The sequence below is a fragment of the Ursus americanus genome, chromosome 26 (assembly GCF_024610735.1).
Source record: "Ursus americanus isolate L20-20 chromosome 26, mUrsAme1.1.p, whole genome shotgun sequence".
Taxonomy (NCBI): Eukaryota; Metazoa; Chordata; class Mammalia; order Carnivora; family Ursidae; genus Ursus; species Ursus americanus.
This window is the reverse complement of record NC_142152.1, coordinates 36,724,934-36,866,542: the sequence shown is the minus strand read 5'-3', so window position 1 is coordinate 36,866,542 and position 141,609 is coordinate 36,724,934. Positions and strand designations below refer to the sequence as shown.

At 52.7% G+C, this 141,609-nt stretch overlaps 1 protein-coding gene across 3 annotated transcripts; it reads left to right on the top strand.

Annotated features, from left to right (window-relative positions):
* The first annotated feature begins 20,109 nt into the window (after nt 1-20,109).
* Nucleotides 20,110-135,714, top strand: CLMN (calmin). Of its 3 annotated transcripts, XM_087856208.1 has the most exons (15): nt 20,110-20,269; nt 93,629-93,690; nt 97,531-97,626; nt 100,120-100,203; nt 104,959-105,051; nt 106,792-106,982; nt 108,915-109,108; nt 110,432-110,514; nt 114,280-115,950; nt 119,262-119,458; nt 123,454-123,514; nt 124,143-124,213; nt 124,602-124,698; nt 125,831-125,833; nt 126,150-135,714. In XM_087856208.1, exons 1-15 carry the CDS (start codon nt 20,188-20,190, stop codon nt 126,312-126,314), a joined length of 3,150 nt encoding a protein of 1,049 aa, XP_087712334.1. In that variant the 5' UTR covers nt 20,110-20,187; the 3' UTR covers nt 126,315-135,714. The 3 variants fall into 3 exon arrangements, with proteins under 3 accessions (XP_087712334.1, XP_045671754.1, XP_045671756.1); XM_045815798.2 differs by lacking the exons at nt 124,602-124,698; nt 125,831-125,833 and having other exon boundaries at nt 20,111-20,269; nt 126,146-135,714; XM_045815800.2 differs by lacking the exons at nt 124,602-124,698; nt 125,831-125,833; nt 126,150-135,714 and having other exon boundaries at nt 20,111-20,269; nt 124,087-124,214.
* Nucleotides 135,715-141,609: the final 5,895 nt, after the last annotated feature.

The window sequence follows — 141,609 nt, the reverse complement described above, 5'->3', positions numbered from 1 at the left end:
AAATTAAAATAAAGATAAATAGCTGCCCGGTGGCTTCTGGTCACACTCATTATCAAGGCCATATATGATATGGCCCTGCCCGGGTCATGGACCTGAAAGCCTACCTCTCTGCTTCTCATTCATTCTAGCCACACTGGCCTATGGCTGATACTCGAATGCCCAGAGCCGGTTCCCATCTGTAGTAAACAGCACCCTGTCCCCAGTTCTTCGCCCTTCCCTCTCTGTACTTTGCAGTTGTACCCACTGGAGGTAGAGTCTCCTTCTCTGCCCCACTGGTGTTAAGCTTGACCATGTGATGTGCTTTGGTCCGTGAAGCTTGGGTAGAAGCCCCAGTGCGCTAGCTCCAAGCCTAAGCTCCAAGGGAGCTCCCCTCTGCTTGTCCTATTCTCTCTTGCCTCCACGTTGAGAACATGTCCTCCCTAGCATGATGGTCCAAAGAGGATGAGAGACACAGACTTGCAGCCTTTAGCCAAGCCTGGCTGAGGCCACCCTAGATCAGCCAACCACTGACTGATCTGCAGAGGCATCATCAAGAAGAAGTAATCATTGTCTTAAGCCACCAAGTTTGGGGATGTTTGTTACACGGCATTATTGTGGCAATAGCCGACCAATTCATCATCTCTGGATCACCACCTTCTGCTGGAAAAGCTTTCCCCCCCAAATACTCACATGGTTCACATCCTCATTGTCTTCTTGGTTCCCATGTCGCTTCTTCAGAGTCCTTGCCTAGCCATGCTATCCATAGAGCCCCACCCCATCCCCTCATTCCGCTTTATCCCCTTGCCCTGCTTTATATTTCTTCTTAGCCCTTGCTGCCATGGGCATTTTATGAACGATGTATGCGTTTGTTCGTGCCACGTTCCGTAAGAGAATATAAGCCCCGTGAGAGCAGGCTCTTCATCTTTTCATTACTGGATCTCCAGTGTCTAGCATGGGGTCTGGCACTAATTGGAACTCAGTAAATATTTGCTATGTCCTTGCCCTTGTCCCCACACACAGTGTTGCTGGCACAGGGAGGAAAAGATGGACCCAAAGGTCATCTCCTTTCCCGGGCTTACCAAGGCAGGGCTAGCCCAGAAACACAAAGTGACCAGCCATGGGACTGGTACAGGGAAAAGAAAACTGAAGCAGAGAATCTGCAAAACCCACAAGCTGTCACACCAGCCCCTGGGAAAACTTTTCCAGCTTGACGGTGATTGGGTGTGAACTAGTGGAGCCCCGGAGAGCACACGTGCTCACTTCATCCCTCAGGAGGCCTTTTTGGGGCCTCGTTGCAGGGGAACATGTCCCCGGCAGGAAGCAGCAACCCATGGGCGCGTCGCGGTGCCTCTGACAAGTGCCACCCCCACACCTGATGCTTCCAGAGTCACCCCACAGTCCACAGAGGGCCAACTATGTGTCCGGCTCTGCCCTCCGCCCTTTGTGGGCTTTATAACGTCAATCCTTCCAAGCCCAGGCCAGGGAAACATCATCCTCATTTCTATTTACCAAGGAAACCGCAGCCGGGCCCCTTAAGAAGCTTGCGCAAGTGGCTGGCAGTGCCAGGGTTTGAATCCCAAGCCTGCTGCCGCCGAAGCCCGGACGCTTTCCACCACGATACCCGGTGCCCCTGCACAGAGAGGGGGCATCCGGGGACACAGCTGACCCCACGGCGCCGTCAGCACCTTGAGTCTCACCACATGCTCCTGGGTCTGGAATTTGATTTTGTGGAAGCATCCCATTGAACTTGACCTGCTTGCTGCAAATTATTTTTGAGGTTACTTAGGTGGATCGACAGACAGCCCTTGCTTGGAGCTTTAGATCCCTTCCTCTTTCTGAAAAGCTGAAATAGAGGCAGAAGCAAGAGCACCTACATGTGACTATAAATACAGGTGTAGACATAGTTACAGAGATACATCATTATAAAAAGAAGGAGGAAGTGGCCACAGAAATATTTAGAGGGAATGGAAATAGAAGGAGGAACGGGCATAAAAATTGCTTAGCCTTCTACAAGGAAATAGCACAGCAGAATATGCAGGATTACGTATGCAGAAGCCTCTGGCAAGAGAGAAAGAAAAATTGTTAAATAACTTTTCCAACTGCAGTGCAAAGGTCTCTGGGTGTGTGCCCGGCAGCCCGGATGGCAGCAGCAGGCAGGGCGGGGGGAGGGGGGCCAAGGGCAGCACAAACCCACGGGAACGAGCCCTTCAGCCCAGCATGGTGTTCACCCACCTAGAACACCTAGAAGATCAGTCCTGGAAGAATGAAATCCGCGTGTGATCTCTTTGCGGCTCTGCCAGCCTCCCAGGCTGGTGGCCTGGTGTCGTGGCTGAAAGCGGCAGGCCCTCGGGTGATAAGCAGATCTGGTACAAATCTTGGGACTGACCTTAGCTGGCGGGGACACGGGGAGCAAGTGGCTTCACCAACCTGGGCCTGGAAAATGTAGACAATAGTATGTACCTTGCAAGACCACGTGGAGAAGTGATGTCTTCACATAACATGAGTGGGACTCAGACCCCAGAAGCGGGGAGGGGGGGGTAGCGCTGAGCTGCTGCTGCTTTGGGTTTCTTGCAGTTGGAGGTGGACCTTCGCTAGTTCAAGCCGATATTAAAAACGATCTGCATCTTCTGATCTTGCACCTGGTGGGTCAGGAAGAAGCCGGTGCCGGTGTTTACTTTTGCATACTAAATAATAGCACTCCTGCTGCACCCCAAGAGCCTCCTTGTTTGCATCCTTGCTACTTGTCTGTCGACCCCGCTGGCATACGTTTCATAAAGCGAGCAAGGCTGTTGAGTCCTAAGAACCTGCCCAGTGTCAGCACACCAGAAGGAGCGCACAAGAGGTTTGGCGGTGTGAACATGTCTGAACGTGTGCCCGCCCAGAAGCCGGGTTAGAGCCTTTGGTGGGATCAGCCTTCAGGAGACCCTCACCAGTGTGCCGCCCGCAGGCAGTGCTTGGCCAGTTTGCAGTCCATGACGACACTCTGGATGGATTCAGGGTTCAAAGCTTAGCCACCAACGACACCTCCTCCTGGAAGCCTCCCTGTGCTTCCATGGCCCACGCTATGGGCTTTTTCATTCCACGGATCACGGCGGTCCCTTTGCAGGGATTCCAGGCATGACGTCAATGACCCCAGCGCAGCTCCCCGTGGGGGAATGAGAAGCAGCAGGGCAGTTGGAGCAGAAAAGCAACATTATCTGAATTAAGTATTTGCAGGATCCATCCAGCTGCTGGGCTGAGCCTGCAGGGCAGTGGGGGAGCAAGGGACAGATGGCAGGAGATTAGTTGGGACACGATTGCAATAATCTCCATGAGAGGTGATGGTGGCAGGGAGGGTGGAGTGAAATTGTTGGGGTGCAGAATTGTTTTTTTTAAGGTAACACTGACAGGATGTCCCAGAGAAGCCAAAGACAAAGATCTGGAAGACCGCAGGAGGAGCTGGTTTGGGAGGAACCCGACGTCAGTCTGGGACACGGTGGATGGGAGGTGTCTGTTAGACATCCAGTGGAGACGTCGCATAGGCAGCTGGGTGTATGCGACAGAAATGTGGGAGGTGTCAGGCTATGCATGATGTCTTCAAGCCAAGAGCCTGGATGACATCCCTGAGAAGTGAGTGTAAGAGATAAAAGAAGACAAGGAACTCACCCTCTCGACTCCACTAGGCTGAGCGCTGGCACCATGGCTGGCTCTGTAGTGGGAGCTGGGGAGGCACGGATTCGAATGAGACCCGATTCCTGTCCTCAGGGAGCTCGGAGCCTGGTGGGGAAGGTGGAGCCAGCGTCTCGCCCACAGGTCTAAGGAGCTGGGCAATGTGGAAAGATCTCTGACCAGGGCCAGGCCGACCTGGGCTGGACCCCCACCTGCACCCCCACCCACCGGCCACGGCTTTTCTCTGAGCCTGTCAGCATCCTCCTCTGTCAAATGGGGATAATTGTATGTCCCAGCTGGGGCCACGCAGGGAGCTTTAGCGAGAAGAAACGTGCTGGCACAGAGATGCCTGGGAACCTGTGCTCTTTATTATTTGCTAGCACGTTCCACCCCCCACCCTTGCCCTGGAGTCCCGCTGTCACACATGTCAGCTGGGTTTCCAGGAAGGGAGCTGGGGACTCCCCTCACCTGTCTCCCAGCCTCCCTCTGTAGCTGCTGCTGCCTTGTGCAGGCTGGGGACATGCGGTGGCAAGGTCAAGGCCACATTGCCCCTTGCAGTAATTGGAGATGACAACAGCATTTTGTCTCTCGCGGAGAGGGGTAGAGATCAAAGCCGGCATAAAGGAGCGGCTGTGACAGGCAGGAATGCCCCGGCAAATGCCACCAATTACCGAAAATTGGCCGCAGTTAGGACTATTACCATCAAGGGCTGCCTGACTTCCCCCTTTCTGCCCCAGCAGCGCATTCCTGACGGCAGGGGTGAGAGCGTCCCACAGGGCTGGTGGGAGGGCAGACAGAGTTCCAAGGGTTCCCATGAACCACGACTCAGGCTTCAGCACGGATTACTGGCCAGGAGACAGGTGAAAGGGGAGTTTGGGAATGTTCTCTAGGCAAAGAAGAAGCAGGGATCCTGGGTATGTGGGGAGAGAAAGTGAGCTCTAGAGACCAATAAGGAGAAGACCCGTGGGCCCTAGGCTCTCTCACACCGGCTACTACTGTGCCTTGGCAGAGAGGTAGGCATCAGCCCTCTGCCCTCTGGTCCTGAGCATGGGGCACAGCCGTGTGGTGTGCCAGCCGAAGGCCTCCTCTGGGCATGGGAACAAAGCAAAGACAGAATGCAGGACCCTGAGCCAAAGTACAGGGCCTGCTGGTGTCCGATGCCCATTCGCTGCCTTCTTGTCCCAGCAGCAAATTTGGGGAAAGAGTCCCGAGGAAGATGGGCAGCGAGAGAGTGACTCACAGAGCAACATAGGGCACATAGGAAAATTCCAGCAGGTTCCAGGGACGAGAGGAGGAAGTGGTGAAGGAACGAGTTATCCCTTCAAGAGTGATTGACATGTCGTGGAAAGACCACTGTCTTTCTAGCTGTGAAATATGGATCCGATCTCTGCCTCCAACTCTTAGGAGCTGTGTGACCTTAGACAAATTACTTAACCTCTCCGAGCCTCATAGTCCACGTCTGAAAGTGAGGAAAGTAATCCTGACATCAGCATCATAGAAGGTGGCACTTTGAAATGAGGCCTGACATTATTATTGCCGGTAATAGAGTCCAAGGCTAACTGCTGCTTGGCGCTGTGCGTGGGTACACGGCTGTCTCGCGCGCTCTCACTCAGCGGCTCTGCGGGGGCCCTAAAGCGTCATCCCAAGAGTAAAAAATACAGCAACTCTGCGTTAGGATGCTTCTGGCAGCAAGTAACAAGATGTCCACCTGACAGTGGCTTAACAACGAAGAGAATGAGCTCGGCCAACAGCTGCGGGGGGCTCTCCTGGGACTGGAGTAAGAGCTCAACTAATCGGGAACCCAGTTGCTTTCTCTCCTTCGTCTCTGCCACTGTGCCAACCTGTCCTCTCAGCCAGGACCAGCGACACAGCCTGCAAGGCCCAGCGTGAAGAAAACGAAGGGCCCGTTGTTTAAAAACCGGGATGAAAGTGCTGTGAAAAGTGCTAAAATAGAAAACGTTTTTTTTTTCTCTTGTCTCTCTCCACCTGCCTCGGTGTTTTTATTTGCTATTTAATGATACACAGGTGGCCAGGGGCGTCCCACCCTGCAACTGGGCACGCCGGCTGCTGGGCCTCTCTCCTGCCAATCACGGGACTGACCTGCGGTGACCAGGCTGGGGTCTGGAGCTCCAGGAGGTGGGGAGCAGGCAGCCGAGACCCGTCCTGAAAGGTGGGGAGGCAGGGGGAGGCAGGACCACGGGTGAGCGAAGGCTCCGACACATGCTCCGTTGTCCCATCAGGCTTCACTTAGAAAACAAATTCATAGATAAGATTACTCAGAATTTTAAGACGGTGACCCCAGAGCATTAGATCGCAGGCGTGGGGCGCTTCCAAGGGACTGCACTGGCCGCACCCCCACACAGCCAGCCTCTGCCTTTGCTCGGCACAGTGGGTCACAGTGATGACGCCCGCAGGTGGGAAGAACGGGGCTTTATTCATAGCCCCTCACCTCTTTTTTAGGGGCCAGTGAGACACTTGTACTGTCATCTCATTGGTCAGGGCTGGGCATGTGTCCACGGATAGCCACAGAGGTGTCTGGGAAAGTGAGGATCTAGAACTTTCAGATCCCGCAGGAGGAGATCGGCAAGGAAGACAATCAGCGGCGTGGGCCGCAGGCTGTCCGGGAAGTGTTCAGAGCGGGCTTCTGCGACCTCGGGCCGCGCTGGGCTGCTGGATGACCGGCTGTCAGGAGTTCAGATCCACCGACCTCCAAAGGGACGGGCACAGGAGACCAGATGGGGGCCACACAAACAGTCTCCTGGACACAGAGCACCCCCCTCTCACCCCAGCCTTCACAGGAAGGGGGTATTAATCCCACTTTCTGCAGATTAAGAAACCGACACAGTTTTCAGTCCATTGTCCTGGGTGACACAGGAAGTGAGTTCAGTGGAAGGGGGAGAACGCGAACCTGAGCGTACCTAGCTCTGAAGCCGCTGCCCCGGCACTGGCCCGACCCAGTGCTCGCCCCGGATGAGGGCATGGGGGTGACCTGTCCTGGGGGGCGGGGGGCAGGGGCAGGACTGCAGACCAGGCTCATGCTGGCCGTACTCTGGACTTCCTCAGGTCCTTGCAGCCGGGCTGGCTTCTCCCAGAAGGTCACGGCTGAGTCAACTTCGCACCGTTCATAGGAAAATGAGGAAAGCCCGTCGAGGAAGATCTCCACTGTTGCCTGTGACTATTCCCAGTGAACTGGGGGCTTGAAGAGCAGACCACTTTGCTTGACAGGAGCGGTAAAGACATCCCACTAAATAGGACTGAAGAGGGTGAGTGGCCACCCCGCGCGCGTGGCTACAGAGGCCCTCGGGCTTCATGGGACACCGTCAGAGCTCTGCTCCGGCACCTTCGCCTCCCAGCCAGCTCCACGGCCACGAGGCCGCACGAATCTGGCTAATTTGTGCAGAAAAGGCCAGGCCCGAGAGGGCCTCGAATTGAGAGGAAAGAGAAGGACCAGACTCTGAAGGTAGAATGAGGCTGCCTGGGGGTGACAGTGGGGCAAAGGAGGCGGCTAGGGGCAGCAGCAGGAACCAAGGAGGGAGGGGCTCCCCTCGCACGCTCCTGCACCCTCTTCCCCAGGACAAATGGGCCTCGGCCCTCTTTAGTGCCTTCATCCCGTGCATGAGCCTGAAACTCCGGAGATGAGAAACAGAGCCTCTGAAGGGTTGAGCAGGGTCCAAGACCCACTCCTTGGCCAGACGATGCGGGCCCCTCGATTGAGAATCCCACCAAGGAAGTCAGGGCACTGCTATCAGAAGGAGCGGGAATCAGTGTTGGACGGGGAGAATGAACACATCTCTACTACGTTGCCCCTACCGGGGGCTCGGGTTCCCATCCATATAATGGAAACTTCGCTCTCTCCACCTGACGGGAAGGTGCTGCTGATTCCACGCAGCTGTGTGCCGGCTCAGAGCACCCAGCAGCTGTTCTTACAGCCCACGGGGGTCCCGGGTGATCAAGACCACCCCTCTCGACAGTCGCACAGTCATGCCGTTGGAACTGAGAAAGGACTTGATGTTCACGGCTGCTCCTGGGAGTCCGGAGGGGGTTTTCCTCCACTAGGAAAAGGGGCGGGCCATACAGGCATCCAGTCTCTCATGTAATCCCCCAGCCAGCCCATTTTCCAGATGGGAGCTGAGCGTCGGAGAAGCGGGATCGCTTGCTGGGGGTGGGCACTGCTGAGTCTGGCTCAGGTCTAAGCGGCTCCGAAGTCACAATGACGGTCCCAGTTTGGGGGCTGTGCGGCACAGCCAAAGGGAGTAGTCTGAGTCACGGGCACCCATGGGACAAGTGCGTTCCCTCCGGGAGGGCCTTGCGTGGGGTCCCTCGATGAGTTTTAGGCCCCCTGAGCTCCATGGATGGTTCTGCTTTGCCTTTGAAAGGGTATTACGTGGATTCACTTGAAGTCATTTTTGGGGTGAACGAGGTACCAGATGCTGGCATACGGCCGCCCCCTCACTCTTCCTGAGAGGTATGAAGCTTTAATTTTTGCTTTTCTTAAAAAATAATGATTCTGGGGGCAGGAGGACACGTAAAATGAATAGGAAATTATAGGCAACGTGCAGACAATGCTTGGTTTCCAGATGCATGTCAACCAACGTCAGGAAATAGGCCCTCCTCACAGGTAGGGCTGCCAGAAACCCTTTCCGGCTTCGGAACATCCCGCCAGAGAATTAGCGAGAACTAACTCTACCTTCTCACCTGGGACCCGTCACTATATTTAGCGGCATTTAAGAAACAATCCCCCCATCACTGCTGATTAAGAGAAACATCAATTTTAATGGAGAGGTGTTACCAAAGCCTGGCCGTGTGCCCGAACTGGAAAGGTTACCTTTCTCAGTGTCTGCGTTCCTTTCCTTCCCAAATTGGGCGCAGGTATGTGGGAGGGGGCCAGCCTTTTCTCCTGAGTGGCTGGCCTCTGTCACCTCCCAGGACCAGAGATCCCCCTGACAAAGATCTCTGGTGGCAAGTAGAGCCCACTTGTTTATACAAGGTTATGGGTCAGGAGTAGGGTTACAGATTTTTCTGGTACTGAGGCCTCACCTAGAAACTCTGGGAAACATGATAAGCCCTCCCGAGCCATCTTTTCCTGCGTGCTATTTCGCGCCTGTGAGCATTTCCAGCAACCCAGCAGGTGAAGTACACGCAAAATGCAACTTGTCAAAGCAGGGAAGTTGGACGTTTGAATGGAGGCCCAGGTCCCTTGGGCTGCAGGGTCTCTGCCCAGCCTCTTCCCCAAAGATTCCCTGAGGCTGGGGGGAGACTGGGTGGGCTTCTAGCAAGCAAGGCGTGGAGAAGGAGAAAGGTCGTACGGAGCCCATCGGTCTTGCTTAAGTTCCATGGAAAGCTTCGTGCAAGTCGACCTGATACTATTATATCTTATGGAGCAAAAAACAAGGTATCGATAAGAAGATTCATTCTATGGTCACAGCTGAACACCCATGCCGGCCATGGAGCCAAGCTGGGGTGGAGGGGGTGGGGATGGAAGAAGTCCGATGCAGGAGATGTGCCTGGATTCCTTTGTTCACTCATTTTCCCCAACCAGTTTTAATTGGGGGAAACTCCCAAGTACCAGGCAGTGTTCTAAGTGTTGAAATCCAGTGATGAGCGGGACGGACCAGATCCCTGCCCCCACGGAGCCGTGCCTCCGGGGTGCAGCAACAGGGGAAGGGAGGGGAGGGAAGGAACAGAAGCAAGTAAGACAGACCAGCTTGTGAGAAGTGCTAATAAGGAAAGGCCGAGGCTGGTGGGAGAGTAACTGGCGCTTCTTAAAATTGCAGGTAAATGCACGTGGATGGCACAGGTACAGAGATACGCGTATACAGGATCCGGTGTTACTGAGGAAACGGGGCAGGAAGAACTCCCGGACAGTAAGTACCAGTTACTCCTATTACGTGGCAGAAGCTGTATCGAGTGCCTGGTGTGTGCTTGTTGTATCAGGAGGGAAACTTGATTGTCCTACTGCGTAGATGAGGAAAACTGCGGTTTCAGAGACGTTGAGGCTCCTGCTTAAGGTCACACAGCAACGTGAGGCCAGGTGAGGGTGGACCCCAGGCTAGGGTGTCCCAAGGGGTATAGGATGTCCGGGCTCACTGTCCTTGTAGAGGGGGTGAGGTCTGAGTGGAGTCCTTTCTTCTGAAGATTTCTTTCTTTATGTTGAGAGAGGGGGAGAGAGAGACAGCGAGCACAAGCAGGAGAGGCAGAGGAAGCGAGTGAGAGAATCCCAAGCAGACTCTGTGCTCAGCACAGAGCCCGAGCTGGGACTCGATCTCAGGACCCTGGGATCACTAGCTTGAGCCGAAACCAAGAGCTGGACGCCTAACCGACTGTGCCACCCAGGTGCCCCCTCCGAGTGGAGTCCGGAGAGAGAAGTCGGGGTTTACCTGGAGGGGGGTGGTGGAGGGGGAGGGAAGGGCAGCAGAGGGCGAGTCAAGTGAGCCAGGAGGCTGAGTGTGAAGCCACCTGGTGTGACTGGAGGGGGAGCTCGGTGGTACCAGGGAACGGAGAGATAAGGCTGGAGGGTCGGGCCTTGTCCTCCTGGTCCTGAGCAGGAGCCGTGGAGGGTACAAAGCAAGGGAGGGACACGTGTAGGCCCCTTCTGATGATCTCAACCACTTGTGCCCGATTTCCCATTGGCCTGCGGTTCCCCAGCTACAGGCCGCGCACTCAGACAGCACAACCTGGGTTCAAATCCCAGCCCCACCGCCTCCTCCCTGGGAGGCCTCTGTCAAGGGACTTACCCTCTGTATCCTAGGGTCCCAGTGAGGTTTTTTTAAAATAGACTGATGTTTTAAAAGCAGTTTTAGGTTCATGGCAAAATGAAGCAGGAAGCAGAGATCCCCCATATGCCCCCTGCCCCCCTCCGCACACACAGCCTCCCCCCATCAACGTCCCCCATCAGAGGGGTGAGTTTCTTATACTCAGTGAAACTGCATCCACACCTTGTCACCGAAGTCTGTAGTTTACATTCGGGCTCACCCTTGGCGTCGTACATTCTGTGTTTTGACAAAGGTGTAACGACACGGGTCCACCATCGCGGAGCAAACAGAATGACGTCACTGTCCTGACCATCCTCTGTGCTCTGCCTGTTCATCCCTCCTCACCAGGAACCCTTATCAACCGCTCATCTGTTTACTGTCTACGTAGTTTTGCCTTTTCCAGAATGTTACACAGTTGAAACCCACAGTAGGCAGTCTTTCCAGATTTAAGATTCCCCCGTGGCTTTTTATGGATTGATACCACTTTCCTTTCCTTTTCTTTTTTTCCACCGAATAGTATTCCGTTGTATAGGCATACCACAGTTGATTCATTCCCTGACCATGGCAGGTTTTCAACAAGGCAACACATGAATGGCATCGAGAACTGTTCCTACCACGTGGTAGGCTCACGGCAAGGACCGCTTGCTGTCCTTTGGGGCATCTGATAAGCACCCTGAAGGCCCATGTTGCTTTAAGGCAAGGGCAACCCTCTTCCAAAATCAGGACCCCTAATGAAGGCAGGACCCCACATGAAGACAGGGTCCCCAGGTCTCCAGTGGTCTCAGAGCCTATTCAGTGGTGACGAGGGTCCCGTTGGAGCTGTGGTGTGAGGTATGAGGCCCCGGGGCCCTCCCGGATCCTTGAACTTAGTTTACAGAGAAAGGAAGGGCTTGTGTGGCCTTGGTCATGGACCACATTTCCTGCATACAACTCCTTTTACCAATGAGAAAGCATTTGCAACATCTCCTACCGTAATTAGCCAAGCCCTTTGGTGCCAGTGTAGCAAAGCTGTATTTGAAGCTCTCTGTGCCATGGGGTGGGATTCACGATTGCGTTACTTCAAACAGCAGCCCCTAGGATGTAGGTTACAGTTAACTAGCCACCCACACTCACCCTGCAGTTTCCACTGAAGCACCCTTCTAAAGATGGTCACAGACATGTGACGAAGGCTTATTATGGGCTGCTTCTCAGCCACTCCCCTTCCTTCCTGGGGCTCGGGAACCGGCCTTCTCAGTAACTAGTCTCATTCCCTTGGGTTGGTCACAGATCCGGCTGGAAGCTGGCTGTGGAGGTGGGAAGGGGGGTTGGGAAGGCAGTAAGGAAGGACAGGCTGTGACAAAAAGGACGCTGGCCTCAATTGGGAGCCCCAGGCTGCCCTAATTTGCAGTATAGGATTGGAAGTCCCTTCGTCTCTTGAGAATCGGGCTCATCTCTTCTCTGAGCCCGTGGGCTGGGCTCGTCCTGACCTTCCTTGGACACTGTGGCCATTGCCCACAGGAGCATTGCCCTGGCAGCTGTCGGTCTGCCCTGGGGCCCGATCATTCCAGGACAGCCCTGTGCTAGCCAGGAGAAGGCAGGTTCCTCCTTGTCCCCTTGGTTCCCCTCCATCTGCTATTGCCCAGAGGTCAGAACCCCGGATCCTCCAGCTCCAGCATCCATGAGGGCAAATCCTAGATTTCATATGGGGCTGGTGGGGTGTTCCCTTGCAACTGTGAAGGAACATGTGTTCACGACACTGTGGGCATTGAATGCCAGGGACAACCTTGGGCCACACAGACACCCAGGAGGAGGGGATGGAGGGGAAGCTTGCTGGAGTGGGATGGGTGAACTTTGAGCTGCCCATGGAAGGATCCAAGGGCTGAGCTAGCAGAAGAAAGAAGGTAGGAGAGCAGCCTAGTGGGAGGAACAGGGGGAGCTAAGATGAAAAAGCTAAAATAGGACTAGTGAATTTGGGGGGTGGTGGAGGATATGGGGGTACCTAGCCTCCCAGAGATGGCCCTGTCTGTCTTCCACCAAAGAAGTGCCACCATTTTTCTAGGACTTCTCCCACCTTCTCTCTTTTCCTCCTCCCCTTCTTTTTTCTTCTCTTCTTTAGACTTTCTTCATCAAATATTTTATTAGTACCCATCACATCCCAGCCACTGTTCTGGGCATGAGCTGCATGCCTCAGCCCTTGTACGAAGAGTTATAGAGAAGTGAAGGAGGAAGATGATGAACGACCCGCATTACAGTCAGTTACAGGGGGGCCATGGAGGGAAATCTCAGGGAGGGGTAACAGGGAAGTTGTTCTCTGCAAGGAGTTGGGGAGGGCAGCAGGGGTGGAATGTTTAGAGGACATAGCCATAAGAATTGCTCCTATCCAGAGATAGAGTTCATTTCTTTGGCTCTTGAATCTGGGCTTGGCTGTGTACTCACTTTGGCTGATGGACATTAACAAATGTGACACAAGCAGAGGCTTCAAGGAGCTTGAGCACTGAGGCTGGCCCTCTGTGATGGGCCGTGGAATCCTGAGCCCATGACGTGACAAGCCCAACTAGCCTGCTGGAGAGGCCCCATGGAGGAGGATCGAGGTGCCCCCACCGACACTGGACCAGCTGTCACACATGTGAGCCCATCCTAGAGCCATCCGGCCCAGCCAAGGTGCAGAGACATGAGCAAACCCAGATGAGACTCCCACAAGATCCCCCCCCCCCAAACTGGCAACCATAGAGTCACCGGCCAGTTAATGACTGTTGCTGTAAGGCACTGCGTTTCCGGGTGGTCTGTTACACAGCCAAGACTGACTGATACAACAGGAAAAGGATTCCCCCAACAAAGGAAGACCTGAGCTAGACCTGAACAACGGGCAGGAGTTCACCAGGGAAAGGCTAAGAGAGGGGGGAGAATTCCAGGTGGAGCAAAGGGTGAGTGCAATTGGCAGGAGGCAGAACTGCGCTTTTATTTTGTAACACTTTATTAAACGTACCCAGAAAAAATGCACAAATTGGTGGGCTGGCCATGTAAGGAGTAAACACAGTGTAACCAGACCCATATAAGAAACCAGACATGACCGGCACCCCAGGGGACCCCCTTCTGCCCCTTCCCAGGACCACCTTCCTCCCAGGCTGACCACCCCTGACTTGTATCACCACAGAGAAGAGTGGTTTTGAACTTCATCGACTGTTCTTGAACTTTTTACTGGTGGAATCCTATAGGACCCATTCTTCTGTGCCTGGCTGCTTCTGTTCCACGCCATGGCTCTGAGACTCATCCACGTTGTTCTTTCATCCTCATGATGAATTCCATTATCCATCCATTCTCCTCCTGGTTGACATTTGGGTTATTTTAGCTACTAAGAAGAAACCTGCTATGAATGCTTTTGGACACATATTTTGGGGGATCTATGTGCTTTTGTGTTCAGTATAGACCAGCAACAGAGTTGCTGGGGCGTGAAGCTTGCATATAGAGCAATTCTTTTGAGGAAGTGAAAGGAACAGGTGGATTGCACAGGGCAGGGTTGCTTTATAGAAAGAGTGAGACCCTGCGGAGCACTGCAGACATAGGAAAGTGAATGTCGGACCCTAGCTACGAGCATGGATTTGGAGAGATCACCGAAAACGGACAGGACTTGCTGGCTTGGATAAGACTTCTGCCCTTTCTCCTTTGGAATCTGCATGTTCAAACCCAGCATTTCACAGAAACCTAAGAACTGGCCCTGCAGAGGGCAAAGGAGAGAGTATTTTTGTTCCTGCCCTGCCAGCAAAAACATGCTGCTGTGGTCTTGTTTCCTTTAGGCCAACAATGGGCTGGACTTTTTTTTTTTTTTTTTTTACAGTGAATGTCCAACATGAATGGTTCCACTTAGTGACCTGGGCTCCTTCCAAAAGGTCAACGGTTACTGACGTGAAGCCAAAAGTTCAGACTCGGTTTCTGCACAATATGTGGGGTCAAGTCCCTTCTCTGTTAACCTACGACCTGTGTGACCTTGGGGCTATTACTGAACTTCTTTTTATCCTTAGTTTCCATCAATAAAGAGGATGATAGGACCTCCTTCAAAGGGTTGTGGGATTAAATGAGATAAGGCAAAGCACTTGACACAACCGTTGGCAAATTGTGAGCTCTCGGCAACTGTAAGCTGCGTAGCAGAGAAGAGATAGACAATACCTTTGTTGAGATCTTGCTTGTGCGGGGAACGTGGGCGTGAGGGGCTGGCCCAGGGATTTTCTTTTCACCAAACGTTGGCTTTTAAATCCCCCTTTTAGGGATTATCATCAACAAAGTTTGTTTTTGATTCCAAAATGTTAAAAAATTATATATGTTTCTGCAGTGTTGTTGCAAACAACACTATGGGGTGTTTTTCTCTGTCCATAACACCCTCCCTCTCCCCACATCTCCGCATGGCCAACATCTCTCATGTTCCATTTGCTTTACTGGAAAATCAACTGTCCTTAAATAGTGTTCTAATGCCTGAAAAAAAAATTAGCAGCACTGTCTCCAGGGAAGCAGCCTTTGACTATTCAAACCTGGAAGAAATGAAGGGTTTTATTTGTGGAAATTGGGACATCCGGTGCTGTCTACTTAGGGAAGCAGGGTTTTTTTTTTTTAACCACCCATCAACACCTACACATACCCCCAAAATTAATAAAATCCCAGAGAACACATTAATATTTTACATTACAGGTAATCTCCCAAGTTCAGGGGCAATTTTTCTTCTGAGTGTGGTTCATTTTATGCCATAGAAATGATCTGAATCTTACTGAAGAATCTGGAATAATGAAAAATCTTACAGAAGCATCTCTTCTCTCTTTGCGTATCTTGGATCTTACAACAATCCTGCGCAGATAGGGACTCTGGGCCCCATCTTACAGATGAAAGCACAGAGGCCCAGAGACGTTAAGAACTTGCCTGAGGTCACACAGCTCAGACCATTACTGTCTGCCCACGGTCCACTGCCCTACACACCTTCCCTCCTTTTTGCTTGAGCCTGATTCCTTCCATGTCTCAGCATCTCTCTCTACCACCAGCCTTTGCGTCGCGTCCTGCAGGATTCCTGGGGGCAGGTAGCAATCAAGGGGGAATATTTAGCAGGAAAAAATCAGCAGACAGGTAGACACCTGGCATTCCTAAGGCACAGAGGAGACCCTCTTTTGGGGAGCCCAGGGCTCAAAAAGTTTTAAGAATTATTGCTCGGAGGAGTTTCAATATAATTTGTTTACTCACACTCCTGAGCTCCTGACCACACCTCTGACCCTCCCTCCACACCACAACGAAGGGGACAAGCTGACCCGTTTTAGTCCTCTGAAGGGTTCTCCTGTGACAAAGTCCAAACCCCTGAGCGGGTTCCCCCTCCTCGCAGGCAGATTCTGGGTCATGTCTACTGTTGGGTCCTAGTGCAGGGCCAGGCCATGAGTAGATACTCGACCAACGTTTGTTAAGTGAATAAATGAACCTGGGGGTGTTCACACTACAGGGCAGCCTTGTGACATCATAATGCAGACCCCCCCACCCAGGAAGCGGTCTTGGTCTTTTTGAAGAATCGTCATTGGTGAATCTAGCTAGGATCTTAACTAGACTTAATGAAATCCCCACCAGTTTTGTTTTTTTTTTAAGATTTTATTTATTCATTTGAGAGACAGAGAGAGAGAGATAGCGAGAGAAAGCAGGAGCAGGGAGGAGAGAGAGAAGCAGACTCCCCGCTGAGCAGGAAGCCTGATTGGGGGCTCGATCCCAGGACCCTGAGATCATGACCTGAGCTGAAGGCAGACGCTTAACCGACTGAGCCACCCAGGCGCCCCTCCCCAACAATTTTTGCATGCTGATGAGCTAATTAAAAATGTCAAGTAAACAGGACAATACAGAAGTACATATGACTAATACCAAATCACTAAGTGTTTGGTCCACAGCATAAGTCCCGCCGCACTTGGGATGGATATGGGCAGGCAGTGAGAAGCACAGTTCGAAGTCTGCTTTTGCCTCACTCTGTGACCTCGGGCAGGTGTCTGAGCAGCTTTAAGCCCCACCTAGAAATGGACCTGCTTTGTCGGCCTCATGAGATGAATGTGAAGACCGGCTGAGCACTGGCCGAAGGGCTGTCCACACCCCAAGTGCCATGCACAAATACGGGATCGTGACAATGACCAGAGCAGGCAGCTTCCCTCTGGCTGGGACCCTCACCACACCCCTCTCCTGCAAGGGGCTGGGGGGTACACTGGGCTTATCTTAGTTGTTCTTATTTTTCCCAAAGGGGGTCTGGGATGTGGACGTGCAAACCCTCCGTCCAGATCATCTGCGGAAGTCATCCGTCCCCATGAACAGAGGCAGGTGTTTCAGAGGATCTTACATAGGGAGGGATGTTGGACTTGATCTCTGAGGTCCTATCCAGGGAGTCTTTGAGATTCTCTGATTCCACGTCCTTTCCCTTGGCAGCAGTCGGTTGTAAACAATGGCACAGATTCCAGTGGAATTGGGAAATTTCTAGAAAATCCCTTTCTGGAAACTCCCGGGAAGCCAAGCCTTCAGGCAGAGTACTTTTCCTTCCCAAAAATAAAAGTACGAAAGATAAATAGGACTCTTAATTCAGGCAAGAGGGCAAATAGCCTGAATCCCCATGGAAGTCGCATGCCCTTCTCTCCCCGCCAGGCTTCTACACACCCAAAGAAAGTACAGCGTGGCCCTCGCTTGGGGCCTAACTTTACCCATGGCAGTCGGCAAACATTATTTTGACCGCCTCTTGGGCGCAGGACATGGGGATTAACTATTTGTCCTTTGGTCCTTGCTCTGTGAGTTCAGGCCTATGATGAGCCATTCATTCTCATCAGCCACTCAATGTCGAGGCCTCTCTCTGTGCCAGGCACTGGGCTAAGTGCTCAGATAGACAAATCCATGAGAGCCTTGTCCTCAAGCACTTCAGCTTCTGCGGGAAACCATCGAGAACACATCACGTAACGTGTTAAGATAGGGGTTCATGGGCTGCCACGAGCTTGCACTGAATATTATGGGAATTATAGAAGGTGGGTCCTCAGCTGGGCTTAGGGCATTTGGAGGGGCTTCTCTTGAGAGAATGTGAGTTAGCAGTGCTGTGCTAGGTAAAGGGGAAGTGCAGGGAACAGGGGAGGGGAAGGGCATTGCAAAGGGAACAGAGTGAGCAAAGGCCTAGAGGTGACTGGGGTGTGGCCAGGACCTGGAATTCCACATCCTGGGTGGAAAAGCATAAAACCAGGATTGATGGGCAAGGAGGTGGCACAGGGACCAGTCCGGGAGGGCCAAAGTTCATGGAGAATGAAGGAAAGAGGCATGATAATGACACAGTAGCTCGGTGACTATTCAAGGGCCTGTTAGGGGCTAGCCTTGTGCTTCGTGGCAGCTCACGTTCCTACACCATCTTGAAAAGCACCTAAAATTCTCTACACCTTGGTACAAAGAATTTCTGTACACCAACATTTAGTATACAGCTGGTGCTCAATCAATGGTGATCACGGCCCCTCTCGGCCAGGGAGTTGTTACTGCCTACACAGTGTTTCTCGAACGATGCAGCCTTCCATTCACGGGACAGACATCTTTGTATCCTGGAAAAGGGCCCATCCCTGCAGCTGACATCCTCCCACCTCATTGTTTAAAGCCTTCTGCTCCCTGAGACCCTGCTCTTGATGGAGAAGAAGCCTGATTTTCTTGGCTCTTTGCTTTGTAAAGAAAATGATTTTCAGCCTCACTCCCCTCTCCACAGCACTTATGAAAAATAAACTGGTGAAAAACGGGAGTTGGCGAGCAGATGGGGCAAAATGAAGTGATGCCCGCTACTAGCACCCCGCTCCGGACGACACAGCAGCAGACCTTGCTCCTTGGAGTGTGACATGAACACGTGCTTTCAGACCCGGTCAGGGAGAAGGCAGCTCCTGCCTCGAGCCCCCAGGCCTGGAGCCCGGCACCCAGGAGCCCCCTTTGGCTCCACTGGCCTCCACTGGGCGTCTCAGCCAGCAAAGAGCTTGGAAATACAGGGTCTTGAGAGGTTGAAGGAGAACCTGTTGGTTTTCTGCCTGATTATAAAAATATGTGCTCATGGTGAGAAACTTGGCAAACAGAACAAGAAGAAAGAAAAAGCAATCCAGAGCTTTGCACCCTGACATTATATTCCTGTTTATCCTCTGGTTAAACTTGCCCACTGCTATGGTCAGCTCACTGGGCCGCAGTGTCCGGTCCCTGATTATGCCCCTGGCATCTAGAAACAGGCCGGGCGGGACACAGGACGCCACCCCCGGCCTCCGTCCACTGACCCTGCCCAAATCACTTGAGAAGTGGTGGCTCCCTTCATCCTCTGGGTTCAGCAACGAGGTCGGTCCCCCGGAGATCTCCCTGGACCCCTTCCCCATCTCTACTACCTACCCCCCCCCCCGTGGATTTTCTCTGTTCTGGAAGTCACTTCCGTTTACATTGTTTCTTGGTTGTTGCCCCCGCCCCCTTCCCCAGGAGTCTGAGTCTGAGGGTCGATTCACTCACGTGAAGGCCCCACCTCAAGAGCACAGGGTCTGTTTACCAGTGGAGGCTGCGTAGTTATTAATTAATGAAGTAGCCCATCCACCTGGGTTCCTAGCAGCTCAGAAGCACCAACGCGCCAATGAGGAGCATAACCTACATTGAAATGTTCCTGGTGGGAGATCTGCCCGCAATTTTTTTTCTCTTGAATACCCCATCTATGAGCCATCCCTTTGTGTGTTGGGGGGGGGCGCTCCTGTCCCAGCACTCAGAAAAGGGTCAAAGTACTGAGCCAGGGGCTTGGATCTCATGCCCCTAACTCATTCTTCCGCCTTGGGTAAATTCCTAGATCCCAGGACCTCACTTTTTCCGTGTTTGTGAAACCAGTTAAGAACTTTGTCTGATGTAGTAGTGAGCCCAAACAAGGTAAGACCCTGCGCCTCTCAAGAGTTAAAAGCAACAGTGAAGAACACCCCCAACACACACACACACCCCCGAAGGAAGGCCCATACTCATTTCAGTAAAGCCACAGAGAGGGTCACTTGGAGAGTCAGTGGCCCAGGACTGCACGGGGTGGGGGTGCAGAATCTGGGGTCATCTCTGGACGGGATCCCCAGGGAAAAGGTTTCCAATATCCAAACCCAGGAAAGAAGTCCTTCTCGCTATGGCTCCCCAATCTGGAGGGAGATGAGAGAGAGTCTCCCAACTCCATCTCTGCATTCCTTCCCCCCTACCCAGGTCCTCGCCGCTCCCCCATGTGCCCACAGGGGCGCCTGGCCTGGGCGCGGGTCCCTCCCCTCCGCGGGGGTGGCCTCTCAGAATCGTGCGGAGGCAGGGGATCTGAGGTGGAGGGGTGTCTGCGGGGGTCGTACCCGGGACAGGGGTGCGTGGAGGCGCCCGGAGCTGGGTGGGAGGAGGGCCCTCCCGGACCCGGCGCTGGGACCCGCGGGCTCACCCCGGCTGGCGTCGCCCCGCCCACCGTCCCCTGAGACATCACAATCTGGGGGCCTGGACCCCGCGCCTCATCACCGTCGGTTTGCAACCAAACAATCCACCCAACAAACGCCCCCGGGGGAAAAAAGAGAAACCGGCCGGAGCCCAGCCTCCCTCCCCCCGCCCCGCCCCTCGCCCCCCGGGGCCCCCGCCCCCGGATGGGGGAGTGAGCTCCAGCCGGGCGCCCCGCACCCGCCGCCCCGCGCCCGCCCGCTGCCCGCCCGCGGCGGGGGCGGCCCAACCGCGCGCCCGCCCCGCCCGCCGCCGCCCGCCGCCGCCGCTCCGGCTCCGCGGCGCCCTCGCCCGCCAGGCTCTCCGCCCGCCGCCCGCGCCCGGCCCCGGCGCCCCGGCCCGCCGCCCGCGCTTCATGGCTGCGCACGAGTGGGACTGGTTCCAGCGCGAGGAGCTCATCGGGCAGATCAGCGACATCCGCGTCCAGAACCTGCAAGGTAAGGCGCCCCAGCCCCCCGGGGAGGGACGCCCGGTCGGGTGGCCCCGGGAGCCCCGGCGCCGCTCCCGCCCGGACAGCGCCGCCCCGCGCCGCCCCCTGGCCCCGCCTGACCCCGCTCGGGTCGCCGGCCTGCGGTGGGGGGGCGGGGAAGGGGGCTGAGAAGGCGGCCCCCCGAGCCCCAGCCGGCGGCCCGGCCAGATTCGCCGTCGCCCAGGGGGTGGGGCGGCACGTGTGTGTGTGTGTGTGTGTGTGTGTGTGTGTGTGTGTGTGTGTGTGTGTGTTGGGGGGGTCCCGCTTTCTTTAGAGGGGACGTCACGACTCTCCTGCAGCCACTGCTGCGAGTTTGGCCAAGTTTGAACGTGTGGGCTCTTGGGGGCAGTGGCCCAGGTCAGGGAGGGAGGAGAAAGTGCGACTGCGTGTGTGTGTGTGTGTGTGTGTGTGTGTGTGTGTGTGTGTGTTTGCGCGCGCGTGTGCGCGCTGGTGAGCTTGCACACCTCCCGAGTACCTCTGAGGCTAGGGGAATGGAGTGGGGGGCGGCGCCTGAGGGGCTGGGCTGGGGACCGGCGGCCGGGGCGCGGATCCCGGAGGCTGGGAGGGCTCAGGCCGGGCCAGCCACTTGCCGCAGGGAGCAGCCCCTGCGCTGGCCCCGGGGCTCCACTGGGGAGGGGGCGGCAGGCCCCGCTCGCCGGACGCGAGACACTGGGACGGACGGGCGGCTACCTTGAAACAAGGTGAAAGAGAAACTCGGGAGGCCAGCGCGTCTGACCAGGGCTAGGGTTGGCTCCCGCCACACACGAAGTGTATTAACCTTTCAAGAGTTTATTCATTGTGGAAACTTGGAAAGCACAACAATATTTACAGGGAAAAAGTCACCCACAAGCACCGTCTAACCCACCCACCCAAAGAAAGCTGCTTGTCCCGAAGGTGTATTTCTAGCCTCTCTCTTTTCCTACGTGGGCTTTGCAGGACTAGACAGAGTCCCACTTCCGGCCTCTCTCCAGGCACGGAGACCTCGCTGGCCAGGGGAAGTTTCTTGAGCAGTTTCCTGGGCAGGCTGGGGTTTCTAGAGATTCCAAGGTTGGGGGCACTGCATAGAGAGCTGGGAGACCCCGACAGAGAGAGAGATGGTGGGGTGGTGGGTGCCCTCCTACTGAGTACCTGCCTTTCCTGCTGGAGGGGAGGGAGTCCCAGCGGGGAGGGAGGGTGCAGTGGGGGGTGGGGAGGGTGGGGGTGGCCAGGCAGTCAAGTTTAAATATTATACCTGAGAGACTGTTTCCTGATAGTCCATGCAGGCCTGCTCCACCCCTAGGCTATGCAAGGACAGTGCAAGCAAAGGTGACCTCACATGGGGTGGGGGGAGCCTGGTTGCAGTGGACACTGGAAACTGAGTTTGCTCTGGGCTGCCCTGATGCCTTCTGGTTGTGATTTGTGTAAGAGGAGAGGAACAGGCTGGAGATGTTGTAAATGATCCCTTTTGATAATAAGCTTGGTATCTGGATCCTGTTGCCCCAGAACTGACATCCTATTTGGGGGCGGGAAGTAGCATCTCTTGCTGAGATGGCATGTGGTTTGGGCTGTCATGGTGTGTGTGTGTGTGTGTGTGTGTGTGTGTGTGCGTGTGTGTGCGCGCGTGTTAGGCGATCAGTGGGTGTTTAGTAAACACATGCTAACCAGTTCTCAATGCAGCAACTCCCTGCATTCCTCTCAGGTCAGCTCCCGGTGTAAAGGGGACCGACTTTTGTGAAGGGTTGGTCAGCCATAGGAGCAGTACACCTGGAGCTCTGAGACAGGGCTTCACTACATGGGGCAATTTGAGATGGGTCCTGCAGGTTCGGTAGGAGTTCACTGGATGGGCTCTCCCCCCAGCTCCCAGTGAACTTTTAGGCAACGCCAGGTACAATTTGAGCATCAATGGGCTTTACCATTTAAAGAGACAAGCTTTTACATTTGTGTCTGTATATTATGCGTACATCTTATGTATGGTTACATATGTGTAGAAAGCATGCATTAATCTTTGGTGCCAGCCCAATGAATTTTTACCTGTGGATAACCCTGGTAACCGCCATCCAAATCAAGATGTAGATAATTTCCAGTGCCTGGATGGTTGTCTCGTCTCCTTTCCCAGGCGGGGACTCCCTCCCCTGCTACACACATGCACACACGCACACACACGCACACACGCACGCACACACGCATGTGCACACACACGGCAGCTACTACTCTGAGCTTTGTCACTGTAGTCTTGCCTCGAGAACGTCCTATGCAATGGAAGAGTACAATACATTCTCTTTTGAACTGACTTTCTTAGCTCCTCGTGATGTTGGTGCAATTTATCCACGTCCTTGCCTATATTTTTTGAGAGGTTTTATAGGCCGCTTTATTAAAGTATAATTTACGTATCATGAAATTCACCTGATTTAAGTTTACAATGCAATAATTTGTAGCAAGTCGACAGAATTGGGCAAACCTCCCAAGAGTCCAGTTTGGGCACACTTTGACCACTTGACAGAGCTCCCTGGTTGTCGGCATAAATGTATGTCTCAGCCCTGGGCTCGGGCAACACGCGGGTCCTTGTTACTGTGAAAACAGTTCTGTCCCATGGCTGTACCCCTGTCTGTGGGGCTGCTCGTCGGTGAGGGACATTGAGGTTGTTTGCTGTTTGGGGCTATCGTGAAGCTGTTTGTCCTGGGGCGGGGGGTGTTGGCACCGTGGAGGTGCCTGTCGTGGCTTTGTGGCTGTTCGGGGCAGGAATCCATCTACTGTCCATTTCTGCTTTGGCTTCCCTGTCTTTTGCCTGAATGCTCTGCAGAGATTTTCTCTCCTCGCCCCCGTGGTCCTCAGGAAGTCCCAACCAAAGGGCCAAGTCCAGAAGGCGCTGCTCGCCGTGCTTTGAGCATCCGCCCAGACCAGCTGGTCGGTGTCGCTGGGCCTGGGCGCGTGCGCATGACCAGCTCTGCAGGCCGCGGACAGGGTGGGGGACCTCGTTCATCCAGACTCCGTGTAGGCGGTAGTTAAGGGAGGCAGGAGGAGTCCAGGCAGAAGGGCTGTGTTTTGAATAAGGCCACGTGCTTGCTTAGAGCACAGGTAGTCAGCAGTTGTCGTGGTGATGGGAGGCTGGGTGGTGTGGGATTTCATGAATCTGTAATCCTAGGGACCAAGGAGGATGTCCAGCCTCCCGTCTGTAGGTGGGGGCCGCTGGCTGCTCTGGTGGCCAGGCAGTCCTGTGCTTCTCACAAAGCTTTGACTCTCGTGGTCCTGGGACCAGGTGCTTGCCCCAGAACATCAGGCTGGAGGACACTGCATTTCGGGGAAGAGCGGTTCAGGAGCATACCCGTGTGTTTGCATCTTTCTCCGTATCTGTATTTCGAGGTTGACTTGGAGGTATGTTGGCCTCTGCTCCTTTGCTCCTTGAAGCCTTTATCTGTGGTCCTGAATGGGGGTTTCTGGAGTCCAAACTGATATGATTGTGATGTCACCCGATCATCCCCTGCAGACCCCTGGAACGAAGACTTCCTGGCCTGTCTTCGGAGCCCGGGGTGAGCCAGGCAGAAAGCATGGTCTCTCCCAAGAGGCCTGCCCCTCAGCCTGCTGTAGCTGCCACGGGGGCAGATGAAGTCCTCATGGATACTTTCACTCTGATGGCTCATCACAGTGCTTGGAAATGAAGCGCTTGCTGGTGGAGAGCACAGGTGTCCGTCTGGACCGCGGCTGCCTCTGCCACCCTTACGGGCTCCCTTTCAGTGAAACAGACGTGGCCCAAGATGTTGACCTTTTTAGAGAGGAAAGGGCAGAGTTGCAGGGTGTTGGCGGCCTCTGCCTGGGGGCCCCACTTCCCTGCAGCTTCATGGGGTAGCACTGAGGTCAGAGGGGGTCAGTTAATTGTCTGTGCCTTCGTTCTCGGCCTGGCTGTGGGTGGCTGGGGCTCCGGTGCCTTGCCCGTGACAGGGCTACTTTGGCTGCCCCCTTTCCCTCTTTGACTTGGCCTCAGGGTCCAGCTGAGTGCTCCACGGGGTCTGACTGTTGGTCAAAGGCGGGGGGGCATTGGGAGTTTGGAAGACACTCTTGTTCGGGGAGGAAGCCCCCACCATCCTCACAATTCCCAGTACTTTTCTGTTCAGTTCAATAAACGTGTGCAAAGCACATAGCAGGGTGCGGACCACAAGGAACGCAGTGGGTCCTTGTTCCTGCCTTCGGAGGGGCACGAAGCCAGACTGGGGCTCAGACGTTCTGCTTCTGGCCTCCTACCGCTCCAGCACCGGCTCTGTCTGACGCTGTGAACCTTGACCTTACTGCTTCAGAACAGCTTGGCTAAGACCTGGTCCCCAGGGCTGGAGACGGATGGAGTTCGTGGGCCCAGGCAGGCAGAAGGCCGTCCCCACTGCTGCTCTGGGGGGGAGCCAGAGGGGAGCGCCCGCTGCTGCCAGCTGGGCCCTGCTGGCTGGTCCTCCCTGAGCTGTGTCCCCACCGCTGCCTCAGCATCCCCCCTCAGTCAGAACGAGTTAGGAAGCCATACCGCTCAGGGCTGACAAACAGGAACGGCGATTTGGGGCCCTTGGAATTGACTGATAGACAGAGATGGTTCTAGGCACAGTGCAAACTGCCTCCTTAAGCTTTTCCACAAGCCCAGTCTGAGGTGGGGTGCTTGTTTCGGAAGTGGAGAAGTCAAACAACTTGCCCGAGGTCATGGGCTTCTAAGTGGAGCTGGGATGTGAACCCAGGTCCCACTGAGCCCACGCGTCCCGTCGTACTAACTTTATGAGTCAGTGTGCTGGGCGCCCAGGGAGACGAGCTGGGAGCCTCATGGCTGGGAGCTGGGTGGGCCTCTCAGAGGAGGGGTGTTGGAGTCAGGCCTTGAGGGCTGAGCAGAAATGGGACTGCGTGAAATCCCCGTTCCACGGTGTCAGAAGAAGGACAGTCGTCAGGAGAGCCTGAAGGCAGGCTCCGGGCAGGACAGTGCCTGTGTGGTTAAAGAGATCAGCCTTGCCGTGTTCTCCACCCCCTCCTCTGATTCCGCTGGCTCAGGTCCAGGAGCAGGCCTTCCCCGTGCTTGCCTGGACTCAGTGGTCACCTCTTTATGGCCCTGGGCCTTGCGTCACCTCTTCCCCTGTATCCACCCGCTCAGCCATCCCACATGTGTCCCTGGTGAACCCTTCGGTGGGTCTCCATGACGAACCTGTGGGCTGAGGGTGGCACCTAGGTCCATCCCAGGACGGTAGCATCATGCTCCACAGTCGTCACGATGTGAAAAATGCTGGGCCGCACTGGCTTACGGGATCAAGTCCAAGCCCCTTAGCCTGGCCTGTGAGATCCTCTTTGGTCTGGTTTGAGATGCCAACCAGCCTCCCCTCCCGCAAGTGCCTACTCACTCCCAGCCCCGGCACCCTCCCCTCCTGGCTCTTATCCCCATACCTGGAGAGCTCCTGTGCATACAGCAGAGGGATCGGGGATGTCACTGGTCCTCGGTTACCCAGCACCGAGGAGGGATCGTTCCTGCTTCTGCCTCCCCCAGCTCCTGGAGGGCACAGCAAACATGCTGGAGGTTTCTGTGTGAAAACAAAGAAAATCAAATGCAGAGGTTTCCTGGCCTATAGGAACTTGCTGCCCATAAGGCCCCAGCCCAGGTCTGTGTGCTTGGTTCTAAAGGATAAATCCTCACGGAGAGCGTTTTTTTCTGGGCTTCCTGCTGGAGTCAGGCCACAGGCTTTGAGTTAACTCTGGATTTTGCCCCCCAAAGACCATGTTCCGGTCATGGCTTCTTCCCTAACTTGGGTGTAGATTCTTCTCCAGGGGCCTTTCCGGGTGGAGCATTTTGTGCAGCTGGGGAAGGCATGGCCAGGACCCTGAGGCTGATACCGTGGGATTCTGGGTAATCTCTTCCCTGGCTGTGCCTCGGTTTCCTCACCGCAAAACAAGAGGGCTGAACCAGCGGGCTCAGACGGGCCCCCTGGGAGATGGCGTGAGGAGTGGCACGGCCTGAAAAAGCGTGCCCAGGTAAAGGCACTTGAGTTCCAGTCCCCGGCACGCTTGGGTGGCCCGCATGCCATAGCTGGTCACGCTCCTGGATTCTTTTCGCTCTTAAGTGCTGGACGCTCACCCCCACTGAGGGTCCCCTGTAGAAGAGGTTGCAGTCGCTACGTTCGTTATGGAAGCACACCCCAGTAAATGGTGTGCTCTCTTGGCCTGCTCTCGGCTGATCAGTTACGGCGTCTGTGAAAAGCCCAGGGAAGTTCTGGAACACCTGCTCTGAACCAGGTGGGCAGAGTTGAAGGTGCCCGGTGGGTGCAGGGACCTGTCCACAGGGCAAACAAACTAGGGGATCCTGCCTGCACCCCTGTTACATTGTGCAGATGGCCGCAGACCTAGGAAGAGGTGTCGCCCAGGGTTACTTAGAGGCCCCGGCTCCTGGTTGGCCCTGACTCCAGCCGAGCAGCCCAGAGCCACGCGGGAGCGGCAGAGCTTCTGACTAGCTTGAGTGCTCCGGGGAAGCGGCCCTTTGCCCACGAGGCCCAGATTGTATTAACTGCCCTCCCTGACCCGTGGAACACTCTGGCATTTAATTTTTGACTGGAACAGCTGAGGCCTAGGGCACAGTCCTCCTGCCCGACCAGTCAGAGGTCTCGCCTGCCCTGCTTCAGAGGGGGAAGTGAGAAAAATAAAGTAATTGTCTTTTTAGTGCTTGAACCATTAAAAGTGAACTCCCTGTTCCCATAGAAACCTTTTCGGATTTCTCCCACCCCCTCCCTGCATCTTTTTTTTTTTTTTTTCCGGTGGTAGATTGTGTCGGTCACAGAAGGAATTAGAGGCGGTGTCAAAAATCATAAGTGTGGCTTTGAAGAATCCTTGGTGGGTTTTTCCTCCTCACCGGCCTGTCTCCTTGTCTTTTGTTAATTGTTTTCTATGTGGGGGGACGGGGTGGCAAACTCTGGTTTGCAGGCGGAATCTGGCCCACTGCCTGTTTTTATGCATAAAGTTTTATTGGAACACAGCTGTGCTTGTAATTTGCATATCGTGCATGGCCGCTTCTGCCCTCCAAGGGCGGTCGAGTAGTCGTGACAAAGTACCCACGAAACCAGAAATACTTACTGTTTGGTTACTCCTTGGGATGTGGGAATCCAGAGGGCTTTCTGTGGGATGGCAGGGGCCTTAAACCCAGACTCGACCCTTGACCAGTCGGAGATGCTCCCGATGACCTCGGCGGATGATGCTGACTCCACGTATAACAGGCCCTGGCTTGTTTCTAGAAGGTGGATGCGCACCGAGGAGGGTTCTGGCCCTGCCTTCCAAAAGCACTTGCCATCTGGGAGCCCGGGGGTTCAGCCAAGCAGCAGTGGCTGAGTCCCCCTGCGATCCTGGGAGCCGGTGTGGAGGGGTGAAGGGGCCGCTGCAGGGGTCCCCAGGACACAGAGGACATGCGTGTCATGAGGCTAAGATGACGCATGTTAGGACTGAGGGTGCTCAGGGGGCTGCTGCAGGACCGGGGGGGTTGAGGGGAGGCCCTGTCCAACCTTAAGAGTGGGGGTGCTGCGGGGATGGGGAAAACGTGTAACTGCAAATCTCTGTCTGCAGTGTGACACAGGGAGTAGGGGAGTATATGGTGGAGAGCAAGGCGGGGTGGGGGGTCTTGGGGAGGATTGTGGCCAGGGTTGGGGTGAGGGGCGTCCAGGGAAGGGGGTCCCAGAAGTAGCCTGGGCACCTGACAACTTCCTTTTCATCTTGCCCTTCTGGAGCACCGTGATCCGGAAGATTATAGCCCCAAGCCCTCCAGGACGAGGACGAGGACAAGCCAGGGAGGATCTTGGGGAATTTGCAGAAGCCCTAGAGTCACTTGTCGGGTCTTGCAGAACTGGAGGTCTCATCGGAAGGACCTTTAGGGCTCTGATGATGTCATGCCCCGCTCCTGCCTCCCTCTCCTGGGGGGCTGTCCATGCAGGCAGGAACCTTTGCGATATTTATATCCCTCTCCTCTTTTAAACTATTTTCAATCCTCTATGGTATGACATACTTAAAAAGCAGGGTTCTGAGGCCTTCTAGCTGGGAACTGGGACAGGGGGTGGGGAGGGGGCACAGAGATGACCTAGCCAGTTTGGTGGCACAGTAGCTTAGCCCGCCCAGGGCATCTTCTGCTCACCCCCCTCCCGTGTCAGTCCCAGTCCCGAAGTGGCTCTTTCCTCTCGCCTTTCCGTTCCTGCCTGCTTTTGCCGACATCTTCCTCCTCAGTCTCCAGGACCATCGTTTTCCTGCCTCCGGCACCTCTGACCCCATTTCATCCCTGCAACCCGGAGATCTTTCTCTGTCTTGGTAGAAGACACCAGGTGCTCTGGCCCCCTCACTTCTCCTGCCCTTCCTGGAATGAACCAGAGCCAGCTGCACCCCCCACAGGCCCTTCCTTCCTTGACCCTGTACCTTTGTGCGCCTGACTCCTGCAGAGAATGACCACCCGGCCTGGCTTAGAGCAGCCTCCCTGACTGAACCCTGCCTACACCTGCCTGGACGGAAATCACAGCCACCTCTGCACCCCCCGGGGACCCCCAGAGTAGGTCCCTGAGGGGAGTGCATGTATCTTTGTCCCATGAGCCCCTCAGATGGATGAGGTCTTCAGAACTGTCTGCTGAATTGTTGGAGGCTGAACCCTGGACCCTCAGAGATGGCCCCGTCCTGATCTCCGGAACCTGGAGTTGGTGATGTTACTTCACGCCGTCAAGGGACTTTGCAGATGGAATTAAGTGAAAGATGTTGAGATGGGAGGTTACCCTGGATTTATCCAGCGAGGTCCAATTAATCTCCAGCATCCTTAGGGAGGCAGGAGGCTTGGAGAGAGAGAAAGGAGAGGTGACGGCAAAGCTGAGGGCATCGTGATGCCGTTGCTGGAAGGTCCATGAGCGGAAGAGAGCAGGCGGCTTCTGGAAGCTGGAGAAGAGAAGGAGATGGCTTTTCCCCCTAAGCGTCTCCAGAGGGAGCACAGTCCTGCCAGTAACTTTGATATTAGCCCTGCAAACCCATCTCGTGCTCCTGGTTCCCAGAAATGAAAGATAATAAATTTATGTTGTGTTGAGCCACTAAGTATGGGGTAACTTGTCACAGCAACAATAGGAAGCTAAGACACGAATTACAAGTGGCTGTCAAGCTTGGTGGACACCCAGGTGGTGGCATGGACCCCGAGCTGGGGGTGTAGAGACTGGTGCTCTGGCCACAAGGCTGCCACCACTTGGCTGAGGCTACCTGGCAGAGCGCAGAAGCAGGGTTTGAAGGGACAGGAGAGAGGGCTGGCCTGGGCCTGCAGGGTCTCCACCCAGGAGTCCACAGGCAGTGGTGTGATCTGAGATACACACAGGGCTGCGAATGACCCTGGGGACGACACGGAGAACGATCTCTGCTCTGGGGCCTGGGTAGTGTGGATGGCTGTGGCACGAAGAGGGTGACATCACAGTGGCCTCTAGGTGCCAACCCTGTCGGGTGGATGCTGGGATTCGACACGTTCTGGCAACTGTAACACCTCCCTTCTAATACTCATGTTCTTTTATGGTCGAGATACACGAACCCTGGAAATGTTGTTAACGGAGAGCAGGTCCAGTCCCAGGCATTTGAAACGGTCTTCTACTTCATGTGAAATACCAAAGTCTTTTGAGAAGACAAGAGAACATCCTTAGGGTATTGGCTGATGAGCAGTTCTCAATTTTTGGTGGCATTAAAAGTCCAAGACTAGACATACAAGTTATGAGGACCTTAAATTCCCTGAGAATGGAAGAAAAATCCTCATCAAGCCTCACAGGTGGAGCATGGTTGAATGCCGGCATATTGTATTCTACCATTTTACCCACTTTCCCCTTACTTCTTAGTTGAAGGGCACCCCCCGCCCAGCTTAAGTTACTCTGGTTCCATCATCTTCGTGGCATTAAGTATGAAACCAGTAGTAATCACTGATAATGGCACTTTCTTTTTCTCTGCTTCTACTTATTTTTATAAAACAAGGATGAAGTGCAATCAGCTGTTCCAGTAATTTCTGAATTTCATGAAGAAGGCGGTGTAGCTGAAGGGCTCCCCTGTGCTGTGGCTCGGCCCCTTCATTGTCAGGCTCACTTCGTGAAGACCTGACTTGATTAGCAGAGAATAATTTGGCATGTCATTGTTGTAAAGTGTGTAATACAGAGTACAGGTTGTATCAAAATCAACCAAGTCAAGGAGTGTCTTAATCGGTTATAGGACATTGGTGGTGTGATTATGGGGAATATGGGAGGAGGTGGCCATTTGCTGGACGCTGTCCATGTCTTCCAAACAGCCCCTAGTGGGCATTATTATCTGTCCCCCAAACACTAAGGCTGAGCACGAATGCCAAGCTACTGAGCTAACAAGTAATAGAACCAGGAATCAGAAGTAAGTCTGGGAGGCTGGAATAAGTTGGGGGGAGGGAGTAAGAAGAGGAGGCACCAATGGGACTTGGGTTTGGGGGAGGGAGAGACTTGGCGAACACTGGGTCCAGGCCCAGTTGGCTATGGAGGGTGCAGTTGACTTTGAACCCAGGAAGAAAGCTGGATCAGGCTGAAGGATGCTGGGCAAGGAGGCAGCCAGCCTTGCGTATTAGCCTTATCCGAGGGGACTCAGCGACTCAGCTGTTTGTGGTCACATACCTATCAAGTTCTTCACACCATGACAAAATCGAGTCTAAATTCCTAACTGATGATTCCCTGACTAGTGATTCCCAGGGGCAGAGCTGAGAAGAGTAGGGACAGGGATCCCATTTTAAGAGGCTGACAAAATGAAATCCCTGTAACCTTGAATTATGGCAGAACTGACTGGAGGCAGCCACGGGAAACCATCCCGTCGTCCTCATCAAAGGTTGTGATAAGGGCAGTGTGGGATTATAAAGCACGGTCACCTTTACTGTATCATTTAATTCTCCTGTAACCCCTGAGATTCGTGTTCTGTCCCCTCTACAGATGCAGACACTGAGGCCCAGAGGAGGTCAGTGTAGCTAGAAGCTCATACCTGAGCTTTCATGTCATACCGTGACCTCTGACACTTCCCCTGACCCTCCAGACCCACCAACACTTGCCAGGAGCCAGTCTGTACAAGGGATTCACTCTCCTTTCACATACACAAGGGACTGTGTGGAACTCTCCCTTGGAGAGCTGGTCTGGCCTTTGAGCTTGACTCTGATCTAGAACAAAACAAAAAGTGATATCTTCCAAATCAAAGCTGAGGGCCTTGGGCCCCAACGCCAGGGTGTTGGCAGGCCTGGGTGATGGCCTGTCAAGTTCCCAGCATTGCTGTGGCAAGTGCCACGAAATGGCGTGTGATGGCTTACCTGTGGGGGGATGTGGGGGACAAGGCGCCATGATGCCACAGGACTGATGATGAGCGAGCAGTGGAGGTGGCCAGGAATCAGTCAGGAGTTGCCTTTGATAGACTGTGTTTGCCCTGGGTGGGCACTGCTGTACTGGTAATTATTATTAGTGGGCCCTGGTAAACCAGAAGGTTCAGTGCGTTGGGCACTGGGGCCCGTCCTGGCCACCACCGTGTTCCAGGCGCTGACTTCCTGTTCGAGGCTCAGCGTGTGCTCAGTGTCTATCTGTTGGTTATATGAATGTAGACTCGGAAGTGTAGATTCCAGGGTCTGGCAGAGCTGGGTTTTTAGTTTTCGTGTCTTTTCTATCGACTAGCTGTAGATATCTGAGCCTTACAACATCTTTTTGGAGAAAATCCCACCTTCTCTTGGTTGTTAGAACATTCGGTGACATCACATGTCTTCAACATGTTTCCCTTTCCCTTGCCTTTTCTAAATCATACATAACTATAGTTTCCCAAGGTTTGTATGAAAAACAGTGGTTCCCCTATTGCCCCCTTTCCCAGAAGCAGTCGCTTGCAGATTTTTTTAGCTGATGATTTTGGTATTTTCCTCGATGTCTCTGAATAACATGCATGTATTCCTTTGTCTTGATTTCCAACCTGAATTCCAACCCTGGGAGGTAAGGCTTTAGATCTCCTCTTTACCTCTTCTTTTTTTTTTTTTTTTTTTAAGATTTTATTTATTTATTTGAAAGAGAGCCAGCCAGCGAGAGAGGGAACACAAGCAGGGGGAGTGGGAGAGGAAGAAGCAGGCTCCCAGCGGAGGAGCCTGATGTGGGGCTCGATCCCAGAACGCCGGGCTCACGCCCTGAGCCGAAGGCAGACGCTTAACGACTGCGCCACCCAGGTGCCCCCTCTTTACCTCTTCTAACCTCAGATCTTTCCCGTCCTCTCAACTGCCTGATATGTTTTCATCATATTTTTGGTAAGATTAGTAGTTGGGGTTTACATCGTTCTGACCAGGCTGGCACTATTCAGAGCTGAGTCATGTAGTAACTTATGATCACTCTTCCTTTCCTGTTCTTTTGATTTCCTTGGAGTTAGAAACTATGCGTTGTTATGGGCACGTGTGCTTATTAATTCATCCCCAAACTCTACTAGTGTTCTGCGTATCCCTTCAACTTGTTGGGTTGTATCAGATAAGTTCTCTGTTTCCTCTTCGTGAGCACATCAGGGTGCTTTGCCCTACTGCAGTCTGTACTCATTACCCTTCATACCTGAGACCTGGCTGTCACCTGGGCCCTCTGTCACTGTCCTCTGTGTCCTCTCTCACCTCTCTCCTGCATTCGATCTCCCATTTCCTGTCTTCCTCTTCTGGCTTAGTCTCTTGAATACCGGGGCACATCCTTCCCGAGAAAGTGTGCCTGAGTGGCCGGTTTTCCGAGAACTTGTCCATGGGAAAATAAATTTATTCTCTTCTGACTCTTGATTGCTAGTTTAGCCGGGTATCAAATTCAAGGTTGGAAATCATTTCTCTTTGGAGTATGGGAAGCCTTGCTCCATTGTCTTCTGGCTCCCAGGGTGACAGCTGAGAAGCGTGAAGCCATTGTCCATCCTTTGTGTGACCTGTTTTGTTCTCCCTGGAATCTTGTAGGATCCTCTTTTTGTCCCCAGTGCCCTGTGACTTCAGGTGGCCTGCCTGTGTGCTGGTCTCTCCGTGCTGATCACTTAGTGAGACATTTCCCTCTCGAGCTGTGTCCTTCTGTTCTGGGACATTTTCTTGTTGTCTTTTTTTTTAATCATGATTTCTGCTAATGGTTTTCTCTAATCTTCCAGAACTCCTTTTATTTGGATATTGGTCCTTTTGGACTAATCCTCTAATTTTCTATTTTCCATCCCCATTGCTTTTTGCTCTACTTTCTGGGAGATCTCCTCAGTTTTATATTCTGTATTTTAATCGACCACATTTTTAATTTACAAGAGTTCTTTCTTATTCTTTAGAGAAGTCTTATTTCGGGGCTGCGGTACCTTCTCCTACACGCTGGGAATATTCATGATGGACAGTGACAGCCGAGGTGGTGCTTTGAAAGGCAGGAGCTGGGAGCGCCGAGCCAAAGGGCCTGGTTCGAATCCCAGCTCCGCCACTCACCTGCTTTGCGAGTTTGGGCAAATTACTCCACCTCGCTATTCCTCAAGTACCTCGTCTGGGAAATGAGGTTAGAGCATTGGGATCTGCCTCGGTATTGGATGTGCTGTGTCTGTGTCACATCTGTTACATCTGCCCTTTTCTTTGTTTATGTGCGTTGGTTTGGTTTGGAACTTTTGCATTAGAGCCTTCTTTGTTTAGCTGGCTCCTAGTCCTTGATTGTTTTCTCATGTTTAAGAGCTGGGGACTGAAAAGTGTTCTGTAAGCTCGGAGCACGGGGGGCGGGCCTTCTTGGCGGGGAGTCTCTCTGTTGGTTGCCCTCCTGGGTTGCGTCATGGGGAGCCCCTGTGTCAGTATCCTGAGGTCTTCCCTCCTGGCTGGTCAGACTCAAAGAGTCTTACAGTCTTCTGTCCAGAGGGTCCAGGCCAGGGTGCTAGGGGTGAGGGGTGGGGGTCTGGGAGCTGGAGGGAGAAAGAGGGGCTAGGGGCGAGGAGCTTTTCTGCATCCAGTGTGCAGAAATCACTTAACTGTGCCATTTTTCAGCTCAATTCACACTCAGACCTTCTGTTTTATCCTCTTTAGAGAACAGACTTCCGGTCTTGTGCCTGAGGGAGGATGGGACCGTCACCTTCGAACAGATGTGGGGGAGGGGATAAAGGGACTCATCATCTTATTGCCTTCCCCCGCCCCATGTCCAGAAATACCTGCCACCTCTAATTCCCGAGAACCTTTGAGACTTCTGGGTGGTAACTTGGGCTGTTCTTGTCTTTCCTCGCTGCCACATTAAGGTGTGGATTCCTCGAGATGCTAATTAGTTACCACAGGTCTGTCTTCTCTCCACCCTTTGGGATTTTGCTGCTGTCCTCCCTCCTTCTGTTCTCCCCGTCCTTGGGGATTTATATTCTAAGCATACCACAAACAAGACCCCTGCAGCTTTTAGTAGGATTTCGAGATGGACTGAAATCAGAAGCCCGTGCTCAGTGTAAGCCTGACTCCTGTCCTGCAGGAGTCACTCCTTCGCCTCTCCAAGTGTCTCAGAGTAGCCGGGGAGGAAGCCGGCGAGGGCCCTATCCACCCCGGCCTTGAAGGTTTGAAGTGTGAGGACACTTGCTTGGCTGTGTTCCCTTCCATTTTGACTGTTTTCCAGAGACTGCTGCCGAATCCTGGTTACCAGGGGAGATCAGGGAAATTGCAGGGGGGTGTGGTCACCCCTGGTGGCTGTTTTCCCAGCCACACACTCTGGTTACCTGCAGTTTCGAGGTCTGGGAATCAGGGGTCCAGGTCGGGGTGCAGCTCTAGGGACGGAGGGACCTCTTCCGATGAACTTGCCCGTGACGTCCTCCCAGGTCTCAAATCCCCATCCAGCAGGCTAAAAGCTCCTTTTGGCTGGGCAGGTGGGGTTTTCACTGCCCCCCCCCGTGCCAATCATCATACACTTGCAGGGGGCTGTAACACAGAGCCGTACAGTCTGTGCCGCCCACGGGGTGCACTGGCTCCCCAGGAGAGCAAAACCAACCAGGGAAGGAACGGGTTGTTTGGTTTCTACATTGTGTGATGTTGGAGCCCTGCCTGCTTTTACAAAACGTCCCGAGCCCAAAGCCACAGGCTACCTGGGGGAGAATCGGCTGGTGCCAAGCTTTGAAAGTTAAGCTATTCTTCATGGCAAGATTAAAGATTGTCCTGCCTGAGCTCCGTCAGACGCCGGCAGGCCGACTGCACTTGATCTTCTAAATTTTTGAGTGGGTTGGATTACCCGGAAGGAGGAGCACCGTGGAAGCACCTTGGAGATAACCAGGAAAGGCGGAATCAATACATGACCCTCCAGGCCCCCTGAGATGAGGCTTTTTTATCCTGCAGCCCTGATCGAGTAAACAGAATTGATGAATAGGAACAAAACCAGAAAAAGGAGAGCCTGCCCGATCTCCAGGGGAAAGCAGTGTTTGAGGCCAGGTGCGAACCCGAATTTTTGCTCCTTTGCTTTGTGCCTGTGGAACTTCAGCCAAATCATGGGTCCCTATGGAATTTTGATCTTTTCTGTCTGTAATGTGACTTTAATAATAGTAATGCCTTCCTAGGGTTGTTGGGAGGACTCAGTGAAGTCATGAATGCCCAGTGCCCAGTGCTCATCAGGACCTTTTAAATAAATGTTTCTTTCTTTAAAAGAGGAATTGGGGGGGTGTATGGGGATGGAGATTTTGATAGGGGTCCAACTGAACCATGTGAATGAATCAATTGCTTAGTCCATATTTCAAGGTCAGATTGAGTGTCTATACTTGGGATGATGTTGTGAAGACCACAGGGCACTCGCCGACACTAAGTGACTGGTCCAGTTGGAGGCCTGGCATCCTTTGGGGATGGGAGAGATGATTGGGGTCGAGCCATCCAGCAAGATGCAGGTAGCAGCACCTTGTGTGGGGAGGGCATTTAGGACAGGTAGCTGGAGATGAGCCAGGATGACCCTCTAGGTGAGTGAGGAAGTTGGTGTGAGCCAAGGTGCAGAGGCAGGAATGTGCTGGAATGTTCAGAAGGTGAGCGGTCCAGCCTGGCTGAGAAAGGGGCCCAGAGTGGGGCAGTGTCTGTGGGTGTGCATTAATCATCAAGTGACCTTTTTGACTCATCCCCCCCCCCCAACATTTCATCCTGGGGACATGGCCTAGGCTAGCTTGTGGCCAGCTTTCCTCGGTGAGTGAGCGGTAGGGGGGACACTGCTGGTTTTGGGAGCAAGATGGTCTTCCTCGGATGGGATGTTCGGGATGTTCCATATGTTACAGGTGGTTTAACATCCTCGAGTGAGCCCACAAAACGCTGATCAGGTGACCATCAGAATCTCCCTCCACATTTCTTCCCGGGAGTGGAGACCGCCCATTTAAGACTAATAGGGTACCAGGGATGCAAATGAAGGGGGAAGCCGTGCTTCTCCAGAGCTGTCTCCACTTGTGTGTGCAGAAGAGTCATAAATACATGTGCCCCTCACTCAAAAGCCTCTTTGACATGAAACTCCAACTCTGAGGCTCTTGGAAAATCAATAGTTGATGTCATAGTCCTTCTGTGAATTGTGTCCATTATAACCAAGCTCTCCTCGGCTGTTGGAAGAATCCAGCAAAGTGATGCAATAATGCATGACCCTTTTGAATTATTCCATGGAAAATTACTTACTGCATCAGATGCGGAAGCTGCAATTTTTATTTCTGTTTTCTAAAATGTTGCCCGTTTTCTCTCCATGTCGGACCAAGCAGAGCCCTTCTGGTTCCTGGGTTAACTTTGTGCAAGGACACCATCCAGCAGATAGGTACCAAGTGTCTGCTCAGTGTCCGGCACCTTCCCAGGGCACCAGGGAGATACAGGCCTGTCTGTTCTGTGGCAGGGAGTCAGTCCCCAGGGTCCCATCGGGCTAGAATGATGACCGTGATGGGGAACTACTGTGAGTGCCTAACAAGGGAGGTGCCACGAAGGACTTTTGGACGAGGTCACATTTTCACTTGAAATGAGAAGAATAAATGGGAATTAGCCAGATGGAAGGGGGAGAGGAACATTCCATGCAGAGGGGACAACTCATCCGGAGGCTGAGGTGGGCAGGAGCATGGCTCAAAGACACAGCTCTACTGACTGGGGCCCACAGAGATTGCCAGAAGGGCTGTGTTGGCTCTGGAGCACCTGTTGTGTGGAGCCCTTGAGCCCCACCCTGGGTGAAGATGGGCTTGTCTTCAGACCTGGAGGTAGAGCTTCAGGATTTTTTCCACACAGTGAAGCACATGGGGCATTGGGCCGTTATCAGAGGGATCCAAAGGTCTGTGATTCACTTCCTTTCAAACAGGCTCAGCTCTGAAGACCTGCTCCCCACCACTGAGAGTGCCCTGGCTGGCTCTGGCGCTGGGCCATGGAGCCGGGTGGCTTTTGTCTTACTCCTCTGTGTGCTTTGGGGTGAGCAAGCCCCGAGGGTCTTGTGCCCTGGGGGCGTGTCCTGTCCTCTCCCCCTATCATCTCATTTCCTCTTCCTGCCCCTGTCCCAGGCCCGGCAGATCTGCCCCCCAGCCAGGAGGGGCTGCTCTGTTCTAGCGCCATTTTTCTGTGGTGGGAGGATTAGAGTGTAGATGGTGATGGCAGTATAGTCACCATCTATGTCACCATTATGTCCCCATATTGACTCCCTGCTGTGTGCCAAGAACTCTATTGGGTATTTTATATTTAGTTCTCCATAAACTGTATGAGTAGGGGAAGTGCTCATTTTTTATCGAGGGTATTGAGGCTCAGAGAGGTCCAGTACAAAGTTCACGGTCACACAGCTCGTTAGAGTTACAGGTTCAGAAATTGGCTTTGGATTTTCTTGCTCCAAACCTGTGCTCTTTCCACTAAGCCACACCAGTCCCCCACCAAAGCCGAGTTTGCAATGTGCTTTACAAGCCTGTGGCTCTGGCCACATTGAGTGCTCCGTTTTGACCTCAATGTCTGCGGTGAACACTGAGCGCCTCGATGTGTGCTGTCCCCTGTGGTCGCCACCACTCACCTGAGGCTCCTGGGGGAACTTGTGTCGAGTCCGTGTTGAGATGTACTAGGAGTGGGACGTATGTGCCACGTTTGTGGACCCGCTATGAAAAGAGAATGTAAAACATCTCAGTAGTGGTCTTTAAATATTGCTTACATGTTGAAATTGAAAATACTCTGGATATAGTTGGTTAAGTAAAGTATGCTGTTAAAGTGAATTTCATCTGACTTTCTCTGATACGGCTACTAGAAATTTCCAACATCACCTGTGTGGCTCGCATTCTATTTTGACTCAGCAGGACTTCGGTGAGACTGTGATTTCTAGACCTTTTAATGCTTCCAACTGCAAACTCGGTGCCTGTGTTTCTCCTCTTCCTGTGCAATGCCCTTGAGCCCCAAGCCCCCTTCTGAATTACTACCCCCCCCCCATGTTCCTGAGACTCTCCAGGGGGGACTCCTCTCCTGCCTGACCTCTGACCCCATCACCGGAAATGCTCTTCCAGCATCCCCTGCCACCCTGGGCAAGTCATTCCACCCGCCTGAGTCTCAGATGCCTCGTCTATAAACTGAAAGTGACTCTTGCCCTCCTCGTGGGGTTGTTCAGATACGAGGAGATGCGTCAGGCCCCCACAGCGCGTAGGGGCCTTCTGTAGCTGACCCTTGTCACCCTCATGACAGACAGCAGGTGATGGAATGCTGGAGAGGCAGGTGAGGCGCCCCTGCACGCTGGGCAGATAGGAGGGGGCTGACCCGCCCTGTGTCCTGCAGGCCAGGCATGCGGGCTGGAGGCCTGGCTTTGCCATTGCGTACCTGGCGCAGGGAAATCAGAGAGGGGCCTCCGAGCAAATGGGTCAGGTGCCCACCATAATCCTGTCTCTAGCGGCCTTAGATTCCTCACTGGTCCATCTGTTCCCTCACCTGGGCTCAGATCTAAAGACCCTGGGGTCAAAGAGTTAAAACAGTGATTCGCGGTCCTGGTGGGGCCATCCTGGCTGGTGGCGGTGATGAGGGGACATGGGTGGAACAGAGGGCAGGGCAGAAGGAAGGGAAGGGTCAGCTCTGCCCTTAGGGGGTGTTCTGTCTGAAAACAGGGCCCTCATAGGCTGGAAAAGCCACAGATTCCAGGGCGAGCCCCCCGACCTCCCTGGCCCGTTTCCTGGTCTGTACGTGGAGGACACCAGCACCTGCCTTATCAATAATGCCCGGGAAGCCCTTGGCACCGCGGGGTGCTGTGGTCTGCAGGGGGGTGTCCCCTGGGGTACTCGTCTGTGGCAGTTGCTGGTTTTGTTTTCACGTGGTTATACAAGTCCTATAACCACACTTTGGGGCCCCCACCCTCACACTTCTGTGTCGTCCCTCTGGTCTTTCTCATGAGTTCCTGTTTCCACACTTGTATGCATTACCCTTTGGGGCCTGCTTTGTACTTTCCCATGTCCTGTCTCCTCCAGGGCCTTCTTCCATGCTGTTGGGGAGCCGCCCTGACACCCCGTGCTGGGTGAAGCCCCCTCTGCCCTTGGCACTCGGTCTCAGCTCTTGTCACTTCGTTGTCACGCCCCTGTGACTTGTGACGGGAGAGCCCTTTGCAGGGAAGGTCTGGTCTGAGCCGCCTCTGAGGGCCTGGCCTAGAGCCGGCCCAGCAGCGCCCATAGAGGGGACGTGCCATGGCCCACTGAGTGCCCCGGCTGGAATTTTCTTAACCAGCTCTCTCCTGAGAGACGTGCCGCTGCTTTTCACGTAGCGTGCCCCCTTGACCATCAAGCTCTGGACGGCTGTGTCGACTCCGGGGTGACGTTTTCTCAGGATAGATAGGCTCCCTGAAAATGGTGACCAGGTCCAACATTCTCTGACTCTCGATCAACATTTGTGGGGAGTTTTAAACTTGGGGCTGCTGCTGCGGCTTCTTTTTGGGAGTGGGCTTCCGGTTCCCCTTCAAGCTCCCTTCACTGGATACTTAGGCAGAAAAAAAACAATCGTGAAGCTGATCCCCACGGGAGTGAGTGGGAGCCAGGAATAAAGACAGAAGAGGCTAACTGCATCTTGGGCTCCCCTCAGCCCCTCCCTAGCTGGCACAGGTCGAGGGGAGAGCTGGGTGTGAAGGCAACTCCCCCAGTGTGGGCTGCATGGATGGAGCCTCGTGGGCCAGCTCTCTGAGGACAGGGCCTGTCCAGAGAGGAGAGGGAAGGAGGGGAGATGGCCAGCGAGGGCCAGGCCGTGCTGTGGGATGAGCGCAGAGCCCGGGGGCCTCCTCAAAACAGTTCCCCTGGAAACTGCTAGAGGGGAAGGCATCTGCTTCATGCAAACCTGAGGTCCCTCATCCTCAGTGCAGGGCGATTTTGCCCCCAGGAGACATCTGACAAGGTCTGGAGACATTTCTTATTGTCACAGCTGCGAGGATGCTCCTGGCCTCCGGTGGGGGTGACCCAGGGATGCTGTCAGCGTCCTACAAAGCACAGGACAGCCCCCAGCACAGAATGACCCAGGCCAGAATGTGCACCCCGCTGAGGCTGGGGAGCCCTGCCTTAGGCCGGTCTGAATTGCCTGGAGGGCTTGCTGAACCACAGGTGTCCAGCCCCACCCCACTAGGTCTGGTTGGGGCCGAAAATTTGCATGTCTGGCTGGTCTCCAGGTGCTACTGGTCCCTCAAGGTGGATCGGTGACCCCAGGGCTCATTCGCCCCCTCAGCTGCTAGCTAAGGCTGTTTCCAGGGCTTGCGAGAGCTTGCTGGGCGCTTTGTGAACAGATTACCTGCATATCACAACCGTCCTGGGAGAGACCTACTTTTGTCAACTCCCCCATTTTCCAGAGGAAGAAACTGAGGCTCACAAAATATGATTCGCACTAAGTACCTGCGTGCCTCGCCCCCAGCAGAGGGGTGAGGTCTCCCTCTGGAAGGGCCCAGGCCAGCCCAGTGGCAGCCTCCTGGTCCAGCAACTGCCAGGAGATGAGGTCGGCGTGCTCCTCCCCCTTTCTCCCTTCCCAGTCCAAGTTCTGCTCATTAGCTTCCCGGGGTGGGAGGGAAGGGTCCCTGGGCTTTGGTCCCGTGTCCTAGAGAAGAGTGGCAAGGGGAGGCTGCCCAGGACTGCCAGCTCTGGGGACCTGTCTCCCGCCCAGAAGTGGATGGGCAGGACCTCAGAATTCAGGTGGCGGAGTTAAGCCCCCTCATGCCCCTTCCCGCCTGTGGGACTCAGTGTGGGAGCTGAGGCCTGATGGGCCCACGGAGGGCAGGGGGAGACCCAGGTCTGTGGGATGGCTATGCTGGATGTTGGGCCCCAACACTCATGAAGCCGGGCCTTGAATCTTGGCTCCTCCCATGACTTCACACAAGGCCCCTTTTCACGAGAAATGGGGGAAATTCTCATACGCCCTTCAGAAATGTGGTGTGGGATAGCTGATGCCCGCCATATGGGTAATGCAGACCCAATGCACAGCAGCCCTTCCAGAACCAGCAGCCGCTGATTCTAGGCTGCCGAGGAGCCACCAGACCCTGACCGGCTTCCAGTCCCGATCTCCTCACCCGAGAAGGGAGTTTGAACTGGCTGGCCTGTCTTCCACACAGTGGCAGAGAGGGTCCGATGAAGCCTGGGGGAGGAGTGCCCCTCCCTCCACTTCCCATCTGTCTGCCTTTGCCCCTCACCACCTCCAAGCAGCCTTCCTTGATTCTCCACCTCCTGTTTCCAGCACCCCAGCACTTAGCCCTCTGCCCCCTAACGAGCCTTGACAGCTCTGCTCTGTGAGTTGTGAGTTCCCACGGGCGTGGGCTCTGTTGTGGTCCCCTGTGTCCCCCGTGCCTGGTGCAGAGTGGGTGCTCAGCAAACACTGGAACGAATGCACAGAATGACTGTGTGCTCGGAGAGCTGTCTTGCTCCTGCTTTCAGAGCACCTCCCCTCTGATGTGGCTGTCGATGGGGGCTGGGTACCAAGAAACCCAGAATATTCTCTGTGGGCTCTGGGTTTCCCTGGCTGCTCACTCTGACTGGGCGAGCCTCTTTGGGCTGGGAGAGGGCCTGAGGGGGAAGCACGGGGAGGACCCTGGACAGCCCATGTCTCCTAGCGCCACCCACTGGCTCATTAGACCCTACGTCCTGCCAAGGCAGGATTTGGTCTGATTCGTTCATGGATGTGTCTGGAATGTGTCGTTCCAAATGTCTGGAATAGAGTCTGGCACATAGAGGGCACTCAATAAACATTTGCATGAATGAATGAATGAATTCTAGAAGGTGCTAGAAGGTTTTTTATGAGGCATTAAAATACCTGGAACCCATGCAGAGCCTTCAGAATCTGGCTTCCCCACTTAACACGTTTGTGCGATCCACCTGGGTCATATGTCCTTTCTCATGGTAACATAGGAGCTTTTAAAATAAGCTTCCTTCCAAAGATACGTTGGAGTCAGGAAAGCCCAGATGGACTCGCGAAGCGGCCCCTCTGGCTGTGTGACCTGAGGGGGTTATTATGCGTCTCTGGGCTCTGGATCCTCTTCCGCAGAGTGAGGGTGATGACGCCCCAGTCACGGGGGGTTAGGTCAGTGTGCTTACTTTTATGTGGCCTGTTCCATTTTACGTGAGCCTGCGCCAAGCCCGCTGCCCCTCCCTGTGGAGACAGAGAGAGAGCGTGTACCAGTGCGAGTGGGGGGAGGGGCAGAAGGAGAGGGAGAGAGAGAGAATCCTCAAGCAGACTCCCCGCTGAGCCTAGAGCTTGATGCGGGGCTCGATCTCACGACCCTGAGATCACAACCTGAGCTGAAATCAAGAGCCGGACAGTCATCCGACTGAGCCAACCAGGCACCCCTTAAATGCACCTTTTTGAGTGAAACAGTGCCTGCTCCCGTTACGGATTCTCCTGGTTTACACTTGGCCCTGTGCTCAGGCCCGAGATCTCCTTAGCCTGGGCAGAAGCTTCTTTCTCCCTCATACAGACTGTGTGTTTTCGGGGAGGGGGCTGACAAGTGGGGGAGTCACATTGCTTTCTCTGAGGTTACCATCTCTTTGCACGACAGACCCTCCCCTGTCTGGGGCCCTTGGGCCAGTGGCCGTGTGGCCCCTTGAGCCATCTCTGCTTCCGTGGCCCAGCCTGACTCCAGGGGTGGCAGACAAGATGGTGGGAGAAGGTCTTGATGGCTAGAGGAGGGGGTCCCTGTGATGCAGGGGGTGCTGCCTGGGACAGGCTGAACAGAATGCATCAGCTCTCCCTCAGGCAGATCTTTCTTTCCATAACGATAAGAGAGAAGCCGGACAGGTGGTGGTGGTGGTGAGGTGGGCTGGGGCAGGGATGCTCACTGGCGTCTATAACACTATGACTTTACGGCAGTTCTCGGCAAGGGCTGGCGAGGCGGGGAGCACCCGGAACGCCCTCGCTGCTGGCAGGGATGAAGGATGGTATCGCTACTTGGGAAAACTTCGGTGGTTTCTTATAAAGTGACACATACACTCCCATTCGCCTCAGTCATTCCCCTCCTGGGTATTTTCCAGGAGAGATGGAAACATGTTCACACACACAACACTCTCTCTTTATATGTATATTCCCACATCATTGTGTGTGCTCTATTCCCAGTAGCCAGAAAGTGGAAACAAGCCACATGTCCCCGGGCTGGTGAATGGCTACCCAGACCATGGTGCCTCCCACAGGGGTGTCCTGCTCAGCCATGAGAAAGGACATATGACCCAGGTGGATCGCACAAACGTGTTAAGTGGGGAAGCCAGATTCTGAAGGCTCTGCATGGGATTCCATTTATAGAACATTCTGGAAAAGCCAAAATTATAGAACAAAAAAATGGATCTGTATTTGTCAGGGGCCAAGGAGTAGGGAAGAGAATTGACTACAGTGGGGGCACAAAGGAACTTTTTGGGAGATAGACTATTCTGTATCTTGAATGTGGTGGTTACTCAACTTTATTCATCAAAACTCATAGAACTGTATACAAGAAAGGGTGAATTTTACATGTAAATCATGCCTCAATAAATCTGACTTTGAAAGTGGGAGGAGGGAGAGAGAGAGAGAGACCACTAACAAGCGGAGAGTCTCTTTATCACGGTTGTTTTCATGATGCTGACGTGTCCGTTGAAACGGGACATTGCACAAAAGTGGCCTCTCTTGGTCTTGGGACCATTGATGTAAGTAAGCACTTTCTAAACTAATCTGAAATCTCTTCCTCGTAAAAGCCACGGGAACCCCACTGAGCCCCGGGCATAGATTTACCTTGTAAATGAGACTTCACAGACTTCTTCCAAGCCTAGTAAAGTGAGACCTTCAGGGAGAGCCACAGGTAGGAGTCTGGCAGGCACCCTTTCACTCTGGTCCCCAGCAGGCACCAAGCCCGGAGCCCTCCCTGGGACCACACTAACCTGCCTGCCTTTGCCTGCTCCACCTCCAAGAGAGGCAGACTTAGGGGTGATTCTGGATCAGTCGTGATTAGGTTACAGAGAGCCCCAAATAACAGTGTCATAAGCAGGTGTGCATTTCTGCACAGGCAATCCAACGCTGGTGTGGCAACTGTGCAGCACAAAATCTGAGGGACCCAGGCTCCGTCTAGGTCATTGCACTGCCATCTCCCGGTCTTGCTCTTGGCCTCATGATCCAACCTGGCTGCTAGAGCTCCAGCCATTACCTTTAGTGTTTCAGGAAACAGGGTGGAAGAAGAGACAATAAGGGTCAAGCAAGGGGTGAGTGCTAGATCTCTATTTAATGGAAGTTTCAAGAAGCTGTCTCTTGGCATTTCTGCTGACACCTCATTGGCCAGCACTTCGTCACATAGTTCCAGTGAATGGCAGGCCAGGAAGTAGAGTCTGTGGTCCCCACCCGAGAATGAGGTTCTAGGTCTACAGAGGGTGGAGAGAATGGATATTTGGGGTGGAAAAGACAACCCCTGGTTTCCATCACAGCTCCCAGCTCTGCCATGGTTTTGCTGTGGGGCCCTGGACCAGTGTCGAAGCTCTTTTAGGTCTTAGTTTTCCTGTCTGTCAAGTGAGCACAGCAAGTCCTTCTGCTCTTGCTTGTTACGGGAATTAAATAAGATGATGTATAATACCCCCCAGGACATCAGTTTCCCCATGGTAACCATGTTTATTACCCCTACTGTGTTTTCTCTAAATGGCCTCTGGTCATTAAGGGGACACTTCAGGGAATACCATAAAGAGAGCACACACTTTGAAGATACCCAAGATCCGGCCAGCCAAACCGATTTCCCCAGCAGTTAACTCTAATAGGCCGGCAGGGCCAAGCTCCTAGCTTTCTGGTATCACCAGGAGCCCTCCTCTGCAGCGCCCCGAGCCCAAGGCCTTTCTGTGAGTTGGAGTGATGCTGTGGTCATTCCTGTTTGGCCCGAGACACTGAGAGGATCAGAGACCTGCCCAAGGTCTCATGGTCAGGGAGAGGGGGGCTGAGATTTGAGCCCAGGCAGCGTGGGGCAGGGCCTGGACTCCCTCGCTGAACCTCAGATGCCCACGGCCTTGTGCAGGGACACAGTGTGCACAGCGGGGAGGGACAGTGGGGCGGGATGGGCAGACACGTTACAGGGGGCGGGGGGATCCCTGAGATTAATGCCCCCTTGAAAGCACAGCAGCCCAGTAGAGAGATGGGCTGGCGGAGGGAGGGGGCCATGCCAGGCAGAGGGAAATGCTGGTCAAGGTGGAGAGTGGGCTGTGTCCATTGGGAATGATCTAGATGAGGTCATGGTGTGTATTCCGTTTGCACTTGAACTGTCTGTCTTCAGAGTAAGTACTGCACGTGCAGGGCCGGGGGGCGGGGGGCGGGGGCCGGGGCTGCCGTTGACCCTGAGTTTACAGGCTGAGGTGAATCCCAGCCCTGCCACTCGCCAGCTGTGTCACCTCTCTGAGCTTCTGCTTTGTTTTTCCCCATATCATGGGCCTAACGCCAGGCCTGCTTGAGGAGACTGGACAGATCCAGTCAGGAGGCGCCTGGCACCTGTCCGCAGCGGCCTGTCCTCCCCTAGACCCGTCCTGACCGTGACCCTCACAGGCTCTGTGGCCTCCACTCACCCCAGCTGAGGGTCTGCTCTGCAGACCAGCCGCCCTTTGATGACAGGATCCGTTGTGCCCTCTTCCTTGGGAGTGGAGGGAGCCCCCTGTCCTGCCTCCAAACAAGGTTGCCGTGCTTGGGTGGGGGTCAGCACCCCAGTGGTCCCGGTGGGAGGAGGGGCCCGAGCCCCTCACGATCACATCTGATTGGCACAGCTGCCTTTTCCCTTTGACTCCTGCGCTCAGCAGAAGGGAGGGGAGCAGGTGGCCGCCTTGAAAAGCCCCTGGCTGGACCCCAGGCCGTGGACAGTGGCTCTCTCCCCGTGGCAGACCAGTGGGCGTCTGATGTTTTCCTCTCTTGGCTTTGCGTAGTCCCTAATTTTTCTACAAACAATATGTTGAGTTTTACTAATCAGAAAGTCGGTGTTGAAAGAATGAGCTTCCAAGCCTTCCGCCTGGTGCATGGGCGGCCCGCAGACATGCTTCCCAGCCCTGCCTTCCCCACAGACACCTCCACCCAGCTTGGGCTTTCTTTGTCTCCATCTCAACCCACTCGATGGCAATGGAACTTCTTAAAATTCATGAATAATTCACATTACAAAGGGAGTACTGGCTTGACAGCAGTCTGCTTTCGGGGTTCGTCATTTGACAGAGGCTGTCTGGGGAGACCTGAAAAGTTGGCCAGCCAGGGGCTGGAGCTGCCCGCTTCGTGTGTCTTCAAGGTCTTCCACGGTCCTTCTCTCCTGGGCCTGTTTCCTTACGCCACGCCTGGCGCTTTGGTAGCGTAGCTACGGGAAACTTCTACAGGAGGGTTCATCTCTCTATGATCAGAGGGAGCCTCTGAGGGGATGAGCAATGAGAAGCAGCAGCGATACAAAGCTTTTTAGTGAAAAGTACTTTGGAAGGAGGAAACAGCAAGTGCAAAGGTCCTGGGGCAAGGATTTGTTTGTGGGTTGCTTTTCTGTCATGGCCAGCTGTCACTTTCAGTGACCTGGTCCTTTAGGCAACACAAGAAGCTGACTTCTGTCCCCCCCACCCCCCCAGGCCTCTCCTCTCCTTGTCTTTGCTCACGTGTCCCCTCTGCCTTGAGGGCTCCTGCAGCCCTGCAAACTCCAACACAGTCAAAGAGGCCCAGCCCAGTGTCACTTCTGAGAAGCCTCTCTTGATACGACCCCGATGCAGACTAACATCCCCTGCCACTTGCAGTCCCTGGCTCTGCCCATACTTAGCCCACTGTGCACCTGTCCCTTGTTTACACGTGTGTCACCTCTGCGGGGTCGTTTCTCAGGAGGAAAGGCTCCCAGTCGCCCACCGTCTTCAGCACCTGGTCCAGTGCCGGCCTGCAGGAGGCACGGTGTTTGTCAAGATGGCTCTGACCTCAGAAGGGATCGTAGCCTCCTGCTGAGCCTTTCCACCTGCCGACTCCTTACATGAGACTGAACTAACCCGCTTGTGAGCCTTGCAGCCCGAACCCGTTTCCCGCCCCCACCATGTCCCCCACCCTCCCATCATGACCAGATGGGTTGAGCTTGTCACAGGCCTTGATCAGCTGGGAGCCCAGCGGGGGATGCACGGAAGTGAGTGCAGGGTTGGAAGAAGGGCCGTTTCCGAGGCGGGGGCAGGAGGAGGCCCCTGCAGGGAACATGCAGCACTTGGGGGGCTCACAGCAGCAGGGAGCTGTTGCAGGCATGGAGAGGGGGTGAGGGGTCCCCCGACAGGAACTAGGGGCCGAGATGGATGAATGCAGCCCTGGCCACAACCACAGCTGGGGCGGTAAGGGTGGTGGCAGTGGGATCAGTCCTCTGCCCCCTCTGCCCAGCGGTCCTGCCAGCAGCTCCTGTGGGCCGAACGCAGCGGGCGGCCAGAGGACGAGGGTGCCCCGTGATGCAGCCTGTGTAGGGCTTGGCCTCCTGGATGGGGGGTGAATTGGTGGGAGGGAATGTGCAAGTGGAGACGGAGCCCTACAGGGACTTATATTCTTCTCCACAGGGCACTTGAAAATAAGTGTCTTTCTGCGTGTTTTCACAGAGCGTGAAGTAACTTACGGGCTCACACTGCTTGGAAGGGACTGGTGAGGGAGAGGGAGCTGGGATGGGGACGCAGGTCTGTCTTCAGGCTCTTTCTGCCCTGCCTGATCGTTCCATCCAAAAGCTGGTCAGCTTGCATCAGCTTCCTGTAGGTCCCTGAGCACTGGCTATGTGCAGGGCTGACCCCGTGCATGCCGGCCAAGCACCCCAGCCCTTCTCCTTCCAGAGGCATTCTGGGGTTCTCTCTCCAGGAGCCTAGCTTTCTTCTCCTTTATGGCAACCATCACAGTAATTCCATGGTTGGGTTTCTTGATTCACGCCTGCTTCCCCGTGGCAAGCAGGGGCCATGCAGTTCGCTTATCACTGTAGCCTAGTCCGGGGCCTGGAACATCGGAAATGCTTAGCAGATACTTCTAGAAATAGGAGTGTCTCCTGCCTGTGCCTTTTCGGTTCTTCAGCAGGCAGGCTGACCACTCTCCTGGCCACGTGGGGAGGGGGTTGCCTGGAGAATTGCGTCCCCCTCAGCATCCCATCCCTCTGTTCCCAGGGAGGGTGTGGACAGCACCCACTTCCTCGCCTGCGGCCCACGCCCACCCCCCAGCCAGGCTGGGACTGGCTCCTTTGCTGTTGGCATTCTGCAAGCTTTAGCTGTGGCCTTAGGGGAGAGACTGAGGAGGGAATGGGCTTTTTCCTTTTACTCTTTCCACTGCCTCCTTTCTAACCATTTCCAACACCAGGCCCAGTTTCTAGAGACTATAGGTTTGTCGCACGGCCCCAAGGAGGGACGGAGGGGCCTGGAGCCCACTCTCAGCCTCACAGGGAAAGCTCAGCCAGGGGATTTGCTGTTGCCACAGATTTATTTATTCATTTCACAAACCAGATAGGGCCACACTCGGGGCAGGGCACCAGCTTGGCTCTGCCCTTGTGCGCGGGTGCTGGGGTTTGTATGGCTGCCCCCGGCCTGCAAGGTCAGGCACTCAGAGCCCCCTGGACACTGCTCCTGGCCTTGGGGCCAAAAAGGACAGTGAAGACTGGCGCCTGGCCGACTTCCCAGGAGGGCTTCAGAAACACATATGTTTATTTGATTTGATTTAAAGACAAATTAAAGAAAACATGGGAGTATAGGGTGGGGGTAGAGAAAGAAAGACAAGTATCTTCCAGCCCCTTCACTGTGACATCATTATTGTCGGGGTACGTATTTGTTTATTTTGATCATCTCTCAAGTACATTTGTTTGTTCTCCCAGCCACGAAAGGCTACGTGCAAAACTGCCTTCTGTCCTGTGTCACTTACGTACCCCTTTTTCCTGCTCCTTCCTTGCCCCTCTTAGATCACGGTCGATGGCTGGTTGGGGTCGCTGGGGTTGAATTAGCCATGTCCTTGGAGATGCAGGGACTCCGGGCCTCCTGTCCTCACGCCCCCGCTGCTATCCTGTGCTCCCGCAGGCCTGTCCTTTCCCAGCCTTATCTTGCCCTCCCAAGCTTGCTCCTGTTAATCCTTGATTTCTCTCTAGCTCCCAGAGAAAATCCTGGCTCCTGGGAAAGCTGGTGTTTTTAGTGACCCCACTAAAGCTTGGTGACCCCACCCCCTGCCCTGCCACCAGCCCAGGAATCCAGAGAGCAGGTGTGAAGGGTCCCCCTACCCCCTGAGGGGGGCGGAAGGGGAGAGCTGTTCTCAGGCTCTTGACCTGAAGCTATTTCAAGTCAAGGGCACGGTCTCCCAGGAAGGAAAATCAATGTGTAAGACAGTAAGGCTTTTGCTCATACTGCCCAGGGGCAGGGGTGGGGGGAGCCCTGGGAGAGCAGATCTCACATTACTGGACTTTGTTTGTGTTGTTATTTAAACCATTCTAGGGAAGGTTATGAAATCTCTGGAGCCTTTTAAAAATAGCGTGGTTTCTGATTTTAAATGTAGTCCTTGTGCACTGGATAAAATATGGAAAATACCCAGCCTATAAAGAACTTTGAAAATAAAAATCATCCCACATGGCAGCACCCAGAGAAGACTACCATTAATGTTCTGATACACGTACTCTTCAGGCTTTTTTCCCTGTAAATGTGTTGGTGGCTTTAACATAAATGTCATCACACGCTGTATTCTGGATCTCCAATCTGGTCCCAAAGTCACTGCTTAGTGATCTTAGTAAGGCCTAGTGATGTTGAGCTAATGACGTATTCTCTCCGTGCCTCCACCCCTTCATCTGTGAAATGGGCCTGAGGCTGGACCTTCCTCCCAGGCTTGCGGCAAGGCTAACGGAAGTCCAGCCCCAGGCACGGGCCCCCACTGAGCTCCTGATAAACGCTTCTAGTCACCATTAGCCATTTTGGTCAATCGTATATACAATTTTGGACCCTACTCTTTTTCATGTCGTATTATGCTCTCAGAATGTTCCCAGGTCTGAAATGCCGGGTGGACAATGTCCTGTGGCTGCGGGAGAATTCTCCTTACGATGTCTTTAGCCACCGTCTACAATTCAGTTCTCTGCTTTTCCACTCCTTTCTGTGTAAGTCCTGTGATGAGGCATTTCCCTGCACGTTGATTCTCATCCCCGTTTCTGATGACCTTTTAGGACAGACACCGAGAGGCAGACGTGCTGGGTCACGGGCTATGGGAAAGGATTTCTGGGGCTGATTGCTTTGCAGAAGGGCGATAGCACCTTGCGTTCCCCACACCGGATTCTCTGGGGCCGCCTCCCCCCTCCCTCGCCGGCATTCTGGTTGGGTTGATGTTTATTTGCAAAAGCGATCAGTCCCGGCCATGCCTGTAACCAGGAGCCTCTGGGGGATGAGAGGCGGCTACTCTGGCCAGTGACATTTCCAGGGAGGACGTGGGTGGCCGGGTTTTGTGTTTCTGGCGTGGGCAGCCCGCGGTCCCAGTTGTCAGGCAGCTGGGAGAAGGGCAGGAGCTGCAGCATGCAGATCGGTGTGGGCGGGGGGAGGAATCTGTTGACAGAGCCATCGCTAGGCTGCTGGGCTCCCGCTGCACACGGGCCTGCGGCAGGTGGTTTCCTGGATGGCGAGCCAAGCCCCAGGCAGGCGGGAAAGCGTCACACCTCCAGCTCAACTTGGGAGTGTTTCATCAGTAACCAGGGACACCTTGGTCGCTCCGGTTCTGCTGGAGCCAGCTAAAGCCTTTGCCGTGGCCGTCTCTCTTTTAAGTTGTCCTGGTTCTTTGGGGGAGGAAGAAAGTCCAAATTCGACCCCAGAGCTCAGTCAGGGCAGAGCCTAGCAGATGGCCAGGAGGGTGATACTGATGGGGACGACCACGGCCTCGGTCGCTGGTGGTTCAGAGAGCCACGCTCTTGCTGAGCGCCTGCTCACGTGATCCCGCTGCATCCAGGTGGGCTCCCGCCTTGTTTCCCTGCACCCCTGTTCCTGGGCCTCCCAGAGGAGGTGCCTGAAGGAGAAAGGGGTCCTCCCGCTCCAGGCTCTTTATCTTTGCACGTTTAGCTGCTGCGTATTTTATTTTATTATGACTTTTTTTTTTTTTTTTTTGGAAAAGGAACTTTTTTATTTTGGAGCAAAACCTTTTTTTTAATGAAGTGCATAGAATTAATTTCTTTAAAGTGTACAAATCAGGGGTGCCTGGGTGGCGCAGAACAGAGTTAAGCATCCGACTCTTGGTTTTGGCTCAGGTCATGATCTCAGGGTCGTGGGATTGAGCCCCCCCCCCGCCCCCCGTGTTGGGCTCTGCACTCAGCACCGGGTCTCTTTGGGACTCTCTCTCTTTCCCCCTTTGCCCCTTCCCCCGCTCATGTGCACGTGCTCTCTCTCAAATAAATACATAAATCTCTAAAGTGTACAAATCAGTGGCATTTAGCACGTTCGCAGTGTTGTCTGTCACCTCTCTCTAGTTCCAAAATATTTTCATCACCCTAAAAGGAGATCCCCATGCCCAGTAGCAGCTTATCCCCGTGCCTCCCCCAACGCCAATCCCAGTTAGCACTAATCTGCTTTCCGTCTCTATGGATTTACCTATTCCGGGTATTTCATTTCAGTGGAATCATACCATATGTGGCCTTTCGTGTCGGGCTTTTTCGTTGTGCGTGATGTTGTCTGGGGCCATCCATGTGGTCGTGTGGGTCAGCCCTTCGTTCCTTTATATATGGACAGATAATGCTCTGTGACGTGGCTATTACCTTTCCCCTCTCGATTCTCCCACCTCACTCTCCGGGACTTCGTTAATTTAAAGTGAATCGCAGACATTGCACTGGTCCAACCATAAATATTTTAGTGTGTTTCTTGAAGAGAGAAGGACTCTTTAGAGAGCATGGCTGCACGTAAACCAGCGAATGATAGTTTCTGAATAGCATCACAGCCGGAGGAAGAAGTTTTTCAGCCTGGCCCTTGGCACCCGGGCCTGCCTCGTCTTCTCTCCTCCTCCTCCTCCCACCAATCGGAGAGCTCACGAAGACTGTAGCACGTGGTCCCACGTGGCTCGATTGCCAGTGGCTGTCTGGAGTGCTCAGCACGGAAGGATTTTGAGGTCCAGGCCGGGATGGGCGGGAAGGCGTGCGTGGTTCATTAGCAGTGTCCACCGTGGGTGCGGATGGAGCCTCTTGCCTTAGGCTCAGGTCCCACAGATCGTCTCTGAATGTATTCAGGAACCTAGTCCCCTGTGCGGCTCTCCCTGACATTCCACCTGACCCCAGATCCCGTCCTGTCGAATACCCGGCCCAAACGCGGGCTCTTCTGAAAGACCTTCTCAGTTCGTCCAGTCATTGTCAATCTTTCCCTCTGCTGGACTTCGTGGGTCCTGTCGTATGTCTCCAGAGGAGGAAGGCACATTCTGCAAGTCACTCCGTGTTTACCAGGCACTGTGTCAACAGCGCAGGGGAAGTAGTCCTGTTTCCCAGAAGCCCCAGCATTCCGATGTGGGCCCTGCCTCCCCACGCTGATTCTCTCTCTCTCTCTCTCTCTCTCTCTCTCACACACACACACACACACACACACTTGAATTTCATGCCCTCATTTCCTGGAGAGAAATCAGTGACCTGAAGGAATGATTCGAATGGGGATAATTTCAGGCACCCAGGGAGGACAGGTGGTTTTAGGGTTTAATTCTCCACCAAGTTCAAAATCAAACTCGGAAAGCCATGGCATCCTGCGACAGAAAACAGCCTGGGAGCCGAAGCTTCAAGAATTGCTCCAGCTCAGCTCCGCTCTGTGACCTTGGGTGACGTTGGGTGGGTCAGTGTCCCTCCCCGGGTCCTGCCTCGCCCTGTGTACACCAGGGGCGTGGGCTCCCTCATGGCTGATCCCTCTGCCGGCCCTGCGGCTGACGGCTCCCCTCCCGCTCCAGCAAAGAACAGGCCAGACCTGCTGAAGAGAGGACTTGAAGCAAAGAGGAAGCAGAGAGGTGGTTAGAAATTGCCGCTGTCGTACCTCTCAGGGCCCTGTTCTGGCTGCCCCCCCGATCACGACGGTAACACTGCCAGTGGCCAGGCGGGAAATGTGTTGGAAGTCGGGTCTCAACTCTACCCTGGGCTGGGATCTTGCCCGGTGCCTGCATTCTGGACTCAGCAGCCCATGTAAGCCTGGCCCACCTTACTCCCTGGTGCCTCCTGGTCAACTCTGAACAGATCATCGGCTCTTTCCTCAGATCTGACCCTTCCCACCTCACCCCCAGCTCCCGCCCTTGTTTAAGCCCCCAGCACGCGTGTCTGGATTAATCTTGGTTCCTTAGTGGCTCCTGTTCAGTCTCTTCTCCATATGCTGCCAGAGTAACGTTCGTAAAAATGAAGTCTGATCTGGCCATTCCCCATGGTTGGCTAGAAGTCCAAATCTCAGTGCAAGAAAAACGAGTCAAGATCTGGTATTTGCCTTCTGCCCATCCTCTGCTCCTGCAAAACCGTTAGTGCTTTTTTGCACATGCTGTTTCCTGGAGATTCTCTTCTCCAGCAACTGTGCCTGGTGAACTCCTATTCATCCTTCAGAACCCAGTTAACACCTCACTTCCCAGACAGCCGATGCTCTGAGGAAGACTGCTCACCATGATCAGGGAGGGACGTACAGCCAAGCCCAGAAGGTGCGGCCTGGAGCAGATGAGAATGGAGCCATTCTTTGGCAGATTGGGGGATGGTGGAGCAGGTGCCTACCCGCTTCTCTCTCTCCCTTCATCTGCCAGTGTTGGAGTGGCCCATCTCTGTGCAGGAATAGCACATCATCACAAAGGATCATGGGAGGTTGCCAGTCAGATTTTCTAAAACTTGCTTCCAACTTTCCGTACGTAGATGGCATTGATGGGATCATCTTCACCTCAAGCCAAGAAGTGTTGGCATAGCAGATTACAAGAAATGTCAGAACTGTTTCCCAGTGATGGACTTGATTCTGGCTCTGGGTACGAGAAGATTACACCTGTGGAAGCATGAAGTATCTGGCACCCTATGTCCCCCCAGTCCTGATGGGGCACCTCTGAGCAGAGAGACTGCTTCGCCTTTGCAAGGCCAAGGGATCCCCGCATTCAAAGGTCTCCCTGCATACAACGGTCTCCTACTGATGTTGGCCGTTTCACGCTGCCCCAGAACTCTGTCCAGGGAAGTATGTACATACCCATAGTGCCACCGGGCATCACCTCCTCAGGGAGCCCTCCTTGATACCCCCGCTCAAGGGGGTTAGGAGTTTACCACCAGAGTTTATAGCTGGGGCTTATTCGCCTCTAGACCCCAAGCTCCTGGAGGGCAGGGATGGTGCATTTCATCCTACGATTTCTGCTGAGTGCAGAAGTGGTGCTTAGCGTTTGTTGAATGAATGAGTGAATGATCACCCACTGATGGATCATTCTGGATTCGGGGGAGACTGCCTGACTGTCTCCCACAACCTGCTTCTCTGGGTTTTGCTCTCATTTCCCTGTTTCAGTTTTTCCTTTGTTTCTCTTCTCTCGATTAGCCTAACTTCTCTAGGCCCAGCCCTGAACAGCTGTTTCAGTGTCCACCGGCTTTATAATTGAAACATCAAAGGGAAGTGTGTTTACAGAGCTTTCCATCAAAAGGAGTTTGTTTGGATCATGAAGAGATAAGCTTTGGTTACCTAGAGCCTTCTCTGTCCCAGCGGCCGCCTAAATGAAGTGCCGCTCCTTGAAATGATTCCGAGGGGTCGCAGGTGGGCCGTGAGCTTGCACCCAAGTCTTTGGCTCCTGATGTGTTTGCATTGTCAGAAGGTAAACAAATCAGGAGTCTGATAGCTCGTCTTGGTTATCCTTCGGTCTGGCCGAGGTCCCCATCTGTAAGATGTTCACGGTGGCCTGGGACGGGGAGAGGTTTCTGGGCACTTGGCAAAGGCTTCTGGGCACAAAGTCCATTTTATTCCGAGGCCACCTTGAAATGGGCTGCTCAAACGGCCAGCCCGTGGTGAAGGACTCGCTCAGCTGGGAAGGGAACAATGGGTCCCGGCAGCAGGGGCCTCAGCCTGTGACGAGCTGCTCCCTCCTGTGGCCCTGTAGTCAGGGCACCAGAAGGACGGGGTCAGGACCCTGGGGTCGATGCCCTCACCGACTTCCACCTGCCAGGAGGGGACGATAAAATTGACCCCCCGGACCTTTTCTTACAGCTACTCTGTCGCTTCATTCCTCTTCATTTTAAAGACATGGCTATGGACTATCTCAAGCATTCAGCAACCGTAGAGAGGATGGGACAGTGACGCCCCCTGCCTCCTTCACGCTTCACCAGTGATGGAGCTGTGACCACTCTGTGTCACCGGTGACCCGCCTGCCCACCCACCTGGGTTATTTTGCCACAGATCTCGGGCATCGTATCATTTTATCCACACGTATTATAGGGTAGACCTCTTAAGGAGAAATGCTTCTAAAAATTTAACTATAACCACATGATCACACCTGAAAACCAAACAAACCCCTTTAGTTCATTACCAGGTGCCATCAACGCTGAGCATTTCCCCGCTGTCTCAGCATCGGGTTTTGGGTTTTGCTTTTGCCCTTGTCGTTCATGTGGGGATCCAAACAAGGGCTGCACGTTGCACTCGGTTGCTCTGTCTTCCAGGTCTTTTTAGGTTAGAGGTGCTTTGTGGGGCGGGGGGTGGCTTGGAAATTCTCAGAGGGTTTCAGGCAACGGTGTCCCTGCTGCTGCCCCACCCGAGCTCCTGCTTCCGTCATTCCTTCCACTTTCCTCGACCAGCGCCTCCTTATTCCTGTGTTTATTTTACTGTGTCCTGAATGTCCCTCCCAGAGGTTGTCGTCTGAGCTAGACACCAGGGTGAAGAGCTGAGTGTCACCAAAAAGACGGAGGTGAGGTGCCTGGTATCTGTTAGAGTCTGTCTGCACGTGTGTGTGATGACAAATTGGGTGCTCCTTGCGTCCCTCGGGTCTCTACCCTAATGCTATCTTCTCAGTAAGGTCCTCCCAAGACACTGTATTTAAGTCAGGGTTTCTTGACCTCAGTGCTGAGGACGTGTTGGCTGGGGGATTCCCTGTCGTGGGGGGGGAGGCTGCCTTGTACATTGTAGGATGTTGGGGGGCTTGCTGGCTTGTCCCCCCAGATGCCAATAGCTCCCTCCCCCTCCATTGCAACCATCAAAACCACGTCTAGGAATTGCCAAATGAGTTCTCAGATTGAGAACTAATTTAAATATAAATTGGGGAAAATAAAAATCACCTGTTGCCCACCCATTTCCACCCATTGCCCTGCCTCCACCCCTAATCTCCGTCCCCCCTGCCCTATTTTTTAATAGAATGTTCTCTTTAGCCCTTATCCCCTCCTAACAGAGTAGACATTTTACATATTTTTATGCCCTGGGTCGTTGGCTTCTCCATACCAGACCGTGAGTGCCACGTGTCTGGGACTTTTGTCTTTGTCGTCTGGAAGATACCCATCTTTATGGTCTCCTAGACCACCGCCTGGCCCATAGGAGGGATCATAAATGTTGCATCAACAAGGGACCGTTCCGTAATGCTGCAGGACACACTCAGAAGGAAGTAGGCAGTCAGGGTCTCCCTGGCGAGGAGCCACACGAGGTTTGGAGCCTTCCTTCTGAGGCAGCGTGCTGAGTGTGACCAGCTCCCTGGGGGCTCGGGACCCATTTCCTTCCCAGGCAGAGGCCTGGGACACGTGCCCGAGGTGCCCAGGAAGTGACGGGAAAGGCATCGGACCGCCGCTTGGGCAGGGGTGAGTGTGCTACTGACCACATGATGGCATGGTGACAGCTCATCGCGAGGCCACGAGTGCAAGGTGTGGGCGGGGCGGCCATTAAAATACCAGCTGACTTCACGGTCCTGGGTGCCACGTAGCCCTGGGAAATTTATCAGGTGAAGCTAGTGCAGTGTGGGGTCTGATGGGGAAAAAGAAAGAAAACAGACATTGCCAAGCAGACCGGGGGAAAGAAAGAGCAGAGGAAGGAGGGAAAGCTCTGGATGTGCAGAAATCTGATGGCCAGCAGGCCAGGAGGAAGCGAGTTGGAACAGAAAAATTGCAACAGGGGGCAGGGGCTGGATAGCAAAATTTGGAAGACAAAATGATAGTAGTCAGGAAATGTGAGAATCACAACAAACAATAGCATGAAACTGATCGGTAAGTCAGATCCTAAATGATGAAACCCAGAGATGAAAGGGCAAGGCTCTTCCTTGCCTTCGTCTGCCACAAACACACAGCGAAGAAGTAAAACAGGTCCCAAACCATGTGGGTAAGCTGATCGTTCTCTAACGCCCAACGCAGGTACAGGGTTCCTGGTTGGACGGCGGAGTTCAGTGCGAGCCTGCGTCGTGAGGCTCTGATTGCAGATGTGCGTCCTGGGGCAGGTCCGAGAGGTTCGGGAGGATTGCTCGCGGTCATTGTATTGTAGGACCGGTTCTGGGGGACTGTGAGGACTCCAGAGGTTATAGCTGTTTTATTGCTGTTGACCTAAGGTGTGTAGTCAGAACGGAGATCAGGTGGGGGGGGTGTGGAGGCAGTACGGGCAGAACCAGAGGTCAAATACACCTGCACATTTACCTGCCCTCCCTTCTCCACCTCCCCTGGTGGCAGGCTAAGACAGTCAAGGTCATGACATTCCCGAGACGCAGCCATGGGCATAGGGAGTTCAGGACAAGGGTGATTGTTATGGATCTGTCACAAAGACCCCTGAGCCTTTCAGGGCTGTTCCTGAATATGGCTCATTGCATTGGGAGTATTACTTGTTTAGGGGTGAGCTGACTTCAGATTGGGCTGCCAGGCCTGTCGGATGACAGAGCGGACCACGGGCAGCTCCTGGTTATAGGTGAACTATAGTCTCATAAATGCTGCCTCCCCCTCCTCCTCTCTGATAAGCACATGGCCCAACACCAGATGAGGAGTCCTCCCACGCAGGGGTGAGTCATGGAGAAGCTTGCCCAGATGTCCACAGGGTCTGGACGTCCTCTGGGGCTTTCCACCGGTTGGTCCTTCTTTCTGGAATGTTCTTCCCATTACCTTCTGCAAGGCTAACTCCTCCTCACCCTTCGGGGTCCAGTACTTTAGAGTCTGCTAAACTGGGAGGGAGGGAGGGTAGGAATGTGTATATATACATTTGTTTATAAAAGTCTAAAATATTTCCAGAAGAAATCACACACACCACGACTAAATTTTTTGCTTTGGGGAAAGGAAATTGGCTGGAGAGAGAGGGAGCTCACATGTATTATCTTATTATTATTTATTATTTTATTATTTACTCTGGCTAACACGTTTGGAATTTTGAGCCATGTGAATGTTTATTCAAATTTACATTAAAACAAATAACGGAAGAGTTTCCCTCGGTTTTTACCTAGGGTTTTACCTCTGGAGCCCTGTGAACAACGTACAGTTGTTTTATTGATTAGGTTGAGTTTGACTTTTCATCTCTGTCCCTCTAGAATATGAACCCCTCGCAGGCAGGACCGTGTCAGCCTGGTTCTTTAGAATCAGGCATAGAGGGGCGCCTGGGTAGCGCAGTCGTTAAAGCGTCTGCCTTCGGCCCAGGGCGTGATCCTGGCGTACTGGGATCCAGTCCCACATCGGGCTCCTCCGCTATGAGCCTGCTTCTTCCTCTCCCACTCCCCCTGCTGTGTCCCCTCTCTCGCTGGCTGTCTCTATCTCTGTCACATTAAAAAAAAAAAAAAAAAAAAGAATCAGGCACAGGGCTGGGCACACAGCCTGATTTCACTGTTTGGTAAATTGAGAGAGAATGAACTAGCCCAGAACATATGGCTGGTGACTGTAGTAGTGAACTTGAATTTGTACCGAACTCCACACTTTGAACGCTGCCCTCGATGTCAAGGAGGACACGGAGTCCGGTGAGGTTAGTGCCAAAATGCCTGAGTTTCCTGGCCCCCCAGCACAGGGCCTGGCACATAGTTGGTTGGCAGGAGAGACCCACTGAGTGACGCACGGATGGCTGACTGCCGTGGACTGAGTACCTCGCTCTACCCAAGGGTGATCCTTATTTGACGTTGTGGCATTTTCCTTTCCATACCTTTTTCCATTCAAATATTTATATTTTTCTTTAAGAGAGGACAGGGTTAATGCCCGTCAGCAGGAGAACGGATAAACCAACCGTGGATTAGTTATACAATAAAATAATACACAGCCGTAATAATTTTTAAAAAGACCACTGTATTGATTACACACAATAACATAGATGGATATAAGAAACATTAACGAAACAACAACAAAAGACACAAAGACCAGATACCATGTGATTCATTATCTGAAGTTCAAGAATAAGCAAATTTAATCTACGGTGATGAAAGTCAGACTAGTACCTACCTTTGGCCAGGGCCAGGTGGCTATGAACTGAGAAGGGACATGGGAGAGCTCTCTGGGTAATGGAGATATTCTGTATCCTTGAGCTGGGTGGTGGTTATACAGATGGATACCTGTGCTAAAATTCATTGAGCCGTATGTACTTAACTTCTGCACGTTGGGGGAGATTGAGAAGAGGTTTGTGCTTGGTTTCCTGCTCTGTTCCCTGGTACTTGACCTTGGTTTTTGGAGCATTCTGTTCTGCTGGAGATACGCATCATGATTTTAGCAGCTGCGTCGTCTTCCATTGCGTGGATGTCATTTGTATCCTCAGACCAGCTTTGTTCCCAAGTAGAACATCCTCTGGCAATGATGCAAGAGGAGAGGGGGTGCCCCATATCTGTGGTGTGGTCCTGTGCTTCTTGGGGATGTGGTCTCTGCAGACAGGGCAGGAGAACACGGCTAGAGTTCTGGGATTGAACGTCCAGAATAATTTAGTTCACCGGGATGAACTTACAAAGGGGAGACAGGTATCATCAGAATTAAAAACTTTTGTGCTCCAAAGGACACCATCAAGAGAGCAAAAAGAGAGCCCACAAAATGGAGAAAATATTTGCAAATCATATATCTGATAAGGGACTCGCATCCAGAAAGTATCAAGAACTCTTATAACTCGATAATAAAAAGACAAACAACCCCATTTTCAAAATGGGCAAAGGATTTGAATAGGTGGTTCTCCAAAGATGTACAAATGGTCAATAAGCACACGGAGAGACGGTCAACATCATTAGTTATTAGGGAAATGGCATAGAAACCACAGGGAACTACCACGCCACACCCACTAGCTGGCTAAAATAAAAACCCAGACAACAGCAAGTGTTGGCAAGAGTGTAGGAGAAATTGGAGTCTTCGTACACTGCTGGTGGGAATGTAGGATGGCGCAGCTGCTTTAGAAAACAGTTTGGCAGTTGCTCAAAATTTCAGTTACCATAAAAAATCCAGCAATTCCACTCCTGGGTATCTACCCAAAAGAAATGAAAGCATACATCCACACAAAACTTGCACATGCGTGTTCACAGCAGCCGAGCAGAATTATCCAAAAACAAAAACCACCCGGATGTCCATCAGCTGACAAATGGGTAAACAACATGGTGTCCGTGGGATATTATTCAGCACTAAAAAGGAATGAAGCCCTGATTCATGCTCCAGCATGGATGAACCTTGAAAACATTATGTTGAAAGAAGCAAGTCACAAAAGGCCACCTATGATGACTCCACTGAGATGAGATATCCTAAATCAAGGGAGAGAGCGTATTAGTATCTGCCCAGGGCTGGGGAGGGGCTGGGGATTGGGGAATGACTGCTAACGGGTGTAGAATTTTTGTTGCATGTCCTAAAATTAGATTGTGGTGATGTCTGAAGGACTCTATGTGCGTACTAAAAACCACTGACCTGTACTTTAAATAGGTAATGGCATGCGAATTATATTTTTAAAAAATGAGTAAGGCACTTGGCAGATATGATGGGGAATTATTTTTTATTAAAAACATTGAATTAGGTGATGATGATGGGAAGATGGCCAGTATAAACAGTGCTAACTGGACTGTGGCTTGACAGAGATGGGGCACGTCACGTGCGGAGGGTGCGTCCTGGGCTCGGCCCTCGCCCTGCTGGCTGTTTGACCCTGGCCAAGTCATTCTATCTCCTGGGTTTTGTTTATTTTTTCATAAAACAGAAATCCGGTGCTGGGGGAAATGTAGCTGCCGTAACAGATAAACCTACACGTTGCAGTGGTTTAACATAGCAAAAGTTAAAAGTTAATTTTTCTTATTCTTAAAGTATAATCGCCATTCAATGTGAAATCAGTTTCAAGTTTACAACCTACCGATTTGAGAATTCTGTGCGTTACGCAGCGCTCACCGCGGTAAGTGTAGCTACCGCTGTCACCATGCAACGTTATTACATCGTTGACTATATTCCCTATGCTGTGCTTTCATCTCCGGGACTTACTTACTTATTTATTTATTTATTTATTTATTTATTTATTTATTTATTTATTTTTTAAGATTTTATTTATTTATTCGACAGAGAGAGAGACAGCCAGCAAGAGAGGGAACACAAGAAGGGGGAGTGGGAGAGGAAGAAGCAGGCTCATAAAGGAAGAGCCTGACGTGGGGCTCGATCCCAGAACTCCGGGATCATGCCCTGAGCCGAAGGCAGACGCTTAACCGCTGTGCCACCCAGGCGCCCCGACTTATTTATTTTTTAACTGGAAGTTTGTCCTTCTTAACCCCTTTAATTTATTTCTCCCCTCCCCGCACCCTCCTCCCTTCTGGCAACCACTGGTTTGTTCTCTGTAATTAAGAGTCTGTTTTGTTTTGTTCTCTTTTTTAGATCCCACGTATAAGTGAAATCATATGGTATTTGTTTTTGTCTGACTGATTTCACTTAGCATAATACCCTCTAGGTCCACTCTTGTTGTCACAAATGGTAGGACCTCATTCTTTTTTATGGCTGAGTAGTATTCCATTGTAGAAATATACCACATCTTTATCCATTCATCTCTCGATGGACACTTGGGCTGCTTCCATATCTTGGCTATTGGAAATAATGCTGCAGTAAACATAGGGGTGCATGTATCTTTCTGAATTAGTGTTTTTGGTTTCCTTTGGTAAATATCCACTAGTGGAATTACCAGATCTATGGTATTTCTCTTTTTAATTTTTTGAGGAAGCTCCATACTGTTTTCCACAGTAGCTGCACCAATTTGCGTTCCCATCAACATGCAAGAGAGTTCCTTTTTCTCCACATCCCTGCCCGCACTTATTATTCCTTGTCTTTTGGTACTAGCCACTCTGACAGGTACAATAGATTATTGTGGTTTTGATTTGCATTTTCCTGGTGATTAATGATATGGAGGATCTTGTCATGTGTCTGTTGGCTGTATGTCTTTGGGAAAACGTCTGTTCAGGTCTTCTGCCATTTTAATCAGAGTATTTCTTTTGTTTGGTGTGTAGTTGTATATGTTCTTTATATATTTTGGCTACTAACCCCTTGTCAGGTTATACCATTTGCAGATATCTTCTCGTGTTCACTAGGCTGCCTTCACACAAGTTAATTTCTTTCTCATGCAAAGTCCACCTTACAGCCAGTGGATGGGATGGAGAGCACATGGGAGTGTTATGGCCAAGTTAGATGTGACACACATCCTTCTACCCCATCCTGTTGACCAGAACTCTATCCCATGACCCTAGCTAGATGCAGGGGCCCAGAGATACTATTGCCTCCTGGGAATGTCTCCATATTTTGGAGGGAAAGCATGAACCTTTTTGGGCAGGCAGCGAGGCTCATGGATCCAGGAGGGAAGCCTGGCAGAGGCTCGGGCTGGCAGAGCCTTTTGACCGGTCAGGAGGCTGGCCAATTGACCATGAGAATAAACGCATTGATGAATTGGAAAGCAAGATAAAAACAGAAAGCACTCTAACCTTAATAATGGATTATGAGCTGGGATAAAACCCTTTGGGTTCTGAGGGTCAGACCATCTGACCACCTTTCAGATCAACCAATCAGAGGGGAAGCATGTTTTTACAAGAACACTTATAAAGCGCCGAACCAAAGGCCTGCAGCAGCTGGCCTACTCCCCCTTCGCTCTGGTCTACAGCTGAGGCCTCAGTGCGACTCTTCCATACATGGCTCTGGTGTCTCGTGTGCCCGTGGCAGCTTCTCCCGTGGCAGCTTCTCCCGTGGCCTGCGTGTGAGACGCGTTTCACCAGGAGTTGGCTCCTCACTGCTTGCAGCTGCCAAGAAACTTGTGTTGTGGGGCTGTTGCTATAGAGAAAATCTGATTATATTCAAACTCAAATTCGTTAAATCAGAATGTTCTTTTTCCTCGAGGCTGGAGAATGTCACAAGGAGGCCTTCTCTCCCTTCTGCCTACCCCAGGCTATTGGAAGGTATATGTTCAACAGCGTGTGTCTGAGCATGAAAGGAAGGCCTTGTTCCTTCTGATCCCAGCCACCAGCTCAAAGGATGATTCACTAAGTGAAAATGAGATGTGATGATTGCAAGTTATTGCAGATAGGAGGTCTGATACACAGGTCGTGCCTTTCCGCTCCCCTTGCCCGTATTCCACATGCCACAGTTCATATCTGTGTGTATTAGTCAGGGTTCTCCGGAGGAAAAAGAACCAACAGGGCACGTATATAGAGAGATTTATTTTTAAAAAATTGACTAACATGGTTATGGAGACAGGTGAGTCCAAATCTGCAGGGTGGGCTGGCTGGTCAGAGACCAGGGAAGAGCTACACATCAAGTCCAGAGGCCGTCTGCTGGCCCCATCCCTTCTTGCTCAGAGGAGCTGTTTTTAGTCTATTAAGTCCTTCAACTGATTGGGTGAGGCCCACCCACATCATGAAGCGTCATCAGCTTTACTCGGAGTCTACTAATTTAAATACCAATCTCATTCAGAAAACACCTTCACAGAAAACAATCCAGTTTAACCTTTGACTAGATATCTGGGTGCATGGCCTAATTACATCAGCGCATAAAATTAACCATCACACTCTATTTAATCCAAACAGGCTGACAGAAGCAGCAGGCTGACCGGCAAAGTGCATGGATGCTGGGTAGCCAGGGTGTGAATCTTTCCAGCTGAACTTTCTAGGGATGTAACTTTAACCTCTCGGAGCCTCTTCAGCCTTGTAAAAATACTGGCCATTTATGGAGCCTGATGCAGTGGATTCGTGATTCTTCCCTGGTTTAAAGACGGGGCATTTTAAGAGACCGTCCTAACGCTATACTGCTTGGGGTGTGGAATCCAGGTCTGGCTCGGGGGTCATCGTCTTCCCACCGCCACACACCACCCTGGGTGAGGATTAGTTCAGTAAGATGCAGGTGCGTGTGCAGAATACCAAGCAAAGGCTGGTGTCTGCCTGGCTCAGCAGTAAGTAACAGGTTTCTTTTCCAAAGGGCCCCGTGGGGGATGGTGGACGTGTGGAGTCTCGGGCCAGGTGATGATGATGACAAGGACAGTGACAACCGCCGCTCACTGGGCGTTTGCCGTGGCAGCCGTTTGCCCGAGCTCTCCGCGGCACTCGCTCGCTGAGTCGTCATGGCAGCCCCATGAGCTGGGGGTGCCGTTACCCCATCTTCCAGGAGATCGAGGCTCCGCTTATATGACTCGCTTTGAGTGTCCTCATTCATCCGGCACAGCCCCCTCATCACCCCGTCTCCATCAGCTTGGGCTGCTGCGATGGGGTACCACAGGCGGGGTGGCTTATACGCGGCAGAAACTCCTTTCGCCCGGTTCTGGACGCTGGAAGGTCCAATCCCAGTGTCTGGGGATGGCTCCCTCCTGGTGCCGTGTCCTCGTGAGGACGCTCTCTGGGGTCCCTTCTGTAAGAGCACTAATCCCGTGCACGAGGAGTCCTCCCTCATGACCTCATTACCCCGCGGGGCCCCACCTCCTAACACCATCACATTAGGCGTTAGGGTTCAGCATAGGACTTCTGGGGAGACACAAATGTTCAGGCCTTCACACTGCCCCCCCCCCGCCATCCAACTCAGATATGCAATTCTTCCAAATGTGTGGTCCCCTTGCAAATAAATGTTATGGCTTCGTCGCTGAAATTCTGCATTTGAGAGATGCCTCCTCCTCCTGGGCCACGTAAGAGCCATTTTTCTGGATGTCTGGGGCTGCACCATCCTCCCATCCGTAGCTGGGTCACTCGGTCCTGCTGGGTGCCTGGCCGCACTGAGCCACATGTCCACTGGGCTGTCGGTTTAGCCGCCAGAAGCTGGGCCTGAGGTGGCCCCCACCGCTTGCTGATTAAGGGTTGGACTCTGGGACTCAGCCCTGGCTTTGCACTCCACCTCCCCGAAGGGTAAGCTGTGCGGCCCTCAGACTCCCTAGGCCTGACCTCCTCATCTAGAAAAGGGAGCAAAGAGTAGCATCCACCTCGAGAACTTAGCAAGATTGGAGAAAGTACTTTCTCCAAGGCACAGGGCACAGTCCCTGCCAGGCACACAGCAAGCACTCCGGAAATGGCGTCTGTTTTTATTAGGCATTTAATAAATACCCAGCGGATATCTCTTGGCTGACCCTCTGCTTGTTCTAGATTGTTTTTGAAGCCGTAGCTTGCTGAGCTGTCCTCTGGTCGCTGGAATGTACTTGTTTGTCTTTTGTGGAGGGAGGTGGGGTTGGCCTTCTGGTGAGCAGAACAGCTGGAGAAAAGCTACGTGTCGAGTAGCCAGGCCAAAATCCCGGTTAACCACGGGGGCGGGTACCGGGCCCTGAGAAATGTCGACTTCCAGAGTGTCCCCCAGAGCCTGACTCTGAGAATGGCTTTAATGCCTTTGAACAGGTGATGACACTTGCTGGCTGGCACCCCACTTGACTCAGGGAGGCACGTGCAGAGGTCATGTTGAGTTTCAGGGATGTTTGGGGACGCAGATGCAGACGCTGGCCCAGCCTCGGCACCTGTCATCCGGGCTTTTGATGCTGGCTCTCCTGAGCCACAGGCCGCGCTGAGAAATTCCCAGAAAGGCATCTGGGAGCGGGAGCTACGTGCAGGTTGCCGGGATTTATTCCTTTCCAGAATGAAGTGGGGGGATGCCCTCGGAGGCCAGGGCCGTGGTGGCTTCCGCGGCCTTGCTGCAGGTGGGACTTGGGCAGCGGGGATCCTCGCAGGCCTTCGTGGGGGAGTCGGGGAGGAGCCAGCACGCCTGTAGATGCCACGGATGGCCAGGGTCAGAAGAGCCACCCGGCCCAACGGCCACTGTGTGCGCGCTCCCAGGTCCCTCTGCAGAGACACAGGTCTCGGGGACCTTGGCAACTCCAAGTTTTGAGAACAAGAAAGGGGATGCTGTTCATTCTGGGTGATGCTCCTTATTCATGCATCCCACATTTGCTGTTCACTCGCTAAGATTCTTTATAACCCTAAAATCAGTAGCTGTGGCTCTTTCCTGGTCATTTGCAGACACGTGCACAGGGGCAAAAAGGTTGAGTCCCCTCTGGGGCACGTGGCCCCAGCGGAGTTTGAACAAAGTGGCAGGCTGTCTTCTCGTTTCGGCTCTCATCCCATAAACGAGTGTCTTTTTCGAGGTCTAGCTACTGTCACATCTGTAGCATTTTTGTGCTTTGCGTTGGTGATTTTGCTATTTGAAGTGCCCCCCCCCATCGTGCTAAAAGGCTAGAAGGCTATGACCTACCTTATGGGAAAAAATGCTCGCATTACATAAGCTTCGTTCAGGTCAGAGTTATGGTGCCGGTGGCCGTGAGCTCAGTGTTAATGAGTCAACGATATACAGTTGACCCTTGAACAACACAGGAGTTGGGGGGCTGACGCCTCCTGCAGTCAAAAATCGTGTATAGCTTTTGACTCCCCACGCCCAACTTAACTACTCATCGCCTGCTGTGAACCGAAGCCTTACCAGCCACATAAACAGCCGATTAGCACGTGTATTGTTATGTTATGTGTTATATACTGTAATAATAAATAAGCTAGAGAGAAAACGTTATTCAGAAAGTCATAAGGAAGAGAAAATACCTTTTCAGGACTGTACTGGATCGACAAAAAAATCTGCCTGTAAGTGGGTCCTGCAGTTCAAACCTGTGTGTTCCGGAGTCAACTATGTGTTAAATAAGGTGTCCTTAGATAGAAATACACCTAAAACCAGGTATGTATTGATTGGTTGACAAAAATGTTGTGACCCGATGTTTGCGGGAAACTGACGCTGTCTTTCTCCTGGAGCGGTAGTTCCATATTTGCTAATTCAGTGTTCGTGGTGACTTCCTAGAGCAGAACTATTGTGAACAATGAGAACCAACTCTATTATCTTTGGTCAGTAGGGGTAAATTGGATCATGTGTCACTCTAGACCTGACACAAAGCCACCTCCTCCAGGAAGCCTCCCTTGGTCTCTCCAGCCTCCAGAGATTTTTCCCCTAGCCTGTTTCATCCCCCATAGGTTTTCTCATTGGTTTAGCACATGACAGACTGCAGGGTGTTAGTCATTTTCCCCACATATTTATCTTGCTGTGTGACAATAGCATGAGCTCCCTGAGGCTGGGAATGTGTCCTTTATAATTCTTTGGACCCTATGCATACTAGGCAATATACTAAGTGTTTGATTCTTTCTGCAAATATTTGATTCATTAATTTGATTTGTGGGTTCAGTTCCTTCTTTGAATGAATGACTACCTGCGGGACTGACTGAATGAAGGAAGGAAGGAACGATGCGCTCACTGAATGTCAGATACCCGCCAGAGGCAGTGAGGCTGTGGGGATGAGGAAACCATTAGTCACAGAATCTTGGGTGCTGCCGGAGTGGAGAACAGAGAGGAGGCACTCTCCCATCTAAGGATGGGCAGGGGAGAGGTCCGGGGAAATCGGACAGCTAGGTGGAGAAGTGCAGGCAGAAGGAACAATACGTGCAAAGGCCCTGAGGCCTGGCAAGCAGGTGTGTTAGGAAGCTACAAAGATGTGCAGCAGCAAAGGGGAGAGGGTCTGGGGGGGAGTGGGGAGAGGAAAGGATGGTGCAGCTGAACCAGCCGTGGGGCCGGGCCCCATGTGTTTGCACGGAGCAGCCCTGAGAGATAGAGAGCCTTTGAGGGGTTGAAGCACTCAGTGGTTTGCAGTCAGACATGCGACTTTTGTCCTTCATTAGTGCGTAATGCGGAGCAGGGATCTGCCCTGTGCTGGCCGGCGGGGGGCTCAAAGGCACAAGGCATCCCGTGGTCATCCGGGGGCTCACACCCAGGAGAGGGGCGACACGCAAGCTTCTTTCCCGGCCCCTCCAGCGAGGCATAAAAACAGGATCCCCAAACAGATCAAGATCTTGCTTTGCTGGCCCGCTCCCAGCGGCTCTGTGGGAACCGCAGCCATCTCGCTTCCTCTCACATGTTTCTTGAAACCCCAGGAGGGCCCGGGCAGGGGTGGGGGCGGGGTGACCTTCCCAGTCCTTGTGAAGTACACTTTCTGGCACCTGCCAGGCTTTTCCATGCAGCATTTCCTCCCTGCTCCTGTGCCTGAGGTCAAGCCCGGGGTGGGGGCAGCCACGATGGCCGATGGCGGGCGTCCAGCCGGCACTGGAGCTCTCCAGCTCCGCCCTGCATCCCCGCCCAACACACGCACGCACGCAGGCACGCACGCACACACCCGCATGCATGCCGCCCGGCCCCCTCCTGCCCACAGCAGGCGCCGCTTGCCGCTCCCTCTGCTTTCCCAGCCCTGGCGGCCCACCCTCCTGGCTCCAGGCTCCAAGCCCCCCAGCGGCCCCTGAACACGCGCCACACACACACAACACACACAACATACCCCACACACAACCCCCACATGTACTATACACCTCCCCACACACCCCACACACACTCCACATACTACACACTTCACACCCTACACACAAACACACGAGATGCCGTCCGTTTCCTGTGAGGGCCAGCTCCCATATGCTCCCTCTTTCCTCAGAGATATTTCCTTCAGCACCTTCTTTTCCAGGGCTCGCTGTGTTTATAGGGGCCGCCTAAGGAGTCTGGCCAGTACCTCTCATGTCAGCCACACGGACACCCCCTTGTACTTGAGCTCGACCTTCCCTCCACACTGGGCTCTTTGGGGGTGTCCAGTGAGCCATGCACACTTCCGTTCCCTCTTCTCTTGGGATGAGCCAGTACCTGGAAGTTTCTTTGTCCCTTGTGCATAGAGACCCAGTTGGCTTTAGTACAGCCCTTCAGATTAGAGCCGTCTTTTCAGGAAAGATGGAAACGTGTCACCTCCTTTGAACTGATGTTGTCAAGGAAGTCATGGGGTTCCTTGCAGGACTAGCGAAGGGCAGAGAAACTTCCTCAGCTCCTGGGGCAGCATCGTCCTTAGAGCATAAGTAGCCACCACTGAAGGCTTGCTGATGCTTGATGTCCACTTTTTAATTCTTACCACAACCCCCCACCCCCCACAGCACAGAGCTGTAGGTATTGTTTTAGTGATTCCACAGGTGGAAAGGAGGAACCTCAAAGAGTCTATTAGTTCTGTGGGGCTGCTGAAACAAAGTGCCACAGACTGGTGCTTTACCTATAGACATTTATTTTCTCACAGGTCTGGAGGCCAGAGTCCAAGGTCAAAGTGCCCTCAGGGTTGGGTCCTTTTGAAGGCCATCAGGTCTGAATCTGTTCCAGGCCTTTCTCCTTGGATTGTAGACGGCTGTGTTCTCCTTTTGTCTTCACTGGGTCTTCCCTCTGTGTGTTTTAGGACACCAGTCCTATTGGATTAGGGCCCCCCCCCAATGACCTCATTTTAACATAACTACCTCTGTAAAGACCCTATCTCTTGTAGGATCAGTTCTGAGGTACTGAGGGTTAGGATTTCAACATATAAATTTTTGAGGGGACGTAATTCAGCCCATCATGGAGAGTTTACCCCTGATCACATAGCTGGGTGGCAGAGCTAAGAGAACAACCAGCTTCTTTTGGCCTCCAAAGGCCACCCAATGGCAGCCATCTTGGAGAGGGCTTTGGGGGGTGGTTGGAGTTAGGGAGACCTAATGGGAAAAGATGGAGGAGAGCTGAGCCTGCCCATCCCTGCAGATACCTTTATATCCTTGACTCTGGGGCACCCCACCGTCTAACCAGAATGACCCATAATGTCAGTCATGGAGACCTGTTCCTCAGTTGGTTGGGCATCCCACTCTTGATGTCCACTCACGTCATGATCTTGAAGTCATGGGATCGAGCCCCATGTCAGGCTCTGCACAGAGTCTGCTTGTCCCTCTCCCTCTGCTCCTCCCCTTGCTTTCTCTCTCACTCTCTCTCTCTTTCTCTCTCAAATAAATAAATAAACAAAATCTTAAGAAAAAATTCCCTCTTATTCTCTAGACCAGCTTTTACCACTGAGTGGAAATATGGCCACCATTAACCCCCAAGTTCAAATGACAGCTCCAGTCATGAGAGAGAGACATCCCTGGTGGTCTGTCGTCCCAAGTCCTAAGCTCCCAGGGAAGGAGCTCATTGGCTCAGCTGGGGTCCCATGTCCTCCAAGGCAATCTGTGACAGCAAGGGGCCAGGTTCTGAATGTGGCAGGGTCATGGCCTAGGATGTGAGGTCCCAGTAGAACATGCTAGCTCCATACCCCTCAGAGCCACGTGGCAGTGGCAGGGGAGCAAAGAGGCAGTGCCCAAAACATGAACACACTGGTGCTACAAGAATGAACCAAGATGGTGCTCACGAGCACTCTTAGCCAACTGCCTGCCTCTGGAATGTTAGTTCCCCGCTCCCTACCCCCCGCTTATGTAATGCAAGTCCATTGAAGGAGATTAATTTGAATTAATGAGGTGCAGTTAAAATATTTTTAATATTGAAGCACACAGTTATTCTGTTAACAAAATATTTTAAATGGCTGGTGCTGGGTCTTTGTCGATGAATAGACACCTTCATTTACGGTTGGCATCCTTCACATCTGAGAGAATGACTTAAAATCCGTTCCTTATGGAGGATGAAGACAGAAAATGAATAAAAACAGTAGCGAATAGTTTCTCGTCTAGACGCACCTGGCAGCTGCTACTCGACTATTGTTTAATTGGATGAACAAAGTATAAATCATTCTCTTTTACTCTTGCCTCCTTTACCTCTGGTTTACCTCTCAAATTCTACCTAGTATCAACTGCAACCCAGAACGAAAGATCGCGCATTCTAATTTAAGGAACCCGGATGAAGAATGGCTTCATTGTATATTTGGTCCAAAGGAAGCCGTTGGGTGGCATTCAAGGCTCTCACCGAGCGCCCCTCCTCCCCTACCTGCCACGGAGCTGGGCTTAGCACGTCTCAGAAGCCACCATTCATCATTATTATCATCATTACTGTTACCCCACTTCCCTATCTGCTCAGGTCCCCCAGGACCTGCAAGTCCCTGCTCCAGCCTCACTTCCCACTGGGGACGTTCTTGCGGCTGGTGACCCGGTCCCCCAGCAGAGCCCTTCTCCTGCCATCCACGCTCTACCAGGGTCCCTGCCCAGCAGGGTGTGGACTGGGACCCTGTATTTGGCGGTGTTTCTCCCAGACCCGCAAAGACACACGTTGTGTCCAGTGCATTGTTCAGTCTCACCTTTAAATGAATAAATGAAGGGACATTTAGCCCCTGGTCATTTAAGTGTCTTAAGTGCGTGTTTAAGAGGTGGTTGGGAAGAGAGGTGCTGGGGGCTCGTGGAGGATCCTGCCAGCACAGGGCAAACGCCCGCCCCTGGGTGCAACAGGTGGGGCGTGCTCTCCAACACGGCCTCTTCTCAGGGAACGAAACAGTGTCCATAAAGACAGCGCTTTCTGTCGTAAGTGCTGCAGTCATCTAGTAAACCACAAAGCCACTGGTTGCAGTTTCCTCCGGCAAAGTCACCGTCTCACACAGAACCCAGAGTTCCTCCCCACTAAGCATGCAGAAACCTGTTCAAATTATGCTGTTTTGTGGATAAGATCGGGCTGAAAATGCTGTGGGGAGTATCATGCAGTCCTTCCCGGCTGGTGGCAGGGACTGGGTGGCGGGTGAGCTGCGGGAGGAAAGTGTGGGACATCGTGCCCTGTGTCCCCCCGTACAACCACCGAACATCCCGGTGTCGGGACCCTGGGACCCGGAGAGCCTGACCGCCTGGGATGGGACCGCAGCAGCGCACAGTTCTAGGGGTACAGCTCAAGGCAAGTTACTTGACCTCTCCTTGCCTTGGGCTTCTCGTTTGCAATCCGGGAGGATAACAGTATTTGCCTCACAGAGGTAAGAGAACTAAGATTGAAAGTTTTAATTTAGGTGAAACGCTTCGAATAGTCCAACCAGAACTGGCTTTATGACGTGACCTGTGAGCTCCCCCAGATCACCATGCTAGTATCCACATGAGAAAAAGGGAAAATAGGCTGGAATCACGTGTCAGTATGTCCGGGCTGCTAGAATACAATGCCGCAGCCGGGTAGCTCGTAAGTAACCGGAATTTATCGCACGGTTTGGGAGGCTGGAAGGCCAAGGTTGAGGTGCTGGCAGATTTCGGGTCTGGCGGGAGCCTGCTTCTGGTTCACTGTTGGCCGTCTTCTCGCGTGCGTTCACCTGATGGAAGGGGCGACGGAGCTTTCTGGGGTTCCTTTTATCAGGGCACTAATCCCATTCATAGGGGCACCACCCTCTCGACCTAATCACCTCCCGGGGGCCCCACCTCCAACACCATCCCATTGGCGGTTAGGATTATATGATGTGAATTTGGAGGGACCCACAGCATCCCGTCTAGAGCAGAGCCCAAAACTCCAAAACTTGGCAGGGACACATTGAAAAAAGAGACGGAACCTCATAAAAACTTCAGCCCCCTTTTATACCTGGGAAATGGTTGTGAACGACATAAAGACCACGACAGGTGTGGCAGCCTACCTCGAGGAAGGCCTGAAGCTTGCTCGTGGGAGTGGGCACGGCACGGGTGTGGCTCGTGAGAGATGGCTAGCTGGTGGAAGGAGGGGACCCGAGATTGGATGGAAAGCTGTGTGTCCGTCTGCTCCAGCCGCTGTCACAGAACAGCTCGGGCTGCGTGGGGTGAACAACAGACATTTTTCGTCCCCCAGATCCCGGAGGCTGGAAGTCCAGGATCTAGGTGTTGGCTCGGTTGTTTCTCCTGAAGCCTCTCTCCTGGGCCTGCAGACAGACAGAGAGCTTCTTGCTGGGTCCCCCCGTGGTCTTCCTTCTGCACATACGCTGCCCTCGTGTCTGTGTGTCCGAATCTCCTCTTTTTGTAAGGACACCGGTCATATTGGATTGGGGCCCAACCTAATGGCCTCATTTTAATTGAATAATTTCTTTAAAGACCCCGATCTCCAGCTGTAGTCGCGTGCTGAGGCCCGGCGGGTGAGGACTCCCGCAGAGGAATTTGGGGAGGACGCTGGTCAGCCCATAGTAACTTGTGACATGAGGTGTGGATGGGCGTGGCTCGTCACACAGGCGGCAACAAGGGAGCTCGTAGATGTTTGCAGTGCACACGCGAGTGTGTGTGTGTGTGTGTGTGTGTGTGTTGTATCTTCCTGTGTGGATGTGTTTAGTTCCGATCTGCTGTGTGCTGCTGTCTGTATCCATCTAGTGTTTCTCAAAGACAAACCGTGTATCAGCAAATGCAAAATTCATGTTGTACTTAAATTGTTTCCTACCATGCCCGTTGCACTGGCAGGAATTGGTGTTTTTAGCAAGTGTCGTAGCAGGCCTGGCTCTCGTGCTGGACTGTACAGTGAGGGCCGCGTGCTGCCGCTCTCCAGGGCTGGCTGTGGCTCCTGGGTCGTGGTGCTGGGCCTGTCGCAAGCATGTCGTCCTCACAGCTTGTACCACGAAGGAGAAAGAGCAGCCATAACCATCACCCCCATTTGCACAGATGGCGACACAAAGGCCCAGGACCTGAGGCCTGCCCAACAGCAGTGCTGTCGGGGGCTTGGCGAGGTGGGGGGGAACCCAGGCCCTTTTGGTCTTGATGGTGATTCTCAAACCTGCCCCTGTGAGAGGATCGGCCCCCAGGGCATATTGAACATGCAGATTCCCAGGTTCCTCTGCTGGGATGTGGCTCCTGTCAGGGCCTGGGCCGAGGAAGCTCCCCGGTGATCGTCATGACGTGACCAGGCAGTGTTAGGTGACCCTGTCCTCCATCGCCCAACATGTAGGAGAGACCTGATCCGTGTTTGTAATTGTGATGATTCAGATGTTTGAAATGACATTTTCCATGTGAGCGAGACCTGCCCGTGAGGTTGGGTCTGTCTCACCCCTGAGCTGCCCTCAACCCGCAGAGGTCGTGAGGCTGAGTGCAAAGTGCTGAGGCCGTGGAGGTGACCCGTGTGCTCTTGCTCCCCAGCTGTGAGACCTCAGGCAAGCCACAACCTGGAGAGGCGAGTGCACGCGGTGGGTCCCATTTTACAGATGGGTAGACTGAGGCGCCCAGGAGTTGGCCTCCGGGAAGCAGGTCACTTAGTGCCAGCCCAAGCTCCCGCTGTCCCCTCCTTTCCAGTTTGGGTGGTTGGGGGCGACAGCGGGCGGGAAGCTCAGGAGGGTTTGTGTTGTAGAAGTTGTCCCAGGGTCACCAAACTGCAGAGGTCACGGAAACGGTCTCTCCCTGGGACTGCTCAGATTTCTGACGCCAGTTACAAGTTCCAGGGGTTCCAGAAATCACCCTCTGGTTTGATAAATGGTTACAAAGACCCCGCACTCACTGAAAGCTGTCACACTCATGTCGTCCTCGCATCCTTAGGGAGGATCGCTGAGCTGCCGCGCCCGGGGTTTTTCCTGAGGCGCAATGGATTGACTGACGGATTGCCCTCCTTGTGAAACTTGGTCTCCAGGCCCGCTGATCCTGGGTGACCAGCCTAAATCTCACGGTTGGTCTTTCTGGCACGGCCGGCCCTACACAAAGATCCGGGGTGGGCAGCCCCTGCCTTAACCAGACACGCTCCTATTGCCTGGGACATAGATTGCCTCCCAGAAGCCCAGCGTGGAGGCCAGACCTCTCTTCGGACGGGGCCAAAGTCGGCCCTACTCAGAAGTCACGGTGGGAACTGGCTTTGCTGGTCTGGTGAAGGTCAGTGCGCTCGTGCGGGTGTAGGCCCGGGGCTGTCCCACGGCCGTGGGTCCGTTCTAAGCACTTTGCCAACACCAGCTCTCCTTTCATCCTCTCATGCCAACCACACGGTGCCGTAGACAACTCCCCCTACACACACACACACACACATACACACACACGCACACACACATTACAGATGGGGACAGCGAGGGAGGCCCCTTGCCCCCATCACAGAGTAGTAAGCCGTAGACCCAGAATGCCTTGACCCCTTATCGTTGGCTGTTTTTCAACTTTAAAAAAAACATTAATAAGTTGCCGCCCTACTTCAGAGGCCCCGTCCAGCACCCCCGGCGTTCCTTTGGTAATTTCCGGCCCCTTGGAGAAGGACTAGACCACCCCGAGTCCCCCGGTCTCGGGGCCAGACTCAGCGAGCGCTGGAAGAGGCGCAAAGCTGTAAAGCAGCCTGGAGGGAAGTTATTTTTCAATCAAGTTGGGCTTTGCTTCGCTAATCCTTCCTTCTGCAGGGGCCAAGGGCAGAAAACTCTTCTCTGCGTGCAGGGACCCCGGGCCTGGCTCCGGCCCTCGGACCCCAGTGTAAAACCGGGGCCCTGCCGCTCTGAGAACAGCGAAAGGAAAGGAATGTGTGTCCGCAGACCACGCGGCCCGAAGAGCTCCAGCTGCTCCTTCTGAAGGAGAATATTACCCGAGGGAGGAGACGCTTCCCGCGAAGGCCCCACGATGCTCTGCGAGTCCACGGCTCTGGGATCAGAGGGAATTCGCTCCCTGTAGTTCGCGTTTCTTCCTTCTTCCTGTGCGATCCTGAGCACGGAACTCCCTCCCTCTCTTTGCTCATCTGTACAAGGAAGGTCGTTGAACACCCACCTGCCGAGGGCCCAGCACAGCGCACACGACTTGATACAGGGAGGGTCCTGGTTTCCGCAAGCGAGGGAAAGAGATGCCCCTCGTGGTTTGGACACCGGGCCCTCCCTGCTCTGTAACACACGAGTTCAGTTTATAAACAGAAGGCGTTCAGAATGGCACAAGGAGGGAACCAGTGTGTTGGAAAGATTGCAGAGACCTCTTGGCTGGGAGATGAGCTGCTTTTGCTGGGTCCCATTTGCCAAATGAACACCAGGGGCAGAGGAGCGAAGCTCTGACAGCATGCAAGATGGCGGGTGGTGGTCTTCGCGCCGCCATCTAAGACCTAGGAAGATGGACATTGCCTTTGGCTCTTCAACACCCCCCCCCCCACACGTGGGATCACTTGGTGCAGATGCCGAGAGCACATACCACTTGGGAAATAAAGAGTGTGTGCAGGAAACTCAGAGGTTAGAGGGGGTGATGTTTGGTTCCAGGTGGTTCCCCTGAGCAGATTTCCTGTATTGTCGTTAAAAGCCTAATGCTTTTTCAAGATCTCACAGTCTTTGCCACCTTTTCTAACACCTGTCCTTCCCAGTTTCCCCCGACTCCACCGGCTCACCCCTCAACACACAGAAACATTAGGCTCATCGCCTCTGAGACTGTTGTCCCTCCCCACCAACCCCCCCCCGCCCCCGCTCCACCGCCAGGTTGCTCAGGGGCCCCAGGCAGCACACTGTGTTTACAGATCCTTCATCATGCCTCAAAGTCTTGCATTTATTCAGTCTTTGCACCCTGTGGTGAGAGACAGGCTTCCTGGCTTGGCAGGGTGACCCCCAGTAGGGCTCATCTGTGGGGACAACACGTCCCTTAGCTCTTCGCCATTTGTAATTGTTTCTCGTTTCTCGAGTAGACTCAGCAGCCACGATTCACTGAAGTTGGATGGTTTTTTGAGCACGACTCAGATGGGGGGGAGCACGAAGGAGAGAAAAGACATCGTGGAGAGTCCACTGCCTGTCACGTGGCTGCTGAGCCGTTCTGTCGTGAATCATTTTCCTCTGCTGTGCTGGGGATGGGGTGTGTGCGACACAGGTTTGCAGGTTGTGAAGTGATGTAGAAATTAAGAACCCACCAGCGTTTATGCATAATAATACTTATTACTGAAGTATTTTTAGCGGCCACAAACATCACAGCTAGTCTAACTACCAACAAGGGGGATGTGGCTGAGTCCGCACTGATGGGTTTCTGATGAGTTTCGAGAAACAAGAGAACGTGTCTTGTACCAGTTAGGATTGTGTTTAGCTGCAAGTAACAAAAACCCAACTTACAGGACTTTATCCAAGAGGGTTCATCTATTCATACAACAGGAAGCCCAGAGCTCGGCAGCCGATGGCCGGTTCAGGACCCAGCGGGGCCATCAGGGAACCAGCTACTTCCGCCCACTGCTCAACCATCCTTAACACTGGCTCTCACGTTTCTAGTTCACGGCTCCATTATGGGAAGCCAGAGGGTCAGGAGAGAGGCAAAGAGGGCACACTCCAGCATTCTCCACTCCCTTCTACAGAGCACTCCTGGAAACCCCACCCCTAATGCCCTAATGTCCACCCCCAGTTCATTAGCCAGCCTCTGTCACATGATGACCCCTGACTGCCCGGGAGGCTGGGGAATGACCCTTTGTAAACTGGACAGATGGCTGACTCAAAATTAGGATCCTGGTAGTTGAGAAGAGCAAAATGGTCATAGGGGAGGCATTCAGCAGTGTCTACTCAGCCCACCCTAAGCCACCGGGCACCCACATACGCCTTCTTCCAAGGAGAGCACCACAAGGTTTCAAACCCTTGTTGCAGCCAGGGCTCAAAATGCAGGATCGTGAAGGGCTGTGCCAGGTTGCCCACCCGGGCTGAACGTGTCTGGTTCCTTGTGCCTGTGAACGAAAACAGGTTGTCTGCCTGCCTCCCCCCACCCAGCCCCAGGGTGCAGTGATGGAGAAGAGAAGCAAGATAATAATAATAATAATAATAATAATAATAATAATAATAATAATAATGACAACAGTAACCACCATTTGGAAAAGGCGAGGAGCGATCCCGTCTCGGCACCCAGCAGCGCCTGCCACATGGATACCACGCCGCCCCCAAAATAGGGTCAAAAGTATGTTAAAACAAGCGAGCAAAAATGGAAACCCATGCAGAAGGCACGATGGAAGGAAAGAAGCTGTCTGGGAATAACTCAACCCATGTGACTTTTTTCTATTGACCTTTGCAGTTTTTCGCTATCATAGGTATCTTTTATGAACAGAAAATCCTTTTGTCGAATATTACGTTTGTAAATATTTCCCCCGATGGTCAGAGGACTTGAAAATAACACAACCCCCAGAATATGCATCCATCTGCAGAGGGGTCCGCCAAGGTGGCAGGCAGTGTGGCCGGAGGTGGTGACCTAGAATATTCTACTAATGATCTCCGTCCTGGTTTACTGGGAAGTCGGAGTAGGTCAGGGGCCAGGTCGGGAGGCAGTGTCATAGTTAGGACCATAGGCTTTGGGGTCAGACTTGGGTGTGAAACCCAGCTCCATTTTTTGCCGGATGGGGTGACCTCACTTGTCCCTGGCTTCGTAGTGCATCTGTGAAATGGGAATCAGGGGTGTTCGCGGTGAGGGCTGCTTATTGTTGTTTTTGTTTTTGTTTTTAACATCTGTTGATTTATTTAAATTCCCTATTTCTTCTTTCTCTCATTTCGGCAGTCTCTGGTTTTCCAAGAATGTATTTTTTTTTTAAGATTTTATTTATTTATTCGACAGAGATAGAGACAGCCAGCGAGAGAGGGAACACAAGCAGGGGGAGTGGGAGAGGAAGAAGCAGGCTCATAGCGGAGGAGCCTGATGTGGGGCTCGATCCCATAACGCCGGGATCACGCCCTGAGCCGAAGGCAGACGCTTAACCGCTGTGCCACCCAGGCGCCCCAACCAAGAATGTATTTTAGTTACGTTTTTGAACTTTCAGGACACCGTTATTGTATTTTGTTTTTCACAGTGTGTTTGAATTGAGATCCAGAGAAGGGCCCTGCATTGCCGTGGGCTGGCGTCTCCTAAGCCTTTAAACCTTTCTTAATCCGTAGGTTTTCCTTCATCTCTTTCTTCTTTGGGCTTTGTTTGTTGGAGAAATTAGTGAGGATGCTTTTAACTGTCACCAAGAATAACCCATGAGAACATGACGAAGCTAAAATACTGCATTAAGAAAAGCACAGCGGTCGCACCGAGTCCAAAAGGCTGGGTGTAAGCAGGGCCTCAGGAAAAGGCTGGAACGGGACTGTCCCTGGCACACTTTGTCCGGCTCCATCTTTCTCCTGATTGTGCTTTTTTTTGCCCTCCAGCCCGCAAGGCAGCTGATGGCGTCTGTACCACCCGCTCCATTCAGGGACCAGCCAGACGGAGGGTGCATTCAGTCCACATCTAAGTTCCCAAGAAGGGGCTGTCATCCAGTGGCCCTGTCGTTGGCTTCCGGGGTCCCACTGCCCGTACACCTGAATCAATGGGCAGAGCACTCAGGGGGTACACACCACAATGTTAGTACCCGTCTCATGGGGTCGCTGGGTCAGCGGAAAGAGACAAGGCGTGCACAGTGTCGGCCCCAAATACACCAAACCTTTAGCCATAAGAAACAGACTGCCAAAAAGTCTTAGGAGTCATGAAGTTTCCTTTAAGCACAATGGGACTACATGGCACGGCACCCCGCTTCTTCCTGAGAGTGAGTCAGACCTAGCTCCTTCGTTGGCCATTCATTTAAGCCAAGTGCCAGATGGTAACGTGGGCCCGACGTGGCCCTTGGCCACTGCGTGCAGGTGGTGGGCTGTTACGCTGTCAAGCTTGTCCTCTCGGTTCCTGAACCCCTGCACCAAAAATGCTGGCCTGGGAGACATCCCTTCGTGGCAGCTCAGTGCCCCAAACAATCCCATGGACTTGGATTCCAGGTCAGACTCCCGCTGATAGAGCTGCAGGTGATCGACCCCATCGGGGCCAGCGCACTGCTGAGCTGGTCCCCACACTGATGCCTGAGAATCTTTCCCGGAACTTTCTGGGTTTCGTCCGGTGGGATCCGCCTGAGATTGTGGCTCCCAGGAACAGCCCAAGTGTTACTGTGAACAGGGACCGTGGGAGTCGCAGGGGGCAGGCACAAAAAGGGAGAAGAAGTGTGGCTGGGAGGTTAGACGGACAGGCTAGAGGTCAAGGTTGCAGTTGGAAAGTGAGTGGTCCAGGCTGTATCAGAATGGGCGTGGTGGGTTCCGGAGGCCAGATGCAAGGCGCGGGCTGGTGGACGGGTTTTCCACTCACTCGACAAGCATCTGCCCTCCCGTACCAGGGGCAACAGTGACGGACGTACAGGACACTTTCGACTACTGGAGTTACTCATTCACGTGTCCGTGCATTCCCCGAGTCTACCCTACCTTCTTGAACAAAAACCTTTAAGGCGGCTTACCTGATCCATAAAACAGTTAAAAAGAAAATCAACAGAAAAGTCTGTATCAAATAATATTTCTGTAAAAATTGGGTGACAGTTAGTATCCAGATTTCGTGGGCCACGGTCCCATTCATCCGTGAAACTGGGACTTCAGGTTTAATAAAGAATTTCCCCGCAGCAGAGCAATAAAGGAAATTCGGCTGGCTATGAGATTTTTGTTGCCCCAACGAGGAAAATGTGAGTATTTGCAGCAGCCCCTGCATCTTTGTGTAAGGAGCTGTTAGGGATAGGATCTGTCCCTTCTTTGGGTGGACTTCTGTGGTTCTCCTGCGTAAAGGCACAAATTCTTTTTCAAATACAAATTCGCCCTGAAGACATCTGTGACTAGGAGAGTGGTCCTAGCACATCCAGAGGGAGGAATAATAGTTCTCAAGAGCAGTAACGAAACCTTCCAGCTCACCAGCCTTTTCAGCAGCCTGAAAACCATTTCCCAGGGTTTCTATCAGAATCAGCTGCCGTAGAGTATCGGTGTGTTTTTAGTTTCTAAAATGCTAAGATTTGAAGGACTGGGAAATGTTTGACCTCTCCAGGTAGCCCGTTGTGCCTTTGGTCACCTCTGATGGCCTTGCCTTCCTGACGTCAAACTGAAGCCCGTTTATTTCCTCTTGCTTCCCTAACTGTTGTACCCCTACTGGATTTGCCCTTTTGTGAAAGACCACTTTAAGATCATGGAAGCCTGACTTTGGAGATGTGCTGAGCGTCTTGTCCTGAGAGGCATTCAAGTAGGCTCTGGATGACTGCCTTCATGCCAGTGCTGGAGGGAAGCTACGCTCAGTAATCTTATTTAAGAACGTCTCCAACCAGAACACCAGATTCCTGAATGGTCTGATGCGAAGAGTAAATCTGGGTTCCTCGTGGGGCTCAGGAAATGGGGAGGAAGATTACTGTCCTTGAACAAAATTTAACTTTTGCCTACAAGTAGCAGGTAGCCTATTTGTTTTTGTGTTTTGTTTGTTTTTTGGGGTTTTTTTTTTTTTTACTTGTTTCTATTTAAACTTTACAGAAGAAGAGAAAAAAAATCAACGATGATTGGGGTTGTTTTTCCTCTTGCTCCCTTGGGTTCCTGAGACAAAGGGGACATTTAGTAGGGGTGAGGCGAGGAAGGACTAGGTGCTCTGACCGACTTGTCTTGGGAAAGGCCAGTTGCTGAACAGGGAAAGCAAAGGTAAGAATCACATCAAAGTCTGGTGGCCCAAATGTTATTTTTCTTACTGGTTTTGGTGACGGGAGGAGAGGAGACATTCTCTGAACTGCAGGCACCAACACTCAGCTTTTCTTTTTTTTCCCTAAGATTTTATTTATTTGAGAGAAGGAGAGAGACGGAGTGGAGGGTCAGAGGGAGAAAGAATCTGAAGCAGACTCCCCACTGAACATGGACCCAACACGGGGCTCGATCCCATGATCGTGAGATCATGACCTGAGCCATAAACCAAGAGTTGGATGGCTCAACCGACTGAGCCCCCCAGGACCCCTGCTTTTCTGCTTCTATTTCCCCCATGCCTGCCACTCCACCCAGCCCACGCACCCCACCACTATTTTATTTTCCTATGACAGTAAATAGAATGCAAACCAACCCCTGCGCTTGAAGCCCCGAAGTGAATTTTAAAAGTTGTGCTGTGCTATCAGAAAGAACGAGTTCTCAACATTTGCTACAACATGGACGGCACTGGAGGAGATAATGCTAAGTGAAATAAGTCAAGCAGAGAAAGACAACTATCATATGATTTCTCTCATCTGTGGAACATAAGAATAAGAACTAGGATGATCGGCAGGGGAAGAAAGGGATAAAGAAAGGGCGGGTAATCAGAAGGGGGAATGAAGCATGAGAGACTATGGACTCTGAGAAACAAACTGAGGGCCTCAGAGGGGAGGGGGGTGGGGGAATGGGATAGACCGGTGATGGGTAGTAAGGAGGGCACGTATTGCATGGTGCACTGGGTGTTATACACAACTAATGAATCATCGAGCCTTACATCGGAAACCGGGGATGTACTGTATGGTGACTAACATAGTAGAATAAAAAAAAAAAAAAGTTGTGCTGTGAGGTCGGGCCACCAGTAAGACCCGGGATGGGGTCTTAAATCAGGTGACGGGGCCTGTGGAGTCTAGAGCAGGGCTTGGCAAACTGCAGCCCACTGCCTGTTCATATAAATAAAGTTTTATTGGAACACAGCCATGCCCATTTATGTACTGTCTTGGCTGCTCTCCCACCAGGACCGCAGAATTGACGAGTCGCTGGAGACCACGTGGCCTGCAAAGTCTAAAACATTTACCGTCTGGCCCTTGACAGGAAAGGTTGCCAACTCCCGGCCCAGAGCAGGGGCTCCCAGCGCTGGCTCAGTGTCAGAATCACCTGGGGAGCTTTAAAAATGCAGATGCCTGGGCCCTGCCCTCGGGGATTTGGATTCAATTAGTCTGGAGTGGAGCCCAGGCATCCCTGTATTTTAGGGCTTCCCCAGGTGACTGTCCTGTGCGGCCAAGGTTGAGAATCACGTGTCTAGTCTCAGTGGGTGGTTTTTTTAAGATTGTAGACCTAGAATTTGCCATTCTGCAGGATTTGTACCCAGTGGCAATGATCCAACCTTGACCTCAATGTCAGAGTGCAGCCCTTGGGTCTAAACCATGTGTCTGTGGCATAAGGGAGATTTGTAATGATAAAATCCCTCCAGTGCCCCTGGGGACTACACATGCCCGGAGAGGGTGGGAGGTGAACGGCGTTGGGGGAGGGGCGCACAGACGGATGCGCGCGGGTGTGTCCATTTGGATGGCCCGCGTCAATAGGTAAGTTTTGTCTGCTTTCAAAAAATGCGCTTCTAAAAGGAACCTGTGTTGTGTGAAGCGTTCGTATTTGTCGCGTTGGCACAGCTCCCTCCCTGGACCCCAGCGTAGGCAGCCCGTCCTCTCTCCTGCTAATTAATGCGAATATGCTGGTGACACTTCCAGCCTGAGGAGAATGTGACACCGCCTGCCTCCCCCCACCTCGGGTTCCAGCCCTCCCTCTCCTGCTCAGAGTGGGAATGTAGAGTCCCCAGGCTGTCACTTTTTGTTGGCAGGCGAAAGCTGTAAATGGGGGTTTCACAGTTTGCTTTATCCCTTGCATTTAAAGCAAATATGAACCACCTTGCCTCTCGCTGTCTGTGTCTCCCATGGGGATCCCGGTGTCTTCCGCCCTGCTGGTCGCTGTCCCCTGGGGGCCTGCTGTCCTGGCTGCAGCTGTGTCTACCAGCCAGAATGACCAACTCATCCCAGTGTGCCGGAAACTCTCCCAGTTTTAGCACTGAACGTCCCGAGTCCTGGGGTCCCCCTCAGTCCTGGGCGAACCGGGACCGTTGGTCACCCTAATACAGGAGATTCTCGTGGCTAATTGGCCTTTGCTTGTACTTGAAAACATTGGTATGCGAGGGCAGGTGCGGGGTTTATTAGAGACAGATGCACTTAAAAATGCAAATCAAGGTCATTTGTATGAAGTGGAATATTTTTAATCTCCTTTAATAAAGAATAGCTGAACCCAAGCAGGGTTAAGATTTGTTTTGGGATAAAATACCAGGTCAGCCGTTATTCCGCAGGTGAGCTAACCTGGGCACGAAACAGTTTCTTCATGAAGGTTCTTCTGTAAAGTGTTAATTTGGAAGGGGTTTGACCAGCCCAGCGCCAAACTGCAGGGAGAGTCTTGGCTTATGGTGACCGTGCTAGAGTCTTCTCCCGGCCCTACCGCCAAGTCTCCGAGACGCAGTGTCCTCGTCCACGCAGGAAGCGCTGTCGCTCCCCTGGGGGGGTGGCTGGGACAATGGATGGCGGGGGTCAGCTGATTCTCACCGTGCTGGGAACAGACTTGGTAAATGTGGGCTTCCTCCCTTCCTTCCTGAGGAGCCTGGCTCTCACTCATGACAGGTGTAAGCGAGGGGGAGCAATGCCCCAGCAACAACCCTGAGATGCCTGTGGCCTAACTCAGGGACGACGTGTTTCTGACTCACTCGGTGGTCTGACAGTGATCACGCCGCACCGCCAGGTGATCCTTGTCCGAGGGGAGACTCCGGGGTCCCTGCTCCTTCCTTCTTGCGGCTCTGTCATCCTCTGTATCCTTGGAATTGTCCGTGTGTAGTGGTCACAAAGCATGGCGGATTGTACAGGCCTCGTCTGAAAGTGGCATACCTTGGACCCACATACATGCCATCGGCCAGGACTCAGTCTGAGGCCTCCATCACCTGCAAAGGGGGGGGGGGCGGGAAGTACAGTTTGGCTGTGTGCCCAAGAGGAAAAAGAGACAGGGTTTGGCAAACACGTGGTAGTCTCTGTCACAGGGTGTGTGGCTGCCCAGTTCATTGGCTGTGAGGACCCAGTGGAGACATCTGCTGTTAATGAACATCTCTGTATTTGCAAAGCAGGCGCCTACAACGAAGTTGTGATCAGTTTTACACAGAAGAGGGGTCTGGCTTCAAATGAACTCGGTTTAGACCAAGTTAAAAAAAAATTTTTTTATTGCAGGACTTATCAGAGCCTTTAATATACTGCTGTTTCCCAGAATTCTTGGACTCCTCTTTTGAGAGGCCTTTGAAAACTAGTAGTCTACAGAATATGGTTCAGAAAACACTGCTTTAGAAGCAACTCAGTATTCAGAAGACAGAATACTTTCAAGAAAACGCTCATGTAAAAAAATCACCAAAATCTGTGGGGAGTTCAATCCCCCAAAGATCTCAGTGTCAGGGGTCCATGAGGTGAGCCTTCATGGTGTGTGAAGAGAGCATTTTTCTACCTTTCCTTTTTTTTTTCCTTCCCTCCTTCTCTGCCCCTCTCCACCCGTCCTTAGAGAACCTGTCAGGGCAGGGTCCCCATCTTATTATCCGTGGCTGAGTGTAGTCATCGCTGTCTGCTACCTGGATGGGTATGGGAACGATCTGTGCGGGGCCACTTAAATCCCCACCTCGGTTTCAGCCGGATACATCAGGGCAGTCCGCCTGGAGTGGTCATGTCGCCCCGGTCTGCCCATCTGGGTGGGTGTTAAAAATCCCCTTTCCTAAGCTTGGGTTTTTATGGCTGGCTGGCGTCATCTGTCATCATAAAAGTGGACTGAGGTTTAGCGCTGAGGTTAGACAGAATCACTCACAGAAAAAACTAGAGCGGGTTTATTTTTTATTTCTGTTACAGGCACCAGCCTAAATATATATATAGCTTAAAACTTAATTTGGTGTGTAATTGGGACTAGGTCTTTGGAGCCCTGGGTTATGTGTTTTGGAGCAGCTGAGAAGCAGGGGCACGGCGGGGCAGGACGTGGTATGTTAATTGGTGGCCTCTGGGACCTGTGAGAGAATTGGATTTGAGTCCCCAGTTAGAAGGAGCTTGGCAGTTTTATTTGAGTCTGTACGGGTGCGTACTGGGGAGACCACTGGTTTGCGCCGGCTCGAGCCGGTCACCCCGTGTCCGTCCGCGATGCCCCTGGGCGCATCCCCGGCCTACACGAGGGACAAAGGAGAGCAGGCGGCACCGGAGCCCGAGAGAGGGTGACCGAGCCCGGCCAGCTCTGGCCCGCCACTCGTCTGCACACTTAGGCGTAGTAAGTTGTGTGCTGCTCGGCCTGGGGTCCCAAGGAGGGTTTTGCATTTTATTACCAGAGTCTTGATAAAAGGAACGCAGGTCAGAGCAAACATTCGGGGAGGAAAAACAAGGGAAATTAAATGCAAAATCACTGCGGGTGGAAACCACACGGAGGCCTTGGCTTTAATACCACCGGAGCCGCTGGGGGGAAGCGGCCCCCAGGAGTCGGAACCAGGGAACGTTGGCCTGGTATTCCTGAAGCCTGGCCCCTCTCCTGTTTAAAAAGAAATTGCCGTTTAATTTGTTTCTGAGTTTTATTTCTCAAGTGAACCAGCATGGGGCCATGTAATGAGCTTGTGTTTCTGGGAGGTGTTGAAAGACGGGAAAGGAGCAAAACCACGGCCAGACGGGGTGGCCGAGGGTTCCCGGGGGTCCAGCAGCAGCAGGGCTGGAGGGGCAGGTGGGGGCTGCCAGAGTGCTTCTCTGGGTGCTGTCTGGGGGGGCAGGAGGTGCCCTGGTGTGAGCTGCTGGCGGTCCACCTGGAGACCAGAGAGAGGGAGCTGTCTGTCCATCTCTGTTTGAAGATCCCCGGGGCCAGCCTGAGCCGACGGAGGAAGGTGGCACAGCCGACGTGGGCCGAGGGGGACACTTCAAATGAGAGCGGGTCTGAGCCGTGGAGAAAAAGAAGAATATTTGGCCAGAATGGGAGAGTATATGTAAGCCTCTCAGGAGGCTGCTGGTGGAAGGATGGGCAGAGGCTTTCTGAACCAGGTTATTCTCAGAGGAAGCCCTAGAGATTGTCACCAGCGGGGGCTGTGGCTGTCCCCCGGAGCGGAGATGGCCCTCTGTCCAGTGCCTGCCTCCCAGGAAACAGTGCCTGGCGGATGGGAATGGGGGCATGCCAAGAGCTTGCACAAAACAGAAGAAACAGTGGAAAATGTGGTCCCCCCAACCACCCTGCCTGCCCCACCCTCCCTCCTGGACAGAGAGAGGTGGGTGACTCTCCCACTGGGGACAGGCAGAGCCCACCAGCCATAGCCAGGGTAGCAACACCCCTGCCCCCAATGACCTTGCCCTCCCAGTCCTGGGTACGTGACTTCCCCCTTTCCCTGCTGCCACTGCTGTCCCCTCCCAAGCAGTGACCCGACTGAGATGAGCAGCCTCCATGACCACCAGGTCGACTTGTAAAAAGGAGCTTGTGTCCTGGAGGAGTCGCTAAAGGACTCAGGGCCACGCGTGTACCCATGAGGGGCCGGGAACGGTGAGGACGGGTAGGTCCGGCTCCTGAGCTGCGTCACGCACCTGCACGCACGGGCGTCACCGTGTCTGTTGAACAGGAAGGGTACCCCGCTAGCCTCAGAAACGTTCGGTAGCCGGTTGGAAGTGAGCAGTAATGTGACAGCTGTGTTTCTGTGGTGCCGCGTGCCCCGCTCTGTGCTGAGCTCTTGCTATGCTTTGCAGCATGGAAGGCCCATCGTCACCACCCCTGCCCCCTCTCTGTCCCCTGCCTGATGACTTGAAGAGTGACTGCCCTGCGCCACCCACTCCCCGCGCCACGGGGAAGCCCTTCTGCGACGGCTAAGGCCAGCTCGACTGCATCAGACTCTCACAACCCCATGATGTGGGTACTATGATCCCCATTGTACAGATGGATAAACAGAGTCCCTCAGGGAAGATAACGGTGACCTCTCATTTGCTGAAGCTTTTCTCTGTGTTCTCTGGCAGGAAGGCTGAGATGGGAGCCACGTGGGTGATCCCATAGCCCCCCACCCCAGGGCTTCTCACCCTGGGCGCTGCTGACGTTCTGGGCCAGATAAATCCGTTCTGGGGTGGGGGCCGTCCTGTGCACGCTAGGGTGTGGAGCTGCGTCCCTGGCCTCCAGCCGCTAGGTGCCAGTCCAACCCTCCGCCCCGTGACAGTCGGAATTCCCGGATGCTGCCAGGTGCCCTGTGGGGGCAGAGGCACCCCTGCTTGAGCACCCCTGGCTGGGAGCCAGGCCTTGGGGGGCTCCAGCCCGTACAGGGCCTTCCCAGCATGGGGAGTGGGGCCAGGGCCACCAGAAAGCTGGAGGACTTCCTGGAGGTGGATTTGGAGCATGGAGACTGCCAGCCCGGCCGATGAGGAGAGCGATGAGGCCTCAGCCCACCTGTCTGCCTCCTGCCTCTGACGCCGGAAAGAAACGCTCCCAGCTGACCCGTCGGAATGGACGCTGCAGAATGAAGGCCCCCTGCGGGAATTCTGGTCTGCAGTCCTTCTAGTAAATTCTGGTTCATTTCTCGGGGAGTCAGATGTATGAAGTCAGTGTCTAAAGCCACTCTCAGGAAGAGCCCTTTGGATGGCGAAGGAACAAGAAATGCCGTTTTTCTTGCCCGTTGCCAGTAGGCAAGCTGGGAGCCGTACCTGTGTCCCCGTCTTTGATCTGCGGTGCAGCCTGTGCTCTGGGCTCTGGACGGCCCGCTCCTTCCATGCCGGGTGACCGGCCCGGTGCACTCTGCACGCAGCCTGAACGTAACCAAGAGTTGTGCCAATTGTCTCCTCCCAGTTAGGCCCAGGTTCTCAAAGTGTGCCGTGTTGTCACCCAGCAAGCTGCTTAAATGCAGGTTCCCAGGCCTTGGCCCCAGAAAGAGTGAGTCCGTAGGTCTTGGATGGGGTCCAGGAATGAGCGTGTGAACTGGCACCCCGAAAGCTCTTGGTGTGAGTGATCTGTGGGCCATACTTTGAGAAACACCGAGGCATTTGCTGATGCCATGAAAATTGTGTACATGAGTATCTTTGTTCTTTAGCGGAATGTGTGTGTGAGTGTGTGTGTGTGAGTGTGGGTGCGTGTGAGTGCGTGCACACGCCTGCTTCTAGAAGGACAGTCAGTAGATTATCAATAGTGGTGATCTCTGGGTGTAACGAGATCTCAACAGATTTTAGATCTATTTCTCTGTGCTTTCCTGTATTTTAATTTTTTTTATTATGAGCATATGTTTATAGACAGATAAGCCGTCAAGCCTTTCTCATGGGTGGGAAGAGCAGAAATATTACAGAGGAAATGTTCTAGAGGAAGTAGGTTTCAGGGAAGTGTGGACATAGGGAAAGAAGGTCACAGCGTAAATCAATCTATTTTAACTCCTGAGCCCACGTCCCTCTCTCTGTGGCTCCCGACTCCTGAGCTGGCCACCGGTCGCCTGAAAAGGGAGGAAGGTCACATTTTGACATTTGAAATTGCCTATTCTTTTTTTTTTTGGAGAGAGAAGGAGTGTGTGTGCACACCCACTCACATGAGTGGGGCGGGGGGCAGAGGGAGAGAGAGAATCTCAAGCGGGCTCTGCATCAGCACAGAACCTGATCCGGGGCTCAGTCTCATGACCTGAGCCTCAATCCAGATTTGGACACTTAACCGACTGAGCCACCCAGGCACTCCTGAAATTATCTCTTCTTGGCAAAACAGGGGCCAGAGTCATGCGGCAAGGGGTGGGGGGTGGATTCGAGATGGTGGCTTTGTGCCAAAATCCTGGGCCTCCCTTTCCGCCTGCATCCTTGGGTCCCAGGCCCGGCGAGCTGCTTCTCCTCCACCCTGCCCCGCGCTTGGGCACCCGCGCCAGCCAGGCAGGCCCAGGGATGGTGCTTTTACGGCACTGTTATTGCTCTGCTGTTGCCCAGCACACCCACTCCGGGCCCCACAAACACTCCGTGAGAAGGCCAGACCCTTCCAGAGAAATAGCTCCCTACACCTTTACAACGTGATAGGTGCAGAGGAAAAAAGGGGCCACGGGATTTATGGAAACTATATAAAGTTTATGGAGTCTTGGCAGGCCAGGAGTAGAAAGAGCCTGCAGGGTGGGGGTGGGTATTTCGAAATGGAGAAGGTCATGAAAGAACATCAGACCTTTGTGCCGAGACGGCAGACAAAATACGCCAGGTCCAGGGCACCCCGTGTAACCGTGAGGCCCAGGAAGGTGGCCCTTGCCACGCAGCTGTCGGGGAAGCCTGCTGGGGTGATGGCTTCGCCTCTTCACTGCATGCCTGTGAGGAAGGCACAGGTCTCCTCCTCCCGTACGGGGGAGACTGAGGCAAGGGTGTGTTGGCAGTCATGGACTTGCCCAAGGTCGCGCAGCTCGTGGTGCGTGGCTCTCAGGTGGAAATTCTGGGGCAGGCTAAATTCTCAGTCTCTCTCTCTCTCTCTCTCTCTCTCTCCTGTGTATTGAGCGATGTGTCCCAGTTTCAGGTCCAGAAATTAGGGTCTCCATACCCTATTTCGGTTTGGGACTCATCTGTTATTCGTGGTTTAGTGTCACGGTCCCCTGGTGTCTTCAGTCATCACGTTGCCCTCCCACGGGTCAGCTTTGCTGTCAAAGCACATGTGTGCTCAGGTTCACCTGCAGGCCATGGCTGGAATGGAAACGAAGCCTCCCAGAGGCTGGCTGTGGGGCAGGGCAGGGCTGGGATACTGCCCTTGCTTGCAGGAGCCCCTCCGGGTCCCACTTCTACTGTGGGATCCTCTTAGAGCCCCCGGAGGGGTACCCCCTGGGGTCTGAAATTACTTGCTCTCATCCCCATCAGCCCTGGGAATTTGTAATTTATTTCGCCTTGCCTATGTGCCTTGTAACACCCATGTCTTCTCTCCTGCTTGGCTGTGAATTCTTGGAGTGCGGATTCAATGAATGTGGGTTTTTTTTTTTTTTTTTTTTAAGATTTTAATTATTTATTTGTGAGAGAGAAAGAGCGCACAAGCAGGGGGAGCGGCAGGCAGAGGGAGAAGCAGGCTCCCCGCTGAGCAAGGAGCCTGATGTGAGACTTGATCCCAGGATCCTGGGATCATGACCTGAGCCGAAGGCAGACACTTAACTGACTGAGCCACCCAGGCACCCACCATGAATGTGTTCTTGACGTTGATTTTCCCCACAGGATCTGGCATAGTTCCTGGCATGTAATGATCACTGACTAAATATTAGCTGGGAGGATGGAAACATGGATGGATGGATGCGTGGTAGCATGGAAAGATGAATGGATGCATGTGTGGCTGGATGAAAGGAAGGATGGATGCCTGCATGCATGCATAGGTGGAAGGATGGATGGATGGATGGATGGATGGATGGATGGATGGATGGATGGATAGATGGATACATGGTTGGGTGGAAGGATAGATGGATGAATGGTTGGATGGATGCATGGAAGGATGGAGCTCCATGGTCGGATGGATGGATGGATACATGGTTGGGTGGAAGGATGGATGAATGGATGGAAGGATGGATGGATGGATGGAAGGATGGATGGATGGATGGATACATGGATACATGGTTAGGTGGAAGGATAGATGGATGAATGGTTGGATGGATGCATGGAAGGATGGAGATCCATGGTCGGATGGATGGATGGATACATGGTTGGGTGGAAGGATAGATGGATGAATGGTTGGATGGATGCATGGAAGGATGGAGATCCATGGTCGGATGGATGGATGGATACATGGTTGGGTGGAAGGATGGATGAATGGATGGAAGGATGGATGGATGGATGGATGGATGGATGGATGGATGGATGGATACATGGATACATGGTTAGGTGGAAGGATAGATGGATGAATGGTTGGATGGATGCATGGAAGGATGGAGATCCATGGTCGGATGGATGGATGGATACATGGTTGGGTGGAAGGATGGATGAATGGATGGAAGGATGAATGGATGGTTGGATGGATGGATACATGGTTAGATGGATGGATGAATGCAAGGATGGATGGATGGACAGACAGATGGGTGGCTGGTTGGATACATGAGGCATATATAGACTAACAGACACCCACTTCCTCTTTTGTACCCTTCCGCGTACTTAAACCAACAGTCCAAACCAGGTTCTCTCAGGCTTTCACTGAATGCACCTCTGTTTCAGGGGACGTACTTCGCTCTCTCTGAAGCCATATGGAGAGACCAGCCTGAGTGTTTGAATGTGTGTGTAAATACTTTACAATCCCATAAACTTGTTTAAAGACAGGTGGGGGTGAACGTATAAACCGAGGCAGCCTTTTGGGAGGGCAATTTGGAAGTAGCTATTAAAATTTTAAATGTGCCTACCACTAAGACCTGTAGTTCCACTTTGGGTTGTCAGGCATGAGACGTGCATTCATACACTCGTGCACAAAGAACCACTCAACAGGGCACTTATGCAAGGATGCATGCTGCCACGGCTCGTCACCGTGAAACACCAGAAACCGCCAAGTGCCAGCAACAGAGGGGTGGCCACGGAGCTATGGGACACCCATACTATGACAACCACTGCAGAGGCAGAAGGGTGTCACGTGGGGCTGGGGGCAGGGCACTCCCCAGTCTTCTGGAAAGCTCCGAGACACTGTAGCTCATGGCCCTCAGCAAATGCTCCCCTCCCTCCCTCATTTCTATCAACTTTTTTTCCTTTCCTCCTCTTCTACCCACAAAGCACAGTTTACTGGAATTAGATCTTTAATTCCTACGACTGCTTGCTAAGTGACCTTTGCTTACAGAAAAGGAGGAAAATGAGAAAAAAGCAGTTATATTGCATAATTATTGTCTGCCGGCTCTTCAATTAAAAAGATTGAAAGCCACGATATTAAAATTTGATTTATGGGCACCACTATCTACCTAATAATGAGGCTGAGAGGGAAAAAGAACCATAGTCATTACAGAAAACCGTAGCCCTGGGGCTCCCCCAGGAGATAAATTGCCTCCCATTTTCTTATTGCTAAAGAAATGTGGACTGGTTTTAAGCATATGTGGTATGTTCTTCCAATATGTTGAAATCCAGAACTTAGTAATTCAGGAATCATCTGGCTCAGACATCTCAAGGAAGCTTCCTGAGGGGCGTAGCAGCCTGAGCTGGGTGTGGGGGGCTGCTGCCACAGGCCAGCGAGCACGCAGACCCACGCGCTGGCACCTCCATCCGTGGTCAGGGCCCCAGGCCACCACCACACCAGCTAATGCCACAGAGCTCAGGAGCCAGCGGGAACACACGGAATCCAGCTCCCATGTCCCAGCTTGGCTGCGTATTGTCCCTCTGTTTCTTCATCGGTAAAATGGGAATAACCTTACCGATTGTGTGATGTTGGGCAGGTGTCCCCGTTTTCCGTCCAAAAGAACATGGTGTTCTGTGTGTCTGTGTGTCTGCGTTCATGGTTATTGATTCTCGTTAAGAGGCTGTGGGGTTGGGCTGGGGAAAATGGATACTAGGTGCCGTGCGAGGCATTGCCGACCCCCTTCTGGGAAGGGCTTCGCTTATACAGGGGACCCTCCGGGGTCCCTCCTGGGAAGAAGAGAGCAGCATTTTGCATGTTCACCCAGCTAACGGCATTTCTTTGTTTTCAGTCGAGAGGGAAAATGTGCAGAAGAGGACCTTTACGCGATGGGTAAATCTGCATCTAGAGAAGGTAAGCGGGGCACTTGGGTTTTTGTTAAGTGATCGATTCATCTGGGGGGGTGTGCAATTCAGGAGTGTGGCGAGGGGGAAGGGGTAGTCCGGTGTTTTCGGCTGTTACTTTTTTCATGCATTCGTTTAAACATCTGCGGAGTACATTTCACTGCCAAGTGTCCAGCTCTGTGTTGAGAACACGGTCGTTAAGACAGGGTTCTGCCCTCATGGGGTGATCAGTCCAGCTGGGGAAGCAGACGGTCTGCCTTTAAATAGGAATCAGTGAGCAAATGTTAGAAGACAATCATTGTTGAACACCCCAAATACTTGCAGGGACACAGGGACTGGGATGGGGATAGGGCTGGGCTTCCAGTACTGGGAGGATGGTAGGAGCCATTTATAGGTATTTGGATTGATTTATGCAAGAACTCAACACCTTTTAACAAAGCCAGATTCCCTTGTTAATCACAGAACTTCGCTATTACCTGCCCCTTTGGGTGCATCCGGCTTAGCACATCACGCACCTTCAACCCCATGGCAACCGTCGTTACCCCTCCTGTTACCAATGAGGGAAGAGGCTTTGAGACCAAGTGGTTTTCCTGCAACCAAGAAGGAAGCTCTTCCAGTGGCTTCTCCTGTGTATTCAATTTGGCATTCAACTTCTCCCCCCCCCTTTTCTTTCTTTCTGACACTCTGGGGCCAGGCAATTTGTAATTACATTTTTGTCTGCAGGCTTCTCACGCACACTCACCATAAAATGAAAGTGGCTGAACCGGCTTCTGAGCAGCAGACAGAACGATGAGCACCAGAGGAGGGGGTGGGTTGTGGAGTGGATAAACAGCCCGGAGCGAGCAGAAATCTGAGCCCCCAAGATAGGGAACATTCAAATTGCTGCGGGCAGGGGGAGGAGAGATGATTTTTCTCTTTAGAAGACAGCTGATTCATCAGGCTTCATTTCCCTCCCATCATTTCTTCTTAAATTCCACTTTGTGGTTCTTCGATAGATGCAGCCCGTCACACGTTTCCTTGTAAAGCTAGTAGTGTTCAAGCCCCCCCACCCCCGCCCTTCAGTGAAGTTAGGTGTGTGGATTTTCTTCTCTTCTGTCCTCCTAGAAGGTACAAAAGCAACTACTGACTGCCCGTAGAGTTAACCCAGAAGAAAGGGTCATAGAGGAAATCGATGAGATTGCCAAGAAAATAATTGTGGTTTTTTGGAAGTGCAGCTCTTGACCGAAATTCTAATTCGTGCAGTTGGCCTTTGGGCCGATAATATTTCCCCGAGCAGCCCCTGACCACCCACACCTCTCTTCTGCACCTGCAAGATAGGGTCCCCTGGACCCAGGAGGGCTCCCGAACTGCCTGGGATACAGCATTATAAATCACTTGCCAGTTGTTTTGACTCTTGGTGCATTTTCGGCAGGGCTCATAAAGCGAAGTGTTATTTTTGGAAAAAAGGAAAACTGTTCCCCCAATCTGAGTTCACGGAACTCCTAAATTAATGCCTGATGTGTGTTAGGGTAGCTGGAAATTCCTCCTGGTGGATGGAGTGTAGCCATGGCAGATCCTTCTTTTTCTTTTCTTTTCTTTTCTTTTTTCTTTTCTCTTCTCTTCTTTTCTCTTCTTTTCTTTCTTTTTTCTTTTTGCTTTTCTTATCTTTTCTTTTCTTTTCTTTTCTTTTCTTTTCTTTTCTTTTCCTTTCTTTCTTTCTTTCTTGAAAAATAAATACAGAGGACAGAGGATAATGCAGCAAATAGCCGTGCACTCCCTCATCAGCCTCGGAGCCCCCGTTCGTGCCTGTCGAATCAGGGATGGCCTCCTTAGCCAAGGCCCCTGTCCCTTCGTCGGGGCAGGTGGGTCACCCCGCTCTGAGAATAAATCAGATAGCACCTGAAACTGATGCCTAATAAACAGGGCGAAATTAACAGCCATGTTTCCAACCTGGAGACTTTCAAGACCAACCTTTCATGTCAGGGAAACCCAGGAACCGCTCAGGGACTTGGGCTTAACTACAATTTGAAGGCTGTCAGAGATATTTACGGAGTCTCGGGCTTCTGGAAAAATTCCTTCATTTACCGAAGGAGTTAGATCATGAAGAAAGCCCTGGGGGTGCTGTTTACTCGGTCATACCGATCTCATGAAGCCGGCGGAACGTTTGGGGCCCGGGCCGTGTTTTCACTGGAGCAAGTTCAATGTCTCCAGCTGCCGTCCCGCCGCGTGGCCTACGGCCAAGGCCCCGTTTGCTGCTGCCCGGGCTCTTCCAGACACTGTCGGTGGAAATTACTCTCCGGGTTCAACGCCCAAGCAAGGCTTGGCCACGGCCGGGGCTGGTACCTGGAAATTTCGCTAGTCCGTCTATCAGGGGGTGTTTTGTTCGGGCGTCACGTTTTTCTGCCTCGCGTTAGCTGGAATAACATTTCCGTGAGAGTCTCGGTAACCTGATGCCGTCCTGTTCCGAGAGGAATGTGCCCAGGGAGCTGTGGGGGTTTGCAAAGAAAATAATTTGCCTTTTGGTTCAAAGGCGCTGTTGCCCTAGAAGCAGACCCCTTTTCTGTGCGCCTGTGGGAGGAATCGGCCTGTATTTGGACTAACCGGGGGTCAGGGGGCTCGTATAAGGGCTAAGGAAATGCCACTTTCCTTAGTAAAAAAAGAACACACGGACCCTCCAAAGCTATCACGGGAAGGAGGCCTTCCTGGAGGGAGAGGGTGCCCAGACCACAGCTCCTCCGTATTTCTGAGACTCTCCTCGGACCCCTGAGTCTCTGGCTGGTTTACAACTACCAGCCCGCCCCCAATCCTGTCTCCTATGTGAACACCCCATGCATTGTACCCAGGAGCAGAGCCCACCTGTTCCAGTGTTGCCAAAAGCCCCACCAAACGTAAACCGAGAATTCATGCTGGGGTGAGGGCGTATGGCAAATGCGCGTTCCTGGACCCCGTTCGCTGAGACTCTGTACGGTCAGTTCTAATCCTGCATTGAAGGGGCTGTTATCAAGCTGGTTTGGCCAACAGCCACCTTTTTTCAGGCAAAGTGTTACCTCGAACCCTAAAGAAAGGCCAGTAAGAGCTGAGCCTCTCTGATCACAGGGGGAGGGGGAGGGGGATCGGACTCCTTCTCAGTACCCCTGCGTCCCCATGAGCCCTAAGGCTGCTCCGCTCCAGGCTGGGGTTCCAGAAAACACAGTTTGGAGATCCCTAGGCTGGAGCATCTGACGGACAGGTTCCAGGCAGCCCCGGGAGCTCCAGGCCACACATCCAGCCAGACTCCTGGTGGACACCGTTCACCTAGACAGTCGATCTCTCTGCGTCCAGGCCCAGAGAGGAAAGCCCGGGCAGCCTGCAGCTTTTCCCACCCTGGCCATCATGGCGTGGGTCTGGACAACGCCCATGGGCAGCTAGTGTGTCCTAATGAAGAAACAGGACTGATGGTACGAAAGAGCTGATCTGACCCCACACTGGGCATGTCACCTAGCCTCTTTGAGCCTCAGTTTCCCCAAATCTAAAGTGAAGGGCTTATCCTAAGTAATTTCCTGGGAGCCCTGCTGGAATTATTTTATTCTATTATTTTATTCTCCCCCTTAGGGAGAAGTGTGAATGTAATGTCATTTGGGAGTGGGGGGTCTCAGATCTCAGGGTCCCAGGGATCTCCAGGGTCACTTGTGCAATCAGCCCTCTGGTGCCGAGCATCCTCCACGGCTCGCCAGCACACCCTCTGCCCGGGCGTGCCCCGCCCCCCAGGGGCTGCCTGTAGACAGATCTGGATGCAGGCCGAGTCTTCTCGTGGGGAAGCCCTGCAGCTCGGGGACAGTTTGGTGGATTACACAGGCCACTAATCAGCTTCTTTGTCCCGCTTCCTCCACAGTGCGACCCACCTCTACAAGTCAAAGATTTATTCGTTGATATACAAGATGGCAAAATCCTAATGGCTTTGTTAGAAGTCCTGTCTGGGCGGAATCTGGTACGTATGTCACGGAAGGGTCAGGGAGACGTAAGCTGTGAAGGAAGACACTGCAGGTTTCTGTTCAGTACACACCTGTACGTAGGTACGCATACCTGGCCACGCGTGATCCTGTGACGAGAAGCTTGGAAGGGTGACATTCCTTTCTCAGTGACCAAGAGTGATATAATCATGTCTAACTAAGCAGTGTCCTTTTTTCTTTTTTTTTTTAAGTCGATACACTTTAGTAAGTAAATAAATAAATGCTCAGTGTTTTCCGGGAATCTGGTAAGGGTAAAGATTGAAACTAGATCGTTAAACTTTAGCTCTGCAGCCATTATATTAACTAGAACGATAGCCAAGAATCAGGAAGATTGAGGAGAAAGGCAGCTTACCAACCAGATTCCATGGTCCACCTGAGGCTAAAACTACAACCGCTGGCTTCTGGAACCTTCTTCTAAGTGTAGGCATTCCCCCTTATCTACAGAGGATACGTGCCAAGACCCCCTGCAGATGCCTGAAACTGCGGACATCACGTCCCTGTGATGAAGTTTAATTTAGAAATCAGGCGCAGTAAGAGATTAACAAGGATAACTTATAATAAAATAGAACAATTGATTATATCACCACATACTGTCATAAAAATTATGTGAATGCGAAAAAAATAAAATTAAAATAAATAAATAAATTATGTGAATGTGGACTCTCCCCCTCTCAAAATACCTTACTCTACTGTCGTCACCCTTCTTGTGATGCTGTGAGATGCCATCATGCCCACGGGATGAGAGGCAGTGAGGGGAGTGACGTAGGCACGTGACGTAGCGTGAGGCCACTATGACCCTCTGAGCACATGTCAGCAGGAGGGTCCTCTGCTTCTGGACTGCAGCTGACGGAGGTCGCAGAAAGTGAAACCACGTATGGGGCGGCCACTATAGGACCACATACCGAAGCCGCTAAGCTTGAGGCTCATTCCACCTTGGATCTCCGCCCTACCTCTCCGTGTTGTGTATGCCTGCTGTGTGCAGGTCGGTCCTCTCTCTCCCCTTCCCGGAGCAGGCTTCTCAACCCCAACACTGTTGACATTTTGGGTCCTATAGTTCTTTGTCGTGGGGGCTGTCCTGGGCATTGCAGGATATGTAACAGCAGTGTCGGTCTGTCCCCACTGGATGCCAGTAGCACCTCCAGGTGTGACAGCCAAAAATGTCACTCGACATTGCCAGATGTCCACCAAGGGAGCACCATGACCTGACCAAAACGCCAGTGGTGTTGATGTTGAGAAACCGTGCTCTGGAGTCTAGTGTTTGATGTGGCCTCCGTGCCCCATAGTGGCAAAGGCAAAAGTGCCGCCATGGGTCACAACCCGGCTGGCCCATAGCTCGGCCAGCGTGGACCTCTCCCGATCTGTTTTTAACTGTAGGTTTCAAGTCAAGAGCCCATCCTGCTTTCAGATCTCATGTAGCTGGAATCTCCTCAGACCCCTTAACCGTTCCCGTGTTCGCCTCCCAAAAGCAAAATGGGAGACTCCTGTTTGCTGCTCTAGGGGGGCTGTGCAGAGTCTCACAACGAACTCTCCCAAAGGGAGGACCCACTGCAGTAAAAACAGTATTTGGTTTCTTAGAGGGCTGACAAGGAGCCAGCAGCACAGTCCTCATAGCTCCCTGAAAAAGTGTATCCTGCTTCCTTATCTGTGATCACAGCAACACAAGCTCCCACTTGGCAGCCAGGCCACTGGTTGGTAGATACCATGTCCTCGGTGGGCCTTTTGGGGGGGGGTGTCTTTGATTCTGGAGCCCAGCCAGCATGGGCCGTTCCCAGCTGGTGGAGCTGACACCCACTGGCTCGCCGTGTAATGTAAACCACCCATCAGGTGGGGCTTCCTTGGGGTGTTCGACTGCCATTGTCAGAGTTTTAGCTTCTGCAAGCATCTCTCTCTCTCTCTGTCTCCATCTTTTTATCTCTTGTCTCTCTCAATCTTTCTCTTTCTGTCTCTTTCTATGTCTCCATCTCTGTCTCCCTCTCTGTGTCTCCATCTCTTTCTCTCTTTCTGCCTGTCTGTCTGTCTGCCTCTCTCTCCGACCTGGGACAACTGTCCACAAAGCTCCTGGCAGAAAGCAGAAACATCTGCTGTTGGCAGGAGGGACTTGCCGGCTGATTTAGCAGCTGTGGGGACGCCCCGGCTAATGCTCCCTGCCTGACAAAACCGTCAGCGTGGCGAAGAGAACGCATCCCTGGAGGTGTCTGGAGGGGGAGGAATATCAAAGCCAGGAGCCGGGTCAGAGAGAACAATTTGACAAATCTGTCCCCGTTGAACCTGCCTAGGGCCCCCCCATTCACCAACTCAAGTGAGTTAAGTCCCAAGGCCCATAAATAAGGGGTGGGTTTCAGCTGCGAGCCCCTAACTTTCTCTTGGGATTAATGAGAAAGAGGTAAAGACAAAGGCCCGCCCCGCAGCACCCCTGTGCCTGGAGCGCCTCTGTTGGATTCACCTCTTGTTTGCTCTGTTCTCTGTTACAGCTGCATGAGTACAAATCCTCATCCCATCGTATTTTCCGGTTGAACAACATAGCAAAAGCACTTAAGTTTTTGGAAGATAGCAATGTAAGTATTTGAAACACATCTTGTTAACACAAGCTTTTCTTGTGACGAGAGGGACGAGTGCCTGTCTCAGGAGAAGCGTGAAAAGGGGACCCTGTTAAAATGGCAAAATTTAAGTTTAAATATAACGGGACTCCGTCAGGTCAGCCTTCAGCTGGAGAGATGGTCCCTGACTTCCTGCGTGCCAATCCCTGTCCATCCGATGCCAGCCCCGCCAGACACCCAGCCGCAGGAAGGGCAGACCAGCAGGCTGGCTCTCCAGCCTTTAGCGTTTCACATTTCCTCCTTTATCCCTTGGAAGCGTAGTGCGGCGAGCATGCCACAGTGGGACACTTGCTCTTTGCAAGGAGCTTTCTAGATTGAAGTTAGCTTTTTCTGTGTTTCGAGCTTGGCTTCATGTCCTTCTAAAGTGGGGAGGGCTGGTCCTGGAGGGATGAAATTTCCAGAGCTCCTCTTCCATCACAGCGTCACCAGTTAGCCTGGGTAGAAAGCCCTCGGCTTGCCCAATGTGTCGGGGCGCGCAATAAAACTTCATCAAGTGTGATGCACTTGGGATTCTTAATGGTAAGCGACGGAAGCTGACCTTGGCTGCTGTACGCGGGAAAGGAATGTTGAAGGGAGGCTGAGTAGTGCAAGAGTACCTTGCTAGACTGAGGAGTCAGGGAGGGAATCCAGGGACATGAGGCACCAGGACCATGGCAGAGCCCACCTCCCTACCACATAAGGACCCGTGTGCCCATGTCACTATCCCCACTGCCTCTGGGAGGACACCCCTGGCCCCACCACACCCCTGGAATGCACTGTCAGCGTCACACATGCAGATTTAAGGCCTGGGCCGCCATGCCTGGATCCCGCCTATGTCCCCGCTGCCATGGGGGAGGGAAAGCACTGTCAGCTTTTGAAGAAGGAGGTGGGCTCCGCCTCCCATTGTGTAGGGAAAGCTCCAGATCCAGGAGGGAGTTCTGGCTGGTGGCAGCCAGAAAGCACAGTACAGTTTACAGCAGCGTCATTCACCATAGCCACAAGGCAAAGGCAACTCGGGGCGCCTGGGTGGCTAAGCAGCTGACTCTTTATTTCACCTCAGGTCATGAGCTCAGGGTCTTGGGATCAAGCTCCAAGTCAGGCTCCACACTCAGCGTGGAGTCTGCTTGGAATTCTCTCTCTCCCTCTTCCCCTCCCACGCCCTTGTTCCCTCCCCACTTTCTCTCTCTCAAATAAATAAATCTTTTTAAAAAATAAAAGGTGGAGGCAACCCAAGTGTCCTTCAGCAGATGAGTGGGTGAACAAAATGGGGTCTGTCCACAGTGTGGACTATTAGTCAGCCGTGAAAAAGAATGAAGTACAACATGGTTGAATCTCAGAAACATTATGCCATGTGAAGGAAGTCAGACACAAAGGACATTAGTCTTTGATTCCATTCCTATGAAAAGTCCAGCACTGGGAAATCTCAAGTCAGAAACTAGATTCGTGGCTGCTTAGGGTTGGGGTGGGGGTGTGAGAGTTAAAGGGGACAGAGTCTCTTTTTGAGGTGATGAAAATGTTATAAAATTATGATGACAGGTATATACACCCACGAGTATGCCAAAAACCATTGACTAATACACCTTAAATGGGTGGAGGGAATGGAATGTGAGTGAGTTATAGATCCATAAAACTGGTTTTTTTACATTTTTTTTAAAGATTTATTTATCTTAGAGAGGGCACATGCATGGGGGAAGGGGCAGAGGGAGAGGGGGACAATCTCAAGCAGGCTCCCTGCTGAGTATGGAGCCTGACGTGGGGCTCGATCTCATGGCCCTGAGATCATGACCTGAGCGAAAGTCAAGAGTCAGATGCTTAACCAACTGAGCCACTCAGGCGCCCCAAGCTGTGTTTCTAAAAAGCACATCACATTGTCATGAGAACGGCTGGCCTGTCCTTGGCGTTGGCCTCACCTTGGCGTCCGAGCGCCTGTGGCGGTTCAGAGCACAGGTCCTGGAGCACAGCTGCTGGGCTTCCCACCCAGGAAAATGAAGCAGACTCTCAGAGCCTCGGTTCGCACATCTGTAAAATGAAAGTGATGAGAACACAGGCCTTGTTAAGGATTGAGCGTGCCCGGCCTGGTGGGGTCGAGCCGCGTGCTGGCCTGGGCCAGGGCTCTGTGAGCGCCTGCTCTACGTCCCTGTCCCCCTGCATCGCTGCTCCGACAAGGCAGTGCTGGGCGTGGCTCTCCTGAGCAGTGTCTCCCCCCATTCCCAAAGGGGTGTGGTTTTGTGATAACTTAGAGCCTTGGAACAGCTGCCTGGGAGATGCATTGCTCTTCCTTCCTGCTGGTCGACCCCTAAGCACTTCCCGGCTCTGTCCGCTGCCCCGCGCTGATGGGCCTGGAATGTAGGCAATGGAGATGGTGGGTTTGCTTCCAACTACCCTTCGGGGCTCATTGACCAGGTGTCTTCTGTGGGCCTGGGCTTGTGCTCAGTGTTGGGGACACACAACCGCATTATTAGAAGCACGGCTGCGCCTTCAGGGAGCTTAGAGTCTGCGGAAGAGGCCTCCCATGGCCAGCAAGCTGCATGTCGCACCAGGGGCACCCAGGGGAGCCGTGATCCCTTAGTGGTCGGCAGGGGCAGCCGGGGTGGCGGGCTGCGCAGGTAGGACTGGCCCCCAGACAGGTGTGGCGCTGGGGAAGCCCACAGCTAACGCGGGAAGGCCTGGCCTCTGTCACCTTCTGGGCTGGTCCACCAGCCTACTCAGTGTCTCCCCACAAGGCAGCTCTGGCATTTTCTCGCTTTGGAGGGTTTCCCATAAAGCTCAGCACAGAGGGCCACACTCGGCTTCCCCCAGGTGGGAGTGAAGGCCGAGACTGTCCAATAGACTGCTTTGATCCCCCTGCACTGGGATGAGTGCAGGAAGCCACCGAATGGAGGGGGCTGTCAGAGCAGGGGGTCAGGAGACAGCAGGCCGCGTATGCAGGGGACCCATCCCGTAGGACGAGGGCCGCCCCTGACGAGCGCGGAGGGAATACCGGACGTGAATTTGATCAGCCATTTTATTCGAAACATTGGCATCTTCCTTCCTGGCTCCCACCTGCCAGGCGTGAGCTCGCACTGCCTGAGTCACGTACTCTCCACAAGCCAGACCTGAGCCGGGGCCTTGGGAGTCTCTCCCCCGATCAGGAAAGCCCGGCTCTCCTGACTGGGGTTGTCAGAACCCCCTAACACACTGATAGGATCTGAGACCTGTGTGTACAGTTGTAAAAGGCCGGAGGGAGAGGGAGAAAGGAGTATCCGTGTGAGACGCTGTCCTCGTGCTTGCTTTCCAGCGTCTCCTGGCAGAATTTTGCAGGAGACCTTAACGGACTTCATTTCTCCTCTCTGCCCCCAAAGAATAGTTTCTGCTTTTGTAAAGGAGTTGGGAAGAAAGAAGCAAATGTGCCTGAGGCCAGTGTGGTCCGCAAACGCTTATGCTTTTCTCCAGCCCTTTACCGAAGAAGTGTGCAGACGTCTGATCTGTGCACTCAGGTTCTGTCCGCAGGACAAAGTGACGTCCGCAAACCTGAGTGCGCCTCAGAACCGCCTGGAGCGCTGAGGCCAGTGCAGGTGGCTGGGCCCTGCTGTCGGACTTCCTGAGTCAGGAGGACGAGGAGAGAATTTTCATTCTAACCAAATCGCAGGTGATGCTGTTGCCCGCGGCCCAGGGACCACACTTTGAAAACCAGTGCCTTAGGGATTCACTAAAAGCAGCATCCTGTGGTCAGAACGTAGTTCAATATATGGGTTAAACCCCTAAGGGTTTCTATAGTAGATGCATTTTAACCAGGATATTTGGTAATGATGGAGACCCTCAGGGTGTAAGCCTTATTCCAACACACTGTTCCTTCCTTCCCTTCCTTCCCTCCTTCCTTCCTTCCTTCCTTCCCTTCCTTCCCTCCTTCCTTCCTTCCTTCCTTCCTTCCCTTCTTTCCTTCCTTCCTTCCTTCCTTCCCTTCCTTTCCTTCCTTTCTTCCTTCTTTCTTCCTCCCTTCCTCCCTCTGCTCTTTCTTTCTTTCTTTCTTTCTTTCTTTCTTTCTTTCTTTCTCCAGAGGGGGGGGCAGGGAGGGGATGGGGGGAGCAGAGGGAAAGAGAATCTTGAGCAGACTCCACGCCCAGTGTGGAGCCCAACACAGGGCTCGATCTCACGACCCTGAGATCACGACCTGAGCTGAAATGAAGAGTTGTACACCAACTGACTGAACCACCCAGGCACCCCCCTCAACACTCTATTTCTGATTAGCAGTGCATAATTATCTTATCCATCCGTGGTCCATGATTGCTGATGTTGGTGCTCTGTGTTTGTCCAAAACCATGTCCAATCCGGAGGTTTGGTGGTGGTAGTGTAGCGTCCACACAGACCCAGCAGGTGCACTAACCGTCGCCCCTTGAGAAGAACGACCAAGACCTCTCCTGGCTGCGTGTCCCAGGCGCGTTCCATTTGGCCTCGGTGAGATTTCCTCGCCTGACACGTAGGGATAGAAGTACCTGTGTTGTGGGGTTGTTGTGAGGTCGAACTGAGTTCACCCTTACGAGGAGCTTAGGATAGCGTCTACCCCTGGTCGGTACTATGGACACGTTTATTCAATTCATGTACGGATGTTTTGCACGCGGGGGTCCCCGAGCTGGCCTTGGGCAGCATTGAGTGATCAGATGAGAAGGAGCGAGAGGCCCACGAGGGCATCAGAAAATAACAGCTCGCACCCTTCTTGAGCGGCCCGTGTTAAGCTCATGCGTTGCTTCTCTACAGGTAAAGCTGGTTAGCATCGACGCGGCGGAAATAGCGGACGGCAACCCCTCCCTGGTTCTTGGGCTGATATGGAACATAATCCTCTTCTTCCAGGTAAAGTGGTTTCCGTGACACGCAGGAATGATCTCCTGGAGCCTGCTTACGGCCAGCAGGATGGGGGCGGGGAGGGTGCACGTCGACGGAGACCGTGAGATCTTATTTCTGACAGATTGTGCCTTTTCCGTGTCTTGAAAAAGAACCAGAGGCCATCTGGTTGCTGATGATTCGGGTCCCTGTGATTTTATAGGGAAATGGAGCTCTGTTCTCCAGAAGGGTAGAGCGACCCCCTTGGGACTTAGAGAGTTACGTATTTACTCCAGAAGATCATTTTGTGGCAAAGTGTTACAAGAACTGGGGAAATACTTCTGCCCCAAACTTGAGCTCGGAGGGACTTTCCTAAAAGGACTAGTGTGCAGCAGAGACAGTCAGGGAGCGGGGAGGAAAGATGGCTGTGGGCAGGGGCATGCGTGACAGGTGAGGCTCTGCTGTCCGTCCTTGGCAACGTCAGCCTCTATTTAGAAACGTGGATTTTATCGGGAAGGACAGGATCTGTGGCTGGGGTCTGAAAGTGGCATTTAAAACAAGCTCAAGTTCTTGCCCCCGAATAGGAGGGAGCAAGCTGACATTTCGTCTTCTAAAATCCCTTCTTCTGAAATAGAAAGTCATGGCTCATCATTGAATTCCCTGCCAAGAGTAACAGTGACCTGCCCGGAGGTGATTTGCTGGGGCTTCTGTCTTAATGCTTGCGTTGCTGAGAGGAATGTGCCCAAACAAGGTTTACGGACAACAGACCCAGTTCTGTGTGAGCCTTGAACTTAAAGAAACCAGAGGCTGTCTCTCTGAGCTTCAGTTTCCACATCTGTGAAATGGGAGCAGTGGTCAGCTCTGTGGGAAAGCCCTTTGTCAACGGTACAGTGTTAGATACAGGTCTCAGTTCCTAATGTCTCTTATTAAACTCTCCGATCGATGCTGGAAACATCCTGAAAATGTGTCAAAAGTCAAGGCCTTAAATCCACCCCAGATCTCTATTCGTTCATTCACTAAATGTCTGTGCCAGGCTCTGCACACACGAAGTCCTGCCCTTATGACACTCTGGGACCACAGACAAGGTAGTCCCAAATTACAGAGCTGTGTGGTCCAGGTTCTGATCAAGGTATGAGCAGAGTGTTGTTAAATGATCTCAGAGCGGAGAATGGAGTGAGGAAAAGACGCCAGAGCTGGGTTTTGAAGGATGAATAGGAGTGCGTTGGACCAGTTCTCAGACTTTGCTGTGCAGACAGATTGCCTGGGGGTGGTGTTGAAATGCAGAGTCTGATTCTGTAGGTCTGGGGCAAGGCCTGGGGTTCTGCATTTCTCACAAGAGCCACATGATAGGAGCCCTGTTTCGAGTAGCCAGGAATTTGGTGATGGAGGAAAGGAACATCTAGGCAGTGGGACCAGGATGAACATAGGCATGGGGCTTGAAACAGCATCATGCATCCTGGGGCCCGTAGGCCATGAGAGGAAAGGGGTAGGTGGAAGCAGGTCAGGAAGACCTTGCAGGCGTGCATGGCCAAAGCACCAAAAGAGAGAGACTCCAGGAAGAGATGAGCTTCCCTGGGAAGTGTCTGTGTGCACTGCAAGCCACATAAAACAGTCTGGCCATCATGGGTACTTTAGGAAGTGGCTGCTCCCTATTTGGAGAACCAGTTATGTGTGAGCTGGTCCCTCCAGCCAGGCTCCTTGTGGCCTGGGGTCAGGGAAGGGTTTGCCCTGGGACTGTCTCCGGGGCCTGACCTGCCGTTTTCCTTCCAGATTAAGGAGCTCACGGGCAATCTCAGCAGAAACTCTCCATCTTCCAGCCTGTCACCTGGCTCGGGGGGCACAGACTCAGACTCCTCCTTCCCACCCACGCCCACCACGGAGAGGAGCCTGGCGGTATCGGTGAAAGATCAGAGGAAAGCTATCAGGACCCTGCTGGCGTGGGTGCAGAGGAAGACGAGGAAGTAAGCCATCGCGCCTTGTCCCCACCCCCACGACATGCTCTTGTCAGGCAGGGGGAGGGGGGCTTCCCGGGGTGGGATGGGGGCAGAGGGAGGGGGCACCAGCATGTATTAAGTTATGCACCTGTCGCTTCCTGGAGGCTCTGAGAGCGAGGAACGCTGTGCATTTTCAGTCTCTGCACACGCAAAGCTGTATTTGCAGAATGTTTGGTTCGCAGAAAACTGATTGGAAGATTGGAATACAAATCAAAGGGGCTTCGCCCCATTTAATGCCAAAGAGAGAAGGACTGTTGGAGCCTCATAACATGGCCATAGTCTTTGTTAAGCTGCGGGAAATCGGGTACAGACTCTTCTGTACCCACTTAAACCCTAGGAACAATAAAGGCTGAATCATGCTCGTTAGATCTAGCCTTTCCAAAACCGAGACAGGGGACCCGGAGCAAAGGTCCCGGGCTACTGGGTGACCCCATGCCAGCAGGCCAGGGCTCCTCGCAATTTTTTATCGGGCCTTTTACTGGCAGCCAGCTGACAGCCCCTGGGGCCCCTGGGCCGTGGGTGGGGATGGCCGGAAAGTTAGGCCACGTGCAATGAGAGCCACACCACCACAGGGCCACCCAGCTCTGCCACACTCAGACGGGAGGGTCTTCCTGGCACATCACAGCCACGTCTGCAGGACGGTAACTTATTGGCCGCCTTCCAGGACAGTGAGGATTGAGTGAAGCGAGCTTGTGGAAGCACTTTGCACGGTCCCAGCTCTTAATAAGCACTTACTCGTTGGGTCCCTTCTCCCCGCTCTATGGAAATAAAAGAAAAAAGAGAAAAGAAGAGAGGAGAGAGTTGGCTCTTTGGGTTTGGACCGAGGGGTCGAGCAGGATAGAACTGATGAACGCAAACAACCCTTAGATGTGGTTTAAAAAGAAATCAACCGAAAGAGAGCTCGGGGCCAGGAGGTAGGGCGACCGTCAAGGAGAAGACGTGTCTGTGGGATCGTGGAACGGTTCTGTATTTCCCTCGTGGCGGCGGCTGCTGGTCTGTACTGGACAGAGTGGCGTGGTATCATACCCCACCCCACGGGAGTGCCACTGGAGGAATCCAGACGCGGTCTGTGGCTCAGTGGTCTCGCACCCACGTCAGGGTCCTGCTTTTGGCGATACGCTCAGGTGAGAGACGATGCCCGAGGGAAACTGGACGAACGGTGTCGGAGCCCTCCGTACTGCTTTTCCAGCTGCTTCGGAATCTCGAATCATTTCTGAATAAAACTGTCTTGTAAGAGCGGTCAGTGACCACGGTTGGAAGATGGGTGACGTCTCTGGGGATGGATCCTGAAGGAAATTAGTGCCTGGCACGATTATCTATCATCCGTCACTTGTAAATTGTTAATGTTATTGATATGAATACTGCCATTGGCTGCCCCTGAGCCGGGGGCTTGTGTCTGCCACGTGGGCAAAACCTAACGCTTCCCCACAACAGGGTCGTAGTGAGATGGTCCTCATTTTACGACTGAGGAGCTTGAGGGCCGGAGAGGATACGGGACTTGCCGCAGCAAGGCCACAGCACTGGGAACGCACGGGGGGCGGCCAGGATGTGACCTTGGCTTTTGACGGCATGCCCTGATGGCCTGTTTTGACCTTCTCTGCAACCTGCAGTGTGGAGAGTCGCTCCTTTATGTGCCTGGGAATCTGGGAGCACAAGCTCCCGTTCTGCCTCTGGGTGCAAATTACACCTTTCTAGTCTATTGTTCTAGATTATTCTAACATTATTCTGTTCTCTGGAAATGGAGATGATGGGTGGTTTGGCACCGCTGTCCGGGGACCCAGGGCCTGGTGAGTTGGCAGCTCGGAGGCCCACGGGGCTGCCACGTGTGGGCTCCTCACCGGGGAGGGGCGTGTGTCTCCTGACCTGCGGCGTGGCCGCTGTGGCTGCTTTTTGCTGCAGGTATGGCGTGGCAGTGCAGGACTTCACGGGCAGCTGGAGAAGTGGGATGGCCTTCCTGGCCGTGATCAAGGCCATCGACCCCAGCCTGGTCGACATGAAGCAGGCCCTGGAAGACTCCATGCGGGAGAACCTAGAGAAGGCTTTCAGCATCGCGCACGAGGCCCTTCACATCCCCAGGCTCCTGGAGCCAGAAGGTAGTGCTCGTTCTTTCTCTTTTTTGCTTGTTAATAATTTTTGGGATATAAGATGTAGAAAAATTTGGAAATTACCGAAAACTCTAATGAAGACGTGTTTATATTTCCTATATCCCTGCCCCTTAGTATTCGTCTATGCATCTCATTACCATTTTTTTACATAATTGAGATCATTCGGTGCACGTATACAGTTGACCCTTGAGCAATGCAGGGGTGAGGGATGCTGACTGCCCCACCACACTTGGAAATCCACATACAACTTCTGACTCCCCAGAAACTTAACTACCAATAACCTGCTGTTGACCTTACTGATAACATGAGCAGTTAATGAACACACTCTGCATGTTATATATATTATACACTGTGTTCTTGCAGTAAAGTAATCTAGAGAAAAGAAAACGTTATTAAGAAAATCATAAGGAAGAGAAAATACATTTACAGGACCGTACTGTATTTACTGAAAAAAAATCTGCGTATGAGCGGACCCGCCCAGTTCAAACCTGCGTCACCCCAGGGTCAGCTCTGGTTTTGTATTTTACTTTTCGTTTCGAAGTTTTTTAATTCCAGGACAGTTACCATACAGTGTCCTGTTAGTTACAGGTGTACGACATAGTGATTCAGCAATTCCGAACTTTGTTCAGTGCTCCTCGGTAACTGTGCTCTTCATGCCCATCGCCTGTCTGTCCTTTGCTTTTTTTTATTTACTGTTGTAATCACGACAGCAGCACTGTGCCTGTTGCTATATGTCCTTGTTGTGTATGTTTAATGGCTGCACAGTGGCCCGTTTCATGGGTGTACCAGCGTTCACTTAGGTCTCCCACCCTGGTGGACGCCCAGGTTGTTGAGGAAGCAGTCACGTCTGTATACACAGTCACACAGTGACCACCCCACATGATGTCCTTCGGGACCAGAGTGGGAAAGTGCACCCCTTTTTAAGGCGCTTGGGTGTCTATCCGATGGCTTTCCGCGGGGCTTGGGCTGATTCGTGACCCCCTCCAGCACTGAGGTGGGGGTCCCAATCAGCAGACTCGCTAAGGGGGCCCGCAGTGAGCTGGCTGCTCCCTGTGGGGAACTCAGCCAGGAATAACGGACAGCCTTGGGAAGGAGGAATTCTGGATTCTGCATCCCAGCTCCGCTCTCCGTCAGCCAGATGTGAGACCGTAGTCAAGTGATTCATCCCCTCTGGGTCTAAATTTCCTAAAGTACAAAACAAAGAGAAAAAACATCAAAGGTCTGTGGGACCCTTCACCATCAAGCAGGCCCTGATCCTATTTAAAAATCATGCGTTTGCCGTCCTCCTAACTCCTGTGTCTCTCTCAACAGACATCATGGTTGACACGCCCGACGAGCAGTCCATCGTGACTTACGTGGCACAGTTTCTGGAACATTTCCCGGAGCTGGAAGCCGTATGTTTGTTCCCCTTACCTTTCATGCAGAAAGTGTGCGTTTCCGTCTGCCGGCCATCACACGCAGCTGGGGTTCGGGCCGCGTTGTTCCGTGCAACGAGCAGTAATAATCAAAACTGGGTCTCAAGCCCTAGAGACATTTACTTTCAGAATCATAGATAAGGTGCCTTTGGCCAGCCAGCCATACCCCTTGCAGAGGTCTTCCCGTCCCAAACTTCATGGAGATTGTCAAAGCTGCTCGCTTTTTGTATGGATTGGCTACCTGATTCTCTGGGTGTCCGATGGAACATTTTAGCGGTTTACGAGATTTTATCAGAGTGTGCAAAATGATAACAGACGATGACCGTTCAGAAGCACGCCCTCTTATTTTCAGAATCCGTGGCTATACTTGGAGCAGAGTCAGACCTTTCACAAGTTGTCACGGCTCCCCTGAACTTGCACCAACCCCGTGCCCAACCTTGAGACGATAGTAGAGATAGCAACAGCATAACAGCAGATCTCTGTTGAATTCATTGGTAATTTACAAAACACCCGGCACTCACTCAGGGGGACCCAGCAGTAGCCTGGATGGATAAGGTCCCCTGACCCCCTACGGCTTTGTTCTAATAGAGAAAACAGTTAACCAGTGAGCCAACACATTCTAGGCGTTCAGGTAGTGGTAAGTACTAGACAGAAGCAGAATAAGCATGAAGAGCTAATGCTCACGCGGGGGGGGGGGGGCGGCGCAGGGCTGCGCTTGGAGCTGGAGGCTGGTCAGGTAAGCGCCCTGTGTATCTCCGGGCTGACTGCCCCAGTCCTACTGCGCGTCATTATCCTCATGTTACAGATGAGGATACAGATGGTCAGAGAAGCTTAAAGACCACTCCAGGATCACAGCTACTGAGAGACCCCGGGGCTCTGTGACTCCTCAGTTCTGGCTCTTAGATCCCTTACAACATGTGGCTGAAACTGAGGTCCCATTTTGTGCAGCTCCAAAGAGCCAGAGGGGTCCTCCTGTGTTGTGGCTTTCATTCCGTTCCCTTTCTGTGTGTGTGTGTGTGTGTGTGTGTCTCCTGCCTGTCCCTACACCACAGATCACTTCCCAGGGTGCTTTAAAAGCAGGAATTCCCTGGGCTGGAATGGCCATTCTGCCACTTAAAGCTGTGTGACCTTGAGCTGCTTACTCAACATCTCTGATATGTTGTCTGTATGAGGTGTCATCTGTGAAACGGAAATACCACCCGCATTTCGGAGTCATATGAAGAATAAATCGATGCGTGAAGTACCCAGTCTTCTTCCTGCCACGACAGTTGATGCTCAGCCAAGGGTGCTGGTTGTGATTGTTTTGTAATTCAGTTTTCTCTGCCCATCGGTACATTCCGAGACACTAGGCACCACGGCCTTTATTAGCCCTGAGCTCTAAAGCTGCAGGCAGAGTTTGAAATCAACTGAATCTTACGGTATCTGTGTGAGTCAAGGTCGTAGTCAGGTTTCGGCAAATCTGATACTTGGACCTCCCCAGCGCTGGGGTCAGAGACTGGGGCTGGGAGGAGAGAGTGGATGAGGTAGGGTACCTGGAGACAGTGGTCCTGATTCACAGAACACAGTGCATCACGGCAGAACTTCCCAGGTACCTCCCCAAGGAACACAGATGGGAAGTCCCAGCTAATCTGGACACCCACTTAGCTGTTCCTTAACAATTCAGCTGAGTTGAGTTCATTTCACTAAACCTTTGGTAAGCCCTGGGCAGCCATGTGCCAGACGCCGTGCCTAGCTTTATGGCCCAACATATGGTTTATTTGGGTCAGTGCATCACGTACACTTGGAAAGAATAGGTCTTAGGTGGTGAAAAAATTGACATTTTAAAAATACTGATTAGATCGAGTTGGTTAATATGCTCTTCTCGTATTCTGTACACCGACTGATTTTTTTCCTACTCTTCCTATCAATTAGTGTGAGGGAAAAATGTTAAAAATCTCCAACTTAATGGTTGTGGTTGTGTTTCTCTTCTTAGTCCTGTTCGTTTTCGCTTTCTGACGTTGAAGCTATGCTGTAAACGCCTGCACATTTAGGATTGTCGTCTTTTCCTGATGGCTCGATCGTTGTGTTTTTCTGCAGTTTCAGTCTTTGTCTCGAAGTGTACTTTGAAAGGAATAGAACCATACCAGCTTTCTTATTATTAGTGTTTACGTGATATCTCTTTTTCCATATTTTCCTTCCAGTGTGCGTGTGCTTATATTTAAAGCAGGTGTCTTGTAAACCGTATACAGTTAGGTCTTGCTTTTTATCCCTTCTGACAAGAATTAGTGCATCATTTTATTAGTGTATTTCTCAACTGTTGACACAGAGTTAATCTACCGTCCTGATTATTGTTTTTCATTGGTCTTATCTCTTCTGTGCTCCTTTGTCCTTCCTTCCTAATTTTTTTTGGATTATATGATTATTTTTTGGTTTCCATTTTATCTCCTCTCTTGGTTTTTTGGCCACATCTCCTTGTTTTATCCTTGCAATAGCTTCTCTAGGGATTATAATACTCATCTCGACCCTACTTTAGTCTACCTTGAAGTGTTATACTGCTTTAAGTAAAATGCATGTTGTATGCATTTTTATGTATTAACAATGTAATTCCATGCGCTTCTCTGTTCCTTTGTGCTGTGATTGTCATTTACTTTACTTCTATATGTGTTTTAACCCCCAGTGCTTTGTTATTATTATTACTTTAAATGGTCAATAGACTTTTTAAGAAAAGTATTTGAATAGTCTTTTATATTGACCATATATTTATCATTTGGGGGTACTTTTCATTCCCTCCTTCAGATCTGGGCTTCCATCTGTGGTCATTTCCCTTCGGCCTGGAGAGCTACGTTTGTATTTCTTGTAGTCTTGGTTACTTTTGGAGTCTTTTATTTGCTAGTTCTAACCCTGTATCATATTTGAGTCTACTTCTAATGATTGTTGTTTCTCTTGATTATGGGTCTCATTTTCCTGCTTCTCTGTGTCTTAAAATGTTTTGTTTTATGCCAGACCTGGTATATGTTAAAATGTTTTGTTTTATGCCAGACCTGGTATATGAAAGAAGAGTAGAGATTGAGATAGCCAACATTTTTACCCCAGAGAATGTAGCCTTTTCCCAAACAAGGACCTGATTGAGAAGCTGACTGTTTTGACCTTCTCAGGAGTCAATAATGGCTACGGTGCGGTTTTATTTAATGTCACCACCTGGTTTCAAATGATTTTAGGATGAGGTCAGTCAACTCTCTCCACCAATACACTGGGAGCCTAGCTTTGCAATACCACCAAGATTGCTCTCTGCTCTTCAGCCCTGCCCTCAGCTGCTGCTTACTTAGCCAAAGTCCCTGCATGTGAGAATTAGTATATGAAGAGAACTGGTTTTGCATTTGGGGCCCTCCCATATTTAATCTCTCGCACTGGCCTATACAGTCAATAAAGATTCTGCTAATCTTTCCTTAGCCTGGGTAGGTTTGCTCTCCTATCCACACTCATCCTAGGCAATGGCCCGCCAGTCCGAAGTAGCTGACACTCACTTAGGAAGGGCTCGTCCTTCTCTAGAGTTCAGTTCATTGAGATTTCTTTGCACCCATAGCTTTTAATACACATTATTTTTAACGTATCTGGTGTCTTCACATTTCAGCAGGAACAACCATCTGCATCTTTTAATTAGAACACTTCGCATTAGTTCTGAAGTGGCTTTTTCCACATTGGTTTTTGTTTTATGAGCGGGAAATATACATCGTACGTCAACACTCCTCTGATTTTATGTTGCAGGAGGATTTCGTGGATTCCGACAAAGAAGCCCCTATTGAATCCACCTTTGTCCGCATCAAAGAAACTCCTTCTGAACAGGAGAGCACAGTCTTCCTTCTGACTGAAAACGGGGAGCGAGCCTATACCATTAACCATGAAGCCAGCCAACCACCGCCCTCCAAAGTCTTTGTCTGTGACAAGCCCGAGAGCGGGAAGGAATGCTTCCTCAGTGGTGTGTCCAGCAGTGCACTGTCAGACGGCTCCGCCGAGTTCATGCACCAGATCGTCGACCAGACCCTCCAGGGGGTCCCAGGTAAGGTCAGCAGCACCAATGACCCATCTCCAGAATCTTCCATTTTGTCATCCAGAAAGGACAGCCGGAGGTCCAACTCTTTGCCAGTCAAGAAAACTGTGCACTTTGAGGCTGACACCTACAAGGACGCGTCCTGCAGTAAGGACCCTTTCTACAGTCAAGACCTTCGCTTTGAAGGGAGCCCGAGAGGGACAAAGGACTCATTGCTGAAGCAGGATGGGTACATCCTGGCAGTTGAGACTGCTGAGGAAAAGCCGAAACAGGAGGCCCCAAAGATTTCGGAAGCAGCCTCTGATGAGTCCCCAGGGGACATCTCTTTGGTGGATGGTAAGATCAGTCATTCACAGACTACCCAGAGTTCTCCCTCCTGGAATGGGGAGCCGGAGGGTGAGGCCAGCCCGGGGGAGGAGAGTCGTCCCCTTTCACCCCTTGGGGACGGCACTGTTATGGCTGATTCCTTGGAGATCAAGGTCAAGCTGCTGACCGTAGAAGCTATGGGTAAGGAAGACTATTTTGAAGGCATTCCTTTAAAAGCCTCTAAATTTAGCAGCGACCTAATAGATTTTGCCTCGACCAGCCAGGCTTTCAAGGGGGTTCCTTCGCCTCATGAGAAAAAACCAGTGGAGGATGAGGTTTTGGAGGACCAGGCTGAGAAACTGGGGAAGAGGAGAAGTAAGTCTGCGCACCAGAGGAAAGATTCGGATGAGTCCCCAGAGAGGCCCGATAAGCTTGAACCTCACAGGGACCCCAGGCAAGAAGACCAAGGCTATTCTCTGGCCCCAAGGGAGGCGCCAGCAGATAAGAAGCCAGAGGTGTACGAGAAGCCCAAACGCAAGTCCACGCACCGCCGTCGGGGCAGGGACGAGGGGGAGGCTGCAGGGCCGCAGGGGGAGCTGCCCTCTGAGCCGCCGCCGAGCAGCAGCGTCAGCCTGGAGACCCTGCCCAGTCGCAGTGAGGAGGGCCTGGACTTCAAGCCCTCCCCGCCGCTGTCCAAGGTCTCCGTCATTCCCCACGACCTGTTCTACTACCCGCACTACGAGGTGCCCCTGGCCGCGGTTTTGGAGGCTTACGCGGAGGGCGCAGAGGATTTGAAAAACGAAGACCTGGATCTCGAGGAGCCGGAGAGCTATCTGTGTGACGTGGGGGCCAGGGATGAGGCCAAGGAGGCCGACGAGGCCGAGGAGGCCGAGGCCTCTCGGAGCAGCTGCAGCTTCTCAGGGCTGGCCGAGGACGTCCCCAAGGCCAGCATCCCCGTGGCACCATATCCTGACAGGGGTGTGGAGGACGCCAGACCAGCCTCAGAGCCCACCGACCCGTCCCCACCAGAGGACCGCCAGCGAGGGGAGGCCAAAGACAGTTCCCCTGTGGAGAGCCAGCAGGTACTTGATTGTGGGTTCGGGAACCCTGGGCCCTGCACAGGGACTCTGCTCTTCTCCCTCCATAAAATAGGGAAACAGAAGCTGCCCTCGCAGGCAGCCCAGGCCAGAATTTAAGGAGGCACTCGCCTGGGGACTCGGGCAAGGACAGAGCTGGCACCCCTCGGCACTCCTGAAATTTTGTACCTCGGGTGCCTCCGTGGCCTCCCCGCAGCCCTAGCCCTCCCCATGAGGGGGCCAAGAAGATGGAATGAGGTCATGCTTGAGGGCCCCAGGTAGTAGTAGCCGTAATCGTTGTCACTGCTACTCGTGGCCACATCTAGTGCCGCTTGGTGAGTCTTAGCCCCGCCTCCTGCAGCAGCCTGAGGACACCCGGTGAGCTCACATTTGACTCTGGCCTGGATTTTTGAAGGTTGCCTGTTGGTACAATTATCTGGCCCCTGTGCTTAGAAGTGGGGGACACGCACTTCCGAGTTCTGGCAGCTGGGCACATGCTCAGCCCGTACTTGGTGTTCCCATTTGCCTGGCCCAGCAGCTCGAGGAGCCACCGGAGTGGGCGGTGAGAGGGTGCAGGGGCCCCTGAGCTGCTGCTCCTCTCCGTCCTCTTCCTTCCCTCCCCTCCAGCCAGGCCGGCCTCCCCCCTGGCTGCCAGGCACTCCACACTCTGCTCTGCTCCCCTCACGCTTCACTTGGCAAGCACTGATGCCCCTTGAAAGCGCAGTGCCAATGACACCTCCTCCCAGGAGCCTTCCCAGCTTCTCCCCAGGCAAAACAGTTGCTTTCTCCTCGATAGCCGGTGACATGTGACAGCTCTCCACTCTCCTGCCAGCCTGGCGTGGTGGGTGGTGATTTTGTCTCCCAGCAGAGGAGTGAGCCTTCGTGTATGACTCTGGTGACTCTGGAGGGGAGCCTGGCATGGCTTACGGTGCAAGAATCAAAGGTGGCTGCATGGCATGGTGGCTTGGGGGTGTAAGGCGAACTCGTAGGGTAAATTAAAACACCAAGATAAAGGCGATGCTCTGGTTCACGGCAGGGGAGAGTCAAGGCTGAGGGAGGGGCTGAAAGGTGCTCAGGGGAATGAGAAATCCTTGCACCTGAAGGGTGCAAGAGAAAGGGACACTCTCCATAGCCTTCAAAGACATGTAGGATTTAGATAGGCCAGAAGTGGTGGCTTGGTCTTATGGGTTCGCCAATCCCAGAGAACATGCTGGATGGAGCAGAATTCTCAGACAGTGACAGCCTAGAAACAGGCGTAGCAGGACCAATGCTACGTCCATCTTTGGATGAAGAAGAGAGTGGGATAGTTCTGCAGGTGCCAGGACCCACCTGCCATCTGCCCCTTTCGCCCCCAGAAAGAGGAACCCGGTCCCAGGCCCCCACCCCCCCCACCTGCCGTCTGCTCACTTGTTGGAAGCCAGCCCAGCCAAGCAGGCTCTCCCAGCAGGGGACCCCAAGATCCAGCGGGGTAGATCTGGCCCTCAGTGAGATCAGGTCTCTGGGGTCCCCAGGTTGGGGAACCATGACAACAACTATAGCAATTCTTGGGACTGTTAAGGGACAGAAGATCTTTTAGGACAAAAGAAAGGGGACTGAGGTCTGGCAAGAAGAAAGACTAAGAAAGAAAAATGGCTTGATAGCAGCTCGCTTCCTCTGCCTGGGGCTGACTGAAGGCAGCCTACAGACATGCGGGCATGTCACTTTATTGTCCTCTGCTTTAGAAAGAGAAAAGTCATTTGCCAGAAGCAGGTGGTGTGAGTGCGTGTGCCCAGCATGTGGACAGGTGATCTGGGGTATAGCTGGACAAGTGCTGGGCTGGGAATGGCACGGGAGATGTAGATTTGAATCTAGCCTACGCCGAGCTAAGCATGAGCCCTTGCAGAGAGCCTCTATTCCTGGGTAAAGCATGCCACCATTTGCATCTCGGGGCTCTGACCTGCCCCCTCTGGCCCTCGCCCATCCAATGAGCAGGCAGCCACCACTCCCAAGCACACCCGGTCATTGGCTCCCACATGGAGCCCTGGTAGTCCTGTGGGGAGCAGAGGGGCTGGCTTGTGGCCCAGGATGACAGGTGAGGTGTGGGAGTCTTGCCTCCCGGCAGACAAGACGACACGGGAGCATTTCTCGGATACCTGGCCCTCCTTAAAAAAAAAAAGAAACGAAATTAAAAGGAAAGTCTTCCAACAGGACTAGAAAATGGAAAGTTTCTTCTTCTAGTCTTTAAAAAAAAAAGTCCTCTTCTCATTTCACCTTTCGGAAAAGGTAGCATTGGCCCATGGATGGCAGGGGAGAGACTGGCATTTCAGAGTGCTAGGAGCGTTTTTAATTCCTGCAAGGACCTTTGTTCTCCTGGGGTGCAGGGGACCGGCCCCTCCAATCCTGTTGAGCAGGCTCCTCAGCCCCTGAAGGGACCCTTGGGCAGTGGCTCTGACAATCCCCATGCTTCTCGGCTGCTTTTTTTTTTTTTTTAAGATTTTATTTATTTATTTGAGAGAGAGGGAGCGCGCGCACATGCGCGCAAGCAGAGGGGAGAGGGAGAGGGAGAAGCAGACACCCCACTGAGCAGGGAGCCCATGATCGTGACCTGAGCCAAAGGCAGACGCTTCACCAACTGAGCCCCCCAGGTGCCCCTGCTTCTCAGTGTCTTAATTTCACTCGGGAGCATTGCCGATGGGCTTCAGAGTGTCCGGTGTGGACAGTGGTCAAAGAATCTTCCTCGTCAAATAAATGCTAGACATGTTGCACTGTGAGCCACCAAAGGCACAATGAAGCTGTCATCCCACCAGCTCTATGTTTGCCTCTGTGTGGACCTCTCCCAGCTCAGGGGCCCCCTTTGCACCTGTTGGCCCACCTGGCTTCCAGGATTCACTCCTGTGTTTAAGCGGATGGTGGTTGTGTGAAGAGCCCCGCCTTGGCCCACTATACGGGGCATCCTTTACGGGAAACACTGTGGTGTAGTGAGAAAAGACTAGATAATTATTATACCCATTTGATGGACAAGGAGACTAAGGGTTGGAGAGATAAAGTCAGTTGGGTAAGGTAACTAAGCCAGGATTTGAAAGCAGAGCTTAGTGACTCTGAAACCCATGCTGTTTTTACAGTCTGTGGCCTTTGCAGTCTGCCCAGGGAGCCCGAGTGCGGGTGGGCTTGTCTTCCACGGCAGGCCGTGCCGGAAGGACTCCCCGGGAGGGGCAGAACTGGAGGGGACGCCCTAGCTTCCTGGACTTCAGGTGGAGTGGGGCGCTGCGGGGGGGGCGTCACGCGCGGGGCCTCGCAACTTGAAATGCTGACTTGTGTTCGGTTGTCTTGTCCTTAAGTCCCAGGAACTCGGAAACTCGGAAAACTTAGCAAACTCTTTAGAAGAAAGGGTAATGGGAGAATCAATCAGCAGTAAAAAAAAGGAGAAAAGGAAGCATGTGGACCACGTAGAAAGTTCAATATTTATAGCACCCGGCACCGTCCGATCCTCAGACGACCTAGAAGATGACACTGGTGACCACAAAGTCCTCTCCAGGTATTTTGTTACTATCTTCTTACCCTAGGGCCCGAGCTAGAGAATACTGCCTGAACTCATTCCATTCTTGGTTTCTGATTTGAGGACTGGGGGGACACAGAGGGGTGGGACCGGACAGCAAGGGAAACACAGGTTCGTACAAAAGTCATCAGGCCAATTGGTCATTCATCCTCAACCTTCCCACCCAGGCTCCCCCGCCCTGCCCAGACCCGCTCGCACGCAGCAGAGCTAGGAGGACATGAGGCCTGCCTTCTCCCCACTCTGAGTACCTTTGGGTGGAAACCGGCCATGGGCAGCGGGATGGCGGAAGCAGGGTAGGGGTGGGGGGTGGAATGTTACAGACCCAGAGGCTCTGCGGCCGCCCCAGCCCCCGATAGCCACCGGGTAGAGAGCACGCCGAGCTATTTACGAGCAGCTCACCGAATTTGAAGGAATGTGCTACGTATGCACCGAGGGGACCTGTCATCGCCATCCACGGAAGCCGGACATTAATAATGCGGCTTCACCCAGGAGCTGGGGTCCAAGGGAGCAAGGATGGTTGATTTATCTCAGGGGAGGAGGAAGCGGGGAGGATCACGGGCTCTAACTGATGTCCAGGAAGCTTCTAGTGCACGTGGGCTCTGTCACTCCCAAGGGCACCAGGTGAGTCGATTTGTCCCAGGGAGGACATTTAGCTGCTGAATGGCAGATCCTGGATTCTCCCCATTGTCGCTCATGGCCACAACGGTCACTGTTGAAGCTGCCCTGATGCGTTTGAGCGTTTCCCGTATGTTCCCTCGTTGGTTCTTGCAGCAGCGCCCAAGGCAGGGAGGAGGGACTACGCATCACCACGGTGGGCTCCGGGGGCACCTCCCAGCCCAGGGGACGGCAGAGCTGGGGTCTCGGACTCAGACCCGTCAGACTTCATGGCCCACGTTCTCCCCATGACCCCTCCTTGCCTGTGGTGGGTGAGCCACACTGGCTGCCAAAGGGAAATTGTCGAGATCGGCATTTGGGGAGCGAGTGGGGAGAAGCCAGTGCAGGATACCCAGCTTTCATCTGCCCTCCGCTCTGCTCTGCGCCTGCGCTACAGGGGACTAAAGGAGACTAGAGGGGGGCCCAGGTGAGGGGCAAGGCATGACAGAACACTGCCGCCCACTTTGCCCATGACTCCCGGAGCCCCTCTCCCTGCAGAGACCTGGTCGTGACCGTCCAGCCGACATCCAGGCTCGCGTCTCCTCCCCCCAAGCTCAGGGAGGGGCCTGTGGTCACTTAGGGACAACTAAGCATGTCGGCTGCCAGTGCTCCCTGACCACTCACTCCGGGAAGAGGTCAGCCGCTGCGGCGACGCGGGCACGGCCCCGGCCCCCAGGGGCTCGGGCAAGCGGGAGGGAAGGCGTGCGATGTCGTGTGAGCTCAGCACGGAGGGATAGTGGGGTTTGGAGTTGGGAGCGGGAGAGAAGGCATCCGGGGTAGAAGAGACAGCCTGAGACACAGCAGGCCCCTCAGGACACGTTGGCCGGATGGGAGGGGGTCGGGGAGAAGCAGGGGGGTGTGGGGGGATCGAGCGTCTCGGATGCCAGCTGCATCCAGCCGTGCCCACAGAACCCGTCCCAATGAAGATAGCCACAGCTGGTAGATGTTGACAAGGGAACGTCAGCGCGGCGTGTGTGGGAAGGAGGCCCGGTTGACTTGTCCCGGCAAAGGTCCGACTTGATCTGCACACGGGTGTGCGTAGAGCAGGCAGCGTCCCCCCTCCTGCGGCATCCCCGTCCCCCCCGGGCAAAGCTGGAAATATCGTGCAGCATGTTAGCTGCGGTCAGCGGGGGCCAACTGTGAAGCAGGTGGTACAGAGGTGTGCTCCTCGGAGGAGTGAGTGGGGACCCCTGGAGCCCCTCCCCTGCGCCACGTCACCTCCCCTGCTCCCAGCACTTAGCAGGTGCCACGCCCCCTTTGATGACCGAGAAAGTGAGTTTAGAAAAGTCACTGCCTGGCCCAAAGCTATTGAAGGGGACTGAGCCCCGGGCACCTCCCCGCCAGACGTAGCCTGTTTTCCTGGCCGTACCTTGACTCGGTCACCCCTGGAGCTTCCCATTGGTCTAGGCAGAAAGGCCCATTGTTCCAGAGCCTGCAGGACCCCTCACGGCCTGTCTCTGCAGGCTCATCCGTGTCCACTCTTGGTCACCTCTGCCCTCCTCCCTAGCCTGCCAAGCCCCTTGGCCCTCGTTGAGATCCTTCAATGCCCCCCAAGTTCCTTTGCCTTTGATGACCCTCTCTCCCCTGCCTGTTCCCTGTCTTGCTTCCCTGGGTTTCAGCTGCACTACCACTTCCTCCAGGCAGCCCTCTTAGATTTCTCTGGGCTATTTTTAATCCCCCTTTATATGTTCTCACGGTCCTACTCTTTTTGTTCACAGCATTTCTCAAAACAGTCATTTCTCTGATCATTTGCGTAAGGCTGTATTTATCATCTGCTGTCACCCGAGATGGTGAGGTAGATCTCTGGGGGCAGGGAGGGCCCGCACTCAGCCTGGCGTTTAGCACCATGCCCGCCGTGCTGCCGGCCTTTAATAAAAACTCTTTGAGGGGCTGAATCAATGAATGAATTGCTCTCTCAGGCTGTGGTGGGTGGGCTCCGGAGGAGCTGGACCCTCAGCGCCGAGCCCCGGGCCTGCACACATCAGGCTCTTGGTAATGCCTGCTGAAAGAATGAAGTCCAGGAGGGAAACCTGGATACGTCTCCTATGGATGGTTCTAGAACACAAAACCACCTACAAGAAAGTATACTGAAAAGAGGGAGGGAGAAGAACAGGTGCCCTTCCTGATGCAGATGTGCTTTTTACTAGAAAATACTATAAGCAGGTGGGGGTTACCTGTGTCTCCACATACTCCCAGGAATTGGGACAGTGCTGGGTCCCACACACCTGAGGCTTTTTTTCCTTTGTGGTGCATTTTGTTTCGTTTCTGTGCTGTGATACCTGCTGGGGAAACTAGCACCGGCTTTGGACTGAGGTCAAGCACCCAGCGCCTGGCACGTAGTAGGTACTCAATACCTATGAGCCGGAAATGTGCCCAAGGCAGGGGAAGAGGTTGGTGGGGTTTCGGGAGGGCAGCGGGCAGGAAGACCGAGGCTGAATTCCCTGGGAATACACTCATGGGTCGGATGCCTTTTTCTTGGGTCCCCAGGTGCCACATGGTAGCTTTGCCTTAAGGAAACGGAGATGACTATCTCTGACGCCCAACACCTAGTTCTCCTGTTGAGCGGCAAGACGGGGCCCCTGGGACCTGGAGAATACTGTTCTTACCACCAGCACCGCAGCTCCATGAAGTAGCTGGGGTAGGAATGAGGACCCATTTTACAGATGAGGAAAACTGATCAGAGACCTAAACTACGTGGCTAATGTGGCGAGTTAATCTGGAGCCCAGGCTCCTGGCTGGGGATCTTTTGCCTCAGCTCTGCACAAACCAGCTGTAGGAGATGATCAGAGATTCGTTCCCCCTCAGCCTCAAAGATGTGGTCAGAAAATTAACCTCGTGCATGAAAGGAAAAGAGGTGCCACACCCGAGAGCTAGACAGTCAGACAGCAGCATCGTGCACAGAAAGGAGCACTAGAAAGGGAGTCCAGATAGCTGGTCTCAGCCCAGATCTGATAGTAACATGCAGAGGACCTCCCGCAATTCCCAGATCTTGGGATGCTTGGAGAAGGACCTCCCTTCCTTCCCTGAAACCCTGGGACTTTGAAAAATATGTGGTCTGCTTTCTATTTAAAATTCTTTCTCACCTTTTTTTTTTTCTTGTAGATGAGGCCACAGTGTGTCTCTAAGACCCATCCCACTATTTGTAAGCACACCCCAACCCAACGGGGCATACTGGATAAAACTTCTCCTTCCGTTGCCGGGTCTGAAAACATAGCTTGCCTAGATCCACATGTGGGGGACTCTGGGTGGGGCTGACCGTACGGCTGAGCCACGAAGAGCTCTCGGTGGCAACCCATTCGAAACGTGTGTTTGTTTTTCAGGACTAGTCACAGTGACTCCAGCATTTACATTCGACGACATACTAACAGGTCTTTGGAATCGGTTAGTACGTGAATTTCTTCTTCTCCTGCATGGCCCCTACTAATCAATTCATTTCCGCCCTTCCTCCTCCTCAGCCCTGGGCTTTGAAATTACTGATGTACAACCAATATACTTTTGGATAGAAGACAAGCAAATTGAAACCTTGTCGTTAAGCGTAGTCCAATTGGATGTGCAATCTGGGCAGCTGGGGTTGTAAATAAAGTGATGATCGTAAAGCCCAAAGGCCTGTCTTTGCCGTAAAAAAAAAAAAAAAAAGTGCACCCAACACCCCCAACCTCACCCTGGCGCACGCACCCAGAAGGACCGCCCTCAAAGATAGCAGTGCAGCCCTTGACATTAGCAACTACTTAGCGCTGGGTGTGTTGGGACCCAAAGCACCGTGGTCAGCAGCCCAGTTGGGGGGGGGGGGCGGTGGCACCTCTCTGGTGCACTAGGCGGGGGTTGGGGGAGAGGGTAGAATACTGTAGAATATTAGTTAGCAATTTGATTTGGGAACTAAATGTTTGCAATGTTGAGAAAAGCGCGGCATGCTTGGCTTTGTATGTTTAAAATCATTTTATTTTCTGTTTCAGAGATTTCATCTTTACTAATTGGGTTGCGGGGGTTTTGTTTATAAATTTCACTGTAGGATCATTTTAGCTATGTTCAATTGAGGAACGCAGCAGATCTGGATGACAGAAGAAACCGGACGTTAACCAGGTCAGTGGCTTTCCTCCCAAGTTTTGTGGGGCTTACATTTTTTTTTCTTTTTTAATTATGCAGCCTATCTGGTGGGGGTCGCTGTTCTCCAGCTCTCCTTGGTTGATGGCCCTGGCGACCATCTGCGATCATGCAAGGAGTGACCTGCTTCAGATCATATGCATGGGGACTGAGTATAAGCAGGAGGGAGAGTGGAAATTGATGGACACCGGTGGGCGGGGCGTGGTTCAGAAAACGCTTCCGTTTAAAGCCGGATCCAGGTCATGAGCCTGCAGCTGCCTTTACGCCTTGGGGGTAGAGCCAGGCAGGAGAGATGCGGGGCTGGGTGTGGTCCCCCCCCCCAAGCAGTGGCCCCTGACCACGTGTTCCTTCTGTGTCGCCCCTGCAGGTACAATACTCAGAAGCTCACTGAGCTGATTTTACAGTTTTATGGCATCAGAGCAGACATGAAGAGGGAGTGCAAACATGCCAGGATGTCTATGAAAGTATTTCTTGCTGTTCGAGAACTAGATGGCCTAGTCTGATATTGCTGAATCGTTACACAACTGCCCATGCAGAACACAGGAGCCCCGAGACATCTCACCAGCTGACATTCCTGAGATGCCCCATCCCTGTTCAAGTTCCCGAATCACTTGTCTTGATTTTGGTTTGTTTTTTTTTTAAATATTTGCCACGGATTTCAGTTGGCTTGGAAGGACTTAGATTATGGGAGTGGAAAAGCCTCTCAGAATATCGCCCAACACCCGTGAGTGTGATCCTTAGAAACCCACCCTTCTGGCTTTTAAGAAAGAGGCAAGACCTATTTTCCTCCCCTGCCATAGAATGGAAATATTAATTCACGTTGTCCACCAGGCGTGACGGACTCCCTAGGGAAGTAACGCTTTTCACTTTTATGAGATAGAGACTTTGACAGTTTAACCTAGAAGGTTGAGAAATGCAGTCGTGCTTTCCATGGTTTTGAGCATTTATTATGTTTGTAATAAATAGAGTGTAAGGTTTTTTTGAAAAGTTTTGAGAAAGAAAAATTCTATCTGTTGTCATGCGTGAATCAGTCTTGAGACCCAAAGGCAGACGTTTAATCCCCTGTTGACCTCGCCTCTGTCTGCATCAGGAGACCATTCTGGGATGAGGCGGTTTTCACTGCTCGTAATCCCCACCGCACGCCCCAGATGACCCCGAGAAGTTTACGCTCTGGGCTTTGAGCAGAGGCCCCCAACCCCTTTCCAATCAGGTGATGGCCCCAACCCTTTCCTTGGTGGGAATCGGGAGCTGTGGTTGCTCCCCACCGCACCCTTCTGGGCCTCCACCGAGCCGAAGCGAAACGTCACTTAGACACCACCTTCTGTCACACAAAAGAAGGAAGCTAAGTCTGGCCAAAGTCAAATCTAGTCGTTCTCTTCAAGGTTCTGTTCCAAAGCCAAAAACAAAAGCTTGGTGGTGGGGGCAGGGCAAGCCTTTGTCTCCGAGAGCTGTTTTTCAATGATCTGGAATCAGGGAACTCTGTTCCTTTAGATGACTTACCACCTCCCCTCTGTTAGTGACAGATGGCAGAGTGCCATCAGCGTCCAGTTCTGCATTAAGGACACTGTGGCATAAAGGAAGGTGTCCTGGACAGAGGGGGTTAGTCATTGTATGGCCTTGAGCAAGCCACCGTACCCCGTGGGTCTCAGTATGCCCATCTGCAGAATGGGCTGACTGCTTTTCCCTCCTACGGTTGTGCGGATGCCCTGAGCAAGTATAAAAGCGCAGAGCTCTCTCGGGACCCCACCCCCCCTTCGGGTCGGCGCATGCCCTTGGGGGCCTCTTGACCAGCTTGCTGGGGAGCCCTCTGCTCTCCAGTTGGGCAATGAGGCTACAGGCTGGGGAGGCCGGGGGGTCCATCCGCCCAGGGACCCGCTTGTAACTGCCTTGCCTGTGTGTTCCCTCCTGCAGGAAGGCCAACAACTCTGGCGAAGCCACATTGCCCGAGAGCCAGAGCCCCCAGAGCGACGCTCTGACGCAGTTTGCCCAGCAGCCGGATATGATGTATTTTATTCTCTTCCTCTGGCTCCTGGTCTACTGCCTGCTGCTCTTCCCCCAGCTGGACGTCCACAGACTCTGATGCGCGTGTCTGCATAATAAAAACCGCCAGGCCCCTGGCCAGGGGGCGGGAGCTCTTTCTACTTCACTTTATTCGGGTTTGGAGGGGGGCACTTGTGCCGACGGTGGAGGGCCTCAGGGAAACAGCCCCCTCTCCCTGCTTCTCCATGTTTCCTTTCTGTCGTGTAAGTGCTGAGCATGCTGTTCTCCTCACCTGTGTCCTCGACGCCCAGGTGTGAGGGGGCTGGATCGTAGGTGGAGCTCGTTCCTGCGTGCCCTGCTTTGTCAGGTAGGAAGCAGCCTTGTTAATATGTAGCCATAATCTGGGTCCTCGCTCGTCCCCCATGCAGGTGTTTAAGGTCCGGATGGACTCGAGCAACCTGCCTCTCGGAGGGGCGATGCCCCACGCAGGACCTCCACTGGGAAGAAACCCACCCCGTGTTCCTCCCAGAGCGGGGTTTGAGTGAAGGTGCTGGGTGTCTCTGCACCTGTCGTGGTCTGGCGGTGGGTCTGAGCAGCACTGAGCTGCCGGCTTCAGGAACGCGCGTCCGGGAATGGCAAACCCCGAGGAGGAAAGCGGGGGCGGTGTCCTGAGCTGCGAGCTGCGGTGCACTCTGTCACCCTAGTGTTTGGAGGGAGCAGGGGAGCGGAGAACGTAAATTCAGTTTTGCGTTGATTGGATTGAGGTTAAAGCTGTGATTTTCAAATGTTTTCCCCATGGAATCCTTTCAAGTGACTTTTTAGCCAGGGGAGAATCTAGATGGTACAGTAAAAGCCTCTGTGACCTCCAGGGCCCCACAGGGCACTGCCCAAAGCTCCTTAAAAGCCCGGAAGGGGAGCGCAGGGGTGGCTGGGCTCGCAGTAAGTCCCGGCTGATGTTGGACCTGGGACTTCAGCATTGGCACCCTTCGTGGTCGCTCATGATGGGATTCTTGAAAAGACTTCCTGGAAGGTACCCCGAGAAGTAGACCAGAGCGGGCAGTTTGTGACGAGACCTCCACCCACCCTCCCATCTTCCTTCTGCCCCGCGACACCCCCATACCCCCGTTTCCCGCCAAGATGCAGGCCCTGGGGCCCTGGTATTGCTTCCTGCTTCCATTGCCCTCCCAGCAGTACCCGTAAAATCACAGACCAGCAGGTCGGGAGGGGCCCTCAGACAGCCTCTTGTCTGCTGAACCCAGAGACGCAGAGCAGGCTGGCCAAGGTCACACAGCCAACCAGGAACAGACTTGCAGGGGCACCCATGCCGCCTGATGCTTGGTCCAGAGCTGTCCCCTCTTTTATGAAACTTGTTTTGGGCCCGTGAGTGTCCTGAAAAAGAAAAAAAAGATTAAATGATTAGATAAAAATGTCCTCATTTAAACAAAACCAAAACTTGGGGCCAGCTACAGCCTTTGCTTTGAGCTCTTATTTTCCCCATGAGGAAGATGCATTCGCTTTCACGCTTGTCCCCTGTGACCTCTGGAGTGCCCTTGACCGCTGGGACAGCTCGTCGGCTGTTCCTCCTCCAGAGATCACGGCTCTCCGAGCAAGCCACGAGGCTTGCTTATTTCAGGCAGTGGGTTTCAAGTTTACAGAATTCCAGCATGGCCAAAAGAATTTACATAGCACATTTTAATCGATGACAGCCCAAATCCCATTCTGGTTATGGCCTGCCTTCTCTCCTTCTTAGTTCTTAGAACAAATCTGAGCATTCCACGCCGAAAGCTGTCGGAAGCTTGGAGCGGTTCCATCTTGAAGGCCAAGCGTCCCATGGAGAATGGGCTAATTAGTGAGCTCCCAGGCATCATTGAAAGCTCAGAGGTACAGAGAGTAAAGATGACTTGGGTGATATTTTATAACCCTGAACACCACGGGGTCCTTGCCTAAACTAGATGCTGGAGGAGCCAGGGAGCAGCCGACCCAAACACGAATCATCTCATTTTACGGGGCTAGACCTTGTTCAGAAAAATCTCTGCGGGCTGCTTCTCTCACCCATTACAACGTGTAATATTGTTTAAAACCACCCAGTGGCAAGATGCCTAAAAATCGTTGGGTTCCGGTTGGCTGTAAACAGATTTCTTCTTTAAAGGCAAAAAAAATTCCCCTTTGAGTATAGGCTTCTCTGCAAGAGGAAGTTGGATATAAAAGGCGGATAGAGGAGCCTACAGGACAGACCACCCCATGGCTTTGAATTGTTTTTTAAGAATTGATTTTTAATTCCTATCCAAGTAATACATAGTCATAGTTTATGAAGAAACAAATACCATATGGCTTTTAATGAAAACTAGCAGTCCCCTAAGTCTGGTTCCGTAGGAGCAACACTTTCAGCCCTTTTAGCTATTGCTTGTTATTGACTTTCGCATTGCTACATAACATGCTTATGCTTATTTTCCTTTTTTAAATTAGAAACACCTGCAACTTGCTATTACGGTAGATGGGCGTCTTGCCCTTCCCCACCCCCCACTTTGTTTCCCTGATGTGTTTACATCACGTTATTTCATGCATGTCTATTCAGTGTAGGGGCATAAGGACCGTTCACTCCTGAGCCAAGGAGTGAACTGTTGTAACATGCCCTTTCTTGCCAAATTTTCCCCCTGGGTTTGATCATCTTTGTTTGGTTTTTTGAGCTGTTTTGGTTTTTTTTTATTTTTATTTTTATTTTTTGGTGTGGCACGTTCTTTAGTAACTTCCCGAGGAAAGGAACATGGGAGGTAAATCTTGTAAATTTCTTGAGATTTTTGCGTACCCTAAAATGTCTCGATTCTGCTGGGTGTAGGATTGCTGGTGGAGAGTAGCTCCCTCCTACTGCTCCCCCAGCCTAGTTGTTGAGGGCTCCATTGGAATTCCCAAGCCTCTACATGTGACTTGGGTTTCTCCCCATCTCCCCCGAAACATTCAGGATCCCTTTCTTCGTAGTGTTTCGAGCTGTCCTGATGGTGGCGTGTCCTCGATGCTGTGAACGTCATGCTGGGTTTCATGGGAAACTTCGTAAATTTTTTTTTTTTAAGATTTTATGTATTTGAGAGAGAGAGCAAGCAAGCACAGAGGGAGAGGGAGAAGCAGACTCTCCACTGAGCAGGGAGCCCGACATGAGGCTCTATCCCAGGACCCTGGGATCATGACCTGAGCCGAAGGCAGGTGCTTAACTGACTGAGCCACCAGGTGCCCCATAAATGTTCTTAAAATGGTTACCATCCTTTCTGAACCACCCATTATTCCAGTGTTGGACCTTTCAGGCTGTACTCCTTTAAGATTTTTTATCTTTTCTGTGGTTAGTCTTGTTATTCTGGGGATCTGACCTCAGGGAGGGGCCTTCAGCTTCATCTTCTTGGGTACCTGGTGGATGTCTAATGCTTCATTTCCAGACTGGTTTGTTGCTGTTCTCTTGTTCCTGTTTTGTCGTATTCTGTTCTTGTTTCGTGAATGCAGCTCCTCTCTCTCTTGGTGGATGTTCATGAGAATGGCTTTGGGGAAGCTCTTTTCTGCTCCCTATACTGGCTTTGTCTCCCCCAAGTGCCCTTTCTCCTGGTTAGTCTCAGGCTCTTTCATGCCACAGGCTGGTGGTTCTGTGGCTCTGCTCATATGGAAGAGTGACCCGTCAGAAAACAAAGTGGAAACTCGTGTCCCCGCCAGTGGGCCTTTCTGTAGGGTCACAGGGTTGGCATTGACACTCTCTGTGGAAGAAGCCCACCTATCAATTACAGGTCTTTCCTCTAGGCCTCACTGTGTTTCTTTCAAGGTACTTTCACTTGTCTCCTGCCTGGGAAAGAGGGACATACACGGAGCTGCTACTGGCCTATGCCATGTCCTCATACAGTTTCCAAAAAAAAAGCATTCCCTCTGTGTGGCTGACTTAGAGAAAGATGCCCCCTCTGGGCAGAAGCCATCCATGGGCACTTGGCTTGACTGGCAGGTGGACTCTCTTGCCCCTTTCTCCAGCGAGATGTAGACCTGGAGTAGGACGAAGCTTGAGGAGCAGAGCAAGGACTAGATTTTTACTCCCAACTGTTCCCTTAGCCAAGCGCCTTCGTGCAGTGCGCAGACTGTAGAGCTGTACGTGGAGATCCTAGCACACATGTGAGTGCTTATGTCCTGACCTGAGCAGGCAGGTTCATCACGGTCTGTACTTAGACTCATTGAATTGCTCCTGCCTTGCTGTGCCCGGCGTCCCCGGGATGGAGCTCCTCTGATTCCCCCATGCAGTAGGACCGCGGCTGTGGCTGCTCCGTGGTGTACCTCTGCCTGTGTGCGGTGGTCGGGTCCTCTGCCCCGCTCACTTCTCCAGCAGCTCTGCCCTGCTACACATGGGTTGGCATCTCTCGCCTACTCTCATCCCCCCTTATCCCATTGTCTTCCTTCCTTTGCTCTTATTTTTGTGGGCTTTCACGAGGGATGAAAGGAGCCCATGCGTTCACACCATCTTGAACCGCAGATCCCACTTGAGCCTTCTCGCCACTTGGCTGGGTGGCTCGCTGCTCCGTGCACCTGGCTGTGAACCCGGCCGTGGCTGGGGCCATCCTCCTGAGCTGTGACCGGCCAGGTGCCTTCGCATCCCTCCGTGCCAGCTGCCGGAGAGGGTTGAAAGGCATGCGGAAGCTCAGCTGGGGGGCCCCAAATAAGAAGTGGTCCTCCTTCCTTTCCTCTTTGTCCACCCCCTGTCCCCACTCAGATCTCCCACCTCCCCACAAGCTCTAGTCTGAGGTGTCTGGCAGTTCCCAGGTTTCCCTCACCACGCTCGCGTCACATAGGAAGCAAGTAGCCCACGCTCGTGTTGCCGGCATGAACGGGGTCTTCTCTCTGCTGGCCAGAACTTGGGGAGCATCGCTTCCTGTCCTGGCCAGCGCAGGCCTCTGGAGGGAGATGGGTTCCCGCCAGGACGTGGAGCCCTCACTGCCCAGGACAGCCGCCCAGACACATGCTGCTGCTCCCTTTCTGGGGTGCAGCTAGTTTCCACCAGCTCTCTCCCCCCGCACAGTGCATGCCTGCTCCTTGGAAGGCGAGAGCGTTTGAGAAGTTTTAGAAAGCAGAAGCATTTAGAGGCTGCCTCATCGGTCCATCTTTGTAAGTCATAGAATATTCCATAGCCTTAGGGATCTCAGAAGGGTCTATCACTTCATCTGAGCAACAAGAACACTGAAGGTCAGGAAGGGGACGTGACTCATCACACTGTAGTGAGTGACCCCAGTGAGGTCCTCTTGATTCCCAATGACGTTTTCTACGAAACTCCACCCTCCTGCCCCTGCAACCTACCCTGCTCCGCCCTCCTTGGCAAGGACTCAGAACGTCATGAAGCTAATCTCTCAAACACAAATCGGAGTAAACAAGTGAAGAATGTACCTTACTGAAGATCAGAATTCATCAAAGCTGCTTTGGTAAGAACGATTCTCTTCCCGTGGTGACGTCACTGGGGAGCAGTCCCATGATTGGACGCTTTTCACGCAAGCTCACTTTTTCTTGAATCTTGAAGGCCCTCTGGAGCTTTGAGATGGGGCCTCTCTCTCTATCTCTGCTTAGAGACCTTCCTTGGGGGTTTCTGCCGAATTCCCCACCTGTACTCAGCTTCACATCCTGAAGTCCCCAGAGTGGGTGGCGTTGGCGTTTCAAGCCAGCTTGCTTCTCAGAACCTTCTCGGTGATGCTCTTGCCAGGAAGTGAGCCCATAAAGCTCTCCAGGTCCAGCTGTGTTCTTTCTCTTTCCCCAGCCTTGCATAATCGCTGCTGAAACCGCCTTTAGGGGAAGATTTAACGTCCTGGGCCTGCGGCTGCCGTGGGGAGCCCCCGCTGAATAGCAGGTTACGCGCCGGGCCCTTCCAGCTGGCGAGCGGGGCGGCTCCGATGACGAGGGCCAGGAGCCGGGGCGAGACACTGGAGGCTGAGCGCTGATCGTGCTTGTTTGCTGAAAATTTCTGCAGAGGTTGCCTTCACAATTAGCCAAGGGAGGGAGCCAAGAAAGGAGATGTCGCTTCTTTGCCGGACGCTGAGTCCACAGATCTTTCGAGTCTGCCTTGTCAGGCATTTCCTTGAGGAGGGACAGCAGTTCAGAGAAGTGAGCCTGGTGCCCGAGAAGCATGGGCTTGGGGTGTGTTGGGCCCCACATCTTCCATTTCCGTCGCGGGCCGACTGCCAGCTTCAGGCTCTATGTGGGCGCTCTGCCCTCCTTGCTCTGATTTTTCGGAGCTCCGCACTGACCGTCAGGCCTTGTCGTTTCTCCTGTGTGGGCTTGGGGTGAGCTTGGTCGAGTAATTGGGCAAAGGCTTAGAGACTCGGAGTTCGTGCTTCTCCGAGAGGTGGCAGAGGGCCATCCGAGTTCCTGTGCACCCCGGCCCGTCCTGCGATCAGCAGACCCCGTCGAGCCGGGGAGACGGACTTATTTGTGTTTGTAATTTGCTCTGAGAAGCCTGACGAAGACACATCAGGTGCGCAGTTCTTGCCAGCCCAGGGCTGTCGCATCAACAAGCCAGAAAACATTCGTGTGTATGGGGAAGAGACAACCAGTGTTTTGTGCTGTGTGACCACGTTGTTCTTAAAAACACTACTCAACCATCCGTGGGCTGACCCCGCTGCTAACTTTGTAAATTCCTGGCACCCAGAAGCCAAGTTGAGCTTTCATCCCGCAGGGGTCTGTGTAACTGAACCCATTTTCCTTACATCATGACTCCCTTCCTTCCCCGCCGGGAGGTGTCCTGGGATCCGGAGAGCGCAGGTTTGGGAATCAGCCAGATCTAGGTCTGAGTCCCTGCTCTGTCACCTGGTACCTGGATGACCATTAAGTTCTCCGAGTGTCTTCTGTGCAGAGCAGATCCTACGAACATACTCGTTGAATGAATAATGCTTCCTTGCAAGTTTGCCACGAAGCTGTAAAGCGTCCGGCAGCTCCTTGCTCTGAATTCCCCTCCTGTCCAAGCTCTGCAGATGCCTCCTTTCCTCGTGTTCCATTGACCAGAGCTTTCTGCAGCCTCTCCAGCCCACCTTCGTCCTGCCAGTTACTCTGTCTCAAATCTAAACCAGACCTCTTAAAGGGGAAGTTGAGGGGCGCCTGGGTGGCTCAGGGAGTGGAGCATCAAACTCTTGGTTTCAGCTCGGGTCTTGATCTCAGGGTCGTGAGTTCAGGCCCCACATTGGGCTCCATACTGATCTCAAATGCTGATTTTCACCCTGGACTTCACTGCTTAGAAGATAAAGTCACACCCTTTGGAGGTTCTGATTCTTGATGACTTTGGCCAAGTTGGCATCTGTGGGTGGAGATCCCCAGAGCTGGGAAGGTGGTGAACTTGGTTTTGTCAGGTTACGGTTCCCCCCCCACACACGTCCTTCTGCCCCCTCCCAAATTTCTGCACCCCACATCCAACTCCCTACCAAAACCAATCAGATGTCTCCTTCATGCTGGCATAAAGATGACTGAAAATGACCCAGATTCATGTTTTTGCCTATGGTTGCAAATTTGCAACCAAAATGGCTGCCTCTAAAGAACCTCTACCAGTAAAATTTCGGCATCTAACCTCAAAAACTTCAGCCACCAGTGAACTACCCATCTTGCCTCAGCTAATCACTTCTCTACTCCCAACACATGCTTTTCTTTAAAAAAGAAGATTTATATATTTCTTTGAAAAAGAGAGCACGTAGGAGTGGGGGGAAGGATAGAGAGAGAGAATGAATCTCAAGCAAATTCCTCACTGAGCTTGGAGCCTGATGCGGGGCTTGATCTCATGACCTGAATGGAAGCCAAGAGTTGGATGCCCAGCTGACTAAGCCACCCAGGCGCCCTCCGACACACGCTTTTTCAGGGCAGGAAATGAGGCTCTCTCCTTCAAAACAAATACATTTCATCGGGCTGGGCAGAGTACAATTAAGATAGGGATGGAGGACGTGGATTACTTGGATGAAGCCGTAATTGGTTGGTCTGTGAGATAGGAATACTTACTGCTCCTTTGTTTTAAGTTTAAAAGTTGTGATTTTTGCAAAAAGAGAAATATCTTTTGATTGGTTTGTTGCCTTTGCGGTGGCTACCACTTGTTTTAGCCCCACCCGAAGTCAGTAAAAGCATATCCTCTGCAAGACTGTGCTGTGAGGAGAAACAGCCACAAAGGCCCGTATTCCTAAATGTCATGCGAGGATCGGGCCACCTCTTTAAAGGAAACTCTGGGCGTTTCTGTAACCTAGGGAGCTGACATTGTTCCAAAGTAGAACAAGGCTGACCTGAGCATGGGGAACCCACATCCCCGCCTTGGCTCACCTGCTGTGATACCTTGAATAATTCATTAACCTCTCTGGGTCGGAAGTTGGAAGGTCTTTTATAAAGTCCTTCCTAGGTTTAAAAATCCAAAAGTTAACAAGGTAGATTTTTTTTTTAAATCTCAGGAAGTGACCTATTTGCTTAAAAGAAATGCATCTCTGTATTTCTAAGTGAAATCCACAGCTTAGAACATTGCTTCCAGCTTTCGTATCTGATCAAGGTGCCTTCGGAAAGGGTTTGGTAAAACAAAGCGTCATCTGTTAGAGGTGTGGGGATCAGAGTTGGAGTAGAATGGGGGAGATCGGCTTCCTAGGGCTCCCGGACCTACACTGGTCTCCTTAAATGAAGTCAGTGTCGGACGCAGTTGGCCAGGGATGTCTGTCCCAAAGGCCAAAGTTCAGGAATAGGAACAAAGAACCATAAACAGGACCTTCCTACCTTTCCTGTCTCTTCCCCCCTTCCCCTAGTGGACTCAAAATGAACAGGTACGGAAATCCCACCCGAGTTGGGCTGTTTGCATTGTAACATTGGATCCCTGCAGTCGAAGGCTGGAACGTTTGGGGAGTGGGCATTGCACCTGCTGGGCGGGGTGCCGCGAGGAGGAGGCCAGCCTTTTGCTCTTGAAATTGCACCATAAGATAGTCCCTGCATCCCTTGCATTGCTGCCAAAGACAAATAGGAGAAATGGTTGTTCCCTCCCGTGTGTCGTCTGGACAGATGACTAAGCCTGGCAATGGCTCTTCAGAGCCTGTGCTGTTGGGTGGTGATAGGAGTTTGTTTCGAGGTCTGTAATATGTTTAACAGATTCAATGCCACGGTTCCGTTTAAGGTCATGGCAGAGCTGCCGGGACAATGTCTGAACATTTTTATTGAGAGCGCTAAGAGAACTGTGGGGAAAAAAAAGCAAAATGTTATTTTGTAGAACGAGGATTATTTTGTCTATTTCGTCTATATATAGCCGTAGCTTTGTAAAAAGGGATCTTTGTAAAAAGAAAAATTGTATGAATGTGCCCTCTTATTTATTGATTATTGTAAATGAAGATATAAATGACTATTTGCATAATTTATACCTGTGGGAAATTAACTGGAGTATTTGCTATTTGACCGTTTTCTATTAAGGAATAGTAGGCTCGGTGCTCTGATGAATGGTCTTGGAAAATCACATGTATTCTTAAGAAAATTTTTGAGTATAAATTTCACGAACTATCCATGTCCTTGATAAGTTTTATTTCCCTGCGTGTCCGTGTCTTTACCAGACAGACATTGCACCGTCTTTCCCATGTCCCAACCAAGAGGACTGTGGTCCGGGTAAAAGTGAAGCCAGGCGGCTTTCGAGCTGTCGAGATTGCTGGCACTGTGCCCCTTCTGACGGAGAACTCGCCTTGAGCCTCGGCGTGTGAAGCCCCCAGAAGGCAGCAGCATAGCAATCGCTCCATGGCTCTATAGTTACACTGTCGGAACTTGGATCTGTCTCTCACCAGCTCCCCGGCCCGCAGCAAGGGACGCTAGTAGCCCGGGCTCCCCAGAAAACAGAGCCCGAGGAAAGCTTATGTGCTAACGCCCTGTCGAGGGGCTGAGTGCAGTCCCAGGGCAGCAAGAGTGAGGCAAGGCAAAGAGGGAAAGCAAGGTAAAGGCGGTGCGGCGTTTCTATCGCACGTCTGGTAGGTATCAGGTGCTCTTCTGGTTGCTGAGAATCTAGCAGTAAATGAAACCAAGGTCTTGTACTCATGGGGCTTGTCCTCATGGGGCTTACATTCTTCTTCTTCTTTTTTTTTTTTTAAGATTTATTTATTTTAAAGAGAGTGATGGAGCAAGCAGGGGGAGGGGCAGAGAGAGAGAATCCTGAAGCAGACTCTCTGATGAGTGAGGAATCCAACGTGGGGCTCGATCTCATGACCCTGAGATCATGACCTGAGCCGACGTCAAGAGTCGGCTGCTTAACCGACTGAGTCATGCAGATGTCCCTGGAGTTTCCATCCTAAGTCGGGGGAGGGAGACCTGAACAAAATAAGTGAAATATGCAGCATGTCACGTACGAATCGGTGAGGGCTAGAAGAAAGTCAGGGGAGGGGGATCAGGTTGGGAGCAGGTGGGGAACTGAACAGTATGAAGAGTCAAGAAGGCCTCTTTGAGGGACCGACGTTTGACTAAAGGCCCAAAGGAGATGCAGGGACAAGACCCTCAAACGTCTGGGGAAGCGCTTTCCAAGCAGAGGGAACAGCGGTTACAAAGACACGGAGTTGGGTCCAGGGCCGGTGTTCTTAAGGGACCCTTCGAGTCCCTCGGGGCCAAAGCAGTGAGTCAGGGGTGGGAGGGGAGATCGGAGCCCACTGCATCAGGTCAGGCAGGGCCTTGTAGGATGTCCTAAGGACTTTGGCTTTTGCTCTGAGTGAGCTGGGACCCACTGGAAGGTTTGAGCACATGGGACTTACGTTTTAGCAGGCTGGCCTGCCACCGTGAGTAGATGCTGGGGGACAAGAGCAGAGCGCAGAGGCAGCTCAGAGGCCTTTGCGGCAGGGAAGGAAAGAGAGGACAATGCTACGGACCACGCTGGTGTGCAGCACCTGAATTTGGATGTATTTTGGAAGCAGACCCTCTGGAGTTGCTAATGGACTGAGTGTGGCGTGCGAGAGAAGAGGGTCAAGAAAGGCTCTGAGGTTTGGCCTGAGCGGCTGGAACAGGGGGGCGCTGTGCACCAAGGTTGGGGGATGTGGAAGGGGCAGGTTTGGAGCATGTGAACTTGGGATGCCTGCTGGATATACTCCTTTCTTTCTCCTTGCCCAAGGGTCCTCCGCCCAGTGTGGGGGGAATGCCCCGGGGTCACCCATCATCGGTCAAGCTGGGTAGGGCCCCGCCCTGACAGCCCCTTCCCTGCTCTGCCACTGTCCCACCTTGGGGCTGGGGAATCTCTAATGGGGTTTGGATCCCAGGTCCCCAGCGCACCATCCAGTCATGCCTGCCGGCATCGCAGAGCCTCCACCTCGGCGCCCCCCTGCTCCCCACGTGGGCATTCCCTCCTCACATCTTGCTGTCTTTGCATTTTTAATCCTCTGAACACGGTTTAATCTCTGATCTCCTTGGCACCATGCGGAGCCTGCTCCCTGCTTGAACGGAGGCAAGGAGCAAATGCAGGGTGAAAACGCATCCAACTATCTGGCCACGTTAAAAAGCAGAACATGCCAGAAAGATAGATCGTGCGCTTGGCTCGCCAAAGCCTATAACCAGCTGCACGTAATCATGTTTCAGCTTGACGTTTCTACCTTATTTTGGACAGCGTGACTGTGCCATGAAAAGGTCAAATGTGAAGACGGGGTGACATTTTCCTTCCCGTGAATGGCTGTAACGTTTAGGATTAATTTCAGTTGCCTCTAACAGAAAGCCTGCAAAGGCACTGGCTTAAACACCATCCACGTTTTAAGGTTGTCTTTTTTAGGGGAGAGGCCATCAATGCAGGCTTGGCTCGGCAGCTTCCCTTTCCTCACTGCTCCCAGTGCTCTCGCTGCCTCGTCCCTGGACTGCCATCCTTGTCCTCACGCTTCAAAATGCTGTCCATCCCACCCCACAAAGGATGCAGGCATGTTCTGGGCTGTAGGATGGCAGAAGGGGCAGAAGTCGGCCACCCTGCTTTTAGGACTCCCTGGGAGAACCAGATGACATCACCGAGCTCGGTCACGAGCACAGCTGCTAGGGCGTCAGGAGAGGTGTCCTTGGACTGAACACTCTGCTAATTGGACTTCTAACAGGAGGGGGATGTAGGTGGGGACAGGCAACTAGCAGCCTCGGCGACGCTTGCCTAAGTCCTGGCTGTCAAGCTGGGCCGCCTGGGTGCAACTTCTCCATTCAGCGTGCTATGGAAGGCGTCCTGGGTGCCCGGGCTCCGTGTTGGTGATGAGCGCAGGAATAAGGTAAAGCCCAGCCCCTGAAGGACCCAGCAAGTAGCCGGAGAGCAAAGCAGTGTCTGTGGCCACCACTGGCTACCATTTCTTGAGCGCTCTCCCAGGGCCATAGGGACCCTTGACACCATCCTCAAACTCACAACAGCCCAGGAGCGGGGAGGCCCTGTCCTGCCCGCGTGAAGGTTGAGGTTCGATAAAATAAGTTCACCTACGCGCTGGCCAGTGGGGTTAGAATAAGAACTTGGAGCCACGAGACTTTGTCCACTGTATCAGCCTGCCTTCCATGCCCCCAGCTGTGCCCCCCACGCCCCCAACAAGAGGACGTGACCTGAGGCCTGGGATCCATGGCTGCTGCCAGAAAGAACAGCCCCCAGGATTCCGGTCTGAAGCCGACAGCCTGCCACAGCCTGCCATGGGCAAGAAAACTGGATAGGAGAGCTTCGCCCGCTGCCCTGTGCCAGGAGTCGGTTCTCCTAGAGACCTCAGGGAAGTCTCTAACTTTCCCAGGCCTCAGATCCTTCCGATGCTAAATGGAAATAGCAAAGCCCTACTGTGAAGATTGAAACGAGCGACTGTCTATGAAAATCCCCCAGAAATGACCCAACGACAGATGTTCATATTATTAGAATAGCGTCCTTATTTCTTTCCCTCCTAAACAACAGAGTCAAAGCTCCAACTGTATTTTCTTAGGACTCAACCCCCTCCTAGCCAATATTCATCATTTGCAGACTTTGTGTCCCATTGCTGTAACCCTCGGGATGTCCTGACAGCCATGACTATTCTAGACAGACAGCAGTACTTCTGTCTGGCCCAGGCAGTGATGCCCCAGCTACTGAAATTGGTGCGAAAGGGCAGAATTAATTCACATGGGGGCTCACCTCTGCCGAAGGATGGAGAATCCCTGTGGGACATCCTCCAGCCTTCCTGGGGGAAAGACTGGCCTGGCTGTACCGACCACAGGGAAAGCTGGAGGCTGCGTATTGTTCTTAATCTCCTCCTTCTAATAGTCTATTGGGAGTTGGGGCTTAGGTAAAGTTAGCTTTCAAATCACATAGGTGCCATTTTAGGCAAAATTACTTGCTAAGAAGCCTTAGCTCGGTCCCTGGAGATCCTCGGAGGATCCCACGTGGCACTCCTTGGGGGAATGTGCATCCTAGGACCGCGGGCTGGAGCCTTGCCCAGCCAGGGACAGAGTTCCCTAAAGTCAAAGTCCATGGGCAAAAACTCTCAACGCGGTCTTCCAAACTACTTGGGAAAAGGACATTAAAAAAAAAAAAAGTATTTCCAATCTGTCATGGAGTGACTTTTGTACCATATGGTATAAATTAATAGCCGAAAAGTGAAATTTTAAAAAGACATAAAAAATAGAAGCCCCAGTTTTGTGTTACTAGATTCAGTGGACATGACAGTTATGCTGTCACATCCCTAAAAAGTATCTCGACGCTCTCAGCTTCTGAACGCACCTCACAGAGGCCCAAGGGCATGCAGCAAGCCAGGGCCTACTCTTTGAGTCGCATCGCCTTCAACCACCTGTATCTTGCACCTTCAAAAGGGACATGGTAGTCTTTGTTTTTGTCTATGCAACCACAGTCATGATTAACTAAATAGGTACTGCTTACCTCAACTTCCACATCACGGTTCTTGGTGTATTTCCTAGAATTTTTCAGTTTGCTCGCAGAGGGTACAAGGGACTTGCCAGCACGTGGTCTAGTTTCATGTTCGTGGTATCCCTCTATGCGTCCTAAAGGCATGTGGCATTTCTTATGTTACCGAGGGTGTAACTGGACTGAGAAGGGCCATTTGGTGATAAGGAGAAGGGGAAGAGGCAGCCCCACTGTGGCACACTTGAGGTGGCTGACACCCATCAGGCCATCCCCGCCGCGCGGGGCTGCCCATGTGCCCTGGAAAGTGGCTGGTGAAAGAATTTCAGGCCGCCCCAAAATGTGCCTATTGGGTATTTTAAATAAAAGTCACTTAAGGGACAGCCAGTGCAAGGAGGACACTCAGAACGTCCTCCTTCCTCTTGAAAGCTGGAAATGTCTCATGTGAATGATCCTCTCCTTGTACCAGGAGGTAAAGAGATATCCTTATCACCCAAGGTGGGAGATTTAGAGCCAGGAAGGCTGTATAGACAACCCTTGTTACTTTTTACTAATTTACTACCCCAGCCCAAATTCTGTTTAGAATTCCTTACGAAAGGAACCTCCCAAAGTTAAGTTTTCTTTGTCCCATCAGTTCCTCACAGACATATTGTCTTTGTCTAAAAAGTATAAAAACTGCCTGCCTAGGTCATTTCTTTAGGTCCCAATTTCATTATTGGGCCTCTGTGTGCAAGCAATTATACTTCGGGGTTTTTTTCCTCTTAATTTGTTTCATGTAAGAATCTTGAAGGGTAGGAAGAAATTTCTCCTCCCCCACAGAATCCATAAGAGCTTTCTCCCAACTGGCCTTGATCAGTTCCACTTCAAGCCTCCATCATTGAGCACAGCCCTTGGCAGGTAGGCCCACCTGCGACTAGAAGAATACTCCAGCCAAGGAAAGACACCATCTAGGGCCTGTGGCTGCCAGGGGTTCAGGAGGTCTTGTCCAGCTGTCGTCATGTGGACACAGGTGAGTACCTGGCTTCACTAAGCCTGTATCCTCCAACATTGTCAAAACACCAGACAGGACTGAACCAAATCAGACTTCTCCCTCTCTTTCAAACACTCCAGAAGCCCTGGACACCAACTGGTGAGGGTGAGGGGGCAAATCTCCAAATGTCCTCCTATGTACAGCATGTGAAATAGTGGCTGGCCCTGCATTCCTGGGACCAATGAGACCTCAAACCAGAGAGAGACACCCCATCACATAGGTGCTATGGAAAATGTTCAGCTTTTCTAAATTTATATACAAAAAATAAGAGGTTTCACTTTTACTATGTGTAAGTGGGGTAAGAGTCTAGGCTGCCCTTCCTCCCCAGCACAGTCTATAACTTGTGGTTTAAAGTCGTTACTAAAGTTAATCCACTTCTGTTGATCTGTGGGCCGGGTAGGTGGGGTCTCCACATCAGTTAGGGTATCCATTCAGCTGCACGTTACGGAAACCTGGCCACAGGAGCTCACCACGTAGGCTTTAATTTCTCCCACAGGCCATCGAAGTAGGTGGTCCTGAGGAGCAATGGCTCCATGATTTATTCTGTTCTGCCAGTCTTACCATGTGGCTTTTGCC

Coding starts and splice junctions, on each gene's coding strand:
- CLMN (XM_087856208.1), top strand. CDS start 20,188: ATGGCTGCGCACGAGTGGGACTGGTTCCAGCGCGAGGAGCTCATCGGG. Junction 106,983..108,914: donor GTGCAGAGGAAGACGAGGAA/GTAAGCCATCGC, acceptor TTTTTGCTGCAG/GTATGGCGTGGCAGTGCAGG. Junction 110,515..114,279: donor ATTTCCCGGAGCTGGAAGCC/GTATGTTTGTTC, acceptor TTTATGTTGCAG/GAGGATTTCGTGGATTCCGA.